We start from the raw sequence: 110,007 nt of genomic DNA on the forward strand, positions 1-110,007 counted from the left end.
CTCCAACATTGCAGCACTCCCTCAGTACCATACCGGAGTGTTCAGTTTGTATTTTGTACTCAAGAGGTTGGAGTCAGACTGGAACCCCCAACCTCTGACTCTGAGGTCACTCAGAGCGAAAATCGTGTGCAGTGTGACGAGGCAGTCAACTTGACATACATGTGCTTTGCTCTTCCCTGTCTGATCAATTTCTTTTCCTGTTCTTCTGTAAGGAGGGTTAATGCGAATGAATTCTTTAAATTAAAATTGCTGAGAAGATTTCCATATGCATTGCTGTTCATATCTTGCTCTGATCACCACCAACAGTGGCACACACTCACTGTCCTACTCAAAATGTTGCATACGCTAGAAAATCAACTTACCTTCCAGGCAATGGGGAGAGGCTGAATAGGCTGGGGTCTATTTTCCCTGTAGTATTGGAGGCTGAGGGGTGACATTATAGAGGTTCATGCAATCATGAGGGCATGGATAGGGTGAAAAGCAAGATATTTTCTTGGGGGTGGGGGTGTCCAAAACTAAAGGGTATAGGTTCAAGGTGAGAGGGGAAAGATTTAAAAGGGACCTAAGGAACAGCATTTTCATGCAGAGGGTGATGTGTGTATGGAATGAGTTGTCAGATGAAGTGGTGGAGGCTGGTATAATTACAACATTTAAAAGGCATCTGAGCAGACACATGAATAGGAAGGGTTTAGAGCGTTATGGGCCAAGTGTTGGCAAATGGGACTAAATTTATTTAGGATATATCGTTGGCATGGACGGGTTGGACTGAAGTTTCCATGCTGTACAACTCTTATGACTCTCGACCATAAAACCATACGACACTGGAGCAAAAATTAGGCCATTCAGCCCATCAAGTCTGCTCTGCCATTCAATCGTGGTGAATAAGATTCTCTACCCCATTTTCCTGCTTTGATCCCTTGGGTAATCAAGAATCTATTGATCTCTGTTTTAAATATACTCAATGGCCTGGCCTCCACAGCCTTTTGTAGCAATGAGTTTAACAGATTCATCACTCTCTGGCTGAAAAAAGTTTCTCTTTATCTCTGTTGTAAAGAGTCTTCCCTTTACTCTAAGGCCATGCCCTCGGGTCCTTGTCTCTCCTACCAATGGAAACATCTTCCCAATGTCCACTCTGTCCAGACTGTTCCGCATTCTGTAAGTTTCAATCAGATCCTCCCTCATCCTTCTAAACTCCATTGAGTATAGTCCAGGAGTCTTCAAACATTCCTCAAATGTTAAACCCTTCATTCCTGGGATCATTCTTGTGAACCTCCCCTGGACCTGCTCCAGGGCCAGTACATCCTTCCTGAGGTCTAGAAGCCAAAATTGCTCAGAATACACTAAATGTAGTCTTACCAGAGCTTTATAAGCCCTCAGAAGTACATCCCTGCTTTTATAGTCCTCTCGAGATGAGTGACAACATTGCATTTGCTTTCCTAACTACTGACTCAACCTGCAAGTTTGCTTTATAAGAGATCTGGACTAGAGCTACCAAGTCCTTTTGCACTTCTGGTTTCTGAATTTGCTCCCCATTTAGAAAATAATCCATGCTTCTATTCTTCTTGCCAAAGTGCATGACCTCACACCTTCCCAAATTGTACTCCATCTGTCACTTCTTTGCCCAATGTCCTAACCTTTCCAAATTCTTCTGCAGCCTCCCCACCTCCACAATGCTACCTGTACCCCCACCTATCTTTGTATCATTTGTAAATTTACCTAGAATGTCCTCAGTTCCTTCATCCATATCATTAACATATAAATTGAAAAGTTGTGGTCTCAACACTGACCCTTTTGGAACACCACTAGTGACTTGCTATCATTCTGAGATGGACCCTTTTATCCCCACTGTCTGCTTTCAGCCAGACAGCCAAGGGTCTAACCATGCTAGTACCTTACCTCTAACACCATGAGCCAATAGACAATAGGTGCAGGAGTAGGCCATTCTGCCCTTTGAGCCTGCACCACCATTCATTATGACCATGGCTGATCATCCTCGATCAGTATCCTGTTGCTGCCTTATCCCCATAACCCTTGATTCCACTATCCTTGAGATCTCTATCCAACTCTTTCTTAAACGAATCCAGAGACTGGGCCTCCACTGCCTTCTGGGGCAGAGCATTCCACACACCCACCACTCTCTGGGTGAAGAAGTTTCTCCTTATCTCTGTCCTTATCTCACTCAGTAGCCTTTTGTGCGGCACCTTGTCAAGGGCCTTCTGGAAATCCAGATAGATAACATCCATTGGCTCTCCTTGGTCTAACCTGTTCATTACCTCCTCAAAAAATTCTAACAGATTGGTCAGGCATGACACCTGCTTGATGAAACCATGCTGACTTTGCCCTATTTTACATGCACTTCCAAGTATTCAGAAATCTTATCTTTCACAACAGACTCCAAATCTTATCAATGACTGAGGTCAGGCTAATTGGGCTACATCTTCCCATTTTTTTTTGCCTTACTCCTTTTTTCAACGAGGGGTTACAATAGTGATTTTTCAGTCTCTGGGACCCTCCCTGACTCCAGTGATTCTTGAATGATCACCATTAATGACTTCACTATCTCTTCAGCTATCTCCTTCAGATCTCTGGGGTGTGGCCCATCTGGTCCAGAGACAAGGACCCGAGGGCATGGCCTTAGAGTAAAGGGAAGACTCTTTACAACAGAGATAAAGAGAAACTTTTTTCAGCCAGAGAGTGATGAATCTTTCAGACTTTTCAGCTTTTCTAGCACCTTCTCCTTGGTGATGGCCACCATATTCATCTCTGGCCCCCCACTCTCTTGAATTTTTGGGATATTACTCGTCTTCCACATGAAGACTGAAACAAAGTACTTATTCAGTTCCTCCGCCATTTCTTTGTTCCCCATTACTACTTCTCCAGCGTCATTTTCCAGAGGACCAATGTCCATTTCTGCCTCTCTTTTTTGTCCTTCATATATCAAAAGAAACTCTTGCAATCTTTTCTAATATTACTGGCTTGCTTACCCTCATCTTTAATCTTTTCCCTCCTCATTTCTTCCTTCGTTGTCCTCTATTGGTTTTGTAAGCTTCCCAATCCTTTGGCTTCCTTTGCCACATTATGTGCTTCCCTTTTGCTTTTATTCTATCCCTGACTTCCCTGGTCAGCCATGGTTGCCTCATCCTCCCTCTGGTATGCTCCTTTTTCCTCTGGATGAAGTAATGTTGTGTTTCCCAAATTAACCCTTTTCTTGTGATCTACTACTAACCTGATTTTCCCAGTCCACCAGCATATTGAAATCCTCCATGATCACCGTAACCTTGCCTTTCTTACATGGCTTCTCTACCTCTCGGTGCATCTTGTGCCCCAAGTCCTGTCTACTTTGGGGGCTAAATCCCATTATGGGTTTTTGTTTTAGCTTTGCGGTTCCTCAAGTCTTCCTACACAAATTCTACTTCATCTGACCTTATTTTGTTTATTGCTACGGATTTAATTTCATTTCTTTCTAATACGCCAACTCCTCCCGCTTTGCCCACCTCCTGTCTTTTCAATAGGATGTATATCCTTGGACATTTGGCTCCCAGTCCTGATCGCCTTGCAGCTGTTTCTCTGTAATGCCCACCACGTCATACTTGCCAATTTCAATCTGCATCACAAGCTCATTTACCTTATTGTGTATACTGCATGTATTCAGATACAACACCTTCAGTCCTGTATTGACCCACCCTCTTCTTATTGCCATTTGTTTATTCAGTATGTTTGAAGTTTGATTTCTAATCCTCTGCAGACACTCTGTCCTGTTTTGTGTGTTGGAGACTTTAATAATCTCTCCTGAATTTTCCTTTCTTTTCATACTTTTCTATGCAGTTGAATCTGCCCTCACAGATGTTAATGTGCAGCTTTGCTTCCAGTTGGCCATTATACGTCTTGTTCCCTTCACCCCCACCAGCCTATTGACCCTTTTCTCTAGAACACTGGCCCCAGCTCAGTTCAGGTGGAGAGCACAGATCCCTCCTGTTCCAATACTGATATCATGCCCTATGAAAAGGAACCTTTCTTCCCCATACCACTCATTTAGCCATGCGTTTACTTCCCTTATTCTGATGTTTCGATGCCAATTTGCACGTGGCTTGGGCAGTAATCAAGAGACTTTGACCCTTGAGGACCTGTTCTTTAATTTAATTCCCAGTTCCTGATAATCCCTAAACAGGACCTCTTTCCTAGCCTTGCCTATGTTGATTGTCCCAACGTGGACCACAACAACTGGATCCTCCCCATCCCACCCCAATATCCTTTCAGAGACGTCCCGCACCCAGGCACCAGGCAGGCGGTCCCACTATGTGGGACTCTCAATCTGGCTTGCAATGACTTTATGACTATATGAGTGTCCATTCGGTAAATGTCTTACTCAGTATAGTGTCTCCCTGATATAATGTTCAAGCAATCTACTATAGTTTTGGTATAGTGTCCAAATGATCAAATTATCTGGAAAGCATCAACACAACATCGACTATTTATGCTTAAAGTCTAGCTTCCATCTGACTGTGCCTTCAACTCAATGCCTTATCCATTGAAGGAAAGCAGCCGAGTTGATTCGTGGGGTCTGGTTCCCCAGTGCAAGTTCCCTCCCACCTGATAATCCAAAAGTTAGGCCTCATTCCTGATGAAGGGCTTACACCCGAAACGTCGATTGTCCTGCTCCTCGGATGTTGCCTGACCTGCTGTACTTTTCCAGCACTACACTCTCGGCTCTGATCTCCAGCATTTGCAGTCCTCACTTTCTCCCATCTGATAACACTTAGTTTCTGCCATTCATTTTCCAACATCTCATTACTCCCATCACTAGATATTCCCCTCAGTCACCAGTCACTATGTTGGTGTAAAACTGGCAGAGCAGATTGTCTGACTATAGTATGAACATAGCCATGAAAACAAGGTGGACACTATACCGAGTAGAAACTATATGAGATGGTCACTAGGTCAGGTGGACAATATACCAAAAGGCCACTATATGATGTGGTCACTATGTAAGATGGACACCATAACAAGGGGTCACTTATGCTAAGAGTGCATTCTACTTAGCAGACACTAAATCAGGGAGACACAGTGAACAAGAAATTTACCAAATGGACGTAAGTATAATAGCAGGTTCACTCGATAGTGGGTAGGGAGTATAATGGGTGAACACTATAAAGATGGACATTTTAATGGAGGGACATTATCATGGGTGGACACTGTAATGGATAGATATTATAGTGGGTGTATGTTATAAATGGTAGGTACTACATTTTATGGATGCTATAGCAGATGGACACGATAGTAGGTGGACTCTATAATGGGTGGACACTATAGTGGGTGTATGCTATACTAGGTGAACACTACCACACGGACACTATAATGGGTGGACATTACACCAGATGGAAATTATACCCTGGTGGTTCTATACCAGGTGGACACTCTTTCAAGATGGCATATGGTGGAAGCTTTAATGGTAAACAGTATAGTAGGTGGGCATTATAATGGGTGAACACTATAAAGGGTGCACTCTATCACAGTTGAAAACTATACTGAGTGGGCACTATAACAAGTAGACACTACAATGAGTGGACATAATAGTGGATGGACACTACCAGCTAGATACGATAATGGATGGTTATTATACCATAGAATCTCTACAGTGTGGAAACAGGCCCTTCGTCCCAACAAGTCCACACCAACCCTCTGAAGAGTAACCTACCCAGACCCATTCCCCTACCCTGACTAATGAATCTAACTGACACATCCCTGAACACTATGGGCAACTTAGCATGGCCAATTCACCTAACCTGCACATGTTTGGATTGTGGGAGGGAACTCACACAGACAAAGAGAGAATGTGCAAACTCCACACAGATAGTCACCTGAGGCTGGAATCGAACCCAGGTCTCTGGCGCTGTGGGGCAACTGTGTGAACCACTGAGCTACCGTGCTGCCCATACCAAATGGATACTAATCCATGGTGGTTCCATACCAGATGGATATTAGAACATAGAACATAGAACATAGAACAATACAGCACAGAACAGGCCCTTCGGCCCACGATGTTGTGCCGAACTTCTAACCTAGATTAAGCACCCATCCATGTACCTATCCAAATGCCGTTTAAAGGTCGCCAATGATTCTGACTCTACCACTCCCACGGGCAGCGCATTCCATGCCCCCACCATTCTCTGGGTAAAGAACCCACCCCTGACATCTCCCCTATACCTTCCACCCTTCACCTTAAATTTATGTCCCCTTGTAACACTCTGTTGTACCCGGGGAAAAAGTTTCTGACTGTCTACTCTATCTATTCCTCTGATCATCTTATAAACCTCTATCAAGTCACCCCTCATCCTTCGCCGTTCCAACGAGAAAAGGCCGAGAACTCTCAACCTATCCTCGTACGACCTACTCTCCATTCCAGGCAACATCCTGGTAAATCTTCTCTGCACCCTCTCCAAAGCTTCCACATCTTTCCTAAAGTGAGGCGACCAGAACTGCACACAGTACTCCAACTGTGGCCTAACCAAAGTCCTGTACAGCTGCAACATCACTTCACGACTCTTGAATTCAATCCCTCTGCTAATGAAACGATAATACTCCATAGGCCTTCTTACAAACTCTATCCACCTGAGTGGCAACCTTCAAAGATCTATGTACATAGACCCCAAGATCCCTCTGTTCCTCCACCTGACTAAGAACCCTACCATTAACCCTGTATTCCACATTCTTATTTGTTCTTCCAAAATGGACAACCTCACACTTGGCAGGGTTGAACTCCATCTGCCACTCCTCAGCCCAGCTCTGCATCATATCTAAGTCCCTCTGCAGCCGACAACAGCCCTCCTCACTGTCCACAACTCCACCTATCTTCATATCATCTGCAAATTTACTGACCCACCCTTCGACTCCCTCATCTAAGTCATTAATAAAAATTACAAACAGCAGAGGACCCAGAACTGAACCCTGCGGAACTCCACTTGTAACTGGGCTCCAAGCTGAATATTTACCATCTACCACCACTCTCTGCCTTCGACCGGTTAGCCAGTTTTCTATCCAATTGGCCAAATTTCCCTCTATCCCATGCCTCCTGACTTTCCGCATAAGCCTACCATGGGGAACCTTATCAAATGCCTTACTAAAATCCATGTACACTACATCCACTGCTCTACCCTCATCCACATGCTTGGTCACCTCCTCGAAGAATTCAATAAGACTTGTAAGGCAAGACCTACCCTTCACAAATCCGTGCTGGCTGTCCCTGATCAAGCAGTGTCTTTCCAGATACTCGTAAATCCTATCCCTCAGTACCCTTTCCATTACTTTGCCTACCACTGAAGTAAGACTAACTGGCCTGTAATTCCCGGGGTTATCCCTATTCCCTTTTTTGAACAGGGGCACAACATTCGCTACTCTCCAGTCCCCTGGTACCACCCCCGTTGCCAGTGAAGACGAGAAGATCATTGCCAACGGTACTGCAATTTCCTCTCTTGCTTCCCACATAATCCTAGGATATATCCCGTCAGGCCCGGGGGACTTGTCTATCCGCAAGTTGTTCAAAATGTCCAACACATCTTCCTTCCTAACAGGTATCTCCTCTAGCTTATCAGTCCGTTTCACACTCTCCTCTTCAACAATACGGTCCCTCTCGTTCGTAAATACTGAAGAGAAGTACTTGTTCAAGACCTCTCCTATCTCTTCCGACTCAATACACAGTCTCCCATTACTGTCCTTGATCGGACCTACCCTCGTTCTCGTCATTCTCAGGTTTCTCACATACGCATAGAATGCCTTGGGGTTATCCTTAATCCTATCCGCCAAGGATTTTTCATGCCCTCTCTTAGCTCTCCTAATCCCTTTCTTCAGGTACCTTCTGGCTATCCTGTATCCCTCCACTGCTCTGTCTGAACCTTGTTTCCTCAACCTTATGTAAGCCTCCTTCTTCCTCTTTACTAGACATTCAACCTCCCTCGTCAACCAAGGCTCCCTCACACGACCATTTCTTTCCTGCCTGATCGGTACTTACATATCAAGGACACGTCGTATCTGCTCCTTGAAAAAGTTCCACATTTCCACCACATCCTTCCCTGACAGCCTATGCTCCCAACGTATGCTCCTCAAATCCTGTCTTTCAGCATCGTAATTTCCCTTCCCCCAATTGTAAAATCTTCCTTGTTGTGCGCACCTATCTCTCTCCATAACCAAGGTGAAAGTCACAGAATTGTGGTCACCATCACCAAAATGTTCACCCACTAACAAGCCCACCACTTGTCCCGGTTCATTACCGAGTACCAAATCCAATATGGCCTCCCCTCTGGTTGGACATTCTACATACTGCGTTAGAAAAGCTTCCTGGACACACTGCACAAACACCGCCCCATCCAATTTACTTGATCTAAAGAGCTTCCAATCGATATTTGGGAAGTTGAAGTCGCCCATGACTACGACCCTGTGGCTTCTGCACCTTTCCAAAATCTGTTTCCCAATCTGTTTCTCCACATCTCTGCTGCTATTGGGGGGCCTATAATAAACACCCAACAAGGTGACTGCACCTTTCCTATTTCTGACTTCAGCCCATACTACCTCCAGAGGCAGATCCCCCTCAAACTTCCTTTCTGCAGCCGTTATACCATTTCTAATTAGCAATGCCACCCCCCCTCCTTTTTTACCACCCTCCCTAATCTTACTGAAACATCTGTAACCAGGAACCTCCAACAGCCATTCCTGTCCCTCATCTATCCATGTTTCCGTGATGGCCATAACATCGTAGTCCCAGGTAGCGATCCACGCCTTAAGTTCACCCACCTTATTTCTGATACTCCTTGCGTTGAAGTATACGCACTTGAGCCCATCTCTGTGTCTGCAAGTAGTCCCTGTCAGTGCTACCTTCTCCACAGCCTCCCTACAGTCTTGGGCATCCTGACACACAGCTATCTTACTTGCTGGACTACAAGTCCGGATCCCATCCCCCTGCCAAATTAGTTTAAACCCCCCCGAAGAGTGCTAGCAAACCTACCCCCCAGGATATTGGTGCCCTTCTGGTTCAGGTGCAACCCGTCCTGTTTATACAGGTCCCACCTTCCCCAGAATGCAGTCCAATTGTCCAAATATCTGAAGCCCTCCCTCCTACACCATCCTTTCAGCCACGTGTTCAACTGCGCTCTCTCCCTATTCTTTGCCTCACTGTCACGTGTCACCGGCAACAACCCAGAGATGACGACTCTGTCTGTCCTAGCTTTTAGCTTCCAGCCTAACTCCTTGAGCTCTTGAATGACCTCCCCACCCCTCTTCCTACCTATGTCGTTGGTGCCAATGTGTACCACGACCTCTGGCTGCACACCCTCCCCCTTAAGGATTCTGAAGACACGGTCCGAGACGTCTTGGACCCTAGCACCCGGGAGGCAACAAACGATCCGAGAGTCTCGCCCATGTCCACAGAACCGCCTGTCCGTCCCTCTAACTAGAGAGTCCCCTATAACTAGCGCTCTCCTCCTCTCCCCCTTTCCCTTCTGAGTCTCAGAGCCACAGACGCCTTCACTGCAGCTTACACCTGCAAGGCTGTCCTCCCCAACAGTTTCCAAAGCTGTATACTTATTTTTTAGGGGAACGACCACAGGGGAACCCTGCACTGCCTGCTTCTTCCCCTTCCCACCTCTAACTGTTACCCAGCTACCTCTGTTCTCCGGCGTAACTATGTCCCTGTAGCTTCTATCGATCACCCTCTCAGCCTCTCGAATAATCCTCAGCTCATCCAGCTCCAGTTCCAGTTCCCTAACTCATTCGGTGAGGATCAGGATCTGACTGCATTTCCTGCAGACGAAGTCGGCAGGAGTATCGGTGGTCACCCCTACCTCAAACATCCTCAAATATTCTGTTAAAATGTCAGCTCGTGACCCTGCTTGGGCTCCTGACCTCTATTCCAGGGTAACAGAATGACTATGTAACTATTGGGCTATAACTTGCACATTATGCAATTTCTGCTATTTGAAGGAAAGTCCACATACGATATGTGGGAGGCTTTCAAAGATAGGTTGAAGATTGTGCAGGATAGGCATGTCCCTTTGAAAACAAGGGATAGGAAAGGCAAGATTCGTTATCCGTGGATGACAGGAGAAATCGTGCGACTAGCCAAGAGGAAAAGGGAAGCATACATAAAGTCTAGGCAGCTAAGAACAGAAAGGGCCTGGGAGGAATATCGGGAGAGTAGGACCAATCTTAGACGAGGAATCAAGCAGGCTAAAAGGGATCATGAAATAATTTTAGCAAGCAGAATTAAGGGGAATCTCAAGGCCTTTTATTTTTATATAAGAAGCAAGAAGTTAACCAGAGAAAGGATTGGTCCACTAAAGGATAAGGAAGGAAGGTTGTGTGTTGAACCTGAGAAAATGAGTGAGAGTCTCAATGGTTACTTCGCATTAGTGTCCGCTGAGGAAGGGGAGGTGAAGAATGCTGAAATTAGAGGTAGAAGTTTGTTTATTCTGGATCATGTTGATATAAGGAGGAAAGATGTGTTGGGTCGGCTAAAGGATATTAAAGTGGACAAATCCCCAGGACCGGATGGGATCTATTCCAAGCTGCTGAGAGAGGCAAGAGAGGAAATAGCTGGGGCCCTGATAGATATCTTTGTAGCATCCTTAAACACAGGTGAGGTGCTGGAGGACTGGAGGGTTGCTCATGTTGTCCCCCTGTACAAGAGGGTAGTAGGTATTTTCCAGGTAACTACAGACTAGTGAGCCTGATGTTAGTGGTGGGAAAGTTGCTGGAGAAGGTACTGAGGGATAAAATCTATTTATATTTGGAAACGAACGGGCTTATCAGTGATAGGCAACATGGTTTTGTGTGGGGGTAGATTGTGCCTTACCAACCTAATAGAATTCTTTTGAGGAAGTGACCAAGTTGATAGATGAAGGAAGGACTCTAGATGTCATACACATAGACTTTAGTAAGACATTTGATAAGGTTCCCCATGGTAAACTAATGGAGAAAGTGAAGTCACATGGTGTGCAGGGTGTTCTAGCTAGGTGGATAAAGAACTGGTTGAGCAACAAGAGACAGAGAATAGCAGTTGAAGGGAGTTTCTCGAAATGGAGAAAGGTGGCCAGTGGTGTTCCACAGGGGTCAGTATTGGGGCCACTGTTGTTTGTGATATACATAAATGATCTGGAAGAGGGCATTGTTGGTCTGATCAGTAAGTTTGCAGATGGCACAAAGATTGGTGCAGTAGCAGAAAGCACAGGGGACTATCAAACAATACAGGACCATATAGATAGACTGGTGAGTTGGGCGGAGAAGTGGCAGATGGAGTTCAATCCAGGCAAATGTGAGGTGATGCATTTTGGGAAGTCTAATTCTAGAGCGAACTATATTGTAAAGAGAAGAGCCTTGGGAGAAGTTGATGAGCAGAGAGATCTGGGAGTGCAGGTCCATTGTACCCTGAAGGTTGCTGCACAGGTGGATAGAGTGGTCAAGAGGCATATGGTATGCTAGCTTCATCAGACGGGGTATTGAGTATAAGAGCTGGCGGGTAATGTTAAAGTTGTACAAGGCTTTGGTTCAGCCGCATTTAAAATTCTGTGTACAGTTCTGATTGCCACATTACCAAAAGGATGTAGATGCTTTGGAGAGGATGCAGAGAAGGTTTACGAGGATGTTGCCTGGCATGGAAGGTGCTAGCTATGAAGAGAGATTGAGTAGGTTAGGATTGTTTTCATTAAAAAAAGGAGATTGAGGGGGGACCTGATTGAGGTTTACAAAATCATAAAGGGTATAGACAGGATGGATAGAGACAAGCTTTTTCCCAGGGTGAGTGATTCAATAGCGAGAGGTCACACTTTCAAGGTGAAAGGTGGAAAGTTTAAGGGGGATACACGTGGCAAGTACTTCACACAGAGGGTGGTGGGTGCCTGGAATGCGTTGCCAGCAGAGGTGGTAGAGGCAGGCACGGTAGATTAATTTAAGGTGCATCTGGACGGATCGATGAGTAGGCGGGGAGCAGAGGGATACAGATGCTTAAGAATTGGGCGACAGGCTTTGACAGTAGATTTGGATCAGCTCAGGCTTGGAGGGCCGAAGGGCCTGTTTCTGGGCTGTAAATTTTCTTTGTTCTTTGTTCTGTTTCGGTTGACAAAGATGTATTTTGAGGGGGGTCATGGAGGTACTGATTTAGGTGGAAAGGCAGAAGGTTTTGGATGAGGAATTTTAATGGGTTGGACCTAAGTGACTCATTGACATGACAAAGACAAGTCTCATGGGATCGAGAGCTCGGGATCTGTTAAGGTCGGGTAAATTTGCAAAACATGTTCATTTCAAAAAATTATTAACTGCTTGTTAGTTATTTTCACTCAGTTTAAATATATTTATGAGAGATATTTCTGTGAGTGCCCATCCTCCTGGGTGTCAGCAAACGTTTTGGAATTCTGCTGACTAGTTATGTAGTTACACAGCATTATCCATTTTGCAACTCAAAGATGGACAGATACTGTTCAAACACCTCTCATGTGTCTGTACAGGAGACTTGGACTCACATTTTTCTGACCCAGTGACGAGAGTGTTGCTGACTGAGACCTGACTACAACAAGTGCCTCATTCCTTGGTGGGATGTTACTGTTCATGTTTCTCTTGTTTATGGGAGTCTATCCTGCAGTATGATGAGAGTTGGTCCAACATGATCCAGGTAAAACATTTTCTACTCTATCCTGTCCTCTTCTTCCAAAGACCTGGGCTACTGTTCCAAGAATGACTCTCTTGGCGGCACGGTGACACAGTGGTTAGCACTGCTGCCTTACAGCGCCAGAGACCTGGATTCAATTCCCGCCTCAGGTGACTCTCTGTGTGGAGTTTGCACGTTCTCCCTGTGTCTGCATGGGTTTCCTGTGGGTGCTCTGGTTTCCTCCAACAATCCAAAAATGTGTAGGTTAGGTGAATTGGTTGTGCTAAATTGCCTGTAGTGTTAGATGTAGGGGAATGGGTCTGGGTGGGTTGTGCTTCGGCAGGTCAGTGTGGACTTGTTTCCACACTGTAAGTAATCTAATCAAAATTGGAGACTTATTCCTGTTGAGGTACATTTGTAGTTACCAGCAGCCTACTTAACCATGGAATGGAAATGGTTACATCTTTGATGGGGACTCCGACTTCACTCTGAGTTAAATGTCTTGAGCTTCATCTCAGAAGCAGTCCATATTCTCCACAGTAATTTGCTTTTACGAACTCCTTCAACAAGGTAAGGGACCACTGTGACAATCCCGTCACATTAACAAGGTTATTTTGTCCTTGGGCTTTTTCCAAGAGATGTTGTAAAGGAAGAGGTGCCGAAATGTCTGGAAATGTGCATATTGACAATGGCAGGGGAGTTGAGAGTGCGGTGCTGGAAAAGTGCAGCAGGTCAGGCAGCCTCCAAGGAGCAGGAGAGTCGACGTTTCAGGCATAAGCCTTTCCTGATGAAGGGCCTATGCCTGAAACGTCGATTTTCCTGCCCTCGGATGCTGCCTGACCTGCTGTGCTTTTCCAGCACCACACTTTCGACTCTGATCTCCAGCATCTGCAGTCCTCACTTTCTCCCAGTGGTAGGGAAGTGGTCAGTTCTCCCAGTTCAAGTTATTTTTCTGGATTGGGTTAGCTGTAACAATATAAAATAAAGTGTACAATATAGAGGGCAGCAAAGAAAAGCAAAGAGACCTACATTGTAGGGACCAGACCCTTTGGGTCGTCCCCAACTCGTCCACGCTGACCAGACATCTTAAATTAATCTTTTCCCATTTGCCAGCATTTGACACATTATCCCTCTAAACCCTTCCTATTCATATACCTACCCAGATGCCTTTTAAATGTTGTAATTGCACAATCTCCACTATCTCCTCTGCCAGTTAATTCCATATATGTAACACCTTCAGCATGAAAATGCTGCCCCTTAGGTCCCTTTTAAACCTTTTCCCTCTCACCTCAAACCTATGCCCACTGGTTTGGTTTCCTTGGTTGTTATGGTGTCAGATGGGTACCTCAAATTGTCAAGCTCCATGGTGAGAAGGATGAACTGTGTACTATACCAAGATGGCATGCACCAGATGGACACTGCATAAAGATGGCACGATATCAGATGGATACTATACAAAGATGGAACTGTATTTGGTGGATAGTGTACCATGATAGAACTGAACCAGGCGGACCCTATAATGGGGGGGGGGGGGGACAGTGTAACAGGTGGGATCGATATTGGGAGGGGAGTTTACCAGATATGCACTGCACTGTGATGTGTTGTATATTTGGTAGGAGCTTTGGCAGACATGCACTTCATCGGGAGTGCCTTTTATTGGATGGACACTATATCAATTGGCACTGTATTGAGTGGGTGCTACTCCTGGCCAGTATTACATCAGGTGGATTCTAAAGCAGGCACGTGTCTTACCAGCTGGGTACTCTCCCAGGTGAATTCCTCTTGTGGTATATAACCCAGAGTGGCATCAAGTGGTGAATGAGATATGCAGTCTCCACATTCTGTGATGCCTCAATTGTTTTGTGTGAGCCTACATTCTTCAGTTGGGGGTTCTGTTGTCTCCAGGACAATGTGTGGATCCATCGGCAGAATCATTTCCAAAAGCTTTCCCACTGATTCCCTGTGTCCAGCTCAGTATTTAAAAGAAATTGATGCCAGGATATAGTCACCAGTTGCAAAGGTAGTGTTTGTGATCTCTGTTCCCCCTATCCCCTGAGGATACATAGGGACAAGATTTATTCACCCATGATCAAATGGTGGAGTGGACTCAATGGGCCAAATAGCCTAATTCTGCTCTCATTCTGATGAGCTTATGGAAAATAAGTTATAATAGATAGTGAAATTAGATGCTATTACCAGGACATTGGTTAGGACACTTTTGGAATACTGCAATTCTGGTCTCCCTGCTATAGGAAAAGTATTGTGATACTTGGAAGGGTTCAGAAAAGACTTACAAGAATATTGATTAGATTACTTACAGTGTGGAAACAGGCCCTTCGGCCCAACAAGTCCACACTGACCCGCCGAAGCGCAACCCACCCATACCCCTACATTTACCCCTTTACCTAACACTACGGGCAATTTAGGATGGCCAATTCACCTGACCTGCACATCTTTGGACTGTGGGAGGAAACCGGAGCACCCGGAGGAAACCCACGCAGACACGGGGAGAACGTGCAAACTCCACACAGTCAGTCGCCTGAGGCGGGAATTGAACCCGGGTCTCTGGCGCTGTGAGGCAACAGTGCTAACCACTGTGCCACCGTGCCGCCCACAATATTGCCAGGGTTGGAGAGTTTGAACTATAGTGAGAGGCTGAATAGGGTTGGGCTATTTTCCCCGGAGCATTGGAGGCTGAGGGGTAACCTTCTAAAATCAAGAGGGGCATGGAGAGGCCAAGGCCTTTCCCCAGGGTAGGGGGAGTCCAAAACTGGAGGGAACAGGTTTAAGGTGAGAGGGGAAGGATTTAAAAGGCACCTAAGGGGCAACCTTTTCACGCAGAAGGTTTTTAGATTAAATTAGATTCCCTACTGTGTGGAAACAGGCCCTTCAGCCCAACAAAAGGTGTTGCATGTGTGGAATGAGCTGCCAGAGGAAGTGATGGAGGCGGGTACAATTGCAACATTTAAAAGGCATCCAAATGGGTATATGAATAAGAAGGTTTTCGAGGGATATGGACCAAACGCTGGCAAATGGAACGAGATGACTTGAGGATATCTGGTCAGCAAGGAAAAGTTGGATGAAAGGGCCTGTTTCCGTGCTGGACATCTCGTGACTTTATGAAGAGGAGATCTATGAGAGTGGGGCAAGGGGCATTCACTGTGCAGAGTTCAATGGTAGACATTGATCCCTTGGAATTTGTAACCACAAAAATACAGCTGTGATCCCATTTGAGGTCCTGACCCTTTACCCTGGGGCTAGATTATACTTTGAAATGCCTGAACCATGGACTTGAACTCACAACTCCTTGACTCAGCAGTAAGAGTGTCACTGAGTGAGTCTGAGCAACAAGTGCACCCTCACTCATTAGGCTGTTTCTGGTGGGGGTTGTTGGAGTCTACACTCTTGTGCGATTATAGCTGCTGGAACATGAACCAAGTCAGAAATTTTCCTCTTTTTCCCTATCCTCCTCTTCCAAAGGGTGTAGGTTTGCTCGCTGAGCTGTAGGTTTGATATCCAGACGTTTCATTACCTGGCTAGGTAACATCATCAGTGGTGACCTCCAAGTGAAGCGAAGCTGTTGTCTCCTGCTTTCTATTTATATCTTTCTCCTGATGGGGTTCCTGGGGTTTGTGGTGATGTCATTTCCTGTTCACTTTCTGAGGGGTTGATAGATGGCATCTAGTTCTATGTGTTTGTCTATGGCATTGTGGTTGGAGTGCCAGGCCTCTAGGAATTCTCTGGCATGTCTTTGCTTAGCCTGTCCCAGGATAGATGTGTTGTCCCAAACCAAAAATCTGGGTTCACTACGTGGATGACACCTTTGTCATCACAAAATGAAACAAGATAGAAGAGACATTTAACATCATCAACAACACCCTCACAGGCATAAAGTTCACCAAGGAGGAAGAAACCGACAACAAACTCACATTCCTGGACGTCACAGTAGAAAGAAAGGACAAGGGAGAACTACAAACCTGCGCACACAGAAAACCGACAAACACTGACCAAATACTTAACTACACCAGTAACTATCCCAACACACACACACAAAGCTGTATCAGAACACTATTCCAATGAGCCACCTCACGCTGCAGCACAGACGAACTTCAGAAAACAGAGGAGAACCACCTATACGACGTATTCAAGAAGAACGGATACTCAAAAAATATAGTCCGCAGATTCCTCAAGAACAAACCACGACAAGCAGACCAAACACAGCCAGAAACCCTAACCACCTTACCATACATCAAAGAAGTTTCAGAAATGACAGCCAGACTAATGAGACCCCTCGGAATCCTAGTAGCACACAAACCCACCAACACTCTCAAACAAAAACTAACAAACTTAAAAGACCCAGTACAACCCATGGACAAAACCAACGTCATCTACAAAATTCCATGCAAGGACTGCCACAAACACTACGTAGGACAAACAGGAAGAAAGTTAGCCACCAGGATACACAAACACCAGCTAGCCACAAAAAGACACAACCCCCTCTCCCTCATAGCCCTACACACGGAGGAAAAAAACCACCATTTCGACTGGGACAACACATCTATCCTGGGACAGGCTAAGCAAAGACATACCAGAGAATTCCTAGAGGCCTGGCACTCCAATCACAACGCCATAAACAAACACATAGATCTAGATACCATCTATCAACCCCTCAGAAAATGAACAGGAAATGACATTACCACAACCCCCAGGAACTCCATCCAGGACAAATATATAAATAGAAAGCAGGAGACAACAGCTTCACTTCACTTGGAGGCCACCACTGATGATGTTACCTAGCCAGGTAATGAAATGTCTGAATATCAAACCTACAGCTCAGCGAGCAAACCTACACCCTAAACCTCAACCTGAGCTACATACAAACCTTCACAAATCTTCCAAAGGCCTGGCGACTGTTCTAAAAATATCAGTGAGGAAGATAGATTGAAGAATTTGAGACTTATCTACTTGGAGAAAACAAGGCTAACAGCAGATCAGATAAACTATTCTTACATTTTGAGAGATCGGGATAATCAGGAGAAAATGGTAAGATTTTGGATTTAGATATTACTGTGACGTGTACTCAAGTACAGGAGTACAGAGAAAAGTGTACCATGTTGCCACACACAGCACCAGCTTAGATACCAAGGTACCCAGATACAAAAAACTCAGGTACAAAGTAATAAAAGAAACGGAGTTAAACAGCTAAGTATTAAAATCATAGAATAAGAAAAGTAAAGAAATAAGGTAATAGTTAACATTAAAGTCTTTCTTAATTTAAACTAGAAACATAAAGGAGTTAAATTAAAAGTTCAGTAGTCTTTAATGAGTCCTCTGCTTCACTTGTTCGCTGGGAGACCTCAGCTGCCTGTTCTCGATGATGCCATAGACACCGGGGGGGGGGCCTCTGTTGCTGCTCGCTCTTCCCCCGCTGGACTGCGATGTCATCGTGGCTACCGCTGCTGAAGCTGCACCCCACCCGACCTCCAATTCCGCCCCCCCTACCCCGGTGCTTCTGGAACATTCCGAGGCAGGACACCAAGAGACCGGGCTGAGAGACTGCCACAAGCCATCGAGAGACTGCGCCGAGACACTGCTATGAGCCACAAGAGACTGAGCCAAGAGACTGGGCCGAGGAACTGCAACGAGCCATGAGAGACTGGGCCGAGAGACCAGGCTGAGAAACCGCCACAAGTCATTGAAAGGCTGGACCAAGGCGCCACCATGAGCCATAAGAGACTGGGCCAAGAGACCGGGCCAAGAGATCGGGCCGAGAGACCAGGCTGAGACACCACCTCGAGCCACAAGAGACTGGGCCGAGAGACTGGGATAAAACACTGCCACAAGCCATCAAAAGAACAGACTGAGGCACTGCCATGAACCAGGGCTGAGAGACCAGGCTGAGACACCACCTCGAGCCACAAGAGACTGGGCCGAGAGACTGGGATAAAACACTGCCACAAGCCATCAAAAGAACAGACTGAGGCACTGCCATGAACCAGGGCTGAGAGACTAGGCTGAGACACCATCACGAGCCATGAGAGACCGGGTTTAGAGATAGGCAGAGACCACTATGAGCCACCGAGAGACCGGGCTGAGACACCGGGCTGAGAGACTGGGCCGAGAGACTGGTCTGAGAGACTGGATTGAGAGACCGGGCTGAGAGACTGGTCCGGGAGACTGGGCTGAGAGACTGGGTCGAGAGACTGGTCCGAGAGACCGGACTGGGAGACTGGTCTGAGAGACCGGGCAGAGACAGTGGGCCAAGAGACCACTATGAGCAGCTGAAAGACCGAGTTGAGACACTGCCATGAGCCACAACAGACCAGGCCGAGAGACCGGACCGAGAGAGTGGGTCGAGGGACCAGGTCCAAAGACGGGGCTGAGAGACCGGACTGAGACACTGATGTGCTGCTAAGAAACCGGGAAGAAACATCAAGAGTGAGAGAAAAAAATGGGGATAACGAAGAGACAGAAACGAGCGGAGGGGAAGAGCTCCAGCTGAACCGTCCTACTCTGCCACCATCTTGAAAAGCATGTCTCACCTGGGAGAGAATCAAGAACAAGGGGGCATGGGTTGAGAATAAGGTGACGATTCGCCACAGCACACTCGCCGCTGCCGATTAGCCACTGCTGGTTCGCCACCAGCGTTTCTCCACTGTTTGATCTCTGGAGAACTATTCGTCACCGGAAATATATATATGTACTGATTGTTTTCCCTCCCGCCTGTTCTTTCATACTTCTCAGTCCCCTTTATTTATACAACAACATAGTACATATTGATAAAAAAAGAGGTGAAATAAATATGATTTTATTGGTTTATACATAAAAACGAGTTACAAACACTTGCGGTGGCGAAGCGTCCTCGGCGGTGAAAGGGCAGCAGCTAATCGGCGGCGGTGAATGGTCCCATCCCGGAAAATAATTCGTAAAAGAGGCAAAGAGATGTGAGGAGTAATATTTACTTGCATGTATTTAGTGTCTGGAATTCTGCTGGATGCCAGTTTGATCCTGGCTTTCAAAAGGAAATTAGATGGTTATTTGAAAAGAAGAATGTGCAGGGTCATGGGGAAAAAGCAGGAGAAAGGCAGTAACGAGAGATGCTGTACAGATCTGCATACGTCGGTCATTTGGTCAATGGCCTGTCTCTCCTGCCTTAGTTTCCCTGCAATTCAACTACTTCGGTATTAACATGGTTGTGGGTATGTTCGCTGAGCTGGGAAGTTGATTTGCAGATGTTTCGTTCCCCAGCCTAGGTGCCATCTTCAGGGCTTTGGAGCCTCCTGTGAAGTGCTGCTGTTTTGTGTCTTATTGAGTTTACGCAAATCTGGAACTTCAATATTAGGGTGGAGGATGCCATCTAATGGCTGCTACATAGAATGGCACCATGACCAAAATGAATGATCAGAATTAACTCAGATCATTCAGATTCCTGCTCGGTTCCATTCCAATTTTCCCTTTAACCTTGTCATTTAACACCTCTTATTTGCTTGCATTAACATCTCATTGGTACATAATTTTGAGTCATTGATACACAGTTTCTCATTCTCCCATATGTTGGATAGAGACTAGATGGTGACAACTCCATGGTTAATCCACCTAACCTTAACATCCCTGGACACAATTTATCTGCATGTCTTTGGACTGTGGGAGGAAACCAGACCACCCATAGGTGCCCCACACAGACATGGGGAGAATATGCAAACTCTACATAAACAGTTAGCGAGGTTGGAATTGAACATGGGTCCCTAGTGCTGTGAGGCAGTAGTGCTAACCACTGAGTCACCGTGGCACCCACACCACAGCTTTTAAATAGCACCACTGACCATTGACTCAGAAGTCCACTGTGCTCTCCATTGTGTCACACAGCCATATTGCGACACTTCCAAGTCACACTGAAGCTCTGTATGTTAATGCTGCAGTTCAGAGTGTACTGACACTTTACCTTACAATGCTGCTGCCAGGCTACACAGGGACAGGCCCCAGCACGTTCTCCAGAGCAGGGTGCACCTTGACACCCTATCGCTTGCTCTCTTACTTTCTGCTGGATTGGATGCTCGCAGCAGCTTACCTTGCCTTGCCTCCTTTGCACTTTGCCTTAGCTTTAGGCCTCGCAGTCCTGATGTCTTTGCCTTGCCGTTTGGCGCAGACACGACACTAGGCAGCTCGTTGTGGTCATCACCAATGAGCAGTCACACATTGTGCCTGGCACTGTGCCATGTCACACACTCACACACTGTTCCTATGTGCAGCAGCTGACATGCAAGCACTCTGCATGCATCCAACCAAATGGACATGGTCCAGTGACCAAGGGGAGTAGTGCCTCAGTCAGGCAAAAGGTGAGTGAGGCAACCTTTAGTCAGGGGACCTGGCACAGTAAGCTTCCAACATTCAGGGGCTGGGGCATAGTCAATCATTCGCTTGAGGGTGGTCAGAGTCAAGGGGAGGTGTGGGTGTGGGGGGCTGGGGTGGGGGGGGGGGGGGTCTCTGTATCATTACAGTCCAGAGAATGGACAACAGTCAGTCCAGCAGTTCGACTCAAGCAGTCTACCAAGTGGCCAAAGGTAAGCCGGAGAAGAGTATTGAGTTCAGTCAGAGGACCCACTGTCACCCATCAGTCAGGGCCGATGAGGGGGTCAGCCAAAGTCAGTCCTTGGGGGTCAGCTCATTGAATATCAAGGAGGGTTTATCTTTTAGCTTGCCTTTTTGGTCCATAGCTGCTCAGGGAGGCAAGTGGTACCATCACTGGATTGTTAATCCAAAGACCCAGGTCATATTCTGGGGACCATTTGCTATGGCAAATGATAGAATTTGAACTCAATAAAACAAAATTCTGGAATTAATAATCTAATGATGGCCATGAACCAATTGTCAGGAAAAACCCATTTGGTTTACTAATGTCCTTCAGGGAAGGAAACTGCCCTCCTTATCCTAAAATGTCATGGGAAGTAGGTGCAGGGCCATACATTGTGAGGCTGGGACAATGGGTGAGAGCACAATGATGCTTCCAGTTCAATATTTAATGGAGAGGTGGCATGTTGGAATATTTATGGGTTGGCATGTGTGCCATGTGTGAACCTTTACAGTGGGGTGGTGTGTATTAATATTTATACAGGCAGTGTGTGAATATATTCAGGGTTATGTATGTTTATATTTATAGGGCTAGTCTATGTGTAAATATTGGATGGTTTGTGCATGTAAGTTACAAGGCTTGTGTGTGTGTGCGTGTATGATAATTTACAGGGTTTGTGTGAAATTCACAGGGTTTGTGTTTGCGTGTGTACGCGTGAATATTTACAAGGTGTGTGTGTGAATGTGTATGAGAATTTTTTCCAGGGTTTGTGTGATATTTACAGGTTTGTGTGTGTGTGTAAGAATATTTACAGGGATTGTGTATGTATGTGTGAATATTTATAGGTTTTATGTGCATGTGTGTCTGTGTGTGCATGTGTGTGGGTGTGTGTGTCTGTGTGTGTGTCTGTGTGTGTGTCTGTGTATGTGTGTCTGTATGTGTGTGTGCCTGTATGTGTGTGTGCCTGTATGTGAGTGTCTGTGTGGCTCTGTGTCTGTGTGGCTCTGTGTGCGCATGTGTGTGTGTGTCTGTGCATGCGTGTGTGTCTGTGTATGCGTGTATGTGTGTCTGTGTGCAGGCATGTGTTTGTTTGTGTGTATGTGTGTGTGTGTGTCTGTGTGTGTGTTTCTGTGTGTGTGTGTGTGTCTGTGTGTCTCTGTGTGTGTGTGTGTCTGTGTGTGTGTTTATTTTCCGGGGATTGTCTTCCAGAACATGAAAGGGCCTGCTGCTGAAATGCCCACACTAAGTTTCATTTTCCTGTTTGACTTTATCGGAATGGAAACTGAAACTAAAGTTGAATCTTTGCTGTGAGTTCAGTTTCCAAGGTGTGGTTAAGGCATTACATCATTGTTGAAAACAAATCTCTCCAGTACATTGCTGTATGTCTGTGGTCGAGTTTGCTTCACACTGGTGGTGCTTTTGTTTGACATTTGAATTATTTTGGGAGAGACCACGTCACATCTCTTGGTGAGAACAGTCTGTGGTTCCTGTTTTAAGAACTGCGTGGAGTACAAATTGAATCTTTTAGACATAGCCAGCAGGACACTTTCAGGGGTGAGTATTCGGGTATAATCTTTGTATGAGATTTCATGAGGCTTCACTGGAGATGTTAAGTGAAAATCTCAGGTGATTTGGGGGAATGGCTGATGGCTTAATGTGACAGAGCAGTCTTGGTCCATTTCATTCAGACCATAGAGTTATAGAGATATCCAGCGTGGATACAGACCCTTCGGTCCAATTCATTCATGCTGACCAGATATCCTAACCCAATCTTGTCCCATTTGCCAGCACTTGGCACATATCCCTCCAAACCCTTCCTATTCAGACATCCATCCAGACACCTTTTAAATGTTGCAATTGTACCAGCCTCCACCACTTCCTCTGGCAGCTCATTCCACACACACATCACCCTTTGCATGAAAAAGCTGCCCCTTAGGTCTCTTTTATATCTTTCCCCTCTCTCACTAAACCTATGCCCTCTAGCTCAGTCCCCCACCCCAGGGAAGAGACTTTGTCTATTTGTCCTATCCATGACCCTCTATAAATCTCTATGAGGTCACCCCTCAGCTCCGATGCTCCAGGGAAAACAGCCCCAGCCTCTCCCTATAGCTCAAATCCTCCAACTTTGGCAACATCCTTGTATACGATGGGCTGAAGGGCCTTTTTCCATGCTGCAGAACCCTATGACTCCACAAGGCAGCAAAATATATGAAAGAAACAATTAAGTTATTCCACCGAAGTCTGGTGGCACTGGTCTTGCTACTGATGAAGAATCTAATGGGCTCAAGCATTGCTCTGCAGTTGAAATAGAAGTGAATTTGATGAACTAAGTAAAAGAATAATCTTGCTCTCAGATATCACATCTTTCAATCTCAGGGTAGGTAGACTCAGATTACAGTCAGTAAGATACTGTTTGAAGTGTAGTCACCATTGTAACGTAGGAAACGCATCAAAGGAGAAAGTGAGGACTGCAGATGTTGGAGATCAGTCAAGAGTGTGTTGCTGAAAAAGCACAGCCGGTCACGCAGCATCCAAGGAGCAGGGGAATTGATGTTTCCTCACTCTCTCCCTGGGTCCCACCCCCCTGGGTCCCACCCCCCCGGGTCCCACCTCCCCCCTCACCTTATTAGTTTAAATCCTCCCGAGCAGCTCTAGCAAATCTCCCTGCCAGTATATTAGTCCCCTTCCAAAGCAATGCAACAGCATATAAGACAGTAATTGCTGCTCCTGGAATTTGAGGAAATCACCTCCATCACCTAAAATACCTCAAAAAAGGAACAGCCTGTGACAGCTAGAAATTCTTCCATCTTGGATTCCCAGAATCCTGTCTCTGTGATATGGAAATGCCAGCCATGGACTGGGGAGGACAATATGAAAAATCACATAACACCAGAATTTATAGTAAAAGGTCTGAACAGCAATCTAGGCTTGTTCAACATGTCGCATCAGTTGTATGACAGTTTGATCTTTTACTATAAATTCTGTGTCCTGTGATCCTGCCCCACTAGCCACCTGGCGAAGGAGCAGCGCTCCGAAAGTTTGTATTTCCAAATAAACCTATTGGTCAATAACCTGGCGCTGTGTGATTTTTAACATTTCATCATATTCATTGGTAGGATCTGGCTGTGGCTGAGCCAGTCTCTATTGCCTGATCCTGTTGCCTTTGAGAAGATAGTGGTGGCCTTCTTGAATTGCTAGTGTCCATGTGCTGTAGGTACTAATGTGGAAGAACTGGTAATGTTGATTAGCTCATCTCCTACTGAAATGTATCCCCAAGATTGGGAAGGTAAGGAGACTTGATGGTGCATGCATTATTGACGTTGTCCTGAGTACAGTAAAGGAGTTGGGATGTCATGTTGTGGCTGTAGAGGTACTTGGTTAGGCCATTTTTGGAATACTGCATTCAATTCTGATCTCCCTGCTACAGGAATGATATTATTAAACTTGAAAGGATTCAGAAAAGATTTACAAGCATGTTGCAAGGGTTGGACGGTTTGACGTCTAGGGAGGGGCTGGACAGGCTGGGGCTATTTTCGTTGGAGCATCGGAGGCCGAGAGGTGACCTTAAAGAAGTTTATAAAATCATGAGGGGCATGGATAAGGTGAATAGCAAAGATGTTTTTCCCAGGGTAGGGGAGTCCAGAACTTGAGGGCAGAAGCTTAAGGTGAGAGGGGAAAGATTTCTAAGGGACCTAAGGGGCAATATTTTCACACAGAGGGCGGTGCGTGTATGGAATCAGATCAAAGAGATGTACGGAAAGAAAACCAACCCTTCAATCCAACTTGTCCATGCCGACCAGATATCCTAAATTAATCTAGCCCCATTTATCAGCATTTTGCCCGTATCCCTCCAAACCCTTCCTATTCATATACCCATCCAGATGCCTTTCAAATGTTGCAACAGTACCAGCCTCCATCACTTCCTCTGGCACTCATTCCATACACGTATCACCCTCTGCGAGCACATATTGCCCCATTGGCCCTTTTTAAATCTTTCCCCTCTCATCTTAAACCTATGCCCTCTAGCTTTGGACTCCCCCACCTGAGGAAGAAAAAGCTTTGCTATGAACCGTATCTATGTCTGTTATGATTTTATAAATCTCTATAAGGTTAAGAAGGCACAACAGCACCTCTTCTTCCTCAGGTGACTTGGGAAATATGGCCTGTCCACAAGGACCCTTACCAACTTCGACAGATGCACCATTGAATGTGTACTGTCTGGGTGCATAATGGCCTGGAATAGCAACTGCTCTGCCCAGAACCTTAAGAAACTACAGAAGGTTGCGTGCATAGCCCAGACCATCACACAAGCCAACCTCCCATCCATGAGCATTTCTCATTGCCACTGAATGGCTGCCAATATCAACAAAACCCCTCCCACCCTGGTAATGTTCTCCTACAACCTCTCCCAAGAGGCAGAAGATACAGAAACCTGAAAACACAGACCAACAGGTTGAAGAACAGCTTCTTCCCGCTGTTATTAGACTGCTGAATGAACCTCTCTAACTCGAAACAATGTTGAACTTGTTCATGTAGGTCTTGCCTCATACATGTCCTGGGCACTGTAACCTGTATGCCTCACTCTGGCCAAGTATTCTTCACCCTATGATCTGTATGTCCTTGCTTATTATGATTTGCCTGTACTGCTTGCAAACAAAGCTTTTCACTGGAGTTAGGTACACGTGACAAGAAATCCAATCAATCAATCAATCAAATTGTTGGACTGGAAACGCACAAAATGAATGCAAATCTTTTTTAGCTTTTGTATGCACTGGGAATCTAAATTAGGCAGAAATTGAATTGCCGTGAATTTTGTCCGTTATGTACCAGTTCCTGTATCTGTCAGCCATTCGGGAGGCTGGGGAGGTTTTCCATTGGAAAATTCATCATTATATTCAAATGGAACTCCCCACATTTTGATTTTGCAAGAACATTGCCTCATTGCTGACACGAGTGTGTCTATTGCTGGTGATGCCTGAACATGGTTGATAAAGGTTTGGGGATGATTTTGAAAAGATCTTTGTTCCTGGGGTGTGTGGGGAATGCAGGCAGGGTCATGTGCCTTTAGGTGTTCATGGGACACCTCCTTAAACCAGTGGATTTCTCTGTATGAACCTGCCAGCAAAGTTACGATAGGTATGGAACCCGAGGATATTAGTTTTGTGATAGTAAGGACTCATTGATGTCTTTAAGTCAGGCTGGTGATTGTAGAGCTGGATGTGAGCAATCGTTCAAAAGGATGAGAAATTCAGGAGGCAGAGATTATTAAAGCAACCCATGGGATGGAAGGGTAAGGGAGAGGGGAGGGTTTATCATTAATAAAAGTAGAGAATGACTTGAGGACACTGGGAACACCATAGATACTATACTCCATCTACACTTCTCACTGCCTCAGAAAGACAGCTAACATCATCAAAGACCCCTCCCACCCCGATTATAATCTCTTCCAACCTCTTCCATTGGGCAGAAGATACAAAAGTTTAAACACAGATACCAACAGCTTCAATAACCGCTTCTTCCCCTCAGTTATTAGATTTCCGAATGGAGTGCTCAACTTTTAAATTTAATGTTGACCTCAGTCTTTGTGCACCTTCTCTGCAGCCATAATATTATATTCTTCGCTCTGGTCTATTATTCTAATGCATTATGTGTGGTGTGACCTGTCTGTTTTGTCTGCACGCAAAACAGAACTTTGCACTGTATCTAGGTACAACTATAACATTAAGCATCTGGATGGGTATGTGAATAGGAAGGATTTTGAGGAATTTGTGCCAAATGCTGGCAAATGAGACTAGATTAATTTATGATGTGGAGAAGCTGGTGTGGGACTGGGGTGTACAAAGTTAAAAATCACACCATACCAGATTATAGTCCAACAGGCTTTTTTGGAAATGCTAGCTTTCAGAGCGCAGCTCCTTCATCAGATGGTTTCCACAACCTTGTGATGTGTGATTTTTTGCCAGATTAATTTAGGATGTCTGGTTGGCATGGACCAAGTTGGACCAAAAGGTCTGTTTCCATGGTATACAACTCTTTGACTCTATGTTGGGCAAACCCTGGAATGCCTTTCTGAACAACATTGTGGGTCTACCTACAGCTCATAAGAACTAGGAGCAGGACCAGGCCATTTGGCCCTTTGAGCCTGCTCTCCCATTCAATAAGATCATGACGGATCTTATTGTCAGCTCCTCTTCCCCACCATCTCACCATAGCCCTTAATTCCTTTGTTGTTCAAAAAATATCTATCAGAGCTTTAAAAATGTTTTCTGAAGTTACGTCAACTACTTCATTGGGCAGGGAATTCCATAGATTCACAATCCTCAGGGTGAAGAAGCTCCTTCTCAATTCAGTCCGAAATCTGCTCCCCCTAATTTTGAGGCTATGTCCTCTTGTCCTAGTTCCACCCGCCAGTGGAAACATCCTCTCTATTTCTATCCTATCCATTCCCTTCATAATTTAATGTTTCTATAAGATGCCCCCTCATTCTTCTAAATTCCACTGAATATAATCCCAGTCTACTCAGTCTCTCCTCTTAAGCCAACCCCCTCAACTCCTGAATCAACCGAGTGAACCCCTCAGTGCCAGGACAGGCTTCCTCAAGTAAGGAGACCAAAACTGCATGGATTACTCCAGGTGTGGCCTCACCAGCACCTTGTACAGCTGCAACATAACCTCACTGCTTTTAAACTCAATCTGTTTAGCAATGACGGGCAAAATTCCATTTGCTTTCTTAATTACCTTTTTTTTCCTGCAAACCAGCCCTCAGTGATTCATGCACAAGGACACCCAGGACATGGACTGCAGCAGTTCAGTGAAACACCTCGGTTATCCGAACGTCAAATATCTGAATTTCGGATTATCCGAATATCTCAAGGTCCCGTAAAAACGTTATCCATTGTCTGAACAATCACTTATCCAAACAACGTACTCTCTGCCCGTCTTGTTGGGGTAATTGAGGTTGATCAGTACCTTGTTCTGGCTTTCTGTGCATATCCACTGACACCTTTAGCCAGTCGAACTATATCTAACTCATTCTTGAAAACATTCAATGTTTTGGCGTCAACCACTTTCTGTGATCGTGAATTCCACAGCATCACTGCTCTCTGGGTGAAGACACGTCTCCTCATCTCAGCCCTAAAGGCCACCCTCCCGCCCCGCCCCACCCCATATCCTTAGACTGTGATCCCTTGGTTCTGGACTTCCCGGTTATTGGGAAGATCCTTCCTACATTGATCCTGTCTGGTCCTGGTAGAATTGCACAGATTTCTATCAGATCTTGCCCCCTCCCCCTCTGCTGTTATAACCTGTTATCATTCAGCTTTGCTTTGAGGAGGATGACAAGTTAGAATCAGGCCAGTTTGATGTTAATTTTATTTTGATCAAATGTTTTCCAGGTTTCAACAATGCGTGATGTCATACCCCGGCTCACGACAGCGGATCAGAAACAATTGTGTGAACTTTTCGGGAAAGTGAACTTCCATTTACTTTACAAAGCGAGTGTTCACGGTTTCCGCGCTGATTGTCTCCACGACAAATGTGGGAAACAAGGACCAACAATAACTGTCGGGTACAACAAGTCGGGTTTTATTTTTGGAGGCTACAGAACAGAAGATTTTGCTGGCGGGCCTGCAGTGGATAATAAAGCTTTCCTTTTCCGACTGAACACGAATGTACCGGGAAGAAAACCGTTAAAGTTTCCTGTGAGACAAGACGCTGTGGTATTTTGTGATTACAGAAACGGTCCAAATTTCGGAAACAGTCTTTTATTTCAGGTAGATGCTGAAAAAGTTGAGTTGAGATCTGATGGCTCCTACAGTGTTACAAATAGTGCCCTATTTGGCCAAGATGAAGACCTTGTTGAACTTGAAGTTTACCGGGTGGAAGGTAAGGACATTTTAATTTAACCACCTGGGAATGGTTGAATAATCAGGAGCTTCTATACAATTCTCAGATGAAGCCAGTCTGTCAGATTTAACACTGTCTTTTTTTAAACATCTAATCACAGAACGTGGGCATCTCTGGCTTAGTCTGCATTTATTGTCCATCCAGGATTACTCAGAGATCAGTTTCAGAGTCAACACCTTGTGGGTTTGGAGTCAGATGTAGACCAGGGAATGCACCAACATTTTCCTTCCTTTAAGGACATTCATGAACCCGATGGGTCTTTTCCCTTGACCATCAATTCATGATCATCACTAGACTTTTAATTCCAGATTTATTCAAGTCACACCATTGGGGTCATTGTAGGATTCAGACCCAGGTCCCCAGAACATTAGCCAGGTCTCTGAATTAATAGTCGAGTGATTATATCATTCACTGTTTAATTTCTGCTTATACTTTAAGGTGGGATGGACCTGGTTTGTTTTCATGAAACACAGGAGGTCGAGGGGCGATCTGATAGACGTTTGTAAGATTATGAAGGGTATGGGAGAGAGTGGAAAGTATGAGGCTTTTTCCCAGAGAGGAGGGGTCAATTACTGGGGAACTCAGGTTCAAGGTGCGGGGGTGGTGGGATGTTTAAAAGAGAAGTCTTTTCGGGAAGGAATCTGCCATCCTTACCTGGTCTGGTCTACATGTGACTCCAGAGCCACAGCGATGTGGTTGACTCTTAACTGCTCTCTGGGCAATAAAGACTGGCCTAGCCAGAGCCACTCTCATTCCGTGAATTAATTACAAAATCTCCGTTCCGTAGAAGTGGCAGGGAAGGTGCATAATCTTACCTCGGCAATCAGGTTCTGGCTGGAAAGGTCCATGAGAAACTTTTCCGACCCAGCACCCATCACGATGGAGGTGGGGAGTTCATTGTTGCTGAAGCTGTCTGTACTGCCAACCACTTTAACAGCACTGCACTTTCACCCTGCCTCAGCTCATCTGCTGCCGAGATCTTTGTTTGTGCCTCTGTTACTTCCAGATTCAGCTATTCCGGTGGATTCTCGTGTGGGTCTTCCACACCATCCTCTGTAAGCTTGAGATCGTCCAACTCTCTGTCCATGTCTTAAATCATGTTCCCTTGTCACCTCCATGCACACGGTCTACATGTGACTGCTGTTCAAACAAGATCTGCATTTCAACATTCTCCACCTTGATTTGAAATCCCTCCATCACCGAGTTCCTTCCTGTCTCTATAATCTCCTCCAGCCATATAATCTTCTGAGAAATTTAGGTTCAGCTAATTCTGATCTCTTTCCAGGCATTGAGACACCTGGCTTTGCAGTGGACAGTCCAGTTTTTAGCCAGTCTGGACACTCTCTAGTACCAATGGCTTCTGAGGTGGTATTTTGGCCCTTAGTCCATGGACAGGATTTGATAACTGTCCATGCTGGAGATCAGACTCAAAAAATGTAGTGCTGGAAAAGCACAGCCAGTCAGGCAGCATCTGAGGAGCAGGAGAATCAAAGTTTTGGGCCTAAGGTCTTCATCAGGAATGTCCATGGACCTTGGTAAATCACTGGGAGTGCTGTGTGTCCGTTATGGCACAGATTCCATGAATACGGTAACATGTCATGAGCTTGGAAGTCACCTGACACCTGCTGTAAAGGTGCCTGGTCTTGATGATTGCTGATACTAGATGCCTTAGTCTTTATGCACTACCCTCATTGCTCCATCCTTGGTGACCTCTTCCCGACCTCTCTGCCCCCCACCCCCTCTCTGGCCTATCACCCTCACCTTAACCTCCTTCCACCCATCACATTCCCAACTCCCCTCCCCCAAGTCCCTCCTCCCTACTTTTTATCTTAGCCTGCTTGGCACACCCTCCTCATTCCTGAAGAAGGGCTTATGCCCGAAATGTCGATTCTCCTGCTCCTTTGATGCTGCCTGATCAGCTGTGCTTTTTCAGCAACACATGTTTAAGCTCTGGTATTCAGCATCTGCAGTCCTCACTTTCTCCATCCTTGGTAGCCCTACACACACCCATCTGAGCCCTAAACCCTGGCATTTCTTCCCTACATTTTTCCACTTTGCTTTCCTCCTTGAAGATCTTCCCTAAAATCTTCCTCTTGATCAAATTGCCAAATGTTTCATTATGTCACTTCATGTAATGCTTTCTTTCATAATTCCCAGAAAGCACAGGAGCAGAGTAGGTCATTTGGTCCAATGAGTCTGTTCTGCCGTTCACTGAGATCGTGGCCAATCTGGCTTTCATGAACTGAACTCCGTCGCCTTTTCCCCATAACCCTTGCTTCCCTTACTGATGAAAAATCTGTCTACCTCAGCCTTGAATATACTGAAGAACCCAATCTTGACGGCACTCTGTGGTAAAGAAATACCATGGGACTATAAGATATCGGACCAGGTTCCACACTCTTGGAACATATGACTTGTTCACTACATTAGATTAACTTAAATCTCACCACAATACTTACCGGATCTTCTCTCTGTTTTTCTGTGCTCTCAGTTGATCAAGACCTCTCTCTGATGTTAGTTATTAATTTCTCTTCTGTTGAATTGGTTACTGTGAGATTCTCTACCACAGAAGGTGGTGGAGTCTACATCATTGAAAATATTTAAGAACGTTTTTTCTCAAGGTCTTAAAGTCATCCAGAGATCAGGGTAGAAAGCAGGAACATGATACTGAATAGGATGATCAACCATGGTCATTTTGAATCTTAGAATCATAGAATCCCTATTTTACAGAAAGAGATCATTTGGCCCATTGGGAGTGGACAGACCCTTTGAAGAGCATCCTACCCAGACCCACCCTCCCATAACGCCCCCGTTTACCTAGGCTAATACACTTAGCACATCCCTAGACACAATGGGGCCATTTAGCTTGAATGATAGAGCAGATTCGAAGGCCAAATGGCTTACCCCTGCTCCTGTTCAGTAAACTTTTCCTGGTGCACTTTCTCAAACTCTACTCTCTTTTGTATCCTCTGCTGCTGGTGTCTCCAATTTAGTTGTTGTTTGTTGTTATCTTTTTTTTTATTTCTGTGCTTTCCAGAGATAAAAGCTCCCTGGAGGAACATAAACTGGACAAAAGAGTAAGTTATTTATTGGACATTTCTTTTCCATCAACAGGTGCAAACATAAAATTGAAATTAAAAATGAAATAAGTTAAATGTAACCCTTCAAAAACTATTTTGAAACTTTAAATATTAGTATTCTTTGCTTCTGTTTCTGTGCTGATTCTCAGAATGTTCATTAATGAAGAAGTGAGATACTGGACTTGAAACATTAACTTTGGTTCCTCTGAACAGATTCTTCTGATATAACTTCACAGAGGCCACTGTCCCGTCACCAAGTCACTCTTTACTTACACTGGTGTAGTATTTGACACTTATCCAGCTCCCTGAGAACCAGCTCTCAGAGTGAACAGAAACTCTGACACTCCTGTTTATATCTGTCAGCCAGGGCTCCCTGATTGGGACTGTTAACATGGTCCAATCAAGGAACTTATATCCATGATGTTCATCTGTCTGACCTTGTTATATCCCTCCCGCTGGAAATCTGGGAGCATAGGCCTGTTCTTTTCTTTATAGACTCTCCTTGGGGCATCTTTGCACCCAGTCTAGTTCTTCTGAGTCAGCCTTGGATATGGATAGTGTGGTCTGGATCATAGTCAGTGTCTTACACCCAGAGCATCTCAGGAGAAATTCATCCTCACCTTTAGGCAGCAAGGGCATCAAGGTTGTGATATCGTCTGTGTCTATCTCAGATTCCAAGTTTTCTTTGATTCCAGATAGAGGGGTAACCCACAGGGTTCTGACAGCCATTCTGGCTGTTCTGAGGGGCTGGGTATGTTTTGCTCCTGCCCTGTTTGCAAGTTTGCAGCTTCCATGATGTCCACGTGCTTCTTCAGGACCGCCTCACCTCCCTGAACTTTGTGTGTCACAGGACCTGACCTCGCATCGACGATGTCTCTTACCCATCCGGGGCCATTCATGTGGTTTGGCACCAAACTTTGTTCCCTGGAGTAAACTTTCTCTCTCTCGCTTAGAGGAGTCGTGTATCTGGTATTTGTATTCCTGATGCCGTTTCACCCTCACTCCCCCAGCCCCCAGGTCCAGGATTTAACCTGGTATGGAGCATTCCCCTCCCTTCCTTAGCAACTCCGCTGGAATGATCACTGGAGTTGCATGATGGGTAATTTGATATTTAAATTCCCTGTGGATAAATGATGGCCTGTTGAATGTGACTAACAGTTCCGAGAGCTCATGTATTGCAGAATATATTTGCAGCTTTTCTATTACTGTTTTGTGTTTGATGAATGAACTTTACGCATATCTGACCACTTTGAGTGGGTGTCCACACATTGAGCCCATGAAAGGACCGACATAGTTGCCATGTAACCGAGTCCAGGGTTTACCCGGCCATTCCCACCAATGTGGGGGAGCTGCTGGCAGTAATTTCTGTCCTTGTTGGCACTCCAGGCATTGCCCCACCAACACAGCCATGGTGGCATCCAATCCTGGCCACTAGACATACCTCTCACCAGCATCTTCATTTTGGATGTCTCTGGATGACCCTGGTGGAGGTCAGCCAGTACCTTTGCTCGGGACAATCACTCTTGCTCCCCCAAAATAAAATGCCATCCTCTACGGTGACCTGGTCTCGCCAGGTCCAGAAAGGTTTTGTTTCTGGTTGTGATTGCCGTGTTGTTTCCCACATCATCACTGACTGTTTCAGTTTTGCCAGGACCAGATCCTTTTGCGTCCACAGTCTGATTTTGTCAGCAGTGAGCAGAAGGGTGTCCAGAAAGTTTAAACTCAGAGCTGCCTCTTCCAGGGGAGGCACCATTGGTGGTGTACCTGCCAGCTGGAGGTGGCTCAAGGCATCCCCATTTGCTACTTGGCCTCCCGGACGGTGTTCCAACTTGTAATTGTAATCCATTGCTGGATTTACCATGATGCTTTAGGCAGCACAGCCTTATCCTCTTTGAGTAGCTGTCGCCGTAGGGTTTGTGGTCTGTCACTATTACAGATATACGCCAATGGGTGGCATAGTGGCTCAGTGGTTAGCACTGCTGCCTCACAGCACCAGGGTCCTGGGTCGATTCCCACCTGTGTGTGTGGAGTTTGCACATTCTCCCCGTGTCTGCATGGGTTCCCTCCGGGTGCTCCAGTTTCCTCCCATAGTCCAAAGATGTGCAGGTCAGGTGAATTGGCAATGCTAAATTGGCCCCAGTGTTAGGTGTGTTAGTCAGGGGTAAATATAGGGTTGGGGAATGGGTTTGGGTGGGCGGTATGGACTTGTTGGGTTGAAGTGCCTGTTTCCACACTGTAGAGAATCTAATCTAATAGGTATTGTTGGAACTTTTCTCACACCAAAGATGGCCGCCAAACCTTCCTTCACTATCTGTGCGTATTTGCTCTCTGCATCGGCCAAGTCCAGGAAGCAATTCTGAGAAGTGCTCCTCTCTATTGTGCCAACTGTGAGCCAACACTACCCCAATACCGTATGGGGAGGCATCGCATGTCAGCACCACATCTCGCTTGGGAGCACAGTGCGTCAACACTTTTCATGATGATATTGCTTCTTCACTTTCCTGAAGGCTATGCCTTTGCTCCAAGATCATTTCCAATGCTGACCCTTTCTCATTAGCAAATGTAAGGGTGCCAGGGTGGAGGTGAGGTTAGGGATGAATTTTCCACAATAAATTACCATTCCAAGGAAAGATCTAATCTCTGATACAGCTGTGGGAGCCAAGACACCCTTTTATTGCCTTCTCTTTATCTTCTAATGGATGCAACTCAGTCTTGTTGACCCCGTAGCCCAACAAGTCCATTGGGCTGCCTGGTACACACATTTTCCATTCTAAGGCATACTTCCAAAAGACTATGTCCATGTTCTCTGTTATTAGCACATCATCCTGATAAATGGTGACCTGGGGTAGACATTGTGAAATGTTCTCTATCATCCACTGAAAAGCAGCAGGGGCTGACGATACCCCAGGTGGCAGTTTCATAGATTGGTACAAACCCTACCGGTACTAATTGTAATTTACTTCAGAAAATCATCATCTAATCGCAATTGCAGGTACACATGGCTCATGTCCACCTTTGTGAAGGATAGCCACCCACCCACCCACTCCCCAAGCTTTGTATAGAAATCCTCTTTGTGAGGCATTGGGTACTTACACCATTTACCACATTCTCCAATGATAAAGCCAGTTGTAGTGCCTGTTTAAAGTCCAGTTGGGCTTATGTTCATAGGCACTTTCACATTGTTACATCATTAATCCCAGATACCAAACAGTCTCTCAGCATCTCATTAAGGTTAGACCAAAGTCACATGCCCCTGCCAGTCATCTTGAACTCATCAAACATCCCATATGGATTCTCTTGGTTATCGAATTGCTGAATAAAATCAATAGCATCTCAGAATTAGAGGCTTGGGGTTTTAATATTCATTAGCCAAATCTGTTAATTCTTGAAAGGTCTTCATATCTGGTGCCTCGGAATAAGTTAGGCTTCTAATAACTTAAAAGGTTGCGGGTCTACAAGCTGTCAGGAGAATTAGTCATTGCTTTTCATCTGCCCCAATGTCATTTGCCCCCAAAATAACATCGTTTTCACATATTGGGCCCAGTCTTCAATGGCAGGATCAAATGAGTCAAGCTTCCCAAATAACAGCATGATGCCAGAAATGCTTACCCCAACTCAAATATGACTGTTATGAGCAAATTTATTCAGGAACATATTTTTCTTCTTTCGCTGCCATGAATTAACTTCACGGAGGCCAGTATCCCATCACCAAGTCACTCTTTATTTACATGTGCATTGTATTTGACACTGGTCTGGCTTCCTCAGAGGTTGCTCTCAGAGTGAACAGAACATCTGACATTCCTGCTCATCATATCTATGAGGTCCATCTGACTGACCTCATTACAAGCGCCACACTTTCAAATCTGCAGGGTTTCTTAAATATGTTCTGTTTGTTTCAGATTTCCAGCATCTGCAGTATTTTACTTGTATTCAAGTATAATAGATGTTCAGGTTGAAGTGAATTATTGTTCAGGTTACCTTTGTTGCTTCCTCCCTTCCTCTTGTGAAGGTACAATTCCACAATATCAGTGAACACCACCTTACCACCACCTTAATCTGTGAGGCCAGGCTGTAGATTCAACTTTCACCAATTCCTCAACAAAGCAAATGAAGTCGAGGACATTCAGAGTTCAATCTAACCCAGAGTGCACCCCCTTCCAATATTTCCAGGTTCAAGTAATGCATGTAGCATGAAATATTTCCATGTAGATTCCATTCAACATTGAGAAGTTTGCTGCAGATTGGAACCCTTTCTAGATTAACAACATCCTTCCAATATCAGGGTGACCAAAATTGTATGCAGTATTCCAAAAGTGGCCTCAGCAATGTCCAGTACAACCATATCATGACATTCCAACTTCTACACTCAATGATCTGACACTGAAAGCAAGAGTGCCAAACACATTTCTTCATCACCGTGTCTACCTGTGACTCCACTTTCAGGGAACAATATACCTGTAGCCCTAGGACCCCTGTTCAACAACATTCCCCAGAGTCCTACCATTAACTATGCAAGTCCAGTCCTTGTTTGTTTTACCAAAATACAACACCTCACATTTATCAAAATTAAACTCCATTTGCCACTTTTCAGCCTATTGGCCCAATTGATTAATATCTCATGGTAAATTTAGACAACCTTCTTCAGAGTCCACTATATCACCAATTTTCGTGTCATTCATCAACTTACTATCAACGCGTCCTTTATTCGCATCTGATTTATTTTTATAAACTACAAACAAGAGTGGGTCCAGAACCAATCCTTGTGGCACACCGCTGGTCACAGGTCTCCAATCCAAAAAACAGCTGTCTATCACCATCACCATTTCCTGATGAAGGACTTTTGCCCGAAACATCAATTTTCCTGCACCATGGATGCTGCCCTACCTGCTGTGCTTTTTCAGTACCACACTCTCGACTCTAATCTGCAGTCCTCAATTTTGCCTGCCTATCACCAACCTCTATCTTCTGCCATCAATTAGTAATTATGGAAACAGAGCCTTGAGTCCAAATCATCCATGCCGACGCGATATCCTAAATAAATCTAGCCCCATTTGCCAGTATTTGGCCCAAATCCCTCTTAGTGGGCGGCATGGTGGCACAGTGGTTAGCACTGCTGCCTCACAGTGCCAGAGACCCGGGTTCAATTCCCGCCTCAGGCGACTCTCTGTGTGGAGTTTGCACATTCTCCCCGTGTCTGCGTGGGTTTCCTCCGGGTGCTCCGGTTTCCTCCCACAATCCAAAAATGTGCAAGTTAGGTGAATTGGCCATGCTAAATTGCCCATAGTGTTAGGTGAAGGGGTAAATGTAGGACAACGGGTCTGGGTGGGTTATGCTTCGGCGGGTCGGTGTGGACTTGTTGGGCTAAAGGGCCTAATTCAACACTGTAAGTAATCTAATCTAATTAAACCCTTCCTATTCATTTACCCTTTTCAATGTTGTCATTGTACCAGCCTCCACCACTACCTCTTGCAATTCATTCCATACACTCACTACCCTCTGCATGAAAGAATTGCCCCTTAGGTGCCTTTTTAATCTTTCCCTCTCACCTTATACCTATGCCCTCTAGGTTTGGGCTCCCCTACCCTTGGGAAAAACCTTGGCTTTTCACCCTATCCGTGCCCCTCATGACTTTATAAACCTCTATTGGTACTTGGGTCCTAATCATCCAAAAACATACGCCTAGAGCTTTTGGCCTTCATTTGCCAACATAGCAGTGATGTAGATAGTGACACCCAGGTTAATGTTCTGGTCACATGGGTTTGCCTCTCTCCATGGATGAAACAAACTGCCATCCCTATCTGGACTACATGTGGTTATAGACCCACAAGAATGTGGTTTCCTTTTAACTTGCCTGTGAGAAATGAATACTAGTCTAGCTATTTAGATGTGACATCGTGGCTAAACCATCATCTCAAATGTTTCTGGTGTCACTCCACATCTTGTACAGTTAACTTCCTATCTGTCCCGTCAACCCAACCAGGTGTTACAAAGGAGTTGCCTGATGTTCATATAATCCCTAACAATGTGGAAACAGGCCATTTGGCCCAACAAGTCGCTGAAGAGTGACCCACCCAGATGCATTCCCGTACTCTTTTACTGTACATTTACCCCTGACTAATGCACCTAACCTACACGTCCCTGAACACTCTGGGAAATTTAGCATGGTCAATTCATCTACCGCCCAGAACCAATTATCAGTCTGTTTGGCAGCTGGCGTTCACTTGTGGAATATGCATTAGATTTGGGCCTCAAAGTGACTTTGCCATTATACCTTTGGCCCAGAGTAAAAATGGTTAAAACCTGCCACACGATAATAATGCTCTATCATTATCTTCCAACCCACCATGAGCAATACTCAGAGAGATCTGTTGTTTGAGCCATTAAATCCTGAACTCCACTTCTTTTGCTAACAGGAGCAAGCAAGAACTGCTGAAATTCATCATGGAGTATCAACCATATGCCAGCTCTGTCTCAAAGGCACGGGTTTTACTAATTGGGCCAGTTGGAGGAGGCAAGTCTAGTTTCGTCAACTCTGTCAATTCGGTTTTGCGTGGTCATGTCACCAATCGGACTCTGGTTGGAAGTGGACCGAGAAGTACGACCACACTGGTAAGTATAGAAGTGCAGATACGGCTTTATATTTTTCTTGCCAATGTATTTCACATCCTCTGTCCTTGGTTCTTGCATTGCTCTCTAGTCTCTTACACCCTTTGAAATGCTATTAATCCTGTATCAACATTGATAGAAAGTATCAATCCAGCAATGTCTGCACGCACTATTCATTGATAATTCAGGTGATTCACCCTCCCCATCGGTAGGTTTGTGATTACAGCATCTCTATTGTACAGGCTGGTGAATAAACATGGCTGTCTGTTTTTGGTCTGAATGGATCTTGCTCAAGAGTTCAATTCCTTGACCCACTGAGTGAATTTAGAGCATTGTAGAGTCAGTGTAGCCAACATTACTAAATGGTCATTTCTCATAAATGCCCACCTAATCAATTTCCTTTCAAAGCCAATGGTTGCCTCTACTATTTCCAGCCTCACCTGCCGCACAATTCAGGCTAATCACTGTGTCAAAAGGTTTTAGTCACATCTCCTCACCCCCCCAGAATGTATTGTCCAAAACCTGTCATGGACCACTCTGGTAGATGTGATGGTCAAGATGCCACAACAATGGCTCTTCTTCCTCAGGTCCAGGAAATTCAGCATGTCCATAAGGACCCCCACCAACTTTTACAAATGCACCACAAATAGCATTTTATCCAGGTGTCTTATAGCCTGGTACGGCAACTGCTCTGCCCAGGACTGTAAGAAACTACAGAAGTTTGTGTGCACAGCCCAGAACATCACAGAAGCCAACCTCGCATCAATGGACTCTATTTACCCATCTTGTTGCCGCAGGTCAGAGACAAGGGATACTGCGGTGAGTAACTTACTTCATGACATCCCAAAGTTTATCCACCATCTACAAGGCACAAGTCAGGTATGTGATGTAATAGTCCCCACTTGCCTGGATGGATGCAGCTCCAACATTGCTCAAGAAGCTCGACACCATCCAAGACAACCCAGTGGATTGGCACCACATATCCAAACATTCAACCCGTCTACCAACGATGCTCAGTAGCAGCAGTGTATACTATCTATAAGATTCACCAAAGACAGCACCTTCCAAACCCATGACCACTTCCATCTAGAAGGGCAAGGGCAGCAGGTACTTGGGAACACCACCACCTGAAAATTCTCCTCCAAGCCACTCACCATTGTGACTTGGAAATATACTGCCATTCTTTCACAACTATTGGGTCAAATGCTGGAATCTCCTCCCTACTGGCATTGTGGGCCAACCCACAGCAAGTGGACTGCAGTGGTTCAAGAAGGTAGCTCACTACCACCTTCTCAAGGGCAACTAGTGATGGGCTATTAATGTTGGCCAGCCAGCTTCACCCATGTCCCACAAATGATTAAAAAAAGAAAGGCTGCCAACATCATCAAAGACAAACCTGAATGCCTTATTCTGTCCCAAGTTCTTTTCACTCAATGATCTGTATGTCCTTGCTTACTATGATCTGCCTGTACTGCTTGCAAACAAGACTTTTCACTGTGCTTAGGTACACATGACAATAAATTAAATCAAATCACCATCTTAAATCTCTTTCCCTTCTTCCTCACACAATCAATTAATGGAACAATAGGTATTTATCTGACTGATCTAAAGCTGTCTTAAATATTGTCCACCTTGATCAAATCTCCACTCAACCTCCTTCACTCGAAGCAGTGCAACCCCAACCTTTTCAGCCAAAACCTCACAGCTAAAATTTGGAACAAAGCTGATAAATCTCTGCACCTTCTCAAAGACCTTGAAATCGTTCTGAAAACCTGGTGACCCAGAAATGTAACCCACTCAGAGTTTTATAAAGGTTGTATATAGAATGTTTTGCCTTAAGAAATACTGAAAATGATGTGCAGTTTCAAAAGTGCTTTGCAGCAATTGAGACGATCCAGTGGTTTCAAACTCCATCTCAACTCCGAATGGTTTCTGTCTTCTGAATGCACTGCCTTGTGCGTCTTGCTCTGACCTTCCATCAAATTAACCTCTCTGCATCCAATATCCACACTGTGATATGGAGGTGCTGGTGTTGGACTGGGGTGGACAAGGTCAGAAGTCATGTGACATCAGGTTATAGTCCAATAGGTTTACTTTTACATCTCAAGCGTTTGGAGCACCGCTCCTTCGTCAGGTGAAGTCAGGTCCCTGGCACAGTGAGGCAGCTGTGCTGTCCTACTCTGCCACTGTGCTGCTCTAGCATTGTCAGATTATTTTTTTGTCTGGATCAGCTGTAGCAATGGTCATTTGACAATTCCACTATCGCTCTATCAGGCGATGGTCATGATGCTAGAAGGAACTTGGAAATATCTTGTCACTTTTGTCCAAGCAATTCCCACATTCTGTGATGGCAGATCCTTCAGGGCTATTTTTGTTCGTTTACCCTTGCAAGTGATTTCACTTTGTGCTTTGGTATTTTTATTTAATTGCAGTATTCGACATACTCCTTCAGAAATGACAGTCCTCCTCTGATCCTTTGTGATACAATGGGACTTGCAGAAGACACTGTATCAGGGCTGCACAGTGATGATATTATCAGTATCATCAAAGGATATATTCCGAACAAGTATAAGGTAACCTGGTTTTCTTTGTTTCTTTTTATTTCCACCCCCCGCCCCCTCAGTATTTGTGATTAAATATGTAAGCAATCTGATCTAAAATGGTTAGATGGCTGCTTTGTGATGTAGAGTGATGCTGTTTCTTTAACAATACTTGCCAAATCTTTATAATTAATCTGATTTGTTCATTGGCTTATTGCCTGTTACTGCCAAGAGGTAGGAAAAGCACACGTGTCACCATCAGGAGACTGTTCCTGAATCTGCCTGATTCTCCACCCTAAGGCTTTGTGTCATTGTCAACAATTCAGCTCAAAGTTTAAGTCTTTCAGAACGATTGTAACTTGCACAATAATCAGTATGATCTAGAGGTCACCTCGGATGGATTCTAAATCCCAGCCTCACCAATGATGCCTAAATGAATAAAAATGTAAGTATCATTTTAAAGTCAGGTTCTTTTCCTTGCAGTTTGCAGTTAATTCACCATTCAAAGCTGGTGACATATCGCCAAGAGCTATTAATGAGAAGATACATTGTGTTGCATATGTGATTGATGTGAGTAAAACCCCTATGCTGTCCACTGAAATGAAAACGAAAATTTGTGCCATTCGATCAAAGATTGATGAATTGGGTGAGTGTTGCATTCTGTACTGAGTATCACTGAAATAAAAGTCAATTTGTCTTGAACTCATCAGGACAGTTCGCAAGAATACCAATGGGGGAAAACAAGCATTTACACTCTATGTTAGATGCTATGCTGATTGGTTGGCAAGTGGACTTTGGTGGAGGTATTCCCATGGAGAATGCAGCAATTAATGATGATAAATTTATTAACTGCCAGGCGTTATTTTGATTTCAAACAGAGCGGGTTGACTTTAATCAGTGCGAGTCCCACTGCCTTTACGCTCTCTGATAATCTAATGCAAGGTTCTGTATTTATCGAAACATCAAAACTATTAGCTATTGTCAGCCATTCAGCTCTTTGAGTCTGCCCTGTCATTCATTATGGGGTTGGCTGATCCTCTGTCTCAACACCACGTTCCTGCTTTCTCCACATACCTCTTCATGCTTTTAATATTTAACAATTTATCAGTTTGCTGAGGGTATTCAATGTTTTGACCTCCTCAGTCTTCTGTGGTGGAGAATTCCACAGCTTCGTCATCTTTTGAATGAAGACGTGTTTCCTCTTCTCAGTTCCAAATGGCCAACCCTGCATCTGAGATTGTGACCTCTGGTTCCAGACTCCCCATTCAGGGGAATCGTCCTCCCTGCGTCTAGGTTGTTAAGAATTTTGTATGTCTCAATTCGATACTTTCTCATCCTCCTGAAACTCGAATGAAGACAGACCCAGTTAAACCAATCTCCGATACAACAGTTCTGAGGAGGGGTCGCTAAGCTTGAAGGTGGAAGACAATTTTTCAGGTTTTCAGATGGATGGTTGTTTTTCAGACCAGAGGCCTGTGACCTGTGGTGTGTCACAACCATTGACAATAGACAATAGACAATAGACAATAGATGCAGGAGTAGGCCATTTAGCCCTTCGAGCCTGCACCGCCATTCAATATGATCATGGCTGATCATTCCCAATCAGTATCCTGTTCCAGCCTTATCTCCATAACCCTTGACTCCACTATCTTTAAGAGCTCTATCCAATTCTTTCTTAAATGAATCCAGAGACTGGGCCTCCACTGCCCTCTGGGGCAGAGCATTCCACACAGCCACCACTCTCTGGGTGAAGTAGTTTCTCCTCATCTCTGTCCTAAATGGTCTACCCCGTATTTTTAAGGTGTGTCCTCTGGTTCGGCACTCCCTCATCAGCGGAAATATGTTTCCTCCTGCCAGAGTGTCCAATCCTTTCATAATCCTATACGTTTCAATCAGATCCCCTCTCAGTCTTCTAAACTCAAGGGTATACAAGCCCAGTCACTTCAGTCTTTCAGTGTAAGGCAATCCTGCCATTCCAGGAATTGCCCTCGTGAACCTAAGCTGCACTCCCTCAATAGCCAGAATGTCTTTCCTCAAATTTGGAGACCAGAACTGTACACAGTATTCCAGGTGTGGTCTCACCAGGGCCCTGTACAGCTGCAGAAGCACCTCTTTGCTTCTATACTCAATTCCTCTTGTTATGAAGGCCAGCATGCTATTAGCCTTCTTCACGACCTGCTGTACCTGCATGCTTGTCTTCATTGACTGGTGGACAAGAACACCCAGATCTCTCTGAACAACCCCTTTACCTAATTTGATACCATTGAGGTAGTAATCTGCCTTCCTGTTCTTGCCACCAAAGTGGATAACCAGACATTTATCCACATTAAACTGCATCTGCCATGCATCTGCCCACTCACCTAACTTGTCCAGGTCACCCTGTAATCTCCTAACATCCTCATCACATTTCACCCTACCACCCAGCTTTGTATCATCAGCAAATTTGCTAATGTTATTGCTGATACCATTTTCTATATCATTTACATATATTGTAAAAAGCTGCGGTCCCAGCACAGATCCCTGCGGTACCCCACTGGTCACTGCCTGCCATTCCGAAATGGAGCCGTTAATCACTACCCTTTGTTTCCTATTAGCCAACCAATTCTCTATCCAATCTAGTACTTTGCCCCCAATACCGTGCGCCCTAATTTTACTCACTAACCTCTTGTGTGGGACTTTATCAAAAGCTTTCTGAAAGTCCAGGTACACTACATCCACTGGATCTCCCTCGTCCATCTTCCGAGTTACATCCTCAAAAAATTCAAGAAGGTTAGTCAAGCATGATTTCCCCTTCATAAATCCATGCTGACTCTGTCCTATTCTGTTACTATTATCCAGATGTGCCGTAATTTCATCCTTTATAATAGACTCCAGCATCTTTCCCACCACTGAGGTCAGACTAACTGGTCTATAATTTCCTGCTTTCTCCCGCCCACCCTTCTTAAAAAGTGGCACAACATTAGCCACCCTCCAATCCTCAGGAACCGACCCCGATTCTATTGAACTCTGGAAAATAATCACCAGCGCATCCACGATTTCCCGAGCCACCTCCTTCAGTACCCTGGGATGCAGGCCATCAGGTCCCGGAGACTTATCAACCTTCAGACCTAACAGTCTCTCCAACACCAAATCCTGGCAAATATAAATTCCCTTAAGCTCAGGTCCTTCAGCCACTGTTACCTCAGGGAGATTGCTTGTGTCTTCCCCAGTGAACACAGATCTGAAGTACCCATTTAATTCCTCTGCCATTTCTTTGTTCCCAGTAATATATTCCCCTGTTTCTGTCTTCAAGGGCCCAATTTTTGTCCTAACCATTTTTTTGCCTTGGACATACCTAAAAAAGCTTTTACTATCCTCCTTTATATTCTTGGCCAATTCTGGTCTCCTTCCTATCGGAAGGGTGTTGTGAAACTTGAAAGGGTTCAGAAAAGATTTACAAGGATGATGCCAGGGTTGGAGGAACTGAGCTACAGGGAGAAGCTGAACAGGCTGGGGCTGTTTTCCCTGGAGCGTCGGAGGCTGAGGGTAGAATTTATAGAAGTTTAAAAAATCATGAGGGGCATGGATCGGATAAATCGACAAAGTCTTTTCCCTGGGGTGAGGGAGTCCAGAACTGGAGGGCATAGATTTAGGGTGAGAGGGGAAAGGAACCTAAGGGGCAACTTTTTCACACAGAGGGTGGTACACCTATGGAATGAGCTGCCAGAGGAAGTGGTGGAGACTGGTACAATTCCAGCATTTAAAAGGCATCTGGATGGGTATATGAATAGGAAGGGTTTGGAGGGATATGGGCCTGGTGCTGGCAGATGGGACTGTATTGGGTTGGGATATCTGGCTGTGATGGATGATTTGGACCGAAGGGTCTGTTTCTATGCTGAAAATCTCTATGAATCTAAGTGAAGTTGCTTTCATCATGTAGGTGTTTTGATGGTCAATCATGAGCAAAATGACCAAATGGTCTGTTTTTTTATGACATGAGTGACCCTTCTTCAGAGTTGATATCACAGCTTTACCGTTTGAAGGAGAATAAATTGACAGTGTACTGCTCTCTTTACCCTCAGAAATTGTGACCCATGGCAGAAGTTAATTTGCTAATAAATGAATTATTCATTCCATTTCTAGAGGTTCCACAGATTGTCTTACTAACAAAAGTGGATGAAGAATGCCCTATGGTTGGAAATGATGTGAAAACTGTCTACTGGAGTGATCCCATTGAAAAAAAGGTATAATTTTTACCGTACACTCAGCTGTGATAGTGTCATCATTTACAAGGTGATCTTACCAGTGTTCAAGCTATGAATTTGTGGCTTTCTTTATGAAGTGGTCTGGAATTTGTGGGGGTCTGCAATACACTGCCTGGGAATGTAGTGGATGTGGGGACCCTCACAAACTTGAAGAAATACTTGGATGAGCATTTGAAATGTCATGACATTCAAAGCTGTGGGCCCAGTGCGGGACAGTGTAGTTTAATTTAGTGTGGTGTAGTGGTAGTACAGACTTGATGGGTGAAGAGCCTCTTCTGTACCTGTATGATTCTATATGGATTCCTGAAGAAGGGCTGATGCCCGAAACGTCGATTCTCCTGTTCCTTGGATGCTGCCTGACCTGCTGCGCTTTTCCAGCAACACATTTTCAGTATATGGTATCATTGCCTTTCGGGTATAAAAGGAGGCCATTGAACCGATCATGTTGGATCTCTGCAGTGAAATCTGGTCTGATCGCTTCTGCTCCGTCCCTGTGTTCCTGTAAGTTTATTTTCCTTAAATGTCTGTTCTTATCCGGGGCAGAGTCAGAGGAATCAGACCCAGTCCTGGTCCCGGTTTCCTCACACAGTCCAAAGATGTGCAGGTTAGGTGAATTGGCCATGCTAAATTGCCCAGGGTGAAACAGGGCTGTGCAGACTGGGTGGCTTAGCCATGGGAAATGCATGGGATACAGGGATAGAAAGGAGAGTGGATCTTGGTGGGATACTCTTCAGAGGGTCGGTGTGGATTTGACAGGCCAAATGACCTGCTTTCACATTGTAGGGGTTCTATGAGTCTATAGTTTTATGGGCAGCCATCAAGTACTGGAGAGCATAACTGTGAGTAAGGTAGATCAGAGGAATGAGACATCAAGTGGAGCCTGACACTGTGGCAAAGAAGGGAAGGGGGCAGAATAGAAAAATACTCGTGGTAGGGGACTCGATAGTTAGGGGAATCGACAGGAGATTTTGTGGTCAGGATCGGGATTCCCGGAAGGTATGTTGCCTCCCTGGTGCCAGGGTCCGGGACGTCTCCGATCCGGTGTATAAGGTTCTAACAGGGGAGGGCGAACAGCCAGAAATCTTGTTACATATTGGCACTAATGATATAGCCAGGAAAAGGATTGAAGATATAAAAAGTGATTTCAGGGAGTTAGGATGGAAGCTGCAAAGCAGGACGAACAGAGTAGTGTTCTCTAGTTTACTACCAGTGCCACGAGATAGCGAGGCGAGGAACAGGGAGCGGGCACAGCTTAATACGTGGCTGTGCAGCTGGTGTAGGAGGGAGGGCTTCAGATATGTAGATAATTGGGATGCCTTCAGGGGAAGGTGGGACCTGTACAAGAAGGACGGGTTGCATCTGAACTGGAAGGGGACCAACGCCCTGGGAGGAAGGTTTGCTCGAGTAGTTCGAGAGGGTTTAAACTAGTATGGCAGGGGGGGTGGGAACCTAAGCTGTATACTGGAGGTGTGAGTTGATGCAGATGAGGCAATAGCAAGAGGTAGACCAGCTAGTGGGAAGGATTTTCCTGGCAAGGAACCAAAGGATCAGTTAAAGTGTGTTTGCTTTAACGCAAGGAGTATCAGGAACAAAAGTGATGAACTTAGAGCATGGATCAGTACCTGGTGCTATGATGTTGTGGCCATAACAGAGATATGGGTTTCTCAGGGGCAGGAATGGTTGCTGGATGTTCCAGGGTTTAGAGCATTTAAAAAAAATAGGGAGGGGGGAAAAAGAGGAGGGGGTGTAGCACTACTTATCAGAGAGGATATCACAGCTACAGAAGCTGCCATTGTCGAGGAAGCTCTGCCTACCGAGTCAGTATGGGTGGAAATTAGGAACAGCAAGGGAGCAGTCACCTTGTTAGGGGTTTACTACAGGCCCCCCAATAGCAGCAGGGAGATGGAAGAAAGCATAGGTCAGCAGATTTTGGAAAAGTGTGGACGTAGTAGGGTGTTGTAATGGGCGATTTTAACTTTCCCAATATTGATTGGAACCTCCTTCAAGCAGAAGATTTGAATAGAGCTGTTTTTGTAAGGTGTGTTCAGGAGGGTTTCCTAACTCAGTACGTTGTCAGGCCGATGAGGGGAGAGGCCATTCTAGACTTGGTGCTCGGAAACAGGGCAGGTATCAGATCTTGTGGTGGGAGAGCATTTTGGTGATAGTGACCACAACTGCCTCACATTCTACATAGCTATGAAGAAGGAGAGGATTAGGCAAAATGGGAGGATATTTAATTGGGGAAGAGGAAAATATGATGCGATTAGACATGAGTTAGGAAGCATGGATTGGGAGCAATTGTTCCATGGTAAAGGCACTATAGACATGTGGAGACTGTTTAAGGAACAGTTGTTACAAGTGATGAATAAATATGTCCCTCTGAGACAGGCAAGAAGTGGTAAGATAAAGGAACCTTGGATGACGAGAGCGGTGGAGCTTCTCGTCAAAAGGAAAAAGGTAGCTTACATAAGGTGGAGGAAGCTAGGGTCAAGCTCAGCTCTACAGGATTACAGGCAGGCACGGAAAGAGCTCAAAAATGGTCTGAGGAGAGCCAGGAGGGGGCACGAGAAAGGCTTGGCAGAATGGATGAGGAAGAACACAAAGGCATTTTACACTTATGTGAGGAATAAGAGAATGGTCAAAGGAAGAGTAGGGCCGATCAGGGATAGCATAGGGAATTTGTGTGTGGAGTCTGAGGAGGTAGGGGAAGCCCTAAATGAGTTTTTTGTTTCTGTCTTTACAAAAGAAACGAACTTTGTAATGAATGAAACCTTTGAAGAGCAGGTGTGCATGCTGGAATGGATAGAGATAGAGGAAGCTGATGTGCTGAAAATTTTGTCAAACATTAAGATTGACAAATCACCAGGCCCGGACCAGATTTGTCCTCGGCTGCTTTGGGAAACGAGAAATGCAATTGCTTCGCCACTTGCGAAGATCTTTGCATCCTCGCTCTCCACTGGAGTCGTACCTGAGGACTGGAGAGAGGCAAGTGTAATTCCTCTCTTCAAGAAAGGAAATAGGGAAATCCCCGGCAATTACAGACAAGTAAGTCTCACGTCTGTCGTCTGCAAGGTGTTAGAAAGAATTCTGTGGGATAGCATTTATGACCATCTGGAAGAGCATGGCTTGATTAAATGCAGTCAACACGGCTTTGTGAGGGGCAGGTCATACCTCACAAACCTTATTGAGTTCTTTGAGGATGTGACTAGAAAAGTTGATGAGGGTCGAGCTGTGGATGTGGTGTATATGGACTTCAGCAAGGCATTTGATAAGGTTCCCAATGGTAGGCTCATTCAGAAGGTCAGGAGGAATGGGATACAGGGGAACATAGCTGTCTGGATACAGAATTGGCTGGCCAACAGAAGACAGCAAGTGGTAGTAGAGGAAAAATATTCTGCCTGGAGGTCAGTGGTGAGTGATGTTCCACAGGGCTCTGTCCTTGGGCCTCTACTGTTTGTAACTTTTATTAATGACTTGGATGAGGGGATTGAAGGATGGGTCAGCAAATTTGCAGACAACACAAAGGTTGGAGGTGTCGTTGACAGTATAGAGGGCTGTTGTCGACTGCAGCGGGACATTGACAGGATGCAGAGATGGGCTAAGAGGTGGCAGATGGAGTTCAACCTGGATAAATGTGAGGTGATGCTTTTTGGAAGGTGGAATTTGAAAGCTGAGTACAGGATTAAGGATAGGATTCTTGGCAGTGTGGAGGAACAGAGGGATCTTGGTGTGCAGGTACATAGATCCCTTAAAATGGCCACCCAAGTGGACAGGGTTGTTAAGAAAGCATATGGTGTTTTGGCTTTTATTAACAGGGGTATTGGGTTTAAGAGTCATGAGACCTTGTTGCAGCTCTATAAAGCTTTGTTTAGACCGCACTTGGAATACTGCGTCCAGTTCTGGCCGCCCTATTATAGGAAAGATGTGGATGCTTTGGAGAGGGTTCAGAGGAGGTTTACCAGGATGCTGCCTGGACTGGAGGGCTTATCTTATGAAGAGAAGTTGACTGAGCTCAGACGGAGAAAAGGAGGTGGAGAGGGGACCAAATTGAGGTATACAAGATAATGTGAGGCACAGATAGAGTCGATAGCCAGAGACTATTTCCCAGGGCAGAAATGGCTAACACGAGGGTTCATAGTTTTAAACTGGTTGGAGGAAAGTATAGAGGGGATGTCAGAGGCGGGTTCTTGACGCAGAGAGTTGTGAGAGCATGGAATGCAGTTGTGGAAGCAAGGTCATCGGGGATATTTAAGAGACTGCTGGACATGCATATGGTCACAGAAATTGGAGGGAGCATACATGAGGATCAATGGTCGGCACAACATCGTGGGCTGGGGGGGCCTGTTCTGTGCTGTACTGTTCTATGTCCTATGTTCTAAGATTCAGCTTTTGGAATTTTCCAACATGTTTGAGGTGCTTACAACCTGAATGGTTGATGATGAAGTCTGTGCTGTTGACAAGGAAGGGGTAAATAGAAATGTAGTCATGGTAGACACCTTACAGTAAGTCCCTTCCTTTTGTTGACTTCTAACGTTGTTTTGCTTTATCAAGTAACTAGTAGTGAGGACGAGCTTGATGAACCAAATATCTTATGTTCTTATGTCACTGATAAATCATATGCTTTTTCTCCAGGTGATGGAAGTTGGAAAACAACTTGGTATTGCAGTTTCATGCATAATTCCTGTGCAAAATTATTGGGCAGTTCATGAGCTTCAATATGCTACAGATATTTTAATACTCTCTGCTGTGGTACAGATGTTACGATTTGCAGATGATTATTTTGAGAATTCTGTTTAGTTTATCACCAAACTGTGACATAAGTTTCTCATGACTTTGTCTTTTCTGAGTCATTGCTAGTTTTAGTTGGGAGAATTCAAATGCTATGAGCAATCATTTCTCTGTTGCATTTCCCAGACTTGGAATGAATTATTTTCCAAAGGTTTACAGAGGGATGCTGAAAGGGTTAATGATCCTGCCCTGAAATCTGCAAATGTTGTATGGCCATTGAGGTGTCTTTGTATTGTTGTTATATTAATCATTCTTTTTATTAAGGATATTGTTAAGAATATTATTGGAATAAATTAGAAAGAGTGCAGAAAATCTTTACTAGAATGCTACTTGGACTGGAAGGTTTGAGTCCGAGGGGAGGTTAGATAAACTGGGATTTTTTTCACTGGAGCATAGGAGGTTGAGAGGTGACCTTTTTTGAGGTTTATAAAATCTTGAGGGGCATTGATAAGGTAAATAGCCACCAGCGTTTCCTCATGATAGCGGTGTCTGAAACTGGAGGGCATAGGTTTAAGGTGGGAGGGGAGTGATACAAAAGGATCCAGAGGGACAATTTGTTCACACAGAGGGTGGTGAGTGTCTGGAAGAGGGTGCCAGCGGCAGTGGTGGAAGCAAGTACCAATTTGTCATTTAAGAAACATTTTGACGCACACATTGATGGGATAGGTACGGAGGGACATGGATCAAACACAGGCAATTAGGACTGGTTTAAATTGTGAAAACTGGGTGTCATTAGCGAGTTAGGTCAAAGAGCCTGTTTCCATCCTGTAAATCTCTATGACTCGATGTTAGAGTTTGCCGTCTGTGTGAATTTACATGCAGCAGGCTTTGTAAAACCCATCTCTTAGAGTCATACAGTCACAGAGACGTACAGCACACAAATAGACCCTATGGTCCAACATGTCCATGCTGACTAGAAATCCTAACTTAATCTGTTCCCATTTGCCAGCATTTGGCCCATATCTCTCTATTCATCCAGGTGCCTCTTAAATGTTGAAATTGTACCAGCCTCCACCACTTCCTCTGGCAGCTCATTCCATACTCGTACCACCCTTTGTAAAAGTTGCCCCTTAGACCCCATTCAAATTTTTCCTTCTCACCCTAAACCTATGCCCTCCTGCTTTGGACTCCACCACCCCAGGGAAAAGACCTTGTCTATGTATCTGAACCATGTCCCTCATGGTTTTACAAAATTCTATAACATCACCTTTCAGTCTGCGATGCTCCAGGGAAAACAGCCCCAGCCTCTCCAGCCTCTCCCTACAGCTCAAAGCCTCCAACCCTGGCAACATCCCTGTAAATCTTTCCTGATCCTTTTCAAGTTTCACAACATTCTTCCAATAAGAGGGAGACCAGAATTGCACGCAATATTCCTAACATAGCCGAACCAATGTCCTGTTCAACCACAACATGACCTCCCAACCCCTGTACTCAATACTCTGACCAATAAAAAAAAGCATATCAAATGCCTTCTTCTCTATCCTATCGACCCAAAACTCCACTTTCAAGTAACTATGAACCTGCACACCAAGGTTCATTTGTTCAGCAACACTCTCCAGGAACTTACCATTCAGTGTATAAGTCCTACTCCGTTTTGTCTTTCCAAAATGCAGCACCTCTAAATTAATCTATCTAAATTAAACTCCATCTTCCAACTCCTCAGTATATTGGCCCATCTGATCAAAGTCCCGTTGTACTCTGAGATAACCTTCTTTGCTGTTCACTACATACCAATGTTGGTGTCATCTGCAAACTTACTAGCTATACCTCCTATTTACACATTCAAATAATTTATATATATGACAAAAGCAGTGGACCCAACATCGATCCTTGTGGCACTCCACTGTCAAAGGCCTCCATTCGGAAAGGCAGCCCTCCACCACCACCCTCTGTATTCTACCTTTGAGCCAGAGCTGTGTCCAAATGGCTAGTTCTCCCTGTATTCAATGTGATCTAACCTTGCAAACCAGTCTGCCATGAGGAGCCTTGTCAGGCATTTTATTGAAGTCCTTGCAGATCATGTCTTGGTTATATCCTTCTTCAGTTCTGAAGAAGTTATGTTAGATTTGAAATGTTAACAATGTTTCTCTCTTCACTGCTGGGTAACTGCTGGGTTTTTCTGGTACTTTCTGTTTGGATTCCATATTAAGCTTGTCACACAAACAAGTGGAACAAAGCTGAGAAGTTACCATGTATTGCAATTTGACTATTGCTAGCTGTATTCAACATTAAACTTTCATTGCACATTAGATGGATCTGTCTGGTTATTTTGCCTTTGGTTACCTTCCCTCCTGTTCTATCACCAGCATACACTCTCTAGGCTGAATGCGTTCTTGTGACATAGTAATAGTGTCCATATCTCTGAGCCAGGAGGCTCAGGTTCAAAGATGCCACCTTTGAACAGGTCAATGAGCAAACGCACATACTGTGGACAGAATGTTTCTTTTATTTTTGCTGTGTTCATTTTGTTGAGTTTGACAGAGTGTTTCTCACCACGAGGCCTTACCAAACTTAGCTCATTAACCATTGACCCCACCCCGTGGGGTTCTTCTCACCAGTCTCCCATCCCATTCTACCTCAGAACAACTCGCGACTGCAGGGACATCCCAGAGTTTATGGACATCCTCACTACTGACGCCACAGTGCACACAGACCTGTCCAATCAGTTTGCAGCTTCCCTGCATAGTTTTTTAAAAATTCATTCATGGGGTTGGACATCACTGGCCAGGCCAGCATTTATTCCCCATCCCCAATTGCCCAGAGGTCAGTTAAAAATCATAGAATGCTGACAGTGTGGAAACAGGCTCTTCAGCCCTCCAAATCCATATCAACCCTCCGAAGAGTAACCCACCCAGACCCAAACTGCTGCCTTTATTACTCTACAATTACCCCCTGACTAATGCACCTAACTTGCACATCCCTGAACACTATGAGCAATTTAGCATGGCCAATTCACCTAACCTGCACATCTTTGGATCATGAGTGAAAACCAAAACACCAGCAGGAAACCCACACAGACACAGGGAAGAATGTACAAACTCCACACAGACAGTCGCCCAAAGCTGGGATCGAAGCTGGGTCCCTGGTGCTGTGAGGCAGCAGTGCTAACCACTGAGCCACATGCCTCTCCACAAGAGTCAACCACATCGCTGTGTGTCTGGAGTAACATGTAGGCCAGACTAGATAAGGATGGCAGTTTCATTCCCTACAGGGCAATAGTGAATCAGAGGGTTTTTTTCTGACAATTGGCGATGGATTCAATGGTCACCATTAGACTCCTAATTCCAGATTTTAATTGAATTCAAATACTACCATCTGCCGTGGCTGGATTCGAACCCAGGTCTCCAGAACATTAGAATTAAGGTCCGAGTGTTGTCACCTTCCTAAGGTTCATGGTATTTGCCCTGGACTTGGCAAATATGGGAAAATTTGCACCACTTTGTGGTCAGGGTTTTGGATATCCTAGTGGATGAGGTGGTGTTGAGGTGGGACATCCTCTTTCTCCCAGGACCAACAGTCGAGGCCATTCCCCAGACCTGCACAGCCTGGTCTGAGGTTGCCACCTGGGTCTGTGCACTGAATGACTGATTGACTCTATCCAAACCCCCAGACTCTATCCAAACCCCCAGCTGGCCTGGGCATCCTAACCAAAGGTATCTCCCTGCACTGAGGATTGCTGATGATAACCATAAAATGTCTTGGATTTGTTTTTGCGTTAAAGGTAACACGATACAGCCGCAGTGTGAGGATGGTATGCCTGGCTGGGGAGTAGGTGCAAAAGGGCAAGGCAAGAATACTGTGGTCATTCATGTAGAGAGTGAGTGCAATGAGAACAAGCAAACCAGCTCGAGATGGTGTCTAGACCATGAGCTGGGTGCCTCAGGGACTACAGGATTGCAACGAGAGTTAGTAGTGCAGTCTGAGGTACAGCATTGAAGTGCTGAAGCATCCTATAAGTGGATCAGAGCTAAGCCTCAATTAGAGGCTGGTACATGGCAGATGCCAATGTCTGTGGATGTTCGATTGTGTGGCCAGTGGCCATGCAGTGTGCCCTGAGGTATTGGTGCCAACATACAGGTCCTTTTGTCAAGTCAATAATAAAGAAACTTAAAAAGTAGAATTTGTATTTAAGTCATACCTTCCATATCACTGGGTACACTGAAAGTGCAACAAAAGCAGATGTACCAGCATGACTGGATCAGGAATGTTAACTGGATCAAAAATCTTCAGCAACACAACTCTGAAAAACCTACTCTTCCAACTTACCTCCTGCTCACCACCGCTCCTGATTCAGCATGTCTCCCAGTTGCCTCTCTGATTCATTTGCTCCTGGGTGGCACCATTGACCAGCTGCTGAGCTGGTCTGGCCATGACTACCTAGACCAGGTAAGGGCAGCAGTTTCCTCCCCTAAAGGGCAATCCAGAAGATTTTGTCCGACAACGTTTTTATGGTCATCTTTCAACTCTTAAATCAAGACTTTCGTCGAATTCAGCTTTCACCATCTGATATGTTGGGACTCCAACACAGAACCTTACCAAGGTCTCTGGATTAATAATCTGGCAATAATGCCCCTAGGTCATTGACTTCACCACTGACACATTGTGAAAGAATATTCCTTTGAATATGCCCTTTCAGATGCTGATGAATCGATTCATGATTGTAATATCTTTGCTTCATTTTTACAGAACATAAAGCCATGGCATGGTGGATTCTCTCAAATCTTGAGAAATAATTTTGTTTCTTTAAGTGCATAATGTAACTGGTTGACTTGAGTTGGCACTCAGTTGGCACAGGAGCTATGGAGTACCATTGGGTGGGCTGAGGTCCTAGGGTTGGCATGGGAGGGCATGAGGGACCATGGAGAGCTTAAGAAAGCACTAGATGGAATATGGAGAGTGTCTGGTGGGTGAATGTATTTGAGGAGTGAGGGCTGGGTGGACTTATTTTTGTTTTACTGCTGTTTTAAAAGCTTCAACAAATTGGCAGTCTCTGGCCTGTGTTCTCCCTCACCAATTTCTACATTTAACCTGGGGTCTTTTGGTCTGCTTCCCAGAGCAGCCTAGCATCTTGGAATGGAACTTCTGGGTCACAATCTCCCTGCTCAGCTTTCCCGAATCAACGCAAATCCATAATTCAGGGCTGCAACTACATTTCACAATGTCTATGTTTCAGAAATGTAACATTAGATTTGTTTTTAAAAAAAGTCAATAAATAGAAAACATAATAAGGAACTGGTAAAAACAAACCCACAGTAAACATAAGTCAAACAAACCTGAGTTTATTATATTTAAAAGATAACCTATTCAAGAAGGTCAGATAGAGAGGAAGATGAACAGTGAATGAGCCACTGTGCTTTTTTTTTGGTAGAGTCATGATCTATAATCATTCCAGCAAGGCATTTAATTTATTTGTTTGGTTTCCAGATGGAAAGAAGGTAAAGACAGCTGCTAAATGAAGAGAATGCTTGGTAAATACAGATGTTTCAAAAAGGTCAATGGAAACACACCAGGTTCATTTCCATCCTTGGGTCGCAGTCTGTGTGGAGTTTGCACATTCTCCCTTCGTCTGTGCATTTACTCTGGGTGCTCTGGTTTCCTTCCACAGCCCAAAGATGTGCAGATTAGGTGGATTGGTCATGCTAAATTGTTCATAATGTCCAGGGATGGACAGGCTCGATGAATTGATCATGGGAAATGCCACGTTATGGGACAGCGGTGGGTCAGGATGGGATGCCCCTTCAGAGGGTCAGTGTGGAATCAATGGGCCAAATGGTCTGTTTCCACACTTTAGGGATTCTATGTAAATTATTCATTTTGGTCACAGAACCAACCAGAGTTATGTTGACGAGTTTAAAAGATTCTTTACATTTCTGTTTGGAGCATCCCAAGGCATGCCACATCATCATAGCAATGGTCCGTGGGATTGTGGGTTTGCTTTAATTTAACTGGCTGTGTGTGTGTGTGTGCGCGCACTTGTCTGTGTTTATGTGTGTGTGTCTGTTTGTCTGTCTATGTTTATGTGTGCGTGTATGTGTGTCTGTGCAGTTCTCTGTGTGTGTGCATGCGTGTGTGTGTGTGTGTGTGTCTGTGTCTGTTTGTGTGTTTGCTCACACAAGGCAGTCTGCAGGCTACATTTTACAATGTGGTTAAATATGAAATTGTGCACGTCATTTCCAAAAACAAATGAACTGTATGGATGTGTGAATGCACTAAGGGATCCAGGCTGGTGTAGCAAGCCATTAGGAAGTGGTATGTTGGCCTTCATTGCAAGAGGATTTGAGTAGAGAAACAGAGATGACTAACTGCAGTTATACAGGACTTGGTGAAACCGTATCTAGAACATTGTGTGCAGTTTTAGACCCGTTACCTAAGAAAGGATGGACTGTGGAGAGAGTGCAGTGGATGTTCAGTGGGTTGGTACCTGGGATGGCAGGACTGTCCTATGAAAAGAGATTGGTTCAACTGGGCCTGTTGTCGTGGAGTCATACAGTCATAGAGATGTACAGTATGGAAACAAACCTTTCAGTCCAAATCGTCCATGGCAACCAGATATCGTAACCTAATCTCGTCCCATTTGCCAGCACTTGGCCCATATCCCTCTAAACCCTTCCTATTCATCCACCCATCCAAATGCTTTTTAAATGCTATAATTGTACCAGACCCTGCCACTTCCTCTGGCAGTTCATTCCATACACGCACCCTCCTCTGCATGAAAATGTTGCCCCTTAGATCCCTTTTATATCTTTCCCCTCTCACCCTCAACCTATGTCCTCTAGTTCTGGAATCCCTCACCCTGGGGAAAAGACCTTGTCTATTTACCCCATCCATGCCCCTCATGATTTTATAAAACTCTATATGGTCACCCGTCAGCCTCTGACACTCCAGGGAAAACAGCTTCAACCTACTTAGCTGTTTCCTATGGTTCAAATCCTCAAACCCTGGGAACATCCAAACATCCTTCCGATAGGAAGGAGACCTGAATTGCACATAATATTCCAAAAGTGGCCTAACCAATGTCCTGTACAGTCACAGCATGACCTCCCAACTCCTGTACTCAATACTCTGACCAATAAAGGACAGTATACCAAACCTCACTATGCTATCTAACTGCGACTCTACTTTCAAAGAACTATGAACGTGCACTCCAAGGTCTCTTTGTTTAACAACACTCTGCAGGACCCTAACATTAAATGTATAAGTCCTGCTCAGATTTGCTTTTCCAAAATGCAGCACCTCACATTTGCCTAAATTAAACTCCATCTGCCACTCCTCAGCCCATTGGCCCATCTGATTAAAATTCCATTGTAATCTGAGGTAACCTTCTTCATGGTCCACTACATCTCCAATTTTGGTGTCATTTGCAAACTTACTAATTGTACCTCTGATGTTTGCAGCCAAATCATTTAAATAAATGGTGAAATGTGGTAGACTCGGCACTGATTCTTGTAGTACATCACTGGTCACTGGCCTGCAGTCTGAAAAGCAACCCTCCACCACCACCCTCTGTCTTCTACCTTCGAGCCAATGGCTAGTTCTCCTTGTATTCCATGAGATCTAACCTTGCTAATCAGTCTACCAGGAGGAACCTTGTCGAAAGCCTTACTGAAGTCTATATATTCAGTCAGGGGGTTCAATGTCACCCATCAGTCAGGGTCAATCAGGGGGTCAGCTCACTGAATACCAAGGAGGGTTTATACTTCCCCTGCATTTTTGGTGCATAGCTGCTAAGGGAGGAGAGTTCCTCTCTAATGACAGAGAGAGACTATGGTAATTTTACTTTTAGTATTTACTGGAGAGGTGGCATGTTTGAATATCTATGTGGTATGGGTAGGTATGTGTCAATATTTACAGTGGGGTGATGTTTGTGAATGTTCACAGACTTTGTGTGTGGGAACATTCACAGTGGATTGGTGTGTATTAATGCTTCCAGGGGAGTGAAAAATGTGTGAATAGATACAGGGTGATGCATGTTAATATTTATAGGGCTAGTGTGTGTGTAAATATTTGGAGGGTTTGTGCATTGTTATGGACTCAGCCAGACCACTGAAAAAATTCTTAAGAATGCAGCCCTAGACCTAACTTTGCAATTTGTTTCGGTAAGTATACAGTGAAAATTACCTGGAGTAAAATAGCTAGGTTGACTACCAGGGTTTAAAACAGACAAAACATTTAATCACAAAATTACACAATGAAACACAAAGAACAGGACAAAGAATCCCTAAAGAATTCAGCCTATCCCACTGGACTTAATTAGGCTGTTCTGAACATACACAACAGTCCCAATAAGCAAACTCCCTTTAAAAACCAGTATAAAGGGTACACATGTTTACAGGTCGAAGTTTAAGGGCAGAAAAGAGAGAGAGTGTCCACACAGCTCCCTGTTGAACTTCCCAGTTCAAGACTGAACTAAACTGCTCAGCTCAGGTCAGTTAAAGAGCTGACCACTCCCTTTTTATTATACAGTTCGCTTCTAAAACATGACCACTTTGACCTGAAGTCTCATCTGTTTACATGTAAACAAAAGGCCTCTCAAAATCATTTTCATCTCTGTACCAAACCCGACTGATTGGAGTCTGGTCCAGTATATTGCCCCTCTGAAAAAAATCAAGGACAGGGTCTCCTCGAGCCAAGGATCAGCTTTTAGGAAAAGAATTGACCAGCTTTGTGACAGTATGTGTGAGATAATTCACAAGGCTTCTGTGCGCATGTGTGTGTGTGATAATTTACAGTGTTTGCATGTGTATGAATATTCACAGGGTTCACGTTTGTGTGTGTGTGTGAATGTTTAGAGGGTTTTGTATATGAGTATGCGTGTGAGAATATTTTCCAGAGTTTGTGTGTGTGTGCATGCATGTGAGAGAGAGGTTTGTGAGTGTCTGTGTGAATATTTACAGGGTTTGTGTGTGTATGTATGAATATTTACAGGGTTTGTCTATGGGAATGTTTATAGGGTATTGTGTGTGTCTGTGAGAATATTTTCCAGGGTTTGTGTGTGTGTGTTTGTGTGTGTGTGTGTTTGTGTGTGTGTGAATATTTAGAGTTTATGAGCGTGTTTGTGAACATTTACAGGGTTTATGTGTGAATATTTACAGGGTTTTGTGTATGTGTATGTGCGTGAGAATATTTTCCAGGGTTTGCGTGTGTGTGTTTGTGAGAGAGAGAGAGAATACTTACAGAGTTTGTAAGTGCGTGAACGAATATTTATAGGGTGTATGTATGTATGTGTGAATATTTACAGGCTTTGTGTGTGTGTGAGAATATTTTCGGGGTGTGTGTGTGTGTGCATGTGTGATTATTTGACGGGGATGGTCTTCCAGAACATGAAAGGACCTGCTGCTGAAACGTCCTCGCTAAGTTTCAATTTCCTGTTTGACTTTGCTGGATTGCAAACTGAAACTAAAGTTGAATCTTTGTTGCAAGTTCATTTTCCAAGGTGTGGTTAAAGCATTACAGATCGTTGCTGAAAACAAATCTCTTCAGTACATTGCTGTATGTCTGTGGTCGAGTTTTTTTTTATGCTGGTGATGTTTTTGATATTTGAATTATTTTGAGAGACCACATCAGATCTCTTGGTGAGAACTGTCTGTGGTTCCTGTGTTAAGAACTGCATGGAGTACAAATTGAATCTTTTAGACATAATCAGCAGGACACTTCAAGGGGTGAGTATTCGGGTATAATCGAGTATCATGGGACTTTGCTGGAGATCTTATGTGAAAGTCTCAAGGGATTTGGGGAAATGGCTAATGGCTTCATGTGACAGAGCATTCTTGGTCCATTTCATTGTAACCATGATGTGGAGGTGCTGGTGTTGGACTGGGGTGGACGACTCTTAAAATCACACAACGTCAGAATTAATAGTAAAAGATCTGAACAGCAATCTAGGTCTGTTCAATACATCACATCAGTTGTATGACACTTTGATCTTTTACTATAGATTCTGTGTCCTATCGTCCTGCCCCACTAGCCACCTGAGGAAGGAGCAGCACTCTGAACGTTTGTGCTTCCAAATAAACCTGTTGGACTATAACCTGGCGCTGTGTGATTTTTAACATTTCATCATATTCATTGGTAGGACCTGGCTGTGGCTGGGTGAGCATCTATTGCCTGATCCTAGTTGCCTTTGACAAGATGGTGGTGAGATGCCTTCTTGAACTGCTGCAGTCCATGTGCTGTAGGTACTAAGGTGGAAGAACTTGTAATGTTGATTAGCTCATCTCCTGGTCAAATATATCCCCGAGACTGGGAGGGTAAGGAGACTTGATGGTGCATGCATTATTGACATTGTCCTGAAAAAGGAGATGGGATGTCATGTTGTGGCTGTAGGGGAAATTGGTTAGGCAGCTTTTGGGATACTGCATTCAACTCTGGTCTCCCGGATCTAGGAAAGATATTGTTAAACTTGAAAGGCTGCAGAAAAGATTTACAAGAATGCTGCCAGGGTTGGAGGGTTTGAGCTAGAGAGAGAAATTAAATATGCTGGGGCTGTTTTCCTTGGAGCATCAGAGGCTGAGAGGTAACCTTGAAGAGGTTTAGAAAATCATGAGCGGGATGGATAGGGTGATTAGCAAAGGTGTTTTTTCCCAGGGTAAAGGAGTCCAGAACTTGAGGGCATAGAGTTAAGGTAAGTGAGGAAAGATTTAAAAGGGACCCAAGGGGCAACATATTCACACAGAGGGAGGAGCATGTATGGAATGAGATCAAAGAGATGTACAGAATTAAACCCAACCCATCGGTCCAACTCGTGGCCCCTATCCCTCTAAACCCTTCCTATTCATATACTCATCCAGATGCCTTTTAAATGTATAATTGTACCAGCCTCCACCACTCCCTCTGCCACCTCATTTCAGACACGCAGCACTCTCTGTGTGAAAAAGTTGTCCCTTAAGTCCCTTGTATATCTTTCCCCTCTCACCCTAAACCTATGCCCACTGGTTTTGGACTCCCTCAACTGAGGAAAAAAAGCGTTTCTATTCAACCTATCCATGTCCTTGATTAATTTATAAACCTCGAGAAGGTCAAGACAATACAACAACGTCTCTTCTTCAGGTGACTCAGGAAATTCGACATGTCCATGAGGATCTTATCAACTTCTACAGATGCACCAGGGAGAACTAGCCATTTGGATACAGAATTGGCTTGAAGGTAGCAGACAGTGGGTGGTGGTGGAGAGTTGCTTTGCAGACTGGAGGCCTGTGGCCAGTGGAGAACCACAAGGATTGGTGCTGGGTCCACTACTTTTCATCATTTATATAAGTGATTTGGATGTGAATAGGAGGTATAGTTATTAAGTTTGCAGATGACACCAAAATTGGATGTGTAGTGGACAGCAAAGAAGGTTACTTCAGATTATAACGGGATTTTAGACATAATTAGCAGGACACTTTGAGGGGTGAGTATTCGGGTATAATCTTTGTACTGGTATCATGTGGCTTTGCTGGAGATCTTATGTGAAAATCTCAGGGGATTTGGGAGAATGGCTAATGGCTTAATGTGACAGAGCAGTCTTGGTACATTTCATTAGAACCATGTTGTGGAGGTGCCAGTGTTGGACTGGAGTGGACAATGCTAAAAATCACACAACTTCAGAATTTATAGCAAAAGATCTGAACAGCAATCTAGGTATTTTCAATACATCACATCAGTTGGGCCAATGGGCTGAGAAATGGCAAACGGAGTTTAATTTAGAAAAACGCGAGCTGCTACATTTTCAAAAAGCAAATCAAAGCAGGATTTATACACTTAATGGTAAGGTCCTGCAGAGTGTTGCTGAACAGAGACATTGGTGTGCAGGTTCATAGTTATTTGAAAATGGAGTCGCAGGTAGATAGGATAGTGAAGAAGGCGTTTGGTATGCTTTCCTTTATTGGTTAGCGCATTGAGTACAGGGGTTGGGAGGTCATGTTGCAGCTGTACAGGACATTGGTTAGGCCACTGTTGGAATATTGTGCGCAATTCTGGTCTCCTTCCTCTCGGAAAGGGTTCAGAAAACATTTACAAGGATGTTGCCAGGGTTGGAGGATTTGTGCTTTCTAGGAGAGGTTGAACAGGCTGGGATGGCTTCCCTGGAGTGTCGGAGGCTGAGAGGTGACCCTGTAGAGGTTTATAAAATCATGAAGGGCATGGATATTCATTTCCCAGCGGTGGGGGATTCCAGAACGCGAGTGTTTAGGTTTAGGGTGAGAAGGAAAAGATATAAAAGGGACCTAAGGGGCAACTTTTTCACACAGAGGGTGGTGCATGTATGGAATGAGCTGCCAGAGAAATTGGTGGAGGCTGGTATAACTACAGCATTTAAAAGGCATTTGGATGGGTGGATGAATAGGAAGGGTTTAAAGTGATATGGGCCAACTGCTGGCAATGGGACTAGATTAGGTTAGGATATCTGATCGTCGTGGACAAGTTGGACAGAAAGGTCTGTTTCCGTGCTGTACATCTCTATGACTGTATGACTCCATGACTACTGGCCCAGTTGAACCAATCTCTCTTCGTAGGTCAGTCCTGCATGCCCAGGTACCAGCCCAGTGAACATCCACTGCACTCTTTCCACAGTAGATCCTTTCTTAGGTAATGAGTTTGAAACTGCACACAATGTTCTAGATACGGTTTCACCAAGGTCCTGTATTACTGTAGTAATCATCCAGGCTTCTCAACTCAAATCCTTTTGTAATGAAGGCCAAGATACCACTTCCTAATTGCTTGCTACACCAGCCTGGATCCCTTAGTACATTCACACATCCATACAGTTCATCTGTTTTTGGCAATGACATGTAGAATTTCATATTTAACCACATTGTAAAATGTAGCCTGCAGACTGCCTTGTGTGAGCAAATACACACACACAAATATGCACCCACATATATGCACACACATAGGCACACACACAAAAACATAGACATGCACACAAACAAAAACATACAAAGACACACCATTTACACACATAAACACAGACATGCATACACACACACACACACACACACACACAAACACGGCCAGTTAAGTTAAAGCAAACCCACAATCCCAAGGACCATTGCTATGATGATGTGGCATGCCTTGGGATGCTCCAAACAGAAATGTAAAGAATTTTTTAAACTCTTCAACATAACTCTGGTTGGTTCTGTGACCAAAACGAATAATGTATTTAAAATCCCTAAAGTGTGGAAGCGGGCCATTTGGCCCATGAGTCCACGCTGACCCTCTGAAGGGGCATCCCATCCAGACCCACCGCTGCCCCATAACCTCGCATTCCCCATGATCAGTTCATCTAGCCTGTCCAACGCTGGACATTATGAACAATTTAGCATGACCAATCCACCTAACCTGTACATCTTTGGGCTGTGGGAGGAAACCAGAGCACCCAGAGTAAATGCACAGACACAGAGAGAATGTGCAAACTCCACACAGACTGCGGCCCAAGGGTGGAAATGAACCTGGGGTCCCTGGTGCTGTAACCACCAAGCGATCATGATTCCATTAACGCTTTCGAAACCTTTGGATCCACCAACCAATCTCTTCACTTACCAGCTGTCTTTCCATCTGGAAACAAAACAAATAATTTAATTCCCTTGCTGGAACAATTATAGACTCATAACTCTACCAGAAAATGCCACAATGGCTCATTCACTGTTCACCGTCCTCACTATGTGACCTTCTTGAACATAATAAACTTAGGCTTGATTGACTTGTGTTTACAGCGAGTCTATTTTTACCAGTTTCTTATTATGTTTTCCATTTACTTACATTTTTAAAAATCTAATGTTACATTTCTGAAACATAGACATTGTGAAATGTAGTTGCAGCCCTGAGTTATGGATTTGCGTTGATTCGGGAAAGCTGAGCAGGGAGATTGTGACCCAGAAGTTCCATTCCAAGATGCTAGGCTGCTCTGGGAAGCAGACCAAAAGACCCCAGGTTAAATGTAGAAATTGGTGAGGGAGAACACAGGCCAGAGACTGCCAATTTGTTGAAGCTTTTAAAACAGCAGTAAAACAAAAATAAGTCCACCCAGCCCTCACTCCTCAAATACATTCACCCACCAGACACTCTCCATATTCCATCCAGTGCTTTCTTAAGCTCTCCATAGTCTCTCATGCCCTCCCATGCCAACCTAAGGACCTCAGCCCACCCAATGGTACTCTATAGCTCCTGTGCCAACTGAGTGCCAACTCAAGTCAACCAGTTAAATTATGCACTTAAAGAAACAAAATTATTTCTCAAGATTTGAGAGAATCCACCATGCCATGGCTTTATGTTCTGTAAAAATGAAGCAAAGATATTACAATCATGAATCGATTCATCAGCATCTGAAAGGGCATATTCAAAGGGAATATTCTTTCACAATGTGTCAGTGGTGAAGTCAATGACCTAGGGGCATTATTGCAAGATTATTAATCCAGAGACCTTGGTAAGGTTCTGTGTTGGAGTCCCAACATATCAGATGGTGAAACCTGAATTCGACGAAAGTCTTGATTTAAGAGTCGAAAGATGACCATAAAAACGTTGTCGGACAAAATCTTCTGGATTGCCCTTTAGGGGAGGAACCTGCTGCCCTTACCTGGTCTAGGTAGTCATGGCCAGACCAGCTCAGCAGCTGGTCAATGGTGCCACCCAGGAGCAAATGAATCAGAGAGGCAACTGGGAGACATGCTTGAATCAGGAGCGGTGGTGAGCAGGAGGTAAGTTGGAAGAGTAGGTTTTTCAGGGTTGTGTTGCTGAAGATTTTTGATCCAGTCAACATTTCTGATCCAGTCATGCTGATACATCTGCTTTTGTTGCACTTTCAGTGTACCCAGTGATATGGAAGGTACGACTTAAATACAAATTCTTCATTTGCAAGGCAACATGCAAATGCTGACCTGAAATATATGTGTATTTTAAGCTGCAAAGGAGGCATTGGACTGATTGAAATTACTTGAAATCTAGAACAATCATAAATTAGGTCTGGATTTGATGCTATGATTCAAAATATCCACCCATTGCAGAAGCTAATAGGGGCCTGAATGACATGGGCTATGGTCACAGAGTCACAGAGTTGTACAGCATGTCCAACCCATCCATGCCGACCAGATATCCCAACCCAATCTAGTCCCACCTGCCAGCAGCCTGGGGGTGGTACCAGGGGACTGGAGAGTGGCGAATGTTGTGCCCCTGTTCAAAAAAGGGAATAGGGATAACCCCGGGAATTACAGGCCAGTTAGTCTTCCTTCAGTGGTAGGCAAAGTAATGGAAAGGGTACTGAGGGATAGGATTTATGAGTATCTGGAAAGACACTGCTTGATTAGGGACAGCCAGCACGGATTTGTGAGGGGTAGGTCTTGCCTTACAAGTCTTATTGAATTCTTTGAGGAGGTGACCACGCATGTGGATGAGGGTAGAGCAGTGGATGTAGTGTACATGGATTTTAGTAAGGCATTTGATAAGGTTCCCCATGGTAGGCTTATGCGGAAAGTCAGGAGGCATGGGATAGTGGGAAATTTGACCAGTTGGATAGAGAACTGGCTAACCGGTCGAAGTCAGAGAATGGTGGTAGATGGTAAATATTCAGCATGGAGTCCAGTTACAAGTGCAGTTCTGCAGGGATCAGTTTTGGGTCCTCTGCTGTTTGTAATTTTTATTAATGACTTGGAAGAGGGAGTCGAAGGGTGGGTCAGTAAATTTGCAGACGATACGAAGATTGGTGGAGTTATGGATAGTGAGGAGGGCTGTTGTCGGCTGCAAAGGGACTTAGATATGAGGCAGAGCTGGACTGAGGAGTGGCAGATGGAGTTCAACCCTGCCAAGTGTGAGGTTGTCCATTTTGGAAGAGCAAATAAGAATGTGGAATACAGGGTTAACGGTAGGGTTCTTAGTAAGGTGGAGGAGCAGAGGGATCTTAGGATCTACATTCATAGTTCTTTGAAAGTTGCCACTCAGGTGGATAGAGCTTGTAAGAAGGCCTATGGTGTATTAGCGTTCATTAGCAGAGGGATTGAATTCAAGAATCGTGAGGTGATGTTGCAGCTGTACAGGACCTTGGCAAGGCCACATTTGGAGTACTGTGTGAAGTTCTGGTTGCCTCATTTTAGGAAAGATGTGGAAGCTTTGGAGAGGGTGCAGAGGAGATTTACCAGGATGTTGCCTGGAATGGAGAATAGGTCGTATGAGGATAGGTTCAGAGTGCTAGGCCTTTTCTCATTGGAATGGCGAAGGATGTGGGGTGACTTGATAGAGGTTTATAAGATGATCAGGGGAATAGATAGAGTAGACAGTCAGAAACTTTTTCCCCGGGTACAACAGAGTGTTACAAGGGGACATATATTTAAGGTGAACGGTGGAAGGTATAGGGGGGATGTCAGGGGTAGGTTCTGTACCCAGAGAGTGGTGGGGGCATGGAATGCGCTGCCTGTGGGAGTGGCAGAATCAGAATCATTGGTGGCCTTTAAGCGGCAATTGGATAGGTACATGGATAGGTGCTTAAGCTAGGACAAATGTTCGGCACAACATTGTGGGCCGAAGGGCCTGTTCTGTGCTGATATTGTTCTGTGTTCTATGTTCACCCGGCCCATATCCCTCTAAACCCTTCCTATTTATATACCCATTCAAATGCCTCTTAAATGTTGCATTTGTACCAGCCTCCACCACATCCTCTGGCAGCTCATTCTATACACGTACCACCTTCTGCATGAAAATGGAAAAGACTTTGTCTATTTATCTTATCCATGTCCCTCATAATTTTGTAAACCTCTATAAGGTCACCCCTCAGCCTCCATCACTCCAGGGAAAAATGCCCCAGCCTGTTCAGCCTCTCCCCATAGCTCAGATCCTCCAACCCTGGCAACATCCTTGTAGATCTTTTCTGAACCCTTTCAAGTTTCACAACATCTTTCCAATAGGAAGGAGACCAGAATTGCACACAATATTCCAACAGTGGCCTAACCAATGTCCTGTACAGCCGCAACATGACCTCCCAACTCCTGCACTCATTACTCTGACCAAAAAGGAAAGCATACCAAACGCCTTCTTCACTATCCTATCTACCTGCGACCTCACTTTCAAGGAGCTATGAACCTGCAGTTTGTTCAGCAACACTCTGTAGGATCTTACCATTAAGTGCATAAGCCCTCCTCTGATTTGTTATTTCAAGATGCAGCACCTCACATTTATCTAGATTAAACTCCATCTGCCACTCCTCAGCCCAATGGCCCATCTGATCATGATCCCATTGTAATCGGAGGTAACCTTCTTCGCTGTCCACTACATCACCACCCTTCTTAAACAGTGGCACCACGTTTGCCAACCTCCAGTCTTCTGCCACCTCACCTGTGAGTATCGATGATACAAATATCTCAGCAAGAGGCCCAGTAATCATTTCTCTAGCTTCCCACAGAGTTCTCGGGTACACCTGATCAAGTCTTGGGGATTGATCCACTTTTATGCGTTTCAAGACATCCAGCACCTCCTCCTCTGTAATATGGACATTTTTCAAGATGTCACCATGTATTTCCCCTCATTCTATAATCTTCCATGTCCTTCTCCACAGTAAACACTAATGCAAAATACTTGGTTAGTATCGCCCCCACCTGCTGTGGCCCCACACATAGGCTGCCTTGCTGATTTTTGAGAGGCCATATTTTCTCCCTAGTTACCATTTTGTACTTAATGTATTTATAAAATCCCTTTGGATTCTCCTTAACCCGATTTGCTAAAGCAATCTCCTGCCCCCTTTTTGCCCCCTTAATTATACTCCTACTGCCTTTGTACTTTTCTAAGGATTCACTCGATCTATCCTGTCTGTACCTGACATATGCTTCCTTCTTTTTCTTAACCAAAACCTCAACTTCTTTAGTCATCCAGCATTCCCTATACCTACCAGCCTTTCCTTTCACCCTGACAGGAATATGCTGTCTCTGGACACTCGTTACCTCATTTCTGAAGGCTTCCCATTTTCCAGACGACCCTTTACCTGCGAACATCTGTCCCCAGTTAGCTTTTGAAAGTTTTTGCCTAATAGTCTCTGGCCCCAACGGCCAATGTTCTGTAGTCTCTGGGGTACTCAGGGACATCCACCCAGCTCATGGTCAAGACACCATCTCGAGCTGGTCTGCTTGTTCTCATTGCACTCACTCACTACCTGAATGACCCAGCGTTCCTGCCTTGCCCTTTTGCACCTACTCCCCAGCCAGAGATACCATCCTCACACTGCGGCTGTATCGTGTTACCTTTAACACAGAAACAAATCCAGGACATTTTATGGTTATCATCAGCAATCCTCAGTGCAGGGAGATACCTTTGGTTAGGATGCCCAGGCCAGCCTCAGATACCAGTCTGGGGTTTTGGATAGAGTCAATCAATCAGTCAGTGCACTGACCCAGGTGGCAACCTCAGACCAGGCTGTGCAGGGTCTGGGGAATGGCCTCGACTGTTGTCTAGATTAGAGTGGTGCTGGAAAAGCACAGCAGGTTAGGCAGCGTCCGAGGAGCAGGAAAATTGACGTTTTTGGCAAAAGCCCTTCATTCCTGAAGCATCGATTTTCCTGCTCCTCAGATGCTACCTGACCTGCTGTGCTTTTCCAGCACCACTCTAATCTAGACTCTGGTTTCAAGCATCTGCAGTCCTTGTTTTTACCTAGGCCTCGACTGTTGGTCCTGGGAGAAAGGGGATGTCCCACCTCAACACCACCTCATCCACTAGGATCTCAAAAACCCTGACCACAAAGTGGTGCAAATTTTCCCATATTTGCCAAGTCCAGGGCAAATATCATGAACCTTAGGAAGGTGACAACATGGTGGTATTATCGCTTGGACCTTAATTCTAATGTTCTGGGGATCTGGGTTCGAATCCAGCCACGGCAGATGGTAGTATCCAAATTCAATTAAAATCTGGAATTAGGAGTCTAATGGTGACCATTAATCCATTGCCAATTGTCAGAAAAAAACCATCTGATTCACTATTGCCCTGTAGGGAATGAAACTGCCATCCTTATCTAGTCTGGCCTACATGTTACTCCAGACACACAGCGATGTGGTTGACTCTTAGCTGCACTCTGTGCAATTAGGGATGGGGAATAAATGCTGGCCTGCCCAGTGATGTCCAATCCCATGAATGAATTTTTTAAAACTTTGCAAGTAAGATTGGACAGGTCTGTGTGCACTGCGGCGTGAGTAGTGAGGATGCCCATAACCTCTGGGATGTCCCTGCAGTCGCGAGTTGTTCTGAGGTAGAATGGGATGGGAGACTGGTGAGAAGAACCCCACGGGGTGGGGTCAATGGTTAATGAGCTAAGTTTGGTAAGGCCTCGTGGTGAGAAACACTCTGTCAAACTCAACAAAATGAACACAGCAAAAATAAAAGAAACATTCTGTCCACAGTGAGTGCATTTGCTCATTGACCTGTTCAAAGGTGGCATCTTTGAGCCCGAGCTTCCTGGCTCAGAGATATGGAACTTATTACTATGTCACAAGAACGCATTCAGCCTAGAGAGTGTACACTGGTGATAGAACAGGAGGGAAGGTAACCAAAGACAAAATAACCAGACAGATCTGCAATGAAAGTTTAATATTGAATACAGCTAGCAATAGTCAAATTGCAATACATGGTAACTTCTCAGCTTTGTGCTACTTGCTTGTGTGACAAGCTTAATATGGAATCAAACAAAAAGTACCAGAGAAACGCAGCAGTTACCTGTGGAGAGAGATACACAGCTAATATTTCAAATCTAACACAACTTCTTCAGGAGTGAAGAAAGATATAATCAAGACATGATCTGTATGGACTTCAGTAAGGTGCCCAATAAGGGAGACTTGTTAGCAAGGTTAGATCTCATGAGATACAGGGAGAACTAGCCATTTGGATACAAAACTGGCTCAAAGGTGGAAGACAGAGGGTGGTGGTGATGTGGTTGCCTGACCGAATGGAAGCCTGTGACCAGGGGTGTGCCACAAGGATCGGTGCTGGTCCACTGCTTTTTGTCATTTATATAAATGATTAGGATGTGAACATAGAAGTTACAGCCAGTACATTTGCAGATGACACCAACTTTGGAGATGCAGTGAAAAGTGAAGAAGGTTACCACAGAGTACGATGGTACCTTGATCAGTTGGACCAATGGACCAAGGAGTGACAGATGGAGTTCAATTTAGATAAATGTGAGATGCAGCATTTTGGAAAGGCAAATCAGAGTAGGACTTATACACTTAATGGTAAGGTCCTGCGGAGGGTTGCCGAACAAAGAGACCTTGGTGTACAGGCTCGTAGTCCCTTGACAGTGGACTCGCAGGTGGATAAGATAGTGAAGAAGGCATTTGGTATGCTTTCCTTTATTGGTCAAAGCATTGAGAATTTGGGTTGGGAGGTCATGTTGTGGCTGTACAGGACATTGACTAGGCCAGTTTTGGAATAATGTGTACAATTCTGGTCTACCTCCTATCGAAAGGATGTTGTGAAACCTGAAAGGGTTCAGAAAAGATTTACAAGGATGCTGCTAGGGTTGGACTGATTTGGAGATGCTGGTGTTGGACTGGGGTGGACAAAGTTAAAAAAATCACACAACACCAGGTTATAGTCCAACAGGTTTAATTGAAAGCACACTAGCTTTCGGAGCGCTGGTCCCTGAAGGAATGGTGCTCCAAAAGTTGGTGTGCTTCCAATTAAGCCTGTTGGACTGTAACCTGGTGTGTGATTTTTAACTTAGCCAGAATTGGAGGATTTGAGCTATAGGGAGAGGCTGAATAGGCTGGGTCTGTTTTCCCTGGAGCGATGAAGGCTGAGGGTGACCTTATAGAGGTTTATAAAATCGTGAGGGTCATGGATAGTGAGAAGAGGTATGGTCTTTTCCCTGGGGTGGGGGAGTCCAGAACTAGAATGCATAGGTTTAGGGTGAGAGGGGAAAGATTTGAAAAGGATGTAAGGGGCAGCTTTTTCACGCCGAGGGTAGTATGTGTGTGGAATGAGCTGCCAGAGGAAGTGGTGGAGGCTGGTACAATTCCAGTATTTAAAAGGCATCTGCATGTGTATATCAGTAGGAAGGGTTTAGAGGGATATGGGCAAAGTGCTGGCAAATGGGAACAGATTAGGTTAGGATATCTGGTCGGAATGGACAAGTTGGACAGAAGGGTCTATTTGTGTGCTGTTTGTCTCTATGACTGTATGACTCTAAGAGATGGGTTTTACAAAGCCCGCAGCATGTTAATTCACAGAGGAGGCAAACACTAACATCGAGTGACAGTGATCTACAGCATGGAAACAGGCTCTTTGACCTAACTCGCTAATGACACCCAGTTTTCACAATCTAAACCAGTGCTAATTGCCTGTGTTTGATCCATGTCCCTCCGTACCTATCCCATCAATGTGTGCGTCAAAATGTTTCTTAAATGACAAATTGGTACTTGTTTCCACCACTGCCGCTGGCACCCTCTTCCAGACACTCACCACCCTCTGTGTGAACAAATTGTCCCTCTGGATCCTTTTGTATCACTCCCCTCTCACATTAAACCTATGCCCTCCAGTTTCAGACACCGCTATCATGAGGAAACGCTGGTGGCTATTTACCTTATCAATGCCCCTCAAGATTTTATAAACCTCAAAAAAGGTTACCTCTCAACCTCCTACGCTCCAGTGAAAAAAATTCCAGTTTATCTAACCTCCCCTCAGACTCAAACCTTCCAGTCCAAGTAGCATTCTAGTAAAGATTTTCTGCACTCTTTCTAATTTATTCTAATAATATTCTTAACAATATCCTTAATAAAAAGAATGATTAATATAACAACAATACAAAGACACCTCAATGGCCATACAACATTTGCAGATTTCAGGGCAGGATCATTAACCCTTTCAGCATCCCTCTGTAAACCTTTGGAAAATAATTCATTCCAAGTCTGGGAAATGCAACAGAGAAATGATTGCTCATAGCATTTGAATTCTCCCAACTAAAACTAGCAATGACTCAGAAAAGACAAAGTCATGAGAAACTTAAGTCACAGTTTGGTGATAAACTAAACAGAATTCTCAAAATAATCATCTGCAAATCGTAACATCTGTACCACAGCAGAGAGTATTAAAATATCTGTAGCATATTGAAGCTCATGAACTGCCCAATAATTTTGCACAGGAATTATGCATGAAACTGCAATACCAAGTTGTTTTCCAACTTCCATCACCTGGAGAAAAAGCATATGATTTATCAGTGACATAAGAACATAAGATATTTGGTTCAACAAGCTCGTCCTCACTACTAGTTACTTGATAAAGCAAAACAATGTTAGAAGTCAACAAAAGGAAGGGACTTACTGTAAGGTGTCTACCATGACTACATTTCTATTTACCCCTTCCCTGTCAACAGCAAAGACTTCATCATCGACCATTCAGGTTGGAAGCATCTCAAACATGTTGGAAAATTCCAAAAGCTGAATCTTCCCCGCTTGATGTCTCATTCCTCTGATCTACCTTACTCACAGTTATGCTCTCCAGTACTTGATGGTTGTCCATAAAACTACAGAATCATAGAACACGTACAGCATGGAAGCAGGCTATTTGGCCCATCAGGTCCACACCGACCCTCTGAAGAGCATCCCACCAAGATCTATCCTATCCCTGTGACCTATGCATTTCCCATGGCTAACCCACCTAACCTGCACAGCCCTGGACACTACGACAATGTGAAGACTGCAGATTCCAGAGATCAGACTTGAAAATTGTTGTACTGAAAAAGCACAGCAGGTCAGGCAGCATCCGAGGAGCAGGAGAGCTGGACTCCTGATGAAGAGCTTATGCTCGAAACACTGCCTCTCCTATTCCTTGGATGTTACCTGACTGGCTGTGCTTTCCCAGCACCACACTTTTCGACTTACATCCCTGGACACCACAGGCAACTTAGCATGGCCAATCCACCTAACCTGCACATCTTTGGACTGTGGGAAGAAACCAGGACCAGGACTGGGTCTGATTCCTCTGACTCTGCCTCGGATAAGAACAGACATTTAAGTAAAATAAACTTACAGGAACACAGGGACGGAGCAGAAGCGATCAGACCAGATTTCACTGAAGAGATCCAACATGATCGGTTCAATGGCCTCCTTTTATACCCGAAAGGCAATGACACCATATAGAATCGTACAGGTACAGAAGAGGCTCTTCAGCCCATCAAGTCTGTACGACCACTGGACCACACTAAAATAAACTACAATAAACTACACTGTCCTGCACTGGGCCCTTAGCTTTGAATGTCATGACATTTCAAGTGTTCATCCAAGTATTTCTTCAGGTTTGTGAGGGTCCCCACATCCACTACACCCCCCACAAATTCCAGACCACTTCATAAAGAAAGCCACAAATTCATAGCTTGAACACTGGTATGTTGACCTTGTAAGTGACGACATTGTTACTGAGCGTACGGTAAGAACTTTACCTTTTTTGTAATGAGATCACTCCGGTAGACAGTTTCCACATCTTTCCCAACCATAGGGCATTCTTCATCCACTTTCGTTAGTAAGACAATCTGTGGAACCTCTAGAAATGGAATGAATAATTCATTTATTAGCAAATTAACTCCTGCGATGGGTTACAATATCGGATAGTAAACTGAGCAGTATTCGACTGAAATACATTGTTAATTATTCTCCTTCAAAAAGTAAATCTCTGAAGAAGGGTAACTCATGTGATTAAAAAACTAACCATTTGATCATTTTGCTCATGATTGCTTGCTGAAACTTGCTGTACCCACATTGACCATCATAACACCACCACAATGAAAGCAAATTCACTTCAAAAGTATTTCATTGTCTGAAAAGTATTTGGTATGTCCAGTGGTTGTGCAAGTAGTACAGCAAGCAATTAGGAAGGCAAATGGTACATTGGTCAGGGGGATGAGAACATATCGAATTGAGACATTTAAATTCTTAACAAACTAGATGCAGGGAAGGGTGATTCCCCTGAATGGGGAGTCTGGAACCAGAGATCATAATCTTAGGGTACAGGATTGGCTGTTTGGAACTGGGGGGAGGAAATATGTCTTCATTCAAAAGATGATGAAGCTGTGGAATTTTCCACCACAGAAGACTGTGGAGGTCAGAACATTGAATACCCTCAAGAAATTGATAAATTGTTAAATAATAAAAGCATGAAGAGGTATGTGGAGAAAGCAGGAATGTGGTGTTGAGACAGAGGATCAGCCAACCCCATATTGAATGACAGGGCAGACTCAAAGAGCTGAATGGCTGACAATAGCTAATAGTTTTGATGTTTCTATAAATGCAGAATCTTGCTTTAGAATACCTGAGAGAGCGGAAAGGCATAGAACCTAGAACATAGAACATTATAGCGCAGTACACGCCCTTCAGCCCTCACTATGCCGACCTGTGAAACCAATGTGAAGCCGATCTAACCTACACCATTCCGTTTTCATCCATATGTCTGTCCAGTGGCCATTTAAATGCCCTTAAAGTTGGCGAGTCAACTACTGTTGCAGGCAGTGAATTCCACGCCCCTTACTACTCTCTGAGTAAAGAAACTACCTCTGGCATCTGTCCTATATCTATCACCCCTCAATTTAAAGCTACGTCCCCTCGTGCTAGCCATCACCATCTGAGGGAAAAGGCTCTCACTGTCCACCCTATCTAACCCTCTGATCATCTTGCATGTCTCTATTAAGTCACCACTCAATCTTCTTCTCTCTAACGAAAAAAGCCTCAGGTTCCTCAGCTTTTCTTCATAAGTCATTCCCTCCATACCAGGCAGCATCCTAGTAAATCTCCTCTGAAACCTTTGCAAAGCTTGCACATCCTTCCGATAATGCAGTTACCAGAACTGTACGCAATACTCCAAGTGCGGCTGCACTGAGGTTTGTACAGCTGCAGTATGACCTCTTGGCCCTGAAACTCAGTCCCTCAACAAATAAAAGCTAATACACTGTATGCCTTATTAACTGCCCTGTCAATCTGGGTGGCAACTTTCAAGGATCTATGTACATGGACACTAAGACCTATCTGCTCATCTATACTATGAAGAATCTTACCAGTAGCCTAGTACTCTGCATTCCTGTTACTCCTTTCAAAGTGAATAACCTCACACTTTTTCGCATTATACTCCATTTGCCACATCTCAGTCCAGCTCTGCAGCTTATCTATGTCCCTCTGTAACCTACAACATCCTTTGGCACTAGCCACAGCTCTACTGACCTTAGTGTCATTCTGCACATTTACTAACCCATCCTTCTACTCACTCATCCAGGTCATTTATAAAACTGATAAACAGCAGTGGCGCCAAAATAGATCCCCGTGATACACCATTAGTAACTGAACTCCAGGGTGAACATTGAAGCTTCGCAATCGATGTTTCGGGCAAAAGCCCTGCATCAAGGGCTTTTGCCCAAAACGTCGATTTTGAAGCTCCTTGGATGCTGCCTGAACTGCTGTGCTCTTCCAGCACCACTAATCCAGAATCTGGTTCCCAGCATCTACAGTCATTGTTTTTACCTCCAGGGTGAACATTTCCCATCAAGCACCACCCACTGTCTTCCTTCAGCTAGCCAAGTTCCAATCCAAACTCGTAAATTACCCTGAATCCCAGGCCTCCATATTTTGTGCAATAGCCTCCTGTGGGGGACGTTATCAAATGCCTGAGTGAAATCCATATATACCACATCAACTGCTTTACCCTCATCTTCCTGTTTGGTCACCTTGTTAAAGAGCTCAGTAATGTTTGTGAGGCATGACCTACACTTCACAAAACTATTCTTCCTTTCTAGAAGATTATAAATCCTTTCTTTTATAATCTTGTCCAACACTTTACCCACAACTGAAGGAAGGCTCACTGATGTACAATTACCAGGGTTGTCTCTATTCCCCTTCTTGAACAAGGGAACCACATTTGCTATCCTCCAGTCTTCTGGATGATAATGATGACATAAAGATCAAAGCCAAAGGCTCTGCAATCTCCTCCCTGGCTTCTCAGAGAATCCTAGGATAAATCCTATCCAGCGCAAGGGACTTATCGATTTTCACATGTTCCAGAATTGCTAACACCGCCTCCTTGTGAACATGAATCCCATCTAGTCGAGCAGCCTGGATCTCAGTATTCTCGTCGACAACATTGTCTTTTTCCAGTGTGGTTATGACAAAATATATTCATTCAGCATGTTCCCTATCTCATGATTTGGAGACGCTGGTATTGGACTGGGGAATACAAAGTTAAAAACCGCACAACACCAGGTTGTAGTCCAAAGGGTTTATTCGGAAGCACTTGCTTTTGAGCACTGCTCCTTCATCAGGTGGGTAAAAACAATGACTGCAGATGCTGGAAACCAGATTCTGGATTAGAGGTGCTGGAAAAGCACAGCAGTTCAGGCAGCATCCAAGGAGCAGTAAAATCGACATTTCGGGCAAAAGCCCTTCATCAGGAATACTGGTCCTGATGAAGGGCTTTTGCCCGAATTGTCGATTTTACTGTTCCTCGGATGCTGCCTGAACTGCTGTGTTTTTCCAGCACCTCTAATTCAGAATCCTTCATCAGGTGGTTGTGGAGTATGAGATCGTAACACACAGAAGTTATCGCAAAAGTTTACAGTGTGATGTAACTGAAATTATACATTAAAAAAGGACTGGATTGTTTGTTAAGTTTCTCATCTTTTAGATGACCATGTTGGTTTCAGTTCTTTCATATGTAAATTGCAGAACATTTAAAAGTTACATTCTCAAGTGAACTTTATTAATCGGTATCATGTCGGTCTGGATAATGCATTGAAGGTGTGAGGTGCCCTGTGTGAGACTGTCTGTGCCACAATGGTCCAACTGATTCTAATCTAAAAACTGGATTTACAGAATCTTACACAGATTAATGCAGCTTTTGAGCAAAGTAATATGTAATTCTGCAAGTATAAATTCACCTCACAAACTTTTGTGTATGTGCGTGTAGTTTAACGGGGGAACGGGGCTATGAGTGTCTGTGAGAGAGTGTGTGTATGTGCGTGAATGTAAAGGGGTATAAGTCTGTGAGGAGGTGGATGTGTGAGTGTGGGATTGTAGGTATGAGTGTATGAGAAAGGGTCTGCGTGAGTGTATAGGTTTGTAAGAGTGTGTGTGTCTGTAGAAGAGTGTGTGTGTGTGTGTGTCTGTAGAAGTGTGTGTGTGCGTGTATATAGGAGTGTTTGTCTGTGTGTGTCTGTGTGTGTGTGTGTGTGTGTCTGTTTATTGCAATGGGATCACCTGCAATGTGACTTGAACCCAAGGTCCCGGTTGAGGCCATTCCCATGGCTATCAGTCTCTGCTCTATACCCATGGGGATGGCCTCAACTGGGAGCTTGGATTCATGTCATACCACAAGTGACCCCACTGCACTATTCACACACACAAACACCACACACACACATACACACACACCACACACACACCCAGAAACTCATGCAGACCCTCTCGCATTCACCTGCGCATTCACTCCCACACTCACATGCACCCTCTCACAGACTTATACCCCTTCACACTCACACACACTCTCTCACAGACACTCATAACCTCCGATCCCCCCCGCGACTCCTCCCCCACATCTACACAGAGGTTTGTGGGGTGAATTTGTAGTTGCAAAATTACATTTTACTTTGCTCAAAAACTGCATGAATCCAACTGTAAGATTCTGTAAATCTGTTCTTTAGATTAGAATCAGTCTGACCATTGTGGCACAGTCTCACACAGGCAAGCTCACACCTTCAATGCATTATCCGGGCTGACATGACATCAATTATTAAAGTTCACTTGAGAATGTAGCTTTTAAATGTTCTGCGATTTACATATGAAAGAACTGAAATCAACATGTTCAGTCTTAACAAACAATTCAGGTCTTTTTCAATATATAATTTCAGTTACATCACACTGTAAACTTCTGCTATAAATTCTGTGTCTTACGATCATATATTCTATAACCACCTGATGAAGGAGCAGCGCTCCAAAAGCTAGTGCTTCCAAATATACCTGTTAGACTATAACCTGGTGTTGTGTGGTTTTTAACTTTGTCCTACCTCCTTGGATATCATGCATAATTTCCCACGACTAACCTTGATTGGCCCTAATCTTACTTTGGTCATTCTTTTATTCATGATATACAGACAGAAAGCCTTAGGGTTTTCCTTGATCCTAAACAGACCCTTCGGTCCAACCCGTCCATGCCAACCAGATATCCCAACCCAATCTAGTCCCATCTGCCAGCACCCGGCCCATAGCCCACCCCCAATGACATTTCATGGTCCATCCTCGCTCTTCTTAGCTCTCACTTTAAGTCTTTCCTGGTTAACTTGCAACTTTCAAGCGCCTAACTGAGCCTTCACGTCTCAATCCTAATACAAGCCTTCTTCTTCCTCTTGTCAAGAGCTTCAACTTTAGTAGGCCACGGTTCCCTCGCTTGACTACTTCCTCCCTGCGCAACAGGTACATACTCATCAAGGACAGGCAGTAGCTATTCCTTCAGAAAGCTCCACATTTCAACTTTGCCCATCCCCTGCCGTTTTCTTCCCCATCCTATGCATCCTAAATCTTGCGAATCGCATTATAATTGTCTTGTTCCCCAGGTATAACTCTTAAAATGAGAAGTATAATTGGTACTCGCACTGATTAAAGTTAACCCGCTCTGTTTGTTAACAATTTATCATCATTAATTACTGCATTCTCCATGGTAATACCTCCACCAAAATCCACTTGCCAACCAATCAGCATAGCATCTGACAGAGTGTAAATGCTTGTTTTCCCCCATTGGCATTCTTGCGAACTGTCCTGATGAGTTCAAGACAAATTGGCTTTTATTTCAGTGATACTCAGTACAGAATGCAACACTCACCCAATTCACCAATCTTTGATCGAATGGCACAAATTTTCATTTTCATTTCAGTGGACAGCATAGGGGTTTTACTCACATCAATCACATATGCAACACAATGTATCTTCTCATTAATAGCTCTTGGCGATATGTCACCAGCTTTGAATGGTGAATCAACTGCAAACTGCAAGGAAAAGAACCTGACTTTAAAATGACACTTCCATTTTTATTCATTTAGGCATCATTGGTGAGGCTGGGATTTAGAATCCATCCGAGGTGACCTCTAGATCATGCTGATTATTGTGCAAGTTACAATCGTTCTGAAAGAGTTAAACTTTGAGCTGAATTGTTGACAATGACACAAAGCCTTAGGGTGGAGAATCAGGCAGATTCAGGAACAGTCTCCTGATGGTGACACGTGTGCTTTTCCTACCTCTTGGCAGTAACAGGCAATAAGCCAATGAACAAATCAGATTAATTATAAAGATTCGGAAAGTATTGTTAAAGGAACAGCATCACTCTACATCACAAAGCAGCCATCTAACCATTTTAGATCAGATTGCTTACATATTTAATCATAAATACTGAGGGGGGGGGGGGAGGAAATAAAAAGAAACAAAGAAAACCAGGTTACCTTATACTTGTTCGGAATATATCCTTTGATGATACTGATAATATCATCACTGTGCAGCCCTGATACAGTGTCTTCTGCAAGTCCCATTGTATCACAAAGGATCAGAGGAGGACTGTCATTTCTGAAGGAGTATGTTGAATACTGCAATTAAACAAAAATACCAAAGCGCAAAGTGAAATCACTTGCAAGGGTAAACGAACAAAAATAGCCCTGAAGGATCTGCCATCACAGAATGTGGGAATTGCTTGGACAAAAGTGACAAGATACTTCCAGGTTCCTTCGAGCATCATGACCATTGCCTGATAGAGCGATAGTGGAATTGTCAAATGACCATTGCTACAGCTGATCCAGACAAAAAAATAATCTGACAATGCTAGAGCAGCACAGTGGCAGAGTAGGACAGCACAGCTGCCTCACTGTGCCAGGGACCTGACTTCACCTGACGAAGGAGCGGTGCTCCAAAAGCTTGAGATGTAAAAGTAAACCTATTGGACTATAACCTGATGTCATGTGACTTCTGACCTTGTCCACCCCAGTCCAACACCAGCACCTCCACATCACAGTGTGGATATTGGATACAGAGAGGTTAATTTGATGGAAGGTCAGAGCAAGACGAGCAAGGCAGTGCATTCAGAAGACAGAAACCATTCGGAGTTGAGTTGGAGTTTGAAACCACTGGATCACCTCAATTGCTGCAAAGCACTTTTGAAACTGCACATCATTTTCAGTATTTCTCAAGGCAAAACATTCTAAACTACCTTTATAAAACTCTGAGTGGGTTACATTTCTGGGTCACCAGGTTTTCAGAATGATTTCAAGGTCTTTGAGAAGGTGCAGAGATTTATCAGCTTTGTTCCAAACTTTAGCTGTGAGGTTTTGGCTGAAAAAGTTGGGGTTGCACTATTTCGAGCAAAGGAGGTTGAGGGGAGATTTGATCGAGTTGGACAGGTTTAGGTAAAGATGAAAACTAACAACTGTTCCATTAATTGATTGTACAAGGAACAAGGGGAAAGAGATTTAAGGTTTTGATTTGTTTTATTGTAACGTGTACCTAAGCACAATGAAAAGCTTTGTTTAAGTAATACAGGCAGATCATAGTAAGCAAGGACATACAGATCACAGGGTGAAAAGAACTTGGACAGAATAAGGCATTCAGGTTTGTCTTTGATGATGTTGACAGCCTTCCTGCTGCAACAAGATATGTAAATGGAATCCATCAATGGCAGGTTGGTTTCTGTGATAGTCTGGGCTGTGCACACAGCCTTCTGTAGTTTCTTATGGTCCTGGGCAGAGCAGTGACCACACCAGGCCAAATTACACCTAGATAGAATGCTTTCAATGGTTGGTGAGGATCCTATGGACATGCAGAATTTCCTGAGCCACCTCAGGAAGGAGAGGTGTTGTTGTGGCTTCTTGACCATCGCATCTACCTGGGTGGACCAGGACAGGTTTTGGACAATGAATTCTGGGGGGGGGGGGTGGGGAAGAAGAAATAGGGTGGTACATTGACTCAGTGGTTAACACTGTTGGCTCTCAGCACCAGGTACCCAGGTTCAATTCCAGCCTCGGGTGACTGTCTGTGTGAAGTTTACACATTCTCCTCGTGCCTACATGGGTGTGCTTTGGTACCTTTGTACAATCCGAAGATGTGCAGGTTAAGCGAATTGGCCATGCTAAATTGTCCATAGTGGTCAGGGATGTGCAGATTAGGTGCATTATTCAGCACTAAAATCCTAGGATAATAGGTCTGGTGGGTTACTCTTCAGAGGGCCGATATGGACTTGTTGGGCTGAAGGGCCTGTTTCCATAATGTGACTGAGAACCTTCTTACACAGCAATTAGCCTGAATTGTACAGCCTGTGAGGCTGGAAGAAGCAGAGACAAACATTGGTGGTTTTAATGGGAAAAGACCATTTAGCAATATTGTCTACACTGACTCTACAATGCTCTAAATTCACTCAGTGGGTCAAGGAATTGAACTCTTGAGCAAATCCATTCAGACCAAAAACAGACAGCCGTGTTTATTCACCAGCCTGTACAATAGAGATGCTGTAATCACAAACCTACCCATGGGGAGGGTGAATCACCTGAATTATCAATGAATAGTGCGTGCAGACATTGCTGGATTGATACTTTCTATCAATGTTGATACAGGATTAATAGCATTTCAAAGGGTGTAAGAGACGAGAGAACAATGCAAGAACCAAGGACAGAGGATGTGAAATACGTTGGCAAGAAAAATATAAAGCCGTATCTGCACTTCCATATTTACCAGTGTGGTCGTACTTCTCGGTCCACTTCCAACCAGAGTCCGATTGGTGACATGACCACGGAAAACCGAATTGACAGAGTTGACGAAACTAGACTTGCCTCCTCCAACTGGCCCAATTAGTAAAACCCGTGCCTTTGAGACAGAGCTGGCATATGGTTGATACTCCATGACGAATTTCAGCAGTTCTTGCTTGCTCCTGTTAGCAAAAGAAGTGGAGTTCAGGATTTAATGGCTCAAACAACAGATCTCTCTGAGTATTGCTCATGGTGGGTTGGAAGATAATGATAGAGCATTATTATCGTGTGGCAGGTTTTAACCATTTTTACTCTGGGCCAAAGGCATAATGCCAAATCTTATTTGAGACCCAAATCTTATGCACATTCCACCATTTAACTGCAGTTGCCAAACAGACTGATAATTGGTTCTGGGCTGTAGGTGAATTGACCATCGTGTTCAGGGGTGTTTAGGTTAGGTGCATTAGTCATAGTCACCAAGTCATAGAGATGTACAGCATAGAAACAGACCTTTCAGTCCAACCCGTCTATGCTGACCAGATATCCCAACCCAATCTAGTCCCACCTACCAGCACCCGGCCCATATCCCTCCAAACCCATCCTATACATATACCCATCCAAATGCCTCTTAAATGTTGCAATTGTACCAGCCTTCACCACTTCCTCTGGCAGCTCATTCCATACACGTACCACCCTCTGTGTGAAAATGTTGCCCCTTAGGTGTCTTTTATATCTTTCCCCTCTCACCATAAACCTATGCCCTCTAGTTCTGGACTTCCCAACCCTAGGTGAAAGACTTTGTCTATTTGTCCTATCCATGCCCCTCATAATTTTGTAAACCTCGGTAAGGTCTCCCCTCAGCCTTCGAAGCTCCAGGGAAAACAGCCCCAGCATGTTCAGCCCCTCCCTATAGCTCAAATCCTCCAACCCTGGCAACATCCTTATAAATCTTTTGTGAACCCTTTCAAGTTTCACAACATCTTTCTGATAGGAAGGAGACCAGAATTGCACACAATATTCCAACAGTGGCCTAACCAATGTCCTGTACACCCACAATATGATCTCCCAACTCCTCTACTCAGTACTCTGATCAATAAAGGAAAGCATACCAAATGCCGCCTTCACTATCCTATCTAACTGCAAATCCACTTTCAAGGAGCTATGAACCTGAACTCCAAGGTCTGTTTGTTCAGCAACACTCCCTAGGGCCTTACCATTAAGTGCATAAGTCCTGCTAAGATTTGGTCTTCCAAAATGCAGCACCTCACATTTATCTGAATTAAACTCCATCTGCCACTTCTCAGCCCATTGGCCCATCTGATCAAGATCCCGTTGTAATCTGAGGTAACCCTCTTCGTGTCCACTACACCTCCAATTTTGGTGTCATCTGCAAACTTACTAACTGTACCTTTTATGCTCACATCCAAATCATTTACGTAAATAACAAAAAGTAGAGGACCCAGCACCAATCCTTGTGGCACTCCACTGGTCATAGGCCTCCAGTCTGAAAAACAACCCTCGACCACCATCCTCTGTCTTCTACCTTTGAGCCAGTTCTGTATCCAAATAGCTAGTTCTCCCTGTATTCCATGAGATCTAACCTTGCTAATCAATCTCCCATGGGGAACCTTGTCGAATGCCTTTCTGAAGTCCATATAGATCATATCTACTGCTCTGCCCTCATCAATCCTCTTTGTTACTTCTTCAAAAAACTCAATCAGATTTGTGAGACATGATTTCCCACACACAAAGCCATGTTGACTATCCCTAATCAGTCCTTGCCTTTCCAAATACAAGTACATCCTATCCCTCAGGATTCCCTCCAACAACTTGCCCACCACCGAGGTCAGGCTCACTGGTCTATAGTTCCATGGCTTGTCTTTACCGCCCTTCTTAAACAGTGGCACCACATTTGCCAATCTCCAGTCTTCCGGCACCTCACCTGTGACTATCGATGATACAAATATCTCAGCAAGAGGCCCAGCAATCACTTCTCCAGCTTCCCACAGAGTTCTCAGGTACACCTGATCAGGTCCTGGGGATTTATCCACCTTTACCGTTTTCAAGACATCCAATACTTCCTCCTCTGTAATCTGGACATTTTGCAAGATGTCACCATCTATTTCCCTACAGTTTATATCTTCCATATCCTTTTCCACAGTAAATACTGATGCAAAATACTCAGTAAGTATCTCACCCATTTTCTGCGGCTCCACACAAAGGCCGCCTTGCTGATCTTTGAGGGGCCCTATTCTCTCCCTAGTTACCCTTTTGTCCTTAATATATTTGTAAAAACCCTTTGGATTCTCCTTAATTCTATTTGCCAAAGCTATCTCATGTCCCCGTTTTGCTCTCCTGGTTTCTCTCTTAAGTATACTCCTACTTCCTTTATACTCTTCTAACGATTCACACGATCTATCTTGTCTATATCTTACATATGCTTCCTTCTTTTTCTTAACCAAACCCTCAATTTCTTTAGTCATCCAGCATTCCCTATACCTACCAGCCTTTCCTTTCACCCTGAGAGGAATATACTTTCTCTGGATTCTTGTTATCTCATTTCTGAAGGCTTCCCATTTTCCAGCCGTCCCTTTACCTGCGAACATTTGCCTCCAATCAGCTTTTGAAAGTCCTTGCCTGATACCGTCAAAATTTGGCCTTTCTCCAATTTAGAACTTCAACTTTTAGATCTGGTCTATCCTTTTCCATCATTATTTTAAAACACCCAAATAACTTCCCTGGATATATTTCCAGGAATATCCTCCCGCAGCACAGCTTTAATGCTATCCCTTATCAAAAATGCCACTCCCCCTCCTCTCTTGCCTCCCTTTCTATCCTTCCTGTAGCATTTGTATCCTAGAACATTAAGCTGCCAGTCCTGCCCATCCCTGAGCCATGTTTCCGTAATTGCTATGATATCCCAGTCCCAGGTTCCTAAACATACCCCGAGTTCATCTCCCTTCCCTGTTAGGCCCCTTGCATTGAAATAAATGCAGTTTAATTTATTAGTCCTACCTTGTCCCTGCCTGCCCTGACTGTTTGACTCACTTCTGTTCTTAACTGTACCGGTCTCAGGGGTAAATATAGAATAAACGGGTCGGGGAATGTGTCTGGATGGGTTACTCTTCAGAGACTTGTTGGGCCAAATGACCTGTTTCCACATTGTTAGGGATTCTATGAACATCAGTCACTTTGCAATGCAAACAGAGTTACTTTGGTCGGTCATTGCTCAAAGTGCCAACAAGGACAGAAATTACTGCCAGCAGCTCCCCCACATTGGTGAGAATGGCTGGGTAAATCCTGGAATCGGTTACATGGCAACTATGTCAGTCCTTTCATGGGCTCAATGTTCCTAGTCATTGTGGATATCCACTCAAAGTGGTCAGATATGCGTAAAGTTCATTCATCAAACACGAAACAGTGATAGAAAAACTGCAAATATATTCTGCAATACATGAGCTCTCAGAAATGTTAGTCACATTCAACAGTCCAACAGGGGGCGGCATGGTGGCACAGTGGTTAGCACTGCTGCCTCACAGAGCCAGAGACCTGGGTTCAATTCCCACCTCAGGCAACTGTCTTTGTGGAGTTTGCACATTCTCCCCGTGTCTGCGTGGGTTTCCTCCGGGTGCTCCGGTTTCCTCCCACAGTCCAAAAATGTGCAGGTCAGGTGAATTGGCCGTTCTAAATTGCCTGTAGTATTAAGTGTAGAGGAATGGGTCTGGGTGGGTTGCTCTTCGGAGCGTTGGTGTGGACTTGTTGAGCTGAAGTGCCTGTTTCCACGCTCTAAGTAAGTAATCTAAATTTATCAGTAGGGAATTCCACCATTTGCTAAAATCGATTGGCATTTGGCTTAAAAGGACAGCACCATACCATCCATTGTCCAATGGTCTGGCGGAAAGAGCAGTCCAAAGAAACAGCCAACAGTTTCGCTCAATACCAAACGACCCATCATGCACCTCCAGGGATCATTCCAGTGGAGTTGCTAAGGGTGGGGGGAGGGGGGGGGAATGCTCCATACCAGGTCAAATCCTGGACCTGGGGGCTGGGGGAGTGAGGGTGAAACGGCATCAGGAATACAAATACCAGATACACGACTCCTCGAAGCGAGAGAGAGAAAGTTTACTCCAGGGAACAAAGTGTGATGCCAAACCACATGAATGGCCCCGGATGGGTAAGAGACATCGTTGATGAGAGGTCAGGTCCCGTGACACACAAAGTTCAGGGAGGTGAGGCGGTCCTGAAGAAGCACATGGACATCATGGAAGCTGCAAACTTGCAAACGGGGCAGGAGCAAAACATACCCAGCCCCTCAGAACAGCCAGAATGGCTGTCAGAACCCTGTGGGTTACCCCTCTATCTGGAATCAAAGAAAACTTGGAATCTGAGATAGACACAGACGATATCACAACCTTGATGCCCTTGCTGCCTAAAGGTGAGGATGAATTTCTTCTGAGATGCTCCGGGTGTAAGAGACTGACTATGATCCAGGCCACACTATCCATATCCAAGGCTGACTCAGAGGAACTAGACTGGGTGCAAAAATACCCCAGGAGAGGGTATAAGGAAAAGAACAGGCCTATGCTCCAAGACTTCCAGTTGGAGGGACATAACAAAGTCAGCTAGGTAGAACTCATAGAATATGACTTCCCTGATTGGACCATGTTAACAGCCCCAATCAGGGAGCCCTGGCTTACAGATATAAACAGGAGTGTCAGAGGTTCTGTTCACTCTGACAGCTGGTTCTGAGGGAGCTGGATCAGTGTCAAGTACTATACCAGTGTAAATAAAGAGTGACTTGGTGACGGGACAGTGGCCTCTGTGGAGTTATATCAAAAGAATCGGCTCAGAGAGATCCAGAGTTAATGTTTCAAGTCCAGTATGATTCTTCTTCATAAATGAACATTCTGAGAATCAGCACAGAAACAGAAACAAAGAATACTAATATTTAAAATCTCAAAATAGTTTTTGAAGGGGTTTCATTTTATTTATTTCAGTTTTAAAACTTTATGTTTGCACCTGTTGATGGAAAAGAAATGTCCAATAAATAACTTACTCTTTTGTCCAGTTTATGTTCCTCCAGGGAGCTTTTATCTCTGGAAAGCACAGAAATAAAAAATGATAACAACAAACAACAACTAAATTGGAGACACCAGCAGCAGAGGATACAAAAGAGAGTAGAGTTTGAGAAAGTGCACCAGGAAAAGTTTACAGAACAGGAGCAGAGGTAAGCCATTTGGCCTTCGAATCTGCTCTACCATTCAAGCTAAATGGCCCCATTGTGTCTAGGGATGTGCTAAGTGTATTAGCCATGGTAAACGGGGGCGTTATGGGAGGGTGGGTTTGGGTAGGATGCTCTTCAAAGGGTCTGTCCACTCCCAATGGGCCAAATGGTCTCTTTCTGTAAAATAGGGATTCTATGATTCTAAGATTCAAAATGACCATGGTTGATCATCCTATTCAGTATCATGTTCCTGCTTTCTACCCTGATCTCTGGATGACTTTAAAATCTTGAGAAAAAACGTTCTTAAATTTTTTCAATGATGTAGACTCCACCACCTTCTGTGGTAGAGAATCTCACAGTAACCAATTCAACAGAAGAGAAATTAATAACTAACATCAGAGTGAGGTCTTGATCATAAGCCCTTCTTCAGGAATGAGGAGGGTGTGCCAAGCAGGCTAAGATAAAAGGTAGGGAGGAGGGACTTGGGGGAGGGGAGTTGGGAATGCGATAGGTGGAAGGAGGTTAAGGTGAGGGTGATAGGCCGGAGAGGGGGTGGGGGCGGAGAGGTCAGGAAGAGGTCACCAAGGATGGAGCAATGAGGGTAGTGCATAAAGACTAAGGCATCTAGCATCAGCAATCATCAAGACCAGGCATTTTACAGCAGGTGTGAGGTGACTTCCAAGCTCATGACATGTTACCGTATTCATGGAATCTGTGCCATAGTCTCGGACCATGTCTTCAGAATCCTTAAGGGGGAGGGTGTGCAGCCAGAAGTCGTGGTGCACATTGGCACCAACAACATAGGTAGGAAGAGGGGTGGGGAGGTCTTTCAGGAGCTCAGAGAGTTAGGCTGGAAGCTAAAAGCTAGGACAGACAGAGTTGTCATCTCTGGGTTGTTGCCGGTGCCACGTGACAGTGAGGCAAGGAATAGGGAGAGAGTGCAGTTGAACACATGGCTGCAAGGATGGTGTTGGAGGGAGGGCTTCAGGTATTTGGACAATTGGACTGTATTCTGGGGAAGGTGGGACCTGTACAAGCAGGACGGGTTGCACCTGAACCAGAAAGGCACCAATATCCTGGAAGGTAGGTTTGCTAGCACTCTTTGGGGGGGGTTTCAACTAATTTGGCAGGGGGATGGGATCCGGACTTGTAGTCCAGCAAGTAGGTTAGCTGTTTTTCAGGATGTCCAAGAATGTCGGGAGGCTGTGGAGAAGGTAGCACTGACAGGGAATACTTGCAGACACAGATGGGCTCAAGTGTGTATACTTCAATGCAAGGAGTATCAGAAATAAGGTGGGTGAACTTAAGGCGTGGATCGGTACCTGGGACTACGATGTTGTGGCCATCACGGAAACGTGGATAGAAGAGGGACAGGAATGGGTGTTGGAGGTTCCTGGTTTCAGATGTTTCAGTAAGATTAGGGAGGGTGGTAAAAAAGGAGGGGGGTGGCGTTGCTAATTAGAAATGGTATAACGGCTGCAGAAAGGCAGTTCGAGGGGGGATCTGCCTTTGGAGGTAGTATGGGCTGAAGTCAGAAATAGGAAAGGAGCAGTCACCTTGTTGGGTGTTTACTATAGGCCCCCCAATAGCAGCAGAGATGTGGAGAAACAGATTGGGAAACAGATTTTGGAAAGGTGCAGAAGCCACAGGGTAGTAGTCGTGGGCGATTTCAACTTCCCAAATATTGATTGGAAGCTCTTTAGATCAAGTAAATTGGACGGGGCGGTGTTTGTGCAGTGTGTCCAGGAAGCTTTTCTAACTCAGTATGTAGATTGTCCGACCAGAGGGGAGGCCAGATTGGATTTGGTACTTGGTAACGAACCGGGACAAGTGGTGGGCTTGTTAGTGGGTGAACATTTTGGTGATGGCGACCACAATTCTGTCACTTTCACCTTGGTTATGGAGAGAGATAGGTGCGTGCAACAGGGTAGGTTTTACAACTGGGGGAAGGGTAAATACGATGCTGCAAGACAGGATCTGAGGAGCATAAATTGGGAGCATAAGCTGTCAGGGAAGGATGTCGTGGAAATGTGGAACTTTTTCAAGGAACAGATATGACCTGTCCTTGATATGTATGTACCTGTCAGGCAGGAAAGAGATGGTCATGTGAGGGAACCTTGGTTGACGAGGGAGGTTGAATGTCTAGTAAAGAGGAAGAAGGAGGCTTACATAAGGTTGAGGAAACAAGGTTCAGACAGAGCAGTGGAGGGATACAGGATAGCCAGTAGGGAGCTGAAGAAAGGGATTAGGAGAGCTAAGAGAGGGCATGAAAAATCTTTGGCGGGTAGGATCAAGGATAACCCCAAGGCCTTTTATGCGTATGTGAGAAACATGAGAATGACGAGAATAAGGGTAACTCCGATCAAGGACAGTAGTGGGAGACTGTGTATTGAGTCGGAAGAGATAGGAGAGGTCTTGAATGAGTACTTTTCTTCAGTATTTACAAATGAGAGGGACCGTATTGTTGAAGAGGAGAGTATGAAATGGACTGGTAAGCTAGAGGAGATACTTGTTAAGAAGAAAGATGTGTTGGGCATTTTGAAAAACTTGAGGATAGACAAGTCCCCTGGGCCTAACGGGATATATCCTTGGATTATGTGGGAAGCAAGAGAGGAAATTGCAGAGCAGTTGGCAATGATCTTTTCATCTTCACTGTCAACGGGGGTGGTACCAGGGGACTGGAGAGTGGCGAATGTTGTGTCCCTGTTCAAAAAAGGGAATAGGGATAACCCCGGGAATTACAGGCCAGTTAGTCTTACTTCAGTGGTAGGCAAAGTACTGGAAAGGGTATTGAGGGATAGGATTTATGAGTATCTGGAAAGACACTGCTTGATTAGGGACAGCCAGCACGGATTTGTGAGGGATAGGTCTTGCCTTACAAGTCTTATTGAATTGTTTGAGGAGGTGACCAAGCATGTGGATGAGGGCAGAGCAGTGGATGTGGTGCACATGGATTTTAGTAAGGCATTTGATAAGGTTCCCCATGGTAGGATTATGCGGAAAGTCAGGAGGCATGGGATAGTGGGAAATTTGGCCAGTTGGATAGAGAACTGGCGAACCGGTCAAAGTCAGAGAGTGGTGGTAGATGGTAAATATTCAGCCTGGAGCCCAGTTACAAGTGGAGTTCCGTAGGGATCAGTTCTGGGTCCTCTGCTGTTTGTAATTTTTATTAATGACTTGGAAGAGGGAGTCGAAGGGTGGGTCAGTAAATTTGCAGATGATACAAAGATTGGTGGAGTTGTGGATAGTGAAGAGGGCTGTTGTTGGCTGCAAAGGGACTTAGATATGATGCAGAGCTGGACTGAGGAGTGGCAGATGGAGTTCAACCCTGTCAAGTGTGAGATTGTCCATTTTGGAAGGACGAATAAGAATGCGGAATACAGGGTTAACGGTAGGGTTCTTAGTAAGGTGGAGGAGCAGAGGGACCTTGGGGTCTATGTTCATAGCTCTTTGAAAGTTGCCACTCAGGTGGATAGAGCTTGTAAGAAGGCCTATGGTGTATTAGCGTTCATTAGCAGAGGGATTGAATTCAAGAGTCGTGAGGTGATGTTGCAGCTGTACAAGACCTTGGCAAGGCCACATTTGGAGTACTGTGTGCAGTTCTGGTCCTCTCATTTTAGGAAAGATATGGAAGCTTTGGAGAGGGTGCAGAGGAGATTTACCAGGATGTTGCCTGGAATGGAGAATAGGTCGTACGAGAATAGGTTGAGAGTGCTGGGCCTTTTCTCATTGGAACGGCGAAGGCTGAGGGGTGACTTGATAGAGGTTTATAAGATGATCAGGGGAATAGATAGAGTAGACAGTCAGAAACTTTTTCCCCGGGTACAACAGAGTGTTACAAGGGGACATAAATTTAAGGTGAAGGGTGGAAGGTATGGGGGGGGATGTCAGGGGTAGGTTCTTTACCCAGAGAGTGGTTGGGGCATGGAATGTTGTGCCTGTGGGAGTGGCAGAGTCAGAATCACTGGTGGCCTTTAAGCGGCAATTGGATAGGTACATGGATAGATGCTTAAGCTAGGACAAATGTTCAGCACAACATCGTGGGCCGAAGGGCCTGTTGTGTGCTGTATTGTTCTATGTTCTATGTTCTATGTTCTATGTTCTATAGCGGACACACAGCACTGCCAGTGATTTATCCTGGTCCATGGACATTCCTGATGAAGACTTTCCAAAACTTTGATTCTCCTGCTCCTCAGATGCTGCCTGACTGGCTGTGCTTTTCCAGCATTACATTTTTTGACTCTGATCTCCAGCATGTACAGTTATGAAATCCTCTCCATGGAATAAGGGCCAAAATACCAGCTGTGAAGCCATCGGCAAGAGAGAGTGGCCAGACTGGCTAAAACCTGGACTGTCCACTACAAAAACCAGGGGTCTCACCGCCTGGCAAGAGATCAGAATTAGCTGAACCTAAATTTCTCAGAAGGTTATATCCACTAGAAGAGCTGAATCTGGAAGTAACAGAGGCACAAACAAAGATATCGGCAGCAGATGAGCTGAGGCAGGGTGAAGGTGCAGTGCTGTTAAAGTGGTTGGCAGTACAGACAGCTTCAGCAACAATGAACTCCCCACCTCCATCGTGATGGGTGCTGGGTCGGAAAAGTTTCTCATGGACCTTTCCAGCCAGAACCTGATTGCCGAGATAAGATTATACACCTTCCCTGCCACTTCGACGGAACGGAGATTTTGTAATTAATTCACGGGATGAGAGTGGCTCTGGCTCGGCCAGTCTTTATTGCCCAGAGAGCAGTTAAGAATCAACCACATCGCTGTGGCTCTGGAGTCTCATGTAGACCAGACCAGGTAAGGATGGCAGATTCCTTCCCTAAAAGACTTCTCTTTTAAACATCCCACCACCCCCGCACCTTGAACCTGTGTTCCTCAGTAATTGACCCCTCCTCTCTGAGAAAAAGCCTCATACTTTCCACTCTCTCCATACCCTTCATAATCTTACAAACGTCTATCAGATCGCCCCTCGACCTCCTGTGTTCCATGAAAACAAACCAGGTCCATCCGACCTTAAAGTATAAGCAGAAATATAATCACTCGACTATTAATTCAGAGACCTGGCTAATGTTCTGGGGACCTGGGTCTGAATCCTACAATGACCCCAATGGTGTGACTTGAATAAATCTGGAATTAAAAGTCTAGTGATGATCATGAATTGATGGTCAAGGGAAAAGACCCATCGGGTTCATGAATGTCCTTAAAGGAAGGAAAATGTTGGTGCATTCCCTGGTCTACATCTGACTCCAAACCCACAAGGTGTTGACTCTGAAACTGATCTCTGAGTAATCCTGGATGGACAATAAATGCAGACTAAGCCAGAGATGCCCACGTTCTGTGATTAGACGTTTAAAAAAAGACAGTGTTAAATCTGACAGACTGGCTTCATCTGAGAATTGTATAGAAGCTCCTGATTATTCAACCATTCCCAGGTGGTTAAATTAAAATGTCCTTACCTTCCACCCGGTAAACTTCAAGTTCAACAAGGTCTTCATCTTGGCCAAATAGGGCACTAATTGTAACACTGTAGGAGCCATCAGATCTCAACTCAACTTTTTCAGCATCTACCTGAAATAAAAGACTGTTTCCGAAATTTGGATCGTTTCTGTAATGATCACAAACTGCCACAGCATCTTGTCTCACAGGAAATTTTAACGGTTTTCTTCCCGGTACATTCGTGTTCAGTCGGAAAAGGAAAGCTTTATTATCCACTGCAGGCCCGCCAGCAAAATCTTCTGTTCTGTAGCCTCCAAAAATAAAACCCGACTTGTTGTACCCGACAGTTATTGTTGGTCCTTGTTTCCCACATTTGTCGTGGAGACAATCAGCGCGGAAACCGTGAACACTCGCTTTGTAAAGTAAATGGAAGTTCACTTTCCCGAAAAGTTCACACAATTGTTTCTGATCCGCTGTCGTGAGCCGGGGTATGACATCACGCATTGTTGAAACCTGGAAAACATTTGATCAAAATAAAATTAACATCAAACTGGCCTGATTCTAACTTGTCATCCTCCTCAAAGCAAAGCTGAATGATAATACGTTATAACAGCAGAGGGGGAGGGGGCAAGATAGAACATAGAACAGTACAGCATAGAACAGGCCCTTCAGCCCACGATGTTGTGCCGACCATTGATCCTCATGTATGCACCCTTAAACGTCTGTGACCATATGCATGTCCAGTAGTCTCTTAAATGTCCCCAATGACCCTGCTTCCACAACTGCTGCTGGCAACACATTCCATGCTCTCACAACTCTCTGTGTAAAGAACCCGCCTCTGACATCCCCTCTATACTTTCCTCCAACCAGCTTAAAACTATGACCCCTCGTGTTAGTCATTTCTGCCCTGGGAAATAGTCTCTGGCTATCGACTCTATCTATGTCTCTCATTATCTTGTATACCTCAATTAGGTCTCCTCTCCTCCTCCTTTTCTCCAATGAAAAAAGTCCAAGCTCAGTCAACCTCTCTTCATAAGATAAGCCCTCCAGTCCAGGCAGTATCCTGGTAAACCTCCTCTGAACCCTCTCCAAAGCATCCACACCTTTCCTATAATAGGGCGACCAGAACTGGACACAGTGTTCCAAGTGCGGTCTAAACAAAGCTTTATAGAGCTGCAACAAGGTCTCACAACTCTTAAACCCAATACCCCTGTTAATGAAAGCCAAAACACCATATGCTTTCTTAACAACCCTGTCCACTTGGGTGGCCATTTTAAGGGATCTATGTACCTGCACACCAAGATCCCTCTGTTCCTCCACACTGCCAAGAATCCTATCCTTAATCCTGTACTCAGCTTTCAAATTCCACCTTCCAAAATGCATCACCTCGCATTTATCCAGGTTGAACTCCATCTGCCACCTCTCAGCCCATCTCTGCATCCTGTCAATGTCCCGCTGCAGCCTGCAACAGCCCTCTATACTGTCAACGACACCTCCGACCTTTGTGTCGTCTGCAAACTTGCTGACCCATCCTTCAATCCCCTCATCCAAGTCATTAATAAAAATTACAAACAGTAGAGGCCCAAGGACAGAGCCCTGTGGAACACCACTCAGCACAGACTTCCAGGCAGAATATTTTCCTTCTACTACCACTTGCTGTCTTCTGCTGGCCAGCCAATTCTGTATCCAGACAGCTAAGTTCCTCTGGATCCCATTCCTTCTGACCTTCTGAATGGGGAACCTTATCAAATGCCTTGCTGAAGTCCATATACACCACATCCACAGCTTGATTCTCATCAACTTTTCTAGTCACATCCTCAAAGCACTCGATAAGGTTTATAAGGCATGACCTGCCCCTCACAAAGCCGTGTTGACCGCATTTAATCAAGCCATGCTCTTCCAGATGGTCATAGATCCTATCCCTCAGAATCCTTTCTAACACCTTGCAGATGACAGACGTGGGACTTACTGACCTGTAATTGCTGGGGATTTCCCTATTTCTTTTCTTGAAGAGAGGAACTACATTTGCCTCTCTCCAGTCCTCAGGTACGACTCCAACAGATCTGATAGAAATCTGTGCAATTCTACCAGGACCAGACAGGATCAATGTAGGAAGGATCTTCCCAATGACCGGGAAGTCTAGAACCAAGGGATCACAGTCTAAGGATATTGGGTGGGGCGGGGCAGGAGGGTGGCCTTTAGGGCTGAGATGAGGAGACGTGTCTTCACCCAGAGAGCAGTGATGCTGTGGAATTCACTATCACAGAAAGTGGTTGACGCCAAAACATTGAATGTTTTCAAGAATGAGTTAGGTATAGTTCGACTGGCTAAAGGTGTCAATGGATATGGAAACAGAGCAGGGACAGGGTACTGAGTCGGATGAATAGCCATGATTTTTTTGATCTTCAGAGCAGTCTTGAAGGGCCAAATGACCTTGTCCTGCTCCTACGTTCAATGTTTAAGGCTTAGTCTGTCCTTTCAGGTGGACCCATAACATCCCATGGGAGTAAGTTGAAGAATTCTCCCCAGCATCCTGATCAATGGAAAAATCAAGGTTCGTGACACATTTCCAACTTTACAGCAAAGATTAACTTCAAAAAACTTTTTTAAAAAAATTCACTAATGGGACATGGGTGTCGTTGGCTGGTCCATTGTTTATTGCCCATCCTTAGTTGCCCTTGAGAACGTGTTGTGAGGTGTTTTACTGAACTGCTCCATTCATGTCCTGGTGTCCTTGTGCATGAATCACAGAAGGTTGGCCTGCAGGTACAACAAATAAGTCTTTTCTGCACCCTTTTAAGTTTAACAACATCTTTCCTATTGCTGGGTGCCCAGAGTTGAATGCAGTATCCCAAAAGCAGCCTAACCAATTTCCCCTACAGCCATAACTCCTAAACTCAGGACAATGTCAATAATGCATGCCATCAAGCCTCCTTACCTTCCTAATCCCCTCGGTCCAGCACCACACTCTTGACTCTAATCTTCGGCCTCTGCAGTCCTCACTTTCGCCTAATCAACATTACAAGTTCTTCTGCCTTAGTACCTACAGCACACAGACTGCAGCAATTCAAAAAGCATCTCACCGCCAGCTTCTCAAAGGCAACTAGGATCAGGCAATAGAGACTGGCCCAGCCACAGCCAGGTCCTACCAATGAATATAATGAAATGTTAAAAATCACACAGCACCAGGTTATAGTCCAACAGGTTTATTTGGAAGCACAAACGTTCAGAGTGCTGCCCCTTCCTCAGGTAGCTAGTGGGGCAGGATCATAGGACATGGAATTTATAATAAAAAAAATCAAAGTGTCATACAACTGATGAGATATATTGAACAGACCTAGATTGCTTTTCAGATCTTTGACTATAAATTCTGCATTGTATGATTTTTAGCATCGTCCACCCCAGTCCAACACCAGCACCTCCACCTCACGGTTCTAAGGAAATGGACCAAGAATGCTCTGTCACATGAAGCCATTAGCCATTCCCCGAAATCCCTTGAGACTTTCACATAAGATCCCCAGCAAAGTCCCATGATACTCGTACAAAGATTATACCCGAATACTCACCCCTTGAAGTGTCCTGCTGATTATGTCTAAAAGATTCAATTTGTACTCCACGCAGTTCTTAACACAGGAACCACAGACAGTTCTCACCAAGAGATCTGATGTGGTCTCTCAAAATAATTCAAATATCAAACAAAAACACCACCAGCGTAAAACACCAAACTCGACCACAGACATACAGCAATGTACTGAAGAGATTTGTTTTCAGCAACGATCTGTAATGCCTTAACCACACCTTGGAAAATTAAATCGCAACAAAGATTCAACTTTAGTTTCAGTTTCCATTCCGCGGAAGTCAAACAGGAAATTGAAACTTAGCGAGGACGTTTCAGCAGCAGGCCCTTTCATGTTCTGGAAGACAATCCCCCGAAAATAAATACACACACACACACACAAACCCCGTAAGTACTGAAACACACACCCTGCAAATATTCACACAAACTCACATACACACAAACCCTGTAAATATTCATACACACACCCTAACACCCTGTACATATTCACACACACACACCCCCTGTAAATATTCACACACGCACACACCCTCTAAATATTCACACACACACTGTAAATATTCACACTCACACACACCCTGAAAATATTCACACTCACAGACACCCTGTAAATTTTCATACACACACAGTAAATAAATCACAGAAAAACCCTGTAAATATTCACACACACACACACCCTGTAAATATTCACACACACACACATATCCTGTAAATATTAACACACACCCTGTAAATATTCACTCACATACTCTCCCCGTAAATATTCACACACACAGAATCCCTGTAAGTATACACACACCCACCCTGTACATATTCACACACACAACCTGAAATATTCACGCACACACACCCTGTAAATATTCACACACAAATACCCTGTAAATATTCATATACACACACACACCCATACACCCAGTAAATATTCACACATACACACACACCCTGTAAATATTCACACACACACACACACCCTGTAAATATTCACTCACATACTCTCCCCGTAAATATTCACACACACAGAATCCCTGTAAGTATACACACACCCACGCTGTACATATTCACACACACAACCTGAAATATTCACGCACACACACCCTGTAAATATTCACACACAAATACCCTGTAAATATTCATATACACACACACACCCATACACCCAGTAAATATTCACACATACACACACACCCTGTAAATATTCACACACACACACACACCCTGTAAATATTCACTCACACACTGTAAGTATTCACACTCACACACCCTGTAAATATTCACACAGACACACACACCCTGCAAATATTAACATACACACACACCCTGTAAATATTCACACACACACCCTATAAATATTCACACACACAGACTCCCTGTAAGTATACACACACCCACGCTGTACATATTCACACACACAACCTGAAATATTCACACACACACACCCTGTAAATATTCACACACAAATACCCTGTAATATTCATATACACACACACACCCATACACCCAGTAAATATTCACACATACACATACCCACACACCTTGTAAATATTCACACACACACCCTGTAAATATTCACAAACACACTCACCCTGAAAATATTCTCACACACACACTGTAAATATTCACACTCACACACACCCTGTAAATATTCACACACACACACACAGAGTAAATATTCACACACACACACATACACACACTGTTAATATTCACAGACACACACCCACCCTGGTAATATTCACACACACACACACCCTGTAAATATTCACACAGACACACACACCCTGTAAATATTCACACACTCACACACCCTGTAAATATTCACAAGGACACACACACCCTGAAAATATTCACACTCACATACACCCTGTAAATTTTCACACACACACAGTAAATAAATCACACAAAAACCCTGTAAATATTCACACACACACACACACACACACACACACCCTGTAAATATTCACACACACACACACACACATATCCCGTAAATATTAACACACACCCTGTAAATATTCACTCACATACTCTCCCGGTAAATATTCACACACACAGACCCCCTGTAAGTATACACACACCCACCCTGTACATATTCACACACACAACCTGAAATATTCACGCACACACACCCTGTAAATATTCACACACAAATACCCTGTAAATATTCATATACACACACACACCCATACACCCAGTAAATATTCACACATACACATACCCACACACCTTGTGAATATTCACACACACACATACTGTAAATATTCATACTCACACACACCCTGTAAATATTCACACAGGCACACACACGCTGTAAATACTCACACAGACACACACACACCCTGTAAATATTCACACAGACACACCCTGTAAATATTCACACACACACACTGTAAATATTCACACTCACACACACCCTGTAAATATTCACACACACACACAGTAAATATTCACACACACACACATACACACACTGTTAATATTCACACACACACACACACACCCTGGTAGTATTCACACAGACACAAACACCCTGTAAATATTCACACACTCACACACGCTGTAAATATTCACACAGACACACACACCCTGTAAATATTCACTCACACACACTGTAAGTATTCACACTCACACACCCTGTAAATATTCACACAGACACACACACCCTGCAAATATTAACACACACAGACTCCCTGTAAGTATACACACACCCACGCTGTACATATTCACACACACAACCTGAAATATTCACGCACACACACCCTGTAAATATTCACACACAAATACCCTGTAATATTCATATACACACACACACCCATACACCCAGTAAATATTCACACATACACATACCCACACACCTTGTAAATATTCACACACACACCCTGTAAATATTCACAAACACACTCACCCTGTAAATATTCACACACACACTGTAAATATTCACACTCACACACACCCTGAAAATATTCTCACACACACACACTGTAAATATTCACACTCACACACACCCTGTGAATATTCACACACACACACAGCAAATATTCACATACACACACATACACACACTGTTAATATTCACACACACACACCCACCTTGGTAATATTCACACACACACACCCTGTAAATATTCACACAGACACACACACCCTGTAAATATTCATACACTCACACACCCTGTAAATATTCACACACACACCCTATAAATATTCACACACACAGACTCCCTGTAAGTATACACACACCCACGCTGTACATATTCACACACACATCCTGAAATATTAACGCACACACACCCTGTAAATATTCACACACAAATACCCTGTAAATATTCATATACACACACACACCCATACACCAAGTAAATATTCACACATACACATACCCACACACCTTGTAAATATTCACACATACACCCTGTAAATATTCACAAACACACTCACCCTGTAAATATTTACACACATACTGTAAATATTCACACTCACACACACCCTGAAAATATTCACACACACACAGTAAATATTCAAACACACACACACACACTCACCCTGTTAATAAGCACACCCACACACACACCCTGTTAATATTCACACACACACACCCTGTAAATATTCATACAGACACACACACACCCTGTAAATATTCACACAGACACACACACCTTGTAAATATTCACACAGACACACACACACCCTGTAAATATTCACACAGACACACATACCCTGTAAATATTCACACACTCACACCCCCTGTAAATATTCACACAGACACACACACACCCTGTAAATATTCACACAGACACACACACCTTGGAAATATTCACACAGACACACACCCTGTAAATATTCACACAGACACACACACACCCTGTAAATATTCACACAGACACACACACCCTGTAAATATTCACTCACACACCCTGTAAATATTCACACACTCACACAACCTGTAAATATTCACACAGACACACACACCCTGTAAATATTCACACACTCACACACCCTGTAAATATTCACACAGACACACACTCCCTGTAAATATTCACACACACACACATCCTGTAAATATTCACACACACACACACCCTGTAAATATTTACTCACACACCCTGTAAATATTCACACAGACACACACACCCTGTAAATATTCACTCACACACCCTGTAAGTATTCACACTCACACACCCTGTAAATATTCACACAGACACACACACCCTGTAAATATTCACTCACACAACCTGTAAGTATTCACACTCACACACCCTGTAAATATTCACACAGACACACACACACCCTGTAAATATTCACACAGACACACACACCCTGTAAATATTCACACACTCACAACCTGTAAATATTCACACAGACACACACACACCCTGTAAATATTCACACAGACACACACACCCTGTAAATATTCACACACTCACACACCCTGTAAATATTCACACAGACACACACACACCCTGTAAATATTCACACAGACACACACACCCTGTAAATATTCACTCACACAACCTGTAAATATTCACACAGACACACACACCCTGTAAATATTCACACACTCACACACCCTGTAAATATTCACACAGACACACACTCCCTGTAAATATTCACACACACACACACATCCTGTAAATATTCACACACACACACATCCTGTAAATATTCACACACATCCTGTAAATATTCACACGCACACCCTGTAAATACTCACACACACACACGCCCTGTAAATATTCACACACAAACACCCTGTAAACATTCATACATACACACACACATACACCCAGTAAATATTCACACATACACACACCCACACACCTTGTAAATATTCACATACACACACCCTGTAAATGTTTACACTCACACACACCCTGAAAATATTCACACACACACACCCTATAAATATTCACACTCAAACACACCCTGAAAATATTCACACACACACACACACTGTAAATATTCACACACACACAGTAAATATTCACACACACACACCCTGTAAATATTCACACACTCACACACCCTGTAAATATTCACACAGACACACACACCCTGTAAATATTCACACAGACACACACACCCTGTAAATATTCACACAGACACACACTCCCTGTAAATATTCACACACACACACATCCTGTAAATATTCACACACACACACACCCTGTAAATATTCACTCACACACCCTGTAAATATTCACACACACACACCCTGTAAATATTCACACACTCACACACCCTGTAAATATTCACACAGACACACACACCCTGTAAGTATTCATACACTCACACAACCTGTAAATATTCACACAGACACACACACCCTGTAAATATTCACACAGACTCACACACCCTGTAAATATTCACACAAGCATTCACACCCTGTAAATATTCACACAGACACACACACCCTGTAAATATTCACACAAACACCCTGTAAATATTCACAGACACACACACACTGTAAATATTCACAAACGCAGTAAATATTCACACACACCCGTAAATATTCACATGCACACACACCAGTAAATATTCACATGTACACATCCCGTAATTATTCACACACATACCCTGTAAATATTTTCACACACACAGCCTGTAAATATTCTCACACACAAACCCTGTAAATATTCACACACACATCCTGTAAATATTTACAAACACACACACACACAAACTGTGAAAATATTCACAGAAGCACACCCTGTAAATATTCACACACACACTCCCTGTAAATATTCACACACACACACATCCTGTAAATATTCACACACACACACATCCTGTAAATATTCACACACATCCTGTAAATATTCACACGCACACCCTGTAAATACTCACACACACACACGCCCTGTAAATATTCACACACTAACACCCTGTAAACATTCATACATACACACACACATACACCCAGTAAATATTCACACATACACACACCCACACACCTTGTAAATATTCACACACACACACCCTGTAAATATTCACACTCACACACACCCTGAAAATTTTCACACACACACATTGTAAATATTCACACACACACACACCCTGTAAAGATTCACACACACACACAGTAAATATTCACACACACACACCATGTTAATATTCACACACACACACCCTGTTAATATTCACACACACACTCTCTCCATGTAAATATTCACACACACCCTGTAAATATTCACACAGACACACACACCCTGTAAATAGTCACTCACACACCCTGTAAATATTCACACACTCACACAACCTGTAAATATTCACACAGACACACACACCCTGTAAATATTCACACACTCACACACCCTGTAAATATTCACACAGACACACACACCCTGTAAATATTCACACACTCACACACCCTGTAAATATTCACACAGACACACACACCCTGTAAATATTCACTCACACACACTGTAAGTATTCACACTCACACACCCTGTAAATATTCACACAGACACACACACCCTGCAAATATTAACACTCACAGACTCCCTGTAAGTATACACACACCCACGCTGTACATATTCACACACACAACCTGAAATATTCACGCACACACACCCTGTAAATATTCACACACAAATACCCTGTAATATTCATATACACACACACACCCATACACCCAGTAAATATTCACACATACACATACCCACACACCTTGTAAATATTCACACACACACCCTGTAAATATTCACAAACACACTCACCCTGTAAATATTCACACACACACTGTAAATATTCACACTCACACACACCCTGAAAATATTCTCACACACACACACTGTAAATATTCACACTCACACACACCCTGTGAATATTCACACACACACACAGCAAATATTCACATACACACACATACACACACTGTTAATATTCACACACACACACCCACCTTGGTAATATTCACACACACACACCCTGTAAATATTCACACAGACACACACACCCTGTAAATATTCACACACTCACACACCCTATAAATATTCACACACACAGACTCCCTGTAAGTATACACACACCCACGCTGTACATATTCACACACACAACCTGAAATATTCACGCACACACACCCTGTAAATATTCACACACAAATACCCTGTAAATATTCATATACACACACACACCCATACACCAAGTAAATATTCACACATACACATACCCACACACCTTGTAAATATTCACACATACACCCTGTAAATATTCACAAACACACTCACCCTGTAAATATTTACACACATACTGTAAATATTCACACTCACACACACCCTGAAAATATTCACACACACACAGTAAATATTCAAACACACACACACACACACTCACCCTGTTAATAAGCACACCCACACACACACCCTGTTAATATTCACACACACACACTCTGTAAATATTCACACAGACACACACACACCCTGTAAATATTCACACAGACACACACACCTTGTAAATATTCACACAGACACACACACACCCTGTAAATATTCACACAGACACACATACCCTGTAAATATTCACACAGACACACACACACCCTGTAAATATTCACACAGACACACACACCTTGGAAATATTCACACACTCACACACCCTGTAAATATTCACACAGACACACACACACACCCTGTAAATATTCACACAGACACACACACCCTGTAAATATTCACTCACACACCCTGTAAATATTCACACACTCCCACAACCTGTAAATATTCACACAGACACACACACCCTGTAAATATTCACACACTCACACACCCTGTAAATATTCACACAGACACACACTCCCTGTAAATATTCACACACACACACATCCTGTAAATATTCACACACACACACACCCTGTAAATATTCACTCACACACCCTGTAAATATTCACACAGACACACACACCCTGTAAATATTCACTCACACACCCTGTAAGTATTCACACTCACACACCCTGTAAATATTCACACAGACACACACACCCTGTAAATATTCACTCACACACCCTGTAAGTATTCACACTCACACACCCTGTAAATATTCACACAGACACACACACACCCTGTAAATATTCACACAGACACACACACCCTGTAAATATTCACACACTCACAACCTGTAAATATTCACACAGACACACACACACCCTGTAAATATTCACACAGACACACACACCCTGTAAATATTCACACACTCACACACACCCTGTAAATATTCACACAGACACACACACCCTGTAAATATTCACACAAACACCCTGTAAATATTCACAGACACACTCACACTGTAAATATTCACAAACACAGTAAATATTCACACACACCCGTAAATATTCACATGCACACACACCAGTAAATATTCACATGTACACACCCCGTAATTATTCACACACATACCCTGTAAATATTCTCACACACACAGCCTGTAAATATTCTCACACACAAACCCTGTAAATATTCACACACACATCCTGTAAATATTTACAAACACACACACACACAAACTGTGAAAATATTCACAGAAGCACACCCTGTAAATATTCACACACACACTCCCTGTAAATATTCACACACACACACATCCTGTAAATATTCACACACACACACATCCTGTAAATATTCACACACATCCTGTAAATATTCACACGCACACCCTGTAAATACTCACACACACACACGCCCTGTAAATATTCACACACTAACACCCTGTAAACATTCATACATACACACACACATACACCCAGTAAATATTCACACATACACACACCCACACACCTTGTAAATATTCACACACACACACCCTGTAAATATTCACACTCACACACACCCTGAAAATATTCACACACAAACATTGTAAATATTCACACACACACACACCCTGTAAAGATTCACACACACACACAGTAAATATTCACACACACACACCATGTTAATATTCACACACACACACCCTGTTAATATTCACACACACACTCTCTCCATGTAAATATTCACACACACACTGTACATATTCACACAGACACACACACCCTGTAAATATTCACTCACACACCCTGTAAATATTCACACACTCACACAACCTGTAAATATTCACACAGACACACACACCCTGTAAATATTCACACACTCACACACCCTGTAAATATTCACACAGACACACACACCCTGTAAATATTCACACACTCACACACCCTGTAAATATTCACACAGACACACACACACCCTGTAAATATTCACTCACACACCCTGTAAGTATTCACACACTCACATAACCTGTAAATATTCACACAGACATACACACCCTGTAAATATTCACACACTCACACACCCTGTAAATATTTACACAGACACACACACCCTGTAAATATTCACACAAACACCCTGTAAATATTCACAGACACACACACACTGTAAATATTCACACAGAGTAAATATTCACACACACAGACACACACCCGGAAATATTCACATGCACACACACCAGTAAATATTCACATGTACACACCCCGTAATTATTCACACACATACCCTGTAAATATTCTCACACACACAGCCTGTAAATATTCTCACACACAAACCCTGTAAATATTCACACACACATCCTGTAAATATATACGAACACACACACACATACTGTGAAAATATTCACAGAAGCACAACCTGTAAATATTCACACACACACACCCTGTAAATATTCAGACCTATACACACACCCTGTAAATATTCACACTCACACACCCTGTAACTATTCACACACACACACACTCGCAAATATTCACACACGTACACCCTCTGTAAATATTCACACACCCACACATCCTGTAAATATTCACATGCACACACCCTGTAAGTATTCACACATACACACCATGTAAATATTCACACACACACCCTGTAAATATTAATTGACACACATCCTGTAAATATTCACACACGCACACCCTCTGTAAATATTCACACACACACATCCTGTAAATATTCACACACACACATCCTGTAATTATTCACACACACACCCTGTAAATATTCTCACACACACACACCCTGTAAATATTCACAGACACACATCCTGTAAATATTCACACAGACACACACCCTGTAAAATATTCACAGACACACATCCTGTAAATATTCACACACACACACCCTGTAAGTATTCACACTCACACACCCTGTAAATATTCACACAGACACACACACACCCTGTAAATATTCACACAGACACACACACCCTGTAAATATTCACACACTCACACACCCTGTAAATATTCACACTCACACACACACACACTGTAAATATTCACACAGACACACACACCTTGTAAATATTCACACACTCACACACCCTGTAAATATTCACACAGACACACACACCCTGTAAATATTCACTCACACACCCTGTAAATATTCACACACTCACACAACCTGTAAATATTCACACAGACACACACACCCTGTAAATATTCACACACTCACACACCCTGTAAATATTCACGCAGACACACACTCCCTGTAAATATTCACACACACACACATCCTGTAAATATTCACACACACACACATCCTGTAAATATTCACACACATCCTGTAAATATTCACACGCACACCCTGTAAATACTCACACACACACACGCCCTGTAAATATTCACACACAAACACCCTGTAAACATTCATACATACACACACACATACACCCAGTAAATATTCACTCATACACACACGCACACACCTTGTAAATATTCACACACACACACCCTGTAAATATTCACACTCACACACACCCTGAAAATATTCACACACACACACCCTGTAAATATTCACACTCACACACACCCTGAAAATATTCACACACACACACACTGTAAATATTCACACACACACACAGTAAATATTCACACACACACACCCTGTAAATATTCACACACTCACACACCCTGTAAATATTCACACAGACACACACACCTTGTAAATATTCACTCACACACCCTGTAAGTATTCATACACTCACACAACCTGTAAATATTCACACCGACACACACACCCTGTAAATATTCACACAGACTCACACACCCTGTAAATATTCACACAAGCATACACACCCTGTAAATATTCACACAGACACACACACCCTGTAAATATTCACACAAACACCCTGTAAATATTCACAGACACACACACACACTGTAAATATTCACAAACACAGTAAATATTCACACACACCCGTAAATATTCACATGCACAAACACCAGTAAATATTCACATGTACACACCCCGCAATTATTCACACACATATCCTGTAAATATTCTCACACACACACCCGTAAATATTCACTCACACACCCTGTAAGTATTCATACTCACACACCCTGTAAATATTCACACAGACACACACACCCTGTAAATATTCACTCACACACCCTGTAAGTATTCACACTCACACACCCTGTAAGTATTCACACTCACACAGCCTGTAAATATTCACACACACACCCTGTAAATATTCACAAACACACTCACCCTGTAAATATTCACACACACACTGTAAATATTCACACTCACACACACCCTGAAAATATTCTCACACACACACACTGTAAATATTCACACTCACACACACCCTGTGAATATTCACACACACACACAGCAAATATTCACATACACACACATACACACACTGTTAATATTCACACACACACACCCACCTTGGTAATATTCACACACACACACCCTGTAAATATTCACACAGACACACACACCCTGTAAATATTCACACACTCACACACCCTATAAATATTCACACACACAGACTCCCTGTAAGTATACACACACCCACGCTGTACATATTCACACACACAACCTGAAATATTCACGCACACACACCCTGTAAATATTCACACACAAATACCCTGTAAATATTCATATACACACACACACCCATACACCAAGTAAATATTCACACATACACATACCCACACACCTTGTAAATATTCACACATACACCCTGTAAATATTCACAAACACACTCACCCTGTAAATATTTACACACATACTGTAAATATTCACACTCACACACACCCTGAAAATATTCACACACACACAGTAAATATTCAAACACACACACACACACACTCACCCTGTTAATAAGCACACCCACACACACACCCTGTTAATATTCACACACACACACTCTGTAAATATTCACACAGACACACACACACCCTGTAAATATTCACACAGACACACACACCTTGTAAATATTCACACAGACACACACACACCCTGTAAATATTCACACAGACACACATACCCTGTAAATATTCACACAGACACACACACACCCTGTAAATATTCACACAGACACACACACCTTGGAAATATTCACACACTCACACACCCTGTAAATATTCACACAGACACACACACACACCCTGTAAATATTCACACAGACACACACACCCTGTAAATATTCACTCACACACCCTGTAAATATTCACACACTCCCACAACCTGTAAATATTCACACAGACACACACACCCTGTAAATATTCACACACTCACACACCCTGTAAATATTCACACAGACACACACTCCCTGTAAATATTCACACACACACACATCCTGTAAATATTCACACACACACACACCCTGTAAATATTCACTCACACACCCTGTAAATATTCACACAGACACACACACCCTGTAAATATTCACTCACACACCCTGTAAGTATTCACACTCACACACCCTGTAAATATTCACACAGACACACACACCCTGTAAATATTCACTCACACACCCTGTAAGTATTCACACTCACACACCCTGTAAATATTCACACAGACACACACACACCCTGTAAATATTCACACAGACACACACACCCTGTAAATATTCACACACTCACAACCTGTAAATATTCACACAGACACACACACACCCTGTAAATATTCACACAGACACACACACCCTGTAAATATTCACACACTCACACACACCCTGTAAATATTCACACAGACACACACACCCTGTAAATATTCACACAAACACCCTGTAAATATTCACAGACACACTCACACTGTAAATATTCACAAACACAGTAAATATTCACACACACCCGTAAATATTCACATGCACACACACCAGTAAATATTCACATGTACACACCCCGTAATTATTCACACACATACCCTGTAAATATTCTCACACACACAGCCTGTAAATATTCTCACACACAAACCCTGTAAATATTCACACACACATCCTGTAAATATTTACAAACACACACACACACAAACTGTGAAAATATTCACAGAAGCACACCCTGTAAATATTCACACACACACTCCCTGTAAATATTCACACACACACACATCCTGTAAATATTCACACACACACACATCCTGTAAATATTCACACACATCCTGTAAATATTCACACGCACACCCTGTAAATACTCACACACACACACGCCCTGTAAATATTCACACACTAACACCCTGTAAACATTCATACATACACACACACATACACCCAGTAAATATTCACACATACACACACCCACACACCTTGCAAATATTCACACACACACACCCTGTAAATATTCACACTCACACACACCCTGAAAATATTCACACACAAACATTGTAAATATTCACACACACACACACCCTGTAAAGATTCACACACACACACAGTAAATATTCACACACACACACCATGTTAATATTCA

General features: G+C 44.0%; 2 protein-coding genes across 2 annotated transcripts; one reads left to right on the forward strand and one right to left on the reverse strand.

The window, feature by feature from the left end:
- The first annotated feature begins 22,629 nt into the window (after positions 1-22,629).
- LOC140480119 (interferon-induced protein 44-like) lies at positions 22,630-52,467 on the forward strand. Its single transcript, XM_072574786.1, has 8 exons — positions 22,630-22,751; positions 28,592-29,081; positions 32,140-32,179; positions 38,596-38,791; positions 41,221-41,361; positions 41,812-41,974; positions 45,451-45,551; positions 50,205-52,467. The coding sequence occupies exons 2-8, from the start codon at positions 28,601-28,603 to the stop codon at positions 50,367-50,369; spliced, it is 1,287 nt and encodes a 428-aa protein (XP_072430887.1). The 5' UTR covers positions 22,630-22,751; positions 28,592-28,600; the 3' UTR covers positions 50,370-52,467.
- Positions 52,468-69,873: 17,406 nt separating this feature from the next.
- On the reverse strand, positions 69,874-96,600 carry LOC140480120 (interferon-induced protein 44-like). Its single transcript, XM_072574787.1, has 8 exons — positions 96,280-96,600; positions 92,734-93,226; positions 87,104-87,143; positions 82,034-82,229; positions 79,762-79,902; positions 79,149-79,311; positions 73,738-73,838; positions 69,874-72,490 (listed from the first exon to the last, which is right to left on the reverse strand). The coding sequence occupies exons 2-8, from the start codon at positions 93,215-93,217 to the stop codon at positions 72,326-72,328; spliced, it is 1,290 nt and encodes a 429-aa protein (XP_072430888.1). The 5' UTR covers positions 93,218-93,226; positions 96,280-96,600; the 3' UTR covers positions 69,874-72,325.
- Positions 96,601-110,007: the final 13,407 nt, after the last annotated feature.

Source organism: Chiloscyllium punctatum, chromosome 7 (genome assembly GCF_047496795.1).
Source record: "Chiloscyllium punctatum isolate Juve2018m chromosome 7, sChiPun1.3, whole genome shotgun sequence".
NCBI lineage: Eukaryota > Metazoa > Chordata > Chondrichthyes > Orectolobiformes > Hemiscylliidae > Chiloscyllium > Chiloscyllium punctatum.

Bases quoted from the DNA above. Each gene is read 5' to 3' on its own strand.
- LOC140480119 (XM_072574786.1), top strand. From the start codon at position 28,601: ATGCGTGATGTCATACCCCGGCTCACGACAGCGGATCAGAAACAATTG. The intron at 29,082-32,139 runs GTAAGGACATTT...TGTGCTTTCCAG, and splicing joins TGAAGTTTACCGGGTGGAAG to AGATAAAAGCTCCCTGGAGG. The intron at 45,552-50,204 runs GTATAATTTTTA...CTTTTTCTCCAG, and splicing joins GTGATCCCATTGAAAAAAAG to GTGATGGAAGTTGGAAAACA.
- LOC140480120 (XM_072574787.1), bottom strand. From the start codon at position 93,217: ATGCGTGATGTCATACCCCGGCTCACGACAGCGGATCAGAAACAATTG. The intron at 87,144-92,733 runs GTAAGGACATTT...TGTGCTTTCCAG, and splicing joins TGAAGTTTACCGGGTGGAAG to AGATAAAAGCTCCCTGGAGG. The intron at 82,230-87,103 runs GTAAGTTATTTA...TTTTGCTAACAG, and splicing joins AACATAAACTGGACAAAAGA to GAGCAAGCAAGAACTGCTGA.